Source organism: Dufourea novaeangliae, unplaced genomic scaffold (genome assembly GCF_001272555.1).
Source record: "Dufourea novaeangliae isolate 0120121106 unplaced genomic scaffold, ASM127255v1 scaffold56, whole genome shotgun sequence".
Lineage (NCBI taxonomy): Eukaryota > Metazoa > Arthropoda > Insecta > Hymenoptera > Halictidae > Dufourea > Dufourea novaeangliae.
The window spans coordinates 2,308,169-2,452,347 of record NW_015373942.1 but is presented as its reverse complement, the minus strand read 5'-3'; the positions used below and the strand labels follow the sequence as shown (position 1 = coordinate 2,452,347).

Genomic DNA, 144,179 nt, shown 5'->3' with positions numbered 1-144,179 from the left:
CCGCAAAAAGTAGACGTACGTATGATACTAAAAACACATTAAAAACCTATTGAAATATAATCTACATTTCAGGTCACATAGATCCAACAAGAAACGCAGGGTTAAAAGATTGCGATTTGTTTCGTCTCTCGTACCGTCTAAAAAATATGACCGCCACTTTTACCGTTCATTTCGCACTTTTTTTTCGTAAGCGTAAGTAACATCATCGGAAGCCATAATAAAGTTGTTCCCTCGTTCAATTCGTGTGAGACATTACACCGTCGATCCACTCGAGTTTTCTCTACATATCGAATCCTCGTCAAACAATCTTAACCATTCATCGAGGGGGACCAAAAATATTATGTTAACGGAGGCCGGCGGGACATTGCATGCCAGAAACGCGGGCTAGCCTAATGCGATTCTGATGTACGGTACGAGAAGAGGTTCCCGCGAAAGGAGGAGCCAAAGGGGGAAGACTCGGTCAAAAGGCAACCGGGTACCGTGTACACATGCTGTCTCCGATGATTCTTGCCCCGCGACGCACGGTTAAGCCGCGCCCCGGCTATAGGAACGGCATGAATCATTTTGTGTACCGTGTACACACACAGAGGGAAGTGGTAGAAATCTTTTTCCCGCGGTCACGCGCCCGTTCCGTCGTCGCCGGCTTTCGCGGGTACTCGAAGACTGGTTCTGAAGTGTCGGGTTTGTCATCCTCTTCTCCTATCCTTTTCTTTTGGTGAAATCCTCTCCACTGCCTGGCAACCAGGAATAAAGAGACGGAAACCGTCGACGGCGTGTTTACGTCTTGGCACCGACCGAAAAACCACGGATTTTCTGTACCCGAAACGGTCCTGGAAGCGACTTACCCCCGTGCGCACGTATCCTGAATGGTCTATCCCCGAGGGATTTACATTCCCTCTGAATGGAGGTTAAACGTGAGCTCACTGGATACAATGGTCCCGGCCCTGAACGCCACGGCCGGCCGGTCGGCCCCCGCTTTTCGCCGACTTGCGTCTTTTTCTTCTTCCTGGCGGCGGTGCGTACGTAGTCAGGACCAAATAACGGCGGCGGTCCCGAAGCACGCTTTAAGCGCAGTGTAAACAGGACGGGCATTGAGATGTTGCAGACCACTCCGGTCGTACACTAGCAAACATCACCAGTATGCGCCCTGGCCCTGGCGGTGACTGTCTCGAGATGACGAACAAACGCGCGACCCGATTGAGTACAGCGGGAAAAGGCCTTGTTGATGGTCTCTTTTCGAGTGGGGACAAAAAAAGGATGATGCTTCGGGGGTGGTCGGATTTTCAATCTCGCCTGAGTAATGAGGAACTATCGAGACACGACAAATACACGGGGTATAGTCCCATTGAAGTTCATGGCTGCCGAAAACATCGCGAGATAACCACCATTGATGGTATCGAGGCAAAAAGTTGATGACAGCTGCCTGCTGATTATCCCGACGCCGCGCCACCGCCTTCTCATTAATTCCCTCCTCCCATGGGGTTCTTAATTATTCTAATCTCCTAAAAATATTTTTTCTTACCCCGTACGTCCCCTTTCTTCTGTCGTCCTTGTCTCGAGAACCCGTGGGGCGTAGAAGGACCCACGTTGAGCCTTTTACCCACACGTGGTCCGCTCCCTCGCCCGAGGTGCTTTCCTCGTGGCGACGCGTTTTTCCGTAGAATTTCATAAAACATATACTCGCGCGCGTACACTACGGCGTCCGCACCGTATGATCAGACGAAATATTCATGAATATATTTCGCATATTACATGTATCCCGAAATACGAAAGATGTTATTACCGGAGGCCTCCGACGTTCCTCGAACGTAAGCCCGAAGAATGGAGATCGGTCGGTCGGGTCGGGGCTTTCGAGGGCGAGCACAGCATCGTCTCTCGTGTGTACGCGCGCACCGACCAAGAAAATGTGCCACGTAATGCGCCGGGGGGCCCGAAACGAGGATGACCAGAACGAGGAGAAACCTCTCCGACGCGGGAAGGAGGAAACGGGGAAGGAGCGGGGAATACGGAGGAGGAGGCAGATGCAAGAGTCAAGAAAAAGAAGCAGCTGCTACGCCCTGCCCCGCCGCTGAACTATCCTCCTCTCGACTTTGCGCGCTGTGATTCTATGCCTTCTGCGTTTCTCCCCCTAGTACCCTCGCCTTCGCCTCCTTTTCACGGAAAGGAAACGATACGCGTTACGAAATATATACACACACGCGTAGAACACCCGCTTTCTTCTCTTTCTCTCGTTCGCCACGGCTTTACGGGCCAACGAACCGTGGACGACCGTCCATGAAATCAACGACACCGCCACGAAATACTGAATTTACGTTGTTCCCCCATCGTGCAACGTTCGTGGTGCGCGCGCGATACGGGGAAAAGAGTAATGAGCTGGTTTTTAGGAATAGTATCCGGAACTGAATGAACGCCCGTCCGTCCTTTGCTCTCTCACGTGGAACCTCGTCGTTGCACGGTTTAACGCGTTCACCGCAACGATATTTTACACCTAGTAGTCTTCGTTGTCAGTTTGATGGAATAACCGTTAATTGGAAAATATTCTCTCGAGATGCGTATCGTAATTCTACGATATGCATCGGAGAGTACAATTCATATGCTGTGAGCTAGTTCATGGACGTATACCAGTTATTAGATTATAATAAGTGTATTTCAACCTACCAGATAACGAAAATAAAATGCGACTAATGCTAAACCTGCGGGAGCTTTAAGGTAGGTAGGTTACAATTCACGTGTACTCCCCAAAGGCTCCGAAATACAATATCAAAACTGAAATGAAATTAAACGTAACATCTTCGTTCAAATTAAAAGGAACGGAAGTAAGATCAGATTCCTTTCGAACGTCGAAAGACACGAACACGCAGTATTACAATAACTTACAATTGATATTTTATATCCTCCTCCATCAATTGACGTTTTTCTCCCGAGACCTCGCTCTAAAGCTTCGCCCAAGAAATCTACAATTGATCTTTCGATCTGAAATTTGCATTTCATAACTTATTCCTATACAGAATACGAAAATACTCGAAAGTATTATCGAAAGAAAGTGGAAGTCTCATCGAAAGTGGGCTTGCACGCTGCTTCAAGAAGCCAGCCGGTGCAAAGGATCTTGAAATTGCGCTCGGCCGGCCTGGCCCAGGATCACCTTTTCACTTTGATAAGGATATCTCGGGCCCGTATCTCACAAGGGTTATGCTATATTTCTTGTCGAACGTTATCAAATACGCCGAAGGATAACTGGCTTCCGAGAAGGAACAATCTGCCGATGCACGATAAGCTTGTTAGTCTCTGGAACCTGGTTCTCTGCCGCCCCCTCCCCTTTACCCCTCGTGCCCCACCCACCAGTCGTTCCGCCATACTCCGTCAAACAACACTGAATCATAACTGACATCGAATTAAAAGCAAAGTTCTCGTTACTCTTTCCCTCTCTGTTGGCCGCGGCCGCCTCCTTGTCGCGTTCTCTCGCTTCGTCGCGGTAATTACCGCGGCACGGTGTGTTTATAAAAGGTGTTGCAATAAAGTTAAATTAACCTGTCCTCGTCGGCGGACCGTGCGCGTATCGGGTTCGTTAAACATTTACATCTGTCCGATGGACAGCGCTCCCTGGGTCGGAGCTTGACGCGCGAGGCGGCTGCTACGGAAATTTAGAAAACACGCGACGACGAAGGCACGGAAAGAGATATCAAATTACGCTTGTTACGAAGAGCGACAACGCGGTCTTGATTAACTTGTCCAGGGAGTCGGTATGTAAATGACGCGACGACGGGAAAGTAACAGCCTGACGGGTTTAACGGGCGCGCCCGCGGAAAGAAAACTTCTTAAACTGAATAACGCGAGCATCCAGGGGTGAGGGAGTGGGGTGTGGTTCACGTGGCCAGCGTTCCGCGACGAGAAGTGGTTTTAGCGACACGAAGTTAACCCGGCACCCGTAGCTGAACCGTAAATAGAATAGAGAGGAGCCAGGATAAGTGTAATGTAATCGAGTCTGCATAACAAATCGGGATTTCTGGTGTGCCACGGGTAGATCCTTGCGCGCGATTAGTATAGAGAGTGAGGCGCTTAAAAGACGCCTCCTGAATATCTTGGCTGTTACTGGTGATAGAAAAAATGTGTCGGAATGAACTTGCATGGTAGGTGGACGCGTGGAGGTCATATGAAGGTCAACTTTATTTTTTTAGATGGGAAGACATATTTTTTGTCGTACCATCTAGTAGAGCGTTTTAAGACGCGTACAATGACCTATTTATGAAGGTACGTAAAAAAACATGTCTTTCCATTTAAAAAAACGAAGTTGACATTCATATGACCTCTACGCGTCCAGCTATCAAGAAATTATTCAGATTAAATTATGCGCTTATCGATACCATGCAAGTTTGATCTGACATTTTTTTTCTGTCACCACTAACAGCCGAGATATTCAGATGGCCTGTTTTAGGTGGCTCATCCTGTATACAAGGGCTAGAATAGAGATTGCAGATGGAACGATGGGAATGATCCTGCTACCGCTACAAAATAGAATTTTTGCTCTCTCTGGATCTACAGTATAGTGTAATATCAAGCTTTGAATTGAGGATACTTTGATGAATTTTAGTGTAGATAAAAGGACTCAATGTCCTCTGTTGAAGCAGGTGCCAAATCCGTGCCCGGTTAATTAGCGCGACTCGTTTCCGAGAGCCGCTCGAAATTACGTGCTCGTGTGCACCTTTATAAAAAAATAGACGAGTGCACGCGGCCCCCTCAGAGAGGAGCAGGAGAGAAAGAGAGAGAGAGAAAAGGGCGAGACGAAAAGAGAGTGGAGCACCGGTTATCGAAGGTTCAATCTTCGGGCCATGGGTCCGGTCACTATATGGGATTCTGGGGATACGGGGGAGGTAATCGATTACCATGGGACCGATCTTTCCACCTCCCTCACCCTGCTTTTTCCCCACTCCGTTCTTTTTTCCATATTTTCTTTTTCTTTCTTATTTTCTTCATCTGCCCCTCCCCCTCTCCCCCTCCACGGTCGCCCAACCCCGGCAACTCGGGGCCGACGCCAAAATTTATACCTGGCGGCTGCTACGGAGATGCACCCTCGTCTGAATGGAGGCTGGGCATTCAACGGCGCCGCGAACTGTGAAACGAAAAATATATGGTTTCCAAAAGAACAGCCGTAGGTCGATCCTCGAAGGCGGCGGAGAGGAGAGAGACCGAGAGGCCCGCGAGTGAGGGAAAAAGAGACAGAAGGACCCGCGCGCACACACGCGGGGCGAGAGAAAGGAAACGAACGATGAGAGAGAAGAATGAAAGAAGGTGCGGAGAGAGAATAAGAGGCGAGAAAGACCACGATCGGAGAAGGGAGAGTATCCTGCGAGAGTCTCTGTCCAAAGGGAGAAACGGATTCTTTGAATTTTCGAGACCAGCAAGATTGATGCTGAAGAGCGTTCTTAGATGTCCCGTAACCGTGGACCGGTATTGTCGACAGACAGTTGGACGTCTAATGACGAACGATGGGGGCTTCTTGTCGTTCGAAGCAGTCGACCCCCTGCGCTATATCGGTGATCAACGGATGAGGCGCACAGGGTTTTAGAAAAGTATCGATGGTTCGATCAACGCTGAAACATGTCATTAGTTTTCCTGCGATCCTCTCGGCTTGTGCGGAGCGATTCGGTGTGATAATTAAAATGCGGTAGGCGGAGGGTCCATCGCGTTATTCGATCACCGTAATCGTAAACCTCTAGCATAGACAGGTGACCTACTATAACTCCAATTTAAAGCTTAAGATGCGCTTGGACGATATTCTCATTTATTTCGAAACATGTTTAGGTGCATTATTGCTTATATAAGCAATGTTAAGAATAGGTACGAGTTCGTTATGGAAATGAAACAAATCTGACTACAAGAAGTGTACCAAACGGAATAAGAAAAAAAGTAATTTTTGTATGGAGCGAAAGATTAACAAAAGAATACGGTTGTAAACAATCTAAATTATTTAAGAACTTAAGGACTCCGAGAAATGGACGGGTACCTCTATAAGAATTCTCGTTAAAAGTTTCCACGGCGAGGGGAGGGGGGTGGCCAGACTCTTAAACTTGTTTTCGAGCAGAAGCTCACAAACCCGAGAACGATCCCGAATGATCATTACCGTCTCTAATCCCCCATTCATAAACATTAAACTGTTACGCCGCGGAGCCCGGCTCCTGAGCGCACTCGCCCCGAAAAACACTCGACAAAAAACCCCCAAAGCGACAAAGTACTCCGCGAACTATTAACCCCCGGCAACAATGCCGAGCAAACAAAACTCGCTGCACTTCTGTCCGCAATCATTTTTTATCCCTTGCCGTCTCAGTATCTGGCACAATGGGTAGAACCTTTTCCCGAACGATCCAGATCAAGCGTGGAGCGTGACGACGCCCGTGTATACGGGGCACCCTAAACCCCGGGTGTATACTCACAATCAAGTGGGCCATTATTTGCCGAAAACTCGACAGGGACGCCCTGGGGCCGCGAGACGCAAGGGCAAGAGGGGGGGGGGGCGAAGGGCCCCGTAGGAAAATTGTGGAAGATAAAAAGGGGATGTACGAAAGACATCAGGTATCTAGAGGCCGGTCTGTGGATCCTCGAATATCTTCCAGGTCGACGTGGCCCCCATCTTCTCCGCCAGGTATACACGACCTTCTCCTCTCTGCACCACAAGTCCTTGGGACTAAAGAGCAAAAGACGCCGGTGGTGCTGTTGGTGTCGGACAAAGGCGAGACGATATGTTGGCTTGTGCAAGAGCGCGCGGATTCTCCCGCGCGTATATACGCACCGTTAGGCCCCATTTGTCTAGAACATCAGGATTTATGCCGAGGTTACTCCGCCCTTGGGCCGTCGAGAGTTCCACCGATTTACTTTTATGGCTCGTAGGCCACCGCCACCACACGACGTGGAACCGGAGAAAGTCTGGCTCCGTGGATGATGCTCCATCGAGGTTACGCAAGGGAAAAGATTGAGAGGAAACGCGAGGGAGAGGGGGGATATCGTTGGCTCTATGGGGGCAGGAATCAGTTGTGAAACACGACCGAGTAAAAGAGATGACGCGTGCAAGAAATTGTATCGCGTCCTTTCTCTGATTCAGCAGTGGATGTCTCTAATTCACCGAAGCATGGTCGAATGTAGACTCGGAGGATTCTCGATGGTTCTTTTGTGTACACGTTGCTACCGTCGGTTCTTTCGAATTTCTCACGGCTTAATAATTGACACGCTTAAATTCTTCGCTTCTTTAAGATTTTATTCTTCATACTTTTCTGGTGACACTAAGCTCCCTCGGGCTCCCTTTCGTGTCATTTACTCGGCCCATCGAGATCATCCTCCTAGACCTCAAGATAAATACGCATCATCGTACGCCCGAACAAAGACGAATATACCTTTACGCGCCCAGGATTCCTGCACCGTTGGTCTCCATTTGTCTATAACGACCGGGATTCGTACGAAGGTAACCCCGCCCTGAACCCAGCCGGAGGGACCCGGGCCTATTCACATCGAGGGCTTAAGTGTTCGTGCGCCGTGCGCGTCGAAAAAATAAAAGGAGAGAAGAGGAACACGGATGGTTCCCTCAAGGTTGATTTCTACGCCACTTGCCGCTCGTATTTGCCGCGGACATTTTCTTCCGCCGCGTTCCTCGGCCAAATAGAGCCCCTCCTCCCCCGACCCCCTTAGGCTCTCGAAGGTATCCCCCGATTATCCGGGGGTCCTTTGTCCCGAAAGGACGCCGCACGTGGTTGCGACCCAGGTACCGCCTCGCGGAGAGAGGACCCAGGGGCCCGAAAGTCACGCGCAGAAAGCAGTAAAAGGTAAAAGTCGTCGGTGGCCAAAGTTCTTCTTGGCCTGTTTCAACGAGGACCTTAGGTCCTCGTGTTTACCCGACTGCTTAGCACGTCGTAAAGGGATGACGAGTCTATTTCCTTGAACTGAATGGCGAAGGACATCGGACGAACGGTGGTTGGGATGGAGGGATTGTGATGTGTATGCGCACAGAGAGGTGGACTCGTCGAGGAAATCTCTTGGAGATGTTGACAAAGAGGGGGACACAGAGGGAAGAAGATAAAGAGGCGACGAGTGGAAGGGAAGAGGCGAAAAGAAAAAGTTATCTGCCCGCGTGAAGAGGATCTGGCGTGGCTTAAGAAGTAAACGATAATGACGACTTCCTGATTCAACGCTCGTATCGACCGTGTGGAAGTGAATTCGTGTGTGTACGCACCGCTCGGAACACATGCCGCGTTCGCATGCAGTCTGTTTGTTTACACGTTCGGCAAGAGAACGCAGACACAGGGACATCGACACACACCAGAGTCGACGCGAGGCTCGGGTTTTGGGTTAGGTTGAAGAATGTGGGAACGCTCCTTGGGTAGGAACTAACGTTAATACCGAAGTCCCGATAACGGTGACCCGTGTGTTATCGAACTAAATGTGAAGAACGTATAAGTCTCTGGGAGATTCACGATATAATAAATCGCTTTCTATGGACGAAATCAAAGACGGTCGAAAGTTTTCGAAGAATCGAAATTTCGAAGTCCTTCCAGTAGGGTGATCTGTAAATACTAGAAGACCAATGGAACATCTTCGATTGGACAATCTCCAAAATAAGAATTCTTAAACTGGGAAGTATTTAAAAGTACAAGGTACGCACACGATTCGAAAGAATTTGCGCGCATGTGTCACGGAGGAGCTTTCTTAACTGTTCGAGCAAGAATGCAGAGGTGGGAGCTTCGTCGCAGATTTCTCACCGATGCCGAGAAAAAGAGAGGAGGGCACGAGATGCACCGCCTCCTTCAGCCCGGAGTAGACGCGACCCAAGAAAGGGTTCGGGACGCGGTGATTTTCCGCGAGTCACGCGAATTCGTGACCGAGTCCCCCCTCCTGAAGAATCTTCACGGCGATGTGTCACGTGCTGGTGTGAAAACGTCACGGCACTAGGAAGTGACCCCGAACTGTCGCCTGGGCCCTGCTTGCGTACCTGTGCACGACAATGTCCATAAACAATGGGCAGCTATCTCGGGGATATCAACAGGATGGCCAGGACCGACTGAGTGGATCTGACCCCAAGGAAACGGGGCCCTGACCCCGAACGTGCACCGGGAACACGGGTTATCTTCCATATCGGCCGTGGACAGAAATGTCTCAATGCGCGGAGCTATCCGGATCTTCGTCGAAGGTGCAAATCCCGGCAACTGTGGCCGTTCTGTCTCTGTCAAGGAAGTCCGCTGCGCTAACGGACGGGCACGGCGCGGCGGGACCCGCGATCGGGACCGCCTCGGGACAGATTAATTATAAGGATTATGGAATTGCAAACGGGGAGATAACGTGATTGATGCCCCTCCGCCGGCCGTTTTGTTAAGATAACAGAACAATGGAGACGGATGCTGCGGTTTACGGACAGACAGGATGTTCGTTTCGGTGTACCCCCTCCGGGAGGGATGGGACGTGATTTACACGGAATATTCTAATGTTAATCTGATCGCTAGATATGCACTTTACGATTAAGTTCGACTTGTGTAGATACGACGGTTAAACCCCTAAGTAAATTAGCAGGGAACACAATACCTTGGATATATCTGGTCTGGTAAATAAGCAGACTGTAGTAAAGTGGTGGTCAACTGACTGGACTAAACGGCAGTTTTAAGTACACAATGTGCAATATATTTGCACACTAATTGTAATTCTATTTTACTTTTTGATGAGATAAGGTATACTGATACATTATGAGTGACATTCTTCCTTGTACTTTAATCGTCTGCAGTTATCTAATCTATAATTTGAATTTTAGTTCGTATTAGAGATTACGTACTCTTCTTCCACTTCGCGACGTGCCATGAATATTTCAGCGTTGATCATCATTGGTTTTCTTTCTTGAATTCTTGTAAACTGGTTGTTTTTAGTGTCCAGTCACAGTTCCAAAAAATAAAAGCGTTCAAACGAAAGATTCCTCTTGCAACGAAAATATTTTCCGTATACCTGGACGTTATCAAATCGAACGATCCCGCATACCATGACACCGCTCCGAACAGCTCTGAAACTACAATTTCGACGTGTACCATTTCCACATCGTAGGAACAAACATTTCCATAACCGTAAACCTTTCATCGGCTCCCTGGTACCCCGGGCAGCTGGTATCAGCCATAAAACTGAGGATGCTATAACGTAGCAAGGTCAAGCCGCAAGCTCTCCACGCTTTCTTCTGAAAGCGACGTGCTAATACACCCAACGGTACTTCCCCGAACAGAGTGGTCCCACCGTCTAATCGACGTTCGAGATCACCATAAAGTTGCCGATCGTAAAATTAAATCGTTGTGCAATGTCGCCAGGGGTCGGTCGATCTTTCGTTTCCTTTCTGGACGATGACAGTGTATCCGGAGCGGAAGAAAAAGAAATTGGGCAAAACGAACGAATCCAAATGGCACGGTTAAACCGACCCGCCAAAATAACGACCAGATGGTGGGGGAGGGGGCCAGCCGGTATCGTGACCTCCTGTTAAATTATACCTTCAAAACCCATTCGCATTGCTCTGTCATGTTTGAATCGACAAATTTAAAGGGCTCAAGTGTATCAGAGAAATTAAAAGAAGCGTGGTGACACTCGAATGACTATTAAACCTGACGCATTTAACGAGGACGACTAATTTAAAAACAAATACCTAACGATGAAGCTGCTATGAATCCTAATTGGTAAGTTAGGTTAATTAAAGGTCGACCATGTCCATGGCTCTATTAACATTGTCTTTCCATCCTTCGTCGTGTGACTCCACTAGCTGCATCAGCCAAGGCGAGAGCCGCCGCCGCCGCTGCTGCTGCAAGCGGAGGTTCAAAGGGTGAAGACTGCGGTCGCTTTCGACACATTCGAAACGCCGCGACTGATAAATCTCCGGGCTAGCAGGCCGTCGGAACTCCGAAAGCACGCGCGTCGTCGGGACGCATGAGCCACGTGGTGGAACCTCTCTCGAGGTCGCCCGACTATTTCTTTCGACGACGAGCATTTGATCACCGATCGGAACAGGCACACCTCTACTTACGCGGTTGGTCCAATTACAAAGCGATGGCGTGCCGATCCACATAAATTAAGGGAACCGTGGGCCAATTCGAATTCCGTTTAATTGCGTGCCTCGACTGATGGAGCGGTCTCGTGTTTGTAAAATGGACGAGGTTTCACGGCTCAATATGCTCCAGATGTGGATAAAAAAGATTTGTAACTTCATAATTTTGTTACAAAAATTGAATTGTATCCCCTCCCCCCCCCCGTTCTTAGAAATTCTTACTTTTTTCAGACGAGTAAAGAGTTCATTTATTCTACATCCTATAATGTATATAGCCATGCATAATTACTGTAATTGCTGTGTGTCAAATGGTCGCTCTAATTATGTGTATATTTCGGTACTAACTGTTATCGGTAATCGATAAGTGATAAGTTATGATAAGTAACTGAAAAGTTACGATAACCCGCTGATAAGTAACTGAAAAGTTAAGATAAATTACTGGATAAGTAACCTTTAATACTTCTTACACTAAACACAACGAAGTATTGCAAATTCTCCGTATAAATTGCGCCGATTAATTTCCTTATCCTTAACTTACAATCTGTTTTTCTCGCCTAAATTCAAAAATATGCTGAAATATGCATGATACTAAAGTGGATACGTTAGAACATAAAATCCTGCCCAATTCTGGTCAGGAGTAAACAATTCCAAAAAGTTCTCGACAAAAGATATCATACTACAATAGGATAAACACATTTGAATGTACACTTATTATGTTTATATTCTAAGGAAAACCTAAATTCCCACTCTTAAAAACAAAAATCACTATCAACCGCTGTGCAACAAGACTCGTCGACATGCACTACCAACATTATCTTCTCCAGAATATTTAATATATCTTTAACCCGGTAACTGCTACAGTGAAAAAGGCCATACGTAGTCAGACACGCTTTATTTCGTTTTTAAAGTCATAAATCGTCGAAACTGTATGCCTTTAGTTAATTGCTATTGGTATTAATACTTAAATAATCAAATCCTATTTTCAACGTACGTGTCATCCATATTTCGGTGACGTGGCAGTCAAAGAGTGTTAAAAAAAAGACAAAGAAAAATCTGTGTTTACGGGATAAATAACAAAATTCTTTCTTCCTAGTAAATCACAAAGAATGTTCATAGAAAAAAGAATTGATTGTCCCCGTCACCTGTTCGACCGAGCCGAGGGCGAATTCCGTCAGGCAAAGAGGGAACCCGGCGTGTCGCGGCTTTCGACGAGCTTGATAAATCGACGGTACGAGACGGAACCCCGAAAACACGTGCGCGGACGTGGCTGCGGCATAACGTCCCCGGCGGACTATTTCTTTCAACGGCGGCCCTCTGATCTCCGGGCCGGCTCTGACACTCCGTCTAGCCACTTTAGTGCCTCCATTCCACGCCTCGCGAGGGAGGTGGAACGGACGGGAAGGCGAAGCGGAGCGTTTGTAACGCTCCTCCGCTCTTCTCTCCCGGCTTTTAATAGGACGCTACGTCGCGGTACGCGTGGATCGATGAACTTTCCGGTGGAAGTCTCGCGCCACGCCGTCGGGGATATCGTGTTGTTTGTACCACGGTTGTGGCACCCAGCCTTCCGATCGCCAGGTTGATCTTCGATGTAAACCGACCCCGAGGTCGAAACATCTCGCGGGAATCGTGACTTCTTTTTTTTCTTTTTCTCTGTCTCGTGCCTCCATCGTGAACCAAATCGCGTGCAACGATTGGTTTTCACTGACGCGCGTGCACGAGGAAAATGGAGAACACGTAGATCATCGTGATTCAGGTTTATGTGTCTCTTTCAACGGGGATGTTATCTATTTTATCTTATTGGAAACGAATGGTTTTTATCGGCGACTCACCCTAGTCTTCCCCGGGACTTTGATCTGAGTTATCTTGAGAGCTTGGAATAGTCGGGTGACATCTCTGAGAGGCGGAAGAAGGATCTCGTAAATTTTATAAACGCTTTCGTTGACGACGATCACTTTGTTCTTCCCTCTTTTATATCCACAAACCACACGCGCGCGAGGGAGGTGTATCTTCTTTTTTTTTCGCGGAGATTTATCCCCGCGAAACATCGTCGATTTTATCCAACGACCCGGCGTTATAATGGAGCCGTATATTTTAAGCGGGCTAGTCAATTTTTTCGAGGTTCGACCGTGCTTATAACGCCGAACCTCGTTCGCTCTGGAATATACTAACCGCCTACGAGTGCAGTTTTCGATAAAAATTTCAAGCGAAACTCCCGAAGTTTCGAACGTAACGAAATCGACCGCAAACTCGATCGCGTGAGTAAACGTGGATCGTACTTCGACCGCAGAATGGTATTCGATTTTTTTGGAGAAAGAACGAGAAATCGATCGGTTATTTTCTCTTTTGGTTGAAATCCAATCGAACATTGTTAATTCACCCGAAATCGCGTGAATCGGTTGACCACAGGAAATCGATAACAAGGAAGAAGCGGGGAAGGCCGTTGGAATTCGACGAATTATTATTGGTAACAGGTCTCGTATCGTTTGGTTCTTTACAGCCGGGACAGAATTTCGCCCCCGAGGGAAAAATTACCGGGGCGCCTCATTTGGTTTCGTTCGTCTTCCGCGCTCTACGCTCGGCAATGTTTCTTCCCCTGCTTTTCCCAGTGCCCGTAAATCTCACGGATTATCGGTGTCAGAGAAAAAACTCACGGTAGATTAGGGCAATTAGAATGCGAAAAATGAAACTTTTTTCCCTCGTTGGAATATTTTCTACGATTACTCAATCTTCCTGTTTCGCAGCTGTGGGCAGAAATATGAGGCGAGGTTTCTTCGTTTTATGAAAAGTGGACTTTAATTTGAGTAAATCTGCAGGTGCAGTTATTCTATGATAATTTTTCTTGCTTTCAAGAAAACGTTAATTACTTCTGACGTATCTGCTTAATGCTGATTCATATTATACTTTAACTGGTGACTACAGTCGACTTCGTCTCAAAGATTAATCATTCAACAACGACTACTTGGTAACACTTTTAATAAGCATTCGAATGTTACTTTTCGTTATCATTTTGGAAATAGTGTGCCACTTACTGTCTATTGAAGGTACTCTAATGCTAAAGCTTCTAAAATTCTCAAACTAAATTGTGATAATGAAATGAAAATTCAGATTTGTCTCTGAGACGAGTGGTCTGTAGTTAAGATTTAATACCCTCGATGTATATGTACACTTTTCTATATACTGAAGTACCTACATGTTCCTCTTATTGTTTATCCGTTTGATTTTTTAAAGCATAAGAATCGCCCCTACGATTGAATTAAGTGAAATTAAAAATAATACATAATTCTTAAGTTATGTTCCTAAAGAAATTATTGTTAATAGAATAGATCGCTCCAATAGGAATCTAACATGCAGAAAATGCAGAAGGAGCAGGAAGTCTATTCCAGTTTACTAGGACGCAGAAATAGACCGAACACGAGACAGATTCGTTCGCGGTCGCAGGCAGATGCCGGTCGGACGAATACAATAAATATTTGAAGTTAACTAATAATAACGCCGGGCACGTCCTAATGGCACGGAGAGACGAAAAGACGCCGCCGCCGACGTCGTAGACGACTACGACAAACACAACGACGACGACCACGACGACGACGACGACGACAACGACGACGACAAGAGAATCACCCCGCACGCTTTTACATAACGCATTAATGTCGTGCATTAAATGGACCGACTGCGGTGTACAGTGGACCATCTTGCAGGAAGTTATTATAAATACGGCACGAGGTCGTGGTATTCGTCACGGTACAGAAAGCCCCGGGAATGCAGAGTATCGTTTATAAATAATTTAAAAATTCAAGGGCCACTACCGAGCAAAGGAATGGAACCTATGTTTCGGCAAAAATGTCGACGACCTTAGAGAAATAGATTTACAGAATCGGGGCACAAGTACCTTGCGCGCGCGCGCACGCCTCCCTTTTATAGTTCCACGACGTGAAGTAAGTTACACTAGCGGCAACTTGAATCTTCTTTATAGCCAGGCTTAAAAAAGTTCACATCGCTTCTTTTTCGTTTCCGAAAAGAAGCTCGTTCTACTGTGAGAGAGAGCAATCGAATTAAACTGATTTAAGAGACTTTTCTGAAAATCATTTACCGTGTAGACCGGGAGAAATAAAAGGGTAATTTTCAAGTGGGAGGATACACATTCTATGCGGGAAATCAGTCGACGTTCACGATTAACGGCCATTCAGGCTCGTTAAGTCTACGCCCATAAAAACAATGACGACACAGTCGCGCAGCCGTTTTAACGCCGGATTTAACAGCTGCCACTGTGACAAGAACAAAGGTTTCTAGCGGTTCTGTCTAGAGGGAGAGGGAAAACAAATTATGGAGCACGTTTCGAAATCATGGAGGGGCAGGTGCAACGGTGCGGTGTGTCGATAAGTAAACACCTTCCTGGAACAGTAATCGACCATTCCCAATACTCTTATTTATGTAGAAATGTAACTATACACCGTACGCCTTTGGTCACTAGCAATACTTTTCCTGGCGCAGGTGTCGCGATACGACCTAGCCATGACTAACGCTCGAATTATCATAATTACCGAAACCGAGCCGAGTGCCCCCTCCATCGACGAACTCTAGTCGGGTACGACTGGAAAAATCAAGAATCGTTTTAATGAACCATTTTAGCTCCTTTAAATAATTCATACGAGCCCCCCGGTCACACCAGGTAAATATTCACGACTAATTCCCCACGGACATTACAACACCGTGGCTTCGTCGGGTCGGCCAGATAGAAAGAACGGGAGAAAAAATATGCATTATACGGACACAATGGTTGTCCAACGAATGAACATGATGAATGAAAGAGTCAAACGATGGTCCCGAAGCCGGTAATGTCCAAGGATATACATACATACATCCGCGACGGCGGCGTCGTCTTTTTGCCTCCACTTTCTTTCTGTTTTTTTCCCCTCTCTCGCTCTCTCCCTTTCTCCTCCCTGGTCTACCATCTCTATCCGCCCTCTTTGACGCAGTCTCAGCTTTGATATTCCTGCCAGAATATCCCACTTATAGTTACTGCATAAGTCTGTGCTTTCCCTGACTCGTCACCCCACCCTTTTTTGTTCCCCTGTCCATCTTGCCCGCTTCATCGTTCTTCCCCTTCGTCTTCTCGTTTCCGAGCCTTCTTTCCTCGTCGCCTCTCTATTTCTCTTCCTCCGACTACAGATCACGAGAAAAATATACAAATTCTTTTCTCTCGGTTTCTCACCGACAATCTTTGTCCCGTCTTCTCGCGGAGGGGTGGTGGGGAAGGGGGGCGGTGGGCGACGACGTTGAATGGTTTAAAACGCGTTGCATTCGTTCGGGGATGCGCGAACGATTTGCCTTAACGCGGCGAAACGAAGGTCGGGGATCGATGATTAAAGGAATCTCTTTAGAGGCTAAGGCTCTCCTTGTCGTTTCAACGTTCACCGTCGATCGACCGTCGCGGTTTCTATTGCAACAGCACACGCGTTCCTTTTCCAAGATTCTTGAATACCGTGAACCTCGGGGTGGAACGACAGTAATTACGCCGATAGGAATCTGCGCGTAATTGCCAGCTCTCGAAGCGATAACTTTTTAGCCTCGTCTTCCTTCTTTTCCTCCTAACGCGATCGGCCGAGCAAGAAGGCACGATAGAGCGCGCGAATGACCGTTTGAAAACGGGAAATTGGGATTAGACACGGTGACGAGAAGAGGGCGTGTGTGTGTGTGTGTGTGTGTACGACGCGTAGGCAAAAGAGGGGGATGGGGTGGACGTATTAAAATTGGTACCGGCGAACGAACGATCGGCAGGAATTTTCAGGGGTCCCGAAACGATGGAGGTCCGTACGATCGACGGGCACGCCCACTTTTTCGTTGTTCCAATTAGGCGGGAACCCTTGCCGTGGGTTTTATTTGGTAGTTGATTGGTGTCGGCCGGACAGTAGTGGGAATTAATGAAGACGGTCACACGGGGTAGGATATGTCGAACAGTTATTGGCCATCGAATAATTTCCACAAGCGCTACGCGGATTTTACGGGAGTTTAGATGTCGAAGCAATTAGTACCGGCGACACGATTCTCCGGTGAAAAGGGACCATGATATTGAGCATTATACGTATTACATACATACACAGACATAAATTGCGAACAATCGTGTAATCGAACGAATCTTTCTTCTATAAACCATTTCGTCGCCATCTAAAGGTTCATTGGCGCTTCCCAAAAGTGTAAGAAACTCATTTGAGATGTTATACGTGGACTGGTTCACCATGTTTCATCTGACGTTTTTGCCACTACTATTTGAAATGTCAATTTTTTTCTCAGTGGTACAGGTTGTTTAGGAGGAATAATAATTTAACTTCGTCAGGTTAAAATTGCTCGTTATTACAATTTAAAAGTAACCAAGTTATTGAAGCACGCGTCCGGGGCCAGTCGACACGTAATGAGAGCGGTTACCAGTGAGTTAAACGACTTTTAATGGTCGGTACATCTACCACAGATTCTGTACTTTATTGTTGGTGAAATTCTAAAAATAACAACAAACCGACACTTTTTTCCTCAAAGGTAATTGTAAATACAATTTCGAACATGCAGAGCTTCAATCAAGTTAATTAAAACGAGTAGTGTTTCATACACAGTAGCCTGTCCATTTTCATTCGATCCACTACGAGCACCTAAGTTTTTTCAACGATTATCGTTCATGAGAGTATACTAAAATACAGTAATCAATGGAGACTGCGGCTGGATATACAACGACCTAATAACACTACTCCGTGCAACATTATCGTGTGTATCGAGGTGGACGAAAAAAACTGTCTCCGCGTGAGCTCTCGATATTCACAGACGCACAGGTTTCAGGTTCGGGGGGGTCACCGGAGAACTTCCCCATACATATTCATGCCGGGTATTTACCTAAGGCCAGAAAAGAACTGTTAAGAACCAAGGGCAGCAACGTATCGCATTATTACGAGGGTCCTCACGGAGATCCTACGAATACGTAGGTATATGCAAATGACACCGTTCCCGCCGGGGAAACCTTTAAATCACACATCGGGGCTACCAATAACACGTCGACGATCGTAATACAACACAGCCTTTATACGCTGCGCGCCCGAGCAAGAGCACCAAAACCGTTCGTCCTCGAGTTAAAAGGATCGCGTTCTAAGTACCGTAACATGCAATAACAGGCTTTCATCGGGCATAATTCTTGCCGGGATTAAAATAAACAAATAGACGAGAACTACGCGTGTACGGCGTAATCGGTACATACCTTGTTCGTCTGAGTAAAAAGTCTGTGCGTAGAAAACAACAAAACAGATTACTGATATTCGAGTCTCCCTTTGCCCCATTCACCATAATATATCCTTATCTCATCTTTCGGACCGTGCAATGAAACACGAAGGAGGACTCGAAGCGAATCATTTCCTTCAAAAACGGAATCTCCCGACGAAATTTATACATCACAATTCACCACGCATAGCCGCCATTAACGCGTCGACGACCCAGGATTGGGTGAGGGGGGAGGGGGAGTTGAGGGGGGAACAAGACGGCCACGGTACATCAACCTCCGGTGGAAACGGAGCTGCCCGGTCCAAAGTACCAAAAGGAGCCACGCCGTGCTTTTATCGCGAGTAATTCGGGCCACGATCGTACGTATACGGTGTCTAATAAATTCGTGAATGGCCTGGCTGCGACTGAAATGTCCTATACACCCACGCGCACACACACACAAACATACGCGTCCCCCTGTAGGACGGAATAACTACGCCCGGGCGCGTTTTGAGCGGTTGGTGTGTTGTGTGTGTGCGCGCGCGCACGTGCCTCGGTCCCGAGGTTGTTGGCGTTCGTTGCACGCTTAGGGTGGGTACCAACCGAGCCGACGTACCGACATGGGGGCACCGAGAGAGAGCGGATATTATCGCCAAACGTTAATTTGGTCGAGGCCCGGCCTACCTTCCAATTTTCAAGCCCTTACACGCCCACTTACGAGATTGTCCGTTAATGCTCCGAAACGTCGGGACGCGTTTTCGACGCCCGCGTTTTACCGCCACAGAGAGCTTTACGGGCTCCACGTAGATATCTACCACCGGGCTGAGTATGTACATCTTTGCCGAATCTCTCGAAATCTGAAATAACACGAGTACGTGGCGAAGTGAAATCGCCGTACTTTGGTCATCTTCTGGTACTTGGTATCCAGACATTTGACTTTCATGGAATAGATATACCTTAGAGTGCTATAACTAGAACCCTAGATATACAGATATACTAGTTCTCTCGATAGCGATAATTTGTACAGACTAATTTTCCAATTGCCAATTTCCTAGGTTCTATATCTTCTAGCATTCACTCTTCATTGTAATAGATTAACGTCTACGGAACTTTACCAGTGTAATATTCGCACTCGAACGGTGCAAGCACTTGATGGTACGTACGTAAAAAGCTAGTCTGTCCAGTATCGATACCTAACTGTTGCTTCACCATCGATAACGTGTCCCCGCCATTAATGCGCGCAAGTGTTCCGTTAATACCGTCGGTCTTGTCCCACGTGACGCGCCGCGATGGGAATTCATATTCGTGAGACCCGTCACGACGGTGAATGAAATTAAGCGTTTTCGAGAAAGAACGAGTCGTCCATCTGGACGTTAAGAAAACAGGGAAACCGTATTTCAACGGTGCCTCGACATTCCCCCCCGGTGGCCAGGCCGGGCATCATCACGCGCGCGCGCGCAAACGGGCCGTATTTAATTTATGTAACGCAGAACAAATATACCCGCCGCCGCCGACCATGTAAGCGTGTGGTGCGTGGCCGGCGAAAGGATAATAAATACCGGCGGGGGCGAAACAAGTGGAGCAACCGCGTGAACCAAGAAAATAGTCGCCGCGCCGATTCGTAGACCCCGAAATAGGGCGGTGTGAACAGCAGGAGAGACGTTACTTGTGCCTGGTGCAACGTGGAGGAGACGTGTATTGGCGTATGTGAGCGCTGTTGGAAAGAACCGGTTATATAGGAACCGTCCTCCACCTTCTCCATCTTCTTCTTCTTCTTCTTCTTCTTCTTCTTCTTCTTCTTCTTCTCTACCTCCACTTCTTCTTCTTCTTCTTTACCTTCCTTTCTACATATTCGCCGACCTTTCGTTCCATCCTCACCAAGTACCCAGCAAGTTCTGCTACATAATACAACCGAGCCTGCATACACAAGCTCACCTGTGTGCGTACATATGTGTATCTGTATGTGCACACGTACCTGTAAAGGGCCGCGCATGTACACTTACGTGGGGTCCCGACACCATGGGCGCCTGCCTATCTGACATTGGGTGCCTACGAGGGCGAGTCCGCGTCGTCGTTTCTTTTTCTCCCTTTCTTGACCCGGCTACCGACGGACCCCGGAGGGGAACCTCCGGGGGCGTTCGGAATTTCGCGAATGTTTCATGGATACCCTCGTTTCCGAGCAAGACCGATACGCGGAAACGGGGCCCCTCCGAATCTATTGTGCCTCCACCGAGGACAACCCGCGGTGAACCGAAGGCAGTCGTTAATGTTCGTACTCATCAGGTTGATACGCCCGGAAATCATTTTTCAAACGTCGGATGTTGTGGTTTGGTATAGCGATGAATAATTTCTGTTCCACCCTTGTCAGGAAATTCGTTAAATTTGCATACACCGTTTAACATCGAAGGCGTTGAACTCGAATCCGGTGCAAGTTTTCTGGATTATCGTTTAAGAAACACATTATAATTTCACCGTGGAACATTGCTTAATGAGCCGCATTCTTTCTGTTACAGATTTCGAATAGACAACACAGATCACATAATAGACGTGAACAAGAACAACGCGCAGTTCGAGTACGATCAGCTGAACATAGTATGTCCTGCGTACACACCGGGGACGTATGACGACGAGGTGGAGAAGTATATTATCTACAACGTGAGTATACATCGTTCCGAATAATTCGACCTCTACTTCCGGTAAAAAGTCTGTCACGAACCTACATACATATATGTATATATTCCTCGTGCTCGAATCGACAGAGAAATCCAGTTACAGGACCGTCGGTCCCATTATACGAAATAAAAAAGAAATTGTCAAAGGGCGTTCCGTGGATGTTTGGACAGCTGTTGCTACTCGAGGCTCGTTCGTTAACTCGCTCTCCGCGTCAGACCCCCAAGAACGACTTCCGCTTCGAAGCCAACTTTTTGACACCACGCGCGCTGCCATCGACGGGGGGGGGGGGGTTGCTGTTACGCACCCTACTCGTAAAAATATTCACGGACGTGAATATCGTTCTCGACATTCCTGAAATAATAGAACGCTCCTCGACAAGCTGTGCTCCAGATCGCGGAACGTGGAAAACATTTCGTAAATCACAAATTGTTCCTAGCATCGGTGGAAAGTTTTCCCCCTCGTTCGTTTTATCGGATATTCCGGCATCGTTCGGCGATGCAGACGTAAGCACGAACTTACGAATCATCCGCCAAGATCTAATCACCGCCTCGATGTCCTTTGTCCCCCTTGCGCATTGTCTCGACATCGAGGGGGGACCTCAACAATAGACATTACTTCTCCCGTTGACCGTGTCTTGTGCGGGGCGAAAACTAGCCGAGTAACAAAAATCAGCTCCTTTCCACGGCTGGGCACAATCGACCCGCGGCAGAAGTTCCTTCACGGTAGTCAATCAACGATTAACGACCTCTCTGGGACCCCGCGTTCTGCCTCCGCAAACACCGCGCGCTGCCCCAGACATAAAACAAAGAGAACGACGAATGGGAGGGCCGCCGGTTTCGTGACAGACCGGAAGCGTCGCCGATCGATTCGCGTCAGATATTTTTCACACGACGCGGTCCGTTGTCCCGTAGGTGTCCAAGGAGGAGTACGAGACATGTCGGATAACGAATCCGAGTCCGCGGGTGATAGCGGTCTGCGACAAGCCGTACAGCAAGCAGTACTTCACGATCACCTTCAGGCCGTTCACACCGCAACCCGGAGGCCCGGAGTTTCTGCCGGGACACGATTACTACTTCATCAGCACCTCGTCCAAGGACGACCTTCACAAGCGGATCGGCGGAAGGTGCACCACGAACAACATGAAAGTCGTGTTTAAAGTCTGCTGCCGCAACGAGTCCGACACTTCGTTGTCCTCCGCGACGTCGCGCAATAACTGTGAGTATCCGTTGCACCTGGCACCACGTTGATACATTTCTCGTCTTAGTATAAAGTATTGACCACTCAAATGTAAGTTGAAGGTGGAGAGTAGTAACCTTCGAATGCTTTAACCCTCAGACACCACACTAGTGCGTACCTCCACCGGCGAAACATTGTTTCGTCTGTTCGTTTTGAAATTTACCATTTCTTTGTAAGAAATTTTCGTGACTAAAAAATTATTACTGAGTTTTGCAATTGTTATCATTAAATACCTGAGGAAGTTTTGACTTAAATAATATTATATGAGTTCAGTGTGCTTTTAGTCCCTTCAAGTTCTTAAATATAAAAGATTCGAAATATCAATTCGCACTGGTGTAGTACGTACGTATCCTGAGATGGGGTGTGGTTTCTGAGGGTTAAATCAACCCGTGAATAATGAAATATTTAGTATCTTCAATGAGGTATGCATACATATCGCGCGTAGAAAAGAAGATAGGGGAACAAAAACTATCGGTCCCATTCCTAAATTTCCAAAGGTTTCATCCTCCCCAAACATCCTAACAATACCCTAATCTAAAGAGCAGTTTCGCACATCGCCCATATTCTAAACACCCCGATTATCATAATCCTGAAATTATAGAGGTGATCCTCAGCAAGGAACACGGCGCACCGCCTTGTCATTCCGCGTGTAAGTCACGTTTAAAGTTCTTCACGCTTTCGCGTCAGTCTCGCGCGTCCTCGGTCCCGTCGAACCGCAGGAAGAAACGAATCAGAAGAAGACCGCATCATAAATTCATTATCCCGTGATCAGTTACAAAGAGGAACGACTTCCATATCGAACGGGTCCACGGCTGGTGTGGTATCTTCTGCGTCGTCCTCTGAGATCGTCCTACCCATACCCTCTATTTCTCATCAGGCACCCACCATTCTGGACCCCGCCCTCCTCCCCCCTCTTAAATAATCCCTATCAATTATAATTCTTACCGTGCATCATTTGTTGCGGTTAGGGGACTAACGCTATGTCCCAGAGCACAATAAATTCCACTATTTCATTCTAGCCCGGTCTCTCTTCTTCTCTCTCTCTCTTCCCCTAATTCGTTCCAGCCGCCCTCTTCCAACACCACCTCCGCACCTCCTTTCTGCCCGCTACCACCACCGGCCCTCGGACACTCGCCGGAGAGACGATTCACGCGCCGTAATGACTAGCTATTTCGCTGCCCCGAGAACTCTGAACTCTTCGGCGTCGGGCATTCGAGATTCCACGGGACTCTGGCCACGAAATCTCTCGGCCGTTATCGGTCACGAACCGCGAGAAATGTTAATCCCGCGGAAAATTTCCGACTCTCGTCCGCATCCACGGCACTCGCGACCACCACTGGTAAAAGACGTTTACGAAGGCAATTAGTCGGCGAAAACGGGGAATTAATTTCCGATTTTATTTCACCGGCGGAAGTTATTTCTTGCCGGTCTTCGAGGGTCATGCCTTTTCCCTTGCTGGCGGGATGTATCGATGCTTCCTCGTGGAATATTCTGTTCATGAATACCATACTCAACTTTATAAAGAATGTACGAAGGAGAGAGTTTAAGACTTCGGGTGCTTGTAGTACTCACCGAGTGGGATAAAAAATGTCTAATCCAGCATAGGTCCTCGAATCAATCCTTTGGAATTAAATATAAAAAGTTTATTGTTATTCCATTAATTTTAATATATAACTCATATCTAGGGATCAAAGATCGACTGGACATTTTCAGATATTCCATTCGTATCTTGTGTTGCCTGTTGTCATAGAATCTTGTACTAATGTATTTCTAAAGCAATTCTTCTTTATACATTCAATATATCGCCAAATGATTTACGACATCGTACGCTCATAAATGTACAAGTTGATTTTACATTAAAAGGATTTATTTTAGGATCCATGCCGATTAGGCATTTGTTACTCCACTCGGCGAATATTATAACTCCTTAAAGTTTTAGACCCTTTCTTGGAACACTTTGTAATATGTTAATCTTTCGGAATCCCCCTATACATTGATCCAATATACCTCTTCACACAATTCGTTAACGTTTTTCGTGCAATTCGTGAAATTGATCCTGTCTTTCAAAAACGTTTCATTTCGACGTGGTTACGGAAACTGGAAAGCCTCGTATTCTCACTCGTTTTTGTCTCCTTCGGCGTATGTACGTCACGATTACGTGCACTCGTATCAAATTTTTACGGTATCGCGTTCACAGTTGTAACTGTAATGGTGGATACCCCCGCGATTCTATTATTATGTACGACTATTATACGCGGCCTATAACCGCCGCCACGATTAAATAAAATTTAACGACCGCAATCATAACCGCGTCTATTTCGATTCGGACGCCGCGTTAAAATACCGAACGTCGGGGCTCTGTACACCGGTAATTGAAATCGATGGCAATTCCGCCGAACCCGTTTATGGCCGGTCGTTGACGCGGCTACGTCCGCCGGATCTAACCCAGGGACCAGCTGAAAATTATACAAAACCCGGTCGTTGCTAACCCCGAAATTGCGCGACAGCGTTAACTTAAATCATTCGTCCGCAAAACGCCGTTATTGCTGGTAACAACGACCGAACAATCGAGAATCGACGAAACTGCGAGTGGACTCGTTAGTTTGATCCAACTAAAAAAATCCCACGTTCCCTGTATCCTTTAATATTTTTTATATGCTATTTCATTAACACTGGAACTGCCATAGCAATCAAAATGTCTGGTTCGTAGACTCTTATAAAGATGATTAAAAAGTCGTAACGGTGTATTGTCTGAGATTCTTCGCTGCTTGTGTTGCGATACAATGAGTGAATGGGTTCGTCAATTTATCGATTTACATATCTTCACGAATCTGTCCATTTTATCTACGTGATAAAAGTAAAAACACGTTTGTCTTTGGCAGTTCTAGTGTTGAAATTGTCATAATCAATCATTCGTTCTTCTTCCCTATGACTTAACATTAACTTCCTAACTGAACAAAAAATACAAACAAATGTTTACTGATGTATGATTGACTATTAATAAAACCCGCGGTTTTACAGTAGACAAAAATCGTAGGAAGATCTCACGATGATCATATCGTGTAGTTTTTCCAACGCCATGTGGTTCGTTGAATAATTTTGTGAGCTAATTTTGAGTCTTGCTGGCAATGATGACGTTATAATAACCCGGTAGTGGAAGGTAATTTTTTCTGTGTCTTTTGCAGCGGTCCCCGTGACCAGCAGCACCGTGCCAAGCAGCAGCTCGACCAGCCCCGCGGTTTTGGGTGGAGGAGCCGCTGGACTGCCACCCCCGCCACCGCCTAGCGTCCTCAAGGGCGGAGATCGATTCTACCCAGGGGGCAGTATTCATCATCATCACGATCATCATCAACCGGCCACAGCAGCGCCGACCCTGCCCCACGTGCCCCCTCCGGCTATCTACCCCGTGCATCCACATCAGCCTCCGATTCACAATGGACCGCCGTCTTCCTTGCCGCCCAAGACCCCGATCGGCCAGAAGAAGAAGAACAGTACGTATATACATAACAGCGGCTTGCCACCTGCTCCGTTTGCCGCGAAACGAGTTTCACGATGCTCTCTCCCCGTGACCATTATCTCGACCATTGATTTTTCCCCGAGAGACCCACTCCCACCACCCTTCCGCTCCGACATTAATTGCGGAATGGGAGTAGGTATGTCGATCCACATGAATTAGAGCCAGTTTTCAATCCGAACACTCAAAGAGCCGGGGCCTCTGATTTCCAAGGACGGAAAGATAGGAGATATGTGAAGCGCTCGGTCTTGTACACGAAATGGCCGAGCGTGTGTGTATGTGTCGTTCGTGAAAGCCCCTAAGGGCTACGAGGATCCCTTCTTCCTCCGTTTATCGGTGATAAACGCGAATCTTTTCCGCGAAACGAATTTCTGGATGTTACCCGCAACCATTTATCACGGTCAACGATTCCTCTCGTGACGGGTGCATCGAAATTAATTACAATACCGAGGGCCTGCGTTGATTGACGCAAATTAGGCGGCCAGAGTGAACGTCGTATTGATCGATGACTTTTTCCGTGACAATAGTCGAAGTTAAATGCTTGTCGGCCGGTACAAAGTATAAACCTTGTTTATAGGGGCATCAATGATCACCGATTAGCTTCGTGAATGTTTGCCGCGCGGACGTTTGTTCGATTGACGCGATGGAACGTCCAAGTTAATTATCGGCAATGGAAGCCTCGATAATTACAGGAATTCGGAGTCGGTGTGATTGGCAAAACCGTGAAGGACTTCCCGCGATAGTGGATCACGGAGGAAATGCAGTCCCGCGTCGAGGGACCGGAGTACCGCGCCGCGTTTTGCCATTGCGCTCCGGCTTGGTTAAGGTGTCTTTAATCGTTGCTTCCTTTTTGCCGGGTCTGGTAATTATTACTTTGTGTCGAAATTACCGTTGCATAAAATTAAGATAAACTACTCATCCCTCCTCCCTCCGCCGGATGACTTTACTGCTCGTTATCTTATGTAAATCTTTCTTTCGGAGGCGGAATTGCCGGGTTGCGTTCGGGTTCGTTATTAGCGCTGCGTAATTGATATTTCTCCTTTTCGAGACGGCGCGCACAGTCGCAAAATATCCTTTTGCCCGTTTCTTTCCTTTTTTTTTGTTTTTCGTCTCTTGTCCTTCCGCGATGGGTTTAGGACACCAGCAGGGGGGGAGGAAGGGTAACCCGAGCGTCGGCGTCGGGTTCCAGTCATTAAATTACCGTTATGTAGTTGAACGTGACGGTCCATTGCGTGCCAAACAATCATTTTACGTAATTCATTCGGTATATCGGTCGGTCGCATTAAGTCGGATAAAGTAAATAACGAGCAAATAAATTTTAATGAGCTTTAAAGTTTATCGTTCCTCGTACCTTGTTCTACTTATTACGAGCCGGGGACCGTTGCGCCTCGAGTTAAATTGCATCGGAAATAGTGATTATTAAAGCGTGTACACCGGTCCTCGACGCAGCACGTGAAACTCTTCGATGACCGAGGAATGGTTTAGCCGCGACGTTGCAACGTCCAAAAATGAATTTTTATTTAAATATAACATGCTACATCGATCGATACGTCGGTATCGACGAATTAATATCTCAATTCCCTCGGATTACGGAATTACAAAAAATTATCATTGATCTTGTAAACGTAAACTGTTTCGCCTGATGACGTGTAGAGACGTGCATGTAAAAAAAATTTCAATACACGAAACAAAACGTTTTGTTAGAGCGCGTGCCAGATGGGGGACAGTCGAATGAAAAAACAAATTGAATTCGACGACTCCCGACAACCATCTGTCGCTCTCAACTAGATGCTCGCCCTTCTTATGTCGACACCTATGATAATTTCAATTCGAATATGCACGGACGAGCACATTTGCATTTCACTGATAAGCAGCTCAGTCATTAACGAGCCACGGTGTGTTAGGTCGTCGGCGCGACATGAGAATTTGTATTCCCAAGCTGTCTGATTGAGATTATGTACCTGGATACGGTTTGCTTAATTCGAGTTTGTAATAATGATTCAACCACTCTCGATTTTGATCTTGCCTTCGAAATTACAAGTGGTTGATAAAATGTACGTCAACCATTTTAGCGTTGCGATACAATACGAAAATCTGGTATAGAATAACAGAAAATTCTTGATAAATGTTACTTACCGGTGGTCGACGTTTCCGGTCCAAATTGACAATTCTACCGTGGTGTTCGTTTTTGTTTCTGCAAGGCATCCATTAAGCTACGAAAGTATTGTAGTAGGAACTGCTAGGAATTCGGCAAGATTCTTGTTGAATGATTCCTGTGGATTGAAAAGAATGTGGTCTTTTAGTGTTTTAATACGATGTGCTTAAGTATGTTTTCATAATAAGATTATATATATTGGATGAAATATTACCATAATCCAATTACAATATTTAAACTGGGATTAATGGTCATGGAGCATCGAACTATAAATATCAATTCCCTTTTATCGTCTAACACAATGCAAAGGAAATAAAAACCAGTCGATCAACCTGCTTTATCTAACCTCGTAGATCGTCAATTGGTTTTTGCTTTATTTCTCAATCTTAGTGTATACAAAATAGGACCGATTTAACAATTACTTTGTTTGTGCCAACAGAAGAATATTCGGACCACCCGAACGAAGTGGTGAAGAACGAAGAATTGACCTACAACGGGGCGAGTTCCAGCCGCGTTCAGAATCGGTGCAGCGAGCTTGCGGTGGTGCTGACAGGAAGCCTGTTGATCAGCACGTTTCTGCCACAGTTACTGCGGTGAAGCAACGGCGCTACCGACGAGAACGTATATCCCATACGTCGAAACCCCTTTTTCTGTGATTATCCTACGTTTAATTAATTTCTTGAGGCACGCGCGTCACCCCGCGCGGCCGCCGTCCCTCGATCGTGAAAAATAAAACGCGCACGATTTATGGTCGGACCTGCCTCGAGAGAGAGAGAGAACGAGAAATCTTAATCGTGAAGAAGAATGAGAAGAGTTAACGAAAAATGAAAGACTAGAGAGATATGGGTTAGGGAAAAATAAAAGGAGTAACGAAGATCGATGAGCGAACGTCGAGAGAAGAGACATGCACGACACACGAGCAGTAACGCCATATTAAACTATTTGAGAGAACAAAAAAAGGTAAAACGAAGAAAGAAGAACGCGGACGTAGATAGTAAGATTACAAAGACGAAAAGAAAGACGAAACGAGGTGAAACACTACTACTAGACACTATTATAGTATGCCCACTATTATCACTACTATAAACGGTAGTCGTATTGGTTGTCCTTCTTATCATTACGCTAATTCTAGATATTTATTCGAAATACGAGGGAAAAGAGAACGAAGTCGTGGACAGCGTGCTAACTATCCTCTAGCGAGGCAGGCGACGCTAAAGACATCTGTCAGGGTAACACGGAAACCGTTCGAACGTCTCGTTTTTCGCGGGATCTTCCATCGTATCGTACGACTGGCCGCCGACGTTGATGGACGAACGGTCCTTTGTCACCGACTAAACTCGGCCGTTCACACGAATGGCAATTACGATCTCGTGAAAAAGTAGCCGTTTGTGTGTGTGTGTTGTCTTTTACTTTCGAAAAATCGAACTTGCAAAATTCACGCGAGGAACCAAATGACTGATAGTATATGATAGTTGTATATAGCCAAGTAGATCCTAGACAATCGGGTTCTATCGATGCAGGAGGACGCTAGGCTGTATACATTATTTCGTTTTAACGCATCAAAAAGTATAATACTGACAATTAGCAGAACTTCTCTCGTTAGAATGAAAATTCGAGAATTTAGTTAATGTTAAATGAACCTCAACCGTTGAATTAGAACAGCAGAAACAATTGAACTGAAACGGAGTACAGTCAGTTCGTACCATCCTGAGTAAAACTCAAGACTTTTCACGCCCTGTATTTCTGTTGATTCTTTCGTCTCGGCGCCCGAAGCATGGAAACTTTAGCTCCCCGGGCGATTTTACGACCACACTACATCTCTTCCAACAAAAGTAAATGCGTAGCTTACTCACCAGTCTTTCTTTCCGTGCTATTCTCAGCGAAACACGTCCATCCAGGTAAACACGTTTCACGATACACTGGGCATTGAATCGAAAACTAATCGCGGTTAGTTTAGATAATCGAATCGATTGTCCATCTTGCGATTGCGCGGGCAATTCGAATCGAACAGTTGACCCGAGAAGCGGTCGATGGACGAAGGACCGTTCGGAACGTGCTGGAGGATCGCGGGCAGGATAATTAGCACGCGTGTAAATAAATTCCTAATGAATATGTACAAGTGGCCCTTGTCCCATCGCCGGGACAGAGGGGGATTTAAGAGAGTGCCGTATACTAGGTAAAAATCTAATATGTATATGACACACGGAAAGAGTGCGACACAGAGTGAATGGAACTAGTACGTACGTGTGGGGGGGTTACGAGACACCGTGGCGTACACGGGTGATCGCCCTACGGATTATCAGTGTCATAAAATAAAAAGAACTGTAAAACGTGCGACGAACTTTCCGTTAAGTTCCGGCCGCGGTTCGCGAACCGTGGACAAATTCACGTGGAAACGTGCAAGTTTCGTCGTCGACGTCGTGAAATTTCCTCGCTTCGATCGAAATCGTCGAGAAAGAACAAACACGGGAACGCGAACGAACGAGTGAGGAAGCATGATATGACGATGCGTGAAAGAGAGAGACTGATCGCGGAGTGAGAAATAAACATTTTTGTATCATAGTTGTACCATACCGAAAACTCTATCTATAGATCTGTATTATATTTATTCTCCGCTATCATTACGCTACGAATAATCACACTCGATATTCTATATTTACTAGTAAAAATATCAAATTTCAATAGCGAATAAATTGAATATTCGGCGGGTTTAAAGCGACGTGACACGAGAGCAAGAAAAAAAAAAGAATGAAACGATGTCATCATCGAATCGACCGTCGTTCGTTGTTTTCTTCTTCTTTTAGTTTCCTCGTGTATAAACACTCGATGCGTCGGACTCGCGGGCCCGGGTGTGTATTTTTGCTACCCTTGCGGGTTTCGACGAATCAGCCGTGCGATCGTTCCATTGTATTGTCCTTCGTATTACACCGTTCTCTTCGATTGTAACTGATTTTTTTTTATACTCTATTTATTATCCAACAGACACTTCGTTTTCATACGCGCGCGTGCAAGCCGCATTTATTTGTAAAACGTACAGGATTACATGTATACATGCACAGTGGTCACACGATCGTTATATACGCGATTCCGCTCGGATCTGTCTGCGTACATGCCGACAGCAGCACCCCTCTTCGCAAGCGTTAAAGCTTCGTTCACGCTGCGATCGCTAACCGTTTCCTTTTTTCTTATTTTTGTAAACGCCCGTTGACGCTTGTCGACAACACAATACAGCCATGGTCATAGTAAACGTCAAGTATATCAGATTATGTATCACGCGACGACATATTGCGATGCAATGTATCATGCGTGCACTGCCATAAGACATTGTTGTCGTGTGAGCGTAACTTTAAACTTTGAATCGCGATCCCGCCCATAAAATATTAGTCTCACGATGACTGTCTCTGTTGTTTTACGCACCTCACAATCGATTAATTACGTTCAGTACGATTTGAGCAACCTAAGAAAAAGGAAACACAGTGAAGCATACTCGTTGGAGATCAGTATGAACGGAGCTTAAAGCGCATAAAGTTATTCCCCGCGTAAAGAACGTGCGTACGATGGCTGATGATCGTTCGAGGATACAAGGAAAAGAAGAATTGCGAGCATAAGGTGTCTCGTGTCGGCCAATAGAAGGAGATCAACCGAATGGCGTCTAGAATAACGAATTATTGTAAATACGTGTATGCGGAGAGCGATAGGTGTATCGTATGAGGCAGAGAGAGAGAGAGAGAGAGAGAGAGAGAGAGAGAGAGAGAGAGAGAGAGAGAGAAAGAGTGCGAAAGAAACAGCAAAGCCCAATTCCGAATCGTAGATAATAAAAGATGAACTGTGTCCTCATGGCTGCTCGATTGACCGACTCATTTTCATCGTTCATTGATGATTCATCATGGCCCTTGATGACTAACGCGACAACCAAGTAAAATATATGTATGTCAACGACAACGATCAGCCGGGAATGCTAAAGGGAAACGTCGGAAATTGAATGCGTGTATAATGTTATCCATTACAGTATTGTAAGCCTAAGTATTACATGCCTCCGATCCACGTCTGTTTGTCTGTCTGTCCGTTCGCCTGTCTGTTTACAGTTTGTACTTTTACGCCCCCATGTGTTAATCGTAATAGCAATCCGTAATCGTACGAGCGATCGATGAGGGAAGGGGAGGAAGCAGTCACGACGATACTCGTGCCACGATTCGCTTACATTCTCCGATCTATTCGATTTTCTTCTGATCCATTTCGTTACTGTCACGAAATCTGTTCTTAGTTTTTCTAGTCGTAGAATCGTTCGATCGCTGACCAACCCGCAAATCGAAAACCCAAAGACAATCACCTGCACAGTGTAAAGCGTTCGAAAACGCATCAGCCATAGATCAGTTGCCCGTAGTGTCACGATCCTTTACAGATAACGTTTGTAACCTTATATCACGGTAGAAGCAATCACACGATGTACAAAATGTTCTCGTAATGTACAAATTCGCTTTGCGGGTCTGTGAGTTTTTATTTTACTTTGCAAGGCGGGCGCGGTATTTCTATAGAAGATACGGCGCGATTTACGTTTCGATGTTATATGGACGCGACGCGATCAACGGAACACGTGGAACGGTTCAACAAGATCGAATCGTGGATGTATCGGCGGACTGCTTCGCGCGACGAATTATCGATCGTCTCGATAGCGAATTTAATCAGAGCCAGAGCGGAAAGAAGCCCGTTAAACAATTACATAAATGCAATAGCAATGCATCAAAGTTACATAGATCCATGTGAATGGTACACATTCTTACGGACGATAGGTGAATAACAGTATAACAATAATATAGACTCGAACTATCGATAGAAAATAGACAAGGTCACTCACTGCAATTCATTTTTATTTTCTTTCCTTCTTCTGTTTTATTTTTCGATCCGTTCCAATGCACCCGGTCCATCCAATCCGCCACAGTCCACCAACCCGCCCACCACCCCCCCCCCGTCGCACACCGACCACGTGAAACGCTGCTCCTCGGAAAGATATTTTTTTAACCATAAGCAGGGACAAGCGTCGTCTTTGGAGTATTTAAATCGTTGGTAGAAAGTATATATAGATAATTGATATATTAGAGATTAACAGGCACCGATATGTCGACAGGAATAATTCTAACGTCTAATGGAACAGTTAATTAGGTCGCGCGTTAAGAATTAGCCTTCACAACCATTAATCGTGTAAGTACTTTTACACAGGACAGAGAACAGAGAAAACACACGTTGCGAGCCCGCGCTCGTTGCAGAGGCAGATCCGCGAGGAACATAAACGAGGACCAGGTTTCACGTTTCATTCCAAAGACATCAATCCCGTGTTTCCCCGACTGCGATTTTTATCGTCCGTTTTGGCTATTTCATTGTGTTATCCTCTTGTGTGCGTGTTCAGGAACAATGTCGAAGGAGATTAGAGGTCCTCGAGGAAGATACAACACGTACACTCGTTACGTAAGCGAAGGACTTGTTACTCTCTTCTAAAAAAAAGAAAAAAGACAGAGGGTAAAAGGGGGATGAAACGAAGCAAAAAGTAACGAGAATAAATGAATAAGTTAAAGAGAAAGAGAGAGAGAGAGAGAGAGAGAGAGAGAGAGAGAGAGAGAGAGAGAGCGAAAGAGAAGTGACGGTATGAAGAAAAGAGATTCAATTATATCCACCGCGTAAATGAACACAGGCCGCGGATTATCGAGCGTAAAAAGGGATCGAGATGATTTCGTAGGTACGTCGTTGTAAATATAAAGGGAGAAAAAAAAAAGATTACGATCAATAACGATAACACGATGAAATTTATATTAAATGCATAGCAAGTAACGAGGATAGGTTTCTAATAACGATTTATTATAAAAGTGAATGTACGTTGATGTCTAAGATTTTTAACAAGATGGAAGAACACGAAGTGGTTATTATTAAAGTATGATTATTACTCATAACCGAGAACACAAGTACTAATTAAACGAGAACGTTTGAATACAGAACCACACTTTTTAGCCAGGTCATGAATTCTCTCACAGTTGCATATATTAATTTTGTAACAGGTACATTACATGACACATACGGTCCCAGTCACACAGAGAGCATACGGAGCGCCGCGTTACCATCTGCCACCAATTCTATTTCTTTTTATAACAGGTTTACTCATCGATCGAAGATCGTTCATGGTATCGTTGAGAAAAAAGTTCCACATAACTAGAATGTTTTTCTTTAAAACGAAAAAGTTCTCTCTAAACCTAATACTTTGGAAGCCTTGGGGGAGAAAGAAACTCTCGACGGTTCCCATGGTTCGGTTAATTGGTACAAAGGTCTGATAAACGACTGACTCGAGCTCGTATCCCAATCTAGCGATCCGATCGTTCGATGCCTGTTCTCCGCGCAGTATCGTATTTCAGTTGTCACGGTCATTAAAACAAGTAATTATCAGAACAATTCAATATGAGGTATACGAAACTTTCAAACGAAACGAAAAAAAAAAAAAAATAAGTACAACAGGGAAACGGTAACGCGGTCCACCGTGTGGCGTATGTGAAACGGGAACCCTTTATAGATTGCGTGTGCTCACCAAGTATGCACGTTCAGTACAGTACAGTCGTTCATTACAAAGCATTACAATACAATACAAAGTAGCGTAGAGTTTCATAATGGTAGTCCACTTGTAGCGAAATAGTATTTAAACAGTCCAAGCAGACAAAAAAACCGGAAAAAAAGACACATAATCGACAAAAAAATTGCAGCTAACCGTAACACTGAATAAACGTAAAAAAAAAAAAATGGGATAAAAATCGATCTTCATGAAGTACATGCAAGACCACGCATACACACTCACACATACACAAAGGTCACACTCACTCGCACACTCATTGGCACCAAACATTTGCGATACATGGGTAAAACGGAATCGTGCGCTCGAGTGTATCGCGAGAAAAATATCACGACGCTTCGAAACAAAAGCAATGGTAAAACGAAAGGCATCTATTTACATACACACATACACACAGAGGACACACGTACATACGGTATACAAAATTACATAAAAGACAGATTTCGACGGCCAAACGAGAGAAAAACGCGACCGCGTGAGCTCACTCTCGGGGAAGAGGGGAAGTTAGGAAGAAGGGTCGACGACGTCTGACCGTAAAGATACGTCGGCGAAACCAGATTTATATAACGTATATTGTATTATGTATGTCGATATACGATCGCATATATCGATGGAAAAACGAAAGTAAACAAAAGAAAGAAGAAAACGTAACAGGAGAAAAAAAAATACGATGTAAAAAAGAAAAAAATGCCGGACAGGGTGGAGATCGAGCGTCCGCCTCCCCATCCCCCTTTATGCACACATTACACACGTTTACACACAGAGACACGTTACACACACACACGTACAGAGAATATACGTCGACGGACGTGTCGACGGTGTTTCGTTTTGAAAGTACCTTGCGCGAGTCGTCTCGAATCGTTTAGTACAAAATGGAATTATGCTCTCGGTGGACGAGATGCGTGCGATCCACGTTCCACGCGGTTCAGACCAGGGTATCGAGCAACCAAGTCCGCGGATTCGATATGAGAAACCAGGTTTCCCTTTTCGTTTCTTTTTTTTTTCTTCTGTTGTTGCGTTTTAATGCCACCGGCGACGACGGCCACCATATCCGCGTGGGTTGTTGCGAACCGAACTAAGATTCACGGTGCCGTAACGGGGGTGAAGGTGGGCGGGGAGGGAGGTGGTGGTAGATTTGAAGAAATCGCGTATAACGCACATTCTGTTCCAACTACGACAAGCATCAATGGGTTCCTGGGATACAAAAAAAGTTTCTAGCGCAACAAAAAAGAAAAAAAGAACGATGCTTCAAGAAATAATTTTTTTCTGTAAAATTCGACGAGACAATGTCGCGGCGGCACCGTGAACCTGTTCGCGAGTTCGTTTGAAATACGTGTATATTTTTTGTACGAATGGAGAACGCGACGACGATGATTTCGCGAAAAAACCGCTTGTGGAAACACGTTCTGACATCACCGACTTTGTTACGCTGATTTATCAGAAAGATTTTTATCGATGTTAGGTGTGTATTATTGAACGTTACTTGTGATTACAATTTTTAGAGGATTTGTAAGCGCGAGACGCGATAGGAGCTTGGATATATTGGATCTCGCGTTGTTTTTCTTTTTTTGTTCGAAATACAAAGTTTTATTCGATATCTCGTATTAGGAATAATTTGTACGTGTGTTTTGTTGTCTTTTAATTTCATGCGATACCGTTTCGCCACCCCCTGGTGAACGCGATATCCGCGATTCTAACGCACAGAAATAAACAAAGGTTCCTCCGCTTCGAACGAGCTCCTCTTGCGTCCTGGTGCGTAACTTCGGACGAAATGAAACAAAAACTGCCATTTTTAATTAAATATCGTCGATCCCCGCGAAAGATTGATAAATTATTGATAGTCGTAAATTATTCGTTGCCCTAATCCTGCGGAACGATTGTGTAAAGAGAAATGAGAAGGTTAGTGCGGAGGGAAGGAGGAATGTCAGAGATCGCGGCGAAAGCGGATGTTCGGTTCGATCGCATTTTTCTTTTTTTAACATTTTCGCGAGTCTTTCGGTACTGATCATACGAGCAAAAGAAAAAGAAATCGCTCCAATTCGTTCCATCGTAATCGAAACGTCGTCTCCCATGGACGAACGCGCTACATTCACGAGCAGTACATCTTGCAAAGCACATAATATCCACGATTTATCAAATATCGTTAAGAGATCGGTCGATCGATTAAAAGGAAAATACATTGTTTCGTGTGTTCGTAGACTACTATTGCTGGCAAATTTCTTGTGTATCGTAAAATAATTTCAAATATTTTACACAAGGTGTACCAAAATGAAACCATCGAATAATGTAAAAATGAAAAAGACTATATACATATATAGGTATATAGATAGAAATTATTTTTGCAATTTAAGGTGCCTCTATGAATTTAATGACTGCTTTCTTTAAAGTTTTGAGCAGTAAAAATGACGAATGTCATAACGTAGACCACAGAAACTGAAAATTCATCCCTTTCACAATTGGCGCGTTTTTATACTGTGACATATTTAAGAATTTATTCATAGGATATACTAACGCAATTCGATTGTTTTATTCTGGGACACCTATGATTGATCAACTGTTTCGGTTATTTACACACAAACAGAACATATCAATGATACTTTTTTATATCCCGGACGTATTGGGTAATTTTTGGAGTAATCGAGAAACGATACGGAACGATAAACTGTAAAAAAAAAATAAATAAACGTCGAGTCTATGGGATATCGTGTGCTTTATGGGATCGAATGTACATACATAGCGTATACATAATAGGAAAATTGCGGCGGCGTGTAGTGTATGAAATCTCACGATTCGCGATGCCGAGAAGGAAGATGATTATGTTTCGAGGCGCGCCCCCCAAAACGTTGGGTCACGCGGCCATGCCACTTGTTTTAATCGATTCGATCCGATTAATTATGCCTCGAATTTCATTCGCCTAAGATTTTGTAACCGTGTATGCTTCACAGACAACGAATCTCTCGACTTGCCAAACGACTCGCGTCTGACAATAGTTTGCGATCCTTCGATGCGATTGTTTCGGTGCAGACTTTTTTTATTACGTAAGACAGAATTTACAAATGAAAGGATAATAGCCTAAAAATAAAAAAAAACATGTGTTTTATGCAAATTCTTTATGTTTGTTGATAACTGAGATGTCGTTCTGGAGTAATTTTTATGTCAATACAACCATTATCGTGGGATTTTGATGATTCTGTGTTTTCGTTTTAAAACTACGACGATGAAAGATCGGTTCCTCTGTCGCGCGTTAATCGACATGTATGAAATTCCCGGTATGGCAGATTTTACTTTGTTTCTTGAACTTACGCTTTTGCGTGTACGTTTCGTAAACGTGCTGTATTATAAGTTTTGTCTTACACGCGTATTGTACTTCAACTGTAAAAAGAAATAGCATTGACATTTCTGATTTAAACAACAACAAAAAATGCAACGACAAGCGGATATATTTTGAACGATTAGAATTAAGTTCCGAGTATTAGCGTTAATCGATGCCATTTCCGTGCCATCGCTTTCCTTCGTAAGCGCTCAAAATAGACTGTGGATTTGGTTCTGATCCATTCGATGAGAAAAACTTATTATCAAACTCTGGTCCTAGAAAGCGATTCGATTTATTTGCGAAAGAATTGGATAGATTCACGGAGTGGAGAAAAGACGGTGAGGGTGAACTGAACGAAAGCGATGCTCGATTTGAAGCGCGCGAATCACTACTACCGCAAAGTTCAAAATTATCGGAAAGAGTACGAGAGAAAAGGAACACTTTAGGCAAGACGGTAATCGAAGTAAGGTATACAGACTTCTTTGTGAAAGTAAACGCGATGGGGAAAATACTATTATCGGGCGATAGGCGATGTTGTTTCACTTATCCGCGGAGAGGTACATTCGCGGTCCTAAGATCTAAGCATAAGAAAATGAAAATTCCCAAACACAAAAAAAGAAGATTCGAAACGAAGCACGAGAAATGATGAGAGAAGGACGTATTTGAAAGGCCTACGTATTGTCGCACTCGTTTGAAAACTTATTGCAAGAATGCACACGAAGTAGCGTACACTCGCTGTACCGTTTGTTGACGCGAATAAACACGCGAATTAAAAGTCGATTTGATTTATATGTACACGGTGAGCCCGAGGTTCGCGCGAGGACACGCGCGTTTATGCTGGAACAAGAGAGAACAATCTGCCGATCGATCGATACTCGTGTGTTTCTCTGTTTGACTGCCAGTTGCGCGAATCAATCAATCACCGAGCCGCTTCTTTCGCGTAAGCGCTAATGTCCTCTGCTGCGATAATTGTTATTATACGAACGAATTCAAGACGGCATGGTATACAAGACTAAGAACAAGACCTAAAATGGGGACATAATATTTTATAACTCAACTTTTGTACAGAATAAATAAATACTTGTACTGTGGACCAATATTTGTTTTATTTCATTAGCATTCCGATGAATAGAAATCGAATACGATGACCCCAGGAATCACTGAATAGAGTATAATGAATAGACCATAATTATAATAACAGTAGACTGTAACAAATGGCTGTAAAAAAAAAGTAAATAATCTCTTTAATACATAAAAACGTTTCTCTGTATTAATTGTATCAAAAACTATACGCTCTGTACAACGAATGAACATTCATTTACAATTGCAAATTCTTCAATTTTTGTTGCATAAACTATTTATTTTTCGTTTGAACTAATGGTATTATAACAATACTATTTTTCGCTTCTGGTATACGCCACCATCTACCAAGCCTATGTTCTTGACCAACCCCAGCGATAAGTTCAGTTCCATCCGGAGTGAAATATAGTGAGTTTATGAAGCCTGGTAATTGAATTTCGAATAGTGGACTCAACGACCTGAAGGAGTCTGCACATTGCCATAATTTTATAGTGCCATTTCGTGAACCTATTTTATACAAAATACAAGAAAATTAATAATTCTTTTATACATATATAATGTCTATAATATATCGACAGAAATATAATCAGTACCCGACGCGACTAGATCTGTATTGAGTAACGTGGCTATACTGGAAATCCACATTGGCTGATTGTTCGTTTCGTCCCGTCCATGTGCATTTGGCACCGAGCATAATGGTTTCTTTTTTAAACAACCCCAGACAGACAACTGTCCATCGTCTCCACAGCTAAAGAAATTTTCTTCATTTATAAGCTTCACGCTATCTATACTGCCACCGTGTCCATTGAATATGAGTTGTGATTCTTCTACAATTTTCCAAATTCGAATCGTCCCGTCAAAACCACCGCTCGTAACAGCCCGTTCCCGTGCGAGTGCATCAATCGATGTGATGCCGCTTTGGTGACCAAATCTGCAGAACGAATAAAAGGATAGTATTTCCAGAATAGACTTATGCATAATCACACGGAGTATCAAAGTTACTAACAAAGATTCAACATATGCCATATCATCCAAATTCCATACTTTTACGCTTCTGTCTTCAGAAGCAGAGTATAACGTGTGCGTGTCCTTACGGAACACCAAACCAGTCACAGTGCCTCTGTGACCTTGCAAATTCTTTATGTGGTTCAAAGTGTCAGCACTAAAAACCCTAATATCTTTGCAGCCCTTATCTCCTAATACCTTTAAGTATACAAATTACATTTGAATTGTAGTTATAAACATGAGCATGCTACATTTAAAAACTTTTGTATACTCTCACCAAAAATTTACTATCAGAGCTTACAGCCATACACTGTACACACTTTATTCCATCTTGAGTTTTTCTTTTCCCCTTGATGGCTTTTAACTTAGTTCTTTCTTTTAACGACCCTAATGTGTAATGCACAGTAAAATATAGTTATATGTAACATATTTAATAATGAAATAACTATAGGTAATATACATTTAACTAAACCACCATCCTTTGAGCCAGAATATAAGAATTTCCCATTGCCAGAAAGGCATATACAGGTAATAGAATCTCTGTGTTCTTTACATTTCAAAACAATTGGTTCACTGTGACTAACATAATTTGATGCTACGGTTTTTCGTAATCGTCCTTTTTCTTCCAAATATTCTTCGTGTAACCTTTTTGTGACTGCTCCTTGTTCAAATTCTGCTCTATCTCTCTCTAGATTTCATAAAACTAAAGTTAGAAATTAATAATACATAACATCTCGACAATACTTTATTAGGAATATACCTTCTTCTTCAATTCGCTCAAGATATTTTTTTGCCAATCTCACACGCTTTTCCTGTGCAGTTTCTTCTTCATCTTCATCACTTTCGTATTCTTGAAATTTATTTCTGCAACGTGAAATAATAATTAATGTAGTAAATGCATTCTTAAATTCTTGAGGGTACACTAATCACTACACACTTACCTATCATTTTCTTCTGCAAGTTCTTCATCTGTACTAGCAATACTTTCATTGTCATTGGGTACAGATTTCTTTACACTCTTCTTTTTTCCTTTAGTCTTTCCGACATGACCATTAATCTACAGAATTAACACAGATATTTTGTTTGAAATATTATATCATAAATATATTTTAAAATGCAGTAATAAATTAATATATAAAGAACTGTATGTACCAACGTAAATACAAAGATTTTAATTAATTTATAAAGAAACAGAAATATATAATGTACCTTCCTTTTATTTCCTCCAGTGGTCTGATTATTTCGAATAAAAAATGACATAATGAATTAAAAATACTCTTGAAAATGAATAACCTGTTCAGTTTAACCACATGGCATGTGCATATATCATGTATACACAAGTATTACCAACATATAGTCACAAAAGTGCACAAAAGTTCCTATTGGGTACAGTACAGTGCAGTGTCAATAAATTGTCACACTAAATACTTAGTGTACAGACAAGGTATAGGAATAGACATCTCATCTAATGTATTCTTGCGGCCCACTTTTCTGGCATTACATTACCCCATTTCCATTTTAGTGTCACCACAGACGAGATATAAGAATAGACCTAACATCTTATGGAACTTGGTGTCCCACGAAAATCACGCTGATTCGATTCACTCTACATAAAAGTTTCCGACTTTAAGAACTACGATAGATGTTCTGAAACTGGTATTTTATCCAAACGAGGTTCGGTTCATTGGCGTACGAATCGAATGTCCCTAGATAAACTACGTTACGCACATGTACTGTGGTACCACCACCGACTAGGTATATGATAGACCTGGATAGACCTATCATCATATAGGACTTCGTGTCTCATGTTCTGAAATACCGATAGTGTAAAAAGTCAGGGATTTTTTGCTGCCCTCTACTATATTATTGACATTATGGAATATTTTTTTGTCTGCAACCAATTTTGAAACGAACTAGGTGATCATTTTGTCATACATAGGTGTTTATAACTGGTGATGAATGAATTGTTATTGTTAGTCTTGTTTTCTCAAAAGTGAATGATAATTAATAATAATAAATCGAAGAGATCGCTGCCGCATGTGGCAAACGGATTCTCCTCTGTCCGTTCGTTGTAAACGTATTAAAAAAAGGTCTTCTCACTTTACATAAAGCAGGCTTGGGTACTTTTGATTTGAAATGAAAACTACAAATAAAAACAGCCAATATTTATTCCAAATAAAATAACAGATAAGTTTATTTGAAAATAAGGATATATGCAAATAAATTCCAAAATCTTATTTCAGAAATAAATTATTTCTAAATAATTATTTAGAAATAATTATAACATATAAGTATATGTAATAATATAGAATAAAAATATACTATTAGTCCGATATTTGAAAATATGCATGCGTTCGTTGTCACTGTTAAACTGTTGTAATAACAATGGAATAATAAAATAATTTACTCAAATGTACATAATAATACATATACATATCCATAAAAACCATATTAAACGCAATAACTTTTTTGTACGTGAAGAAAAACTAATATAGGTCCGTCGGGATGCGAACCCAAGACTCCTTTCTAATACGTTTACTTTATAGCGAACGGACGGAAGAGAATCCGTTCACGACCATCGTCCCTTCTTAGATTTAACGTAGTTCACAAATTCACCGTTCTCATAACGTAGAGGGCAGCAGAAAATCCCTGACTTTTTACACTATCGGTATTTCAGAACATGAGACACGAAGTCCCATAAGATGATAGGTCTATCCTATACCTAGTCGGTGCTTATACCTTGTCTGTGGCAGTAGGAACCATCGTGTCTCTACTATATCGGTAACGTTGGGGTTTGTCACCGATATGGTAACGGGGTTCTAGAACACCTCAATATCTGGTCACGAAAGAGCATTGGGTGACAGATCTATTCATGTACCTCGTCTGTTGTTCTCCTGTCAAACGTGACATGAATTTTTATTCAAACTTCACATGTCTGACCGATAACCTAGTCCAATAATTAGAACGGAATGGGTATTTTCTTTGCGAAGAAGAAACCTCCGAGTCGTGTCACGGAACAAGACAAAGCTGTTTTGGTACGTTCTCTTACAAACTTTCTAACCTCTCCACTGTCGTTACAGTTGTCCGATAGAATACAGTTATTTTACAGCAATTAAAACAAACGAGGGATAAAATTAAGCAGTATCAACGAAAAATCGAACAGACACTTGAAAAAGATCGATTACTTGCTAAGAAACTTATACAGAATGGACGAAAAGAGTGAATATTATGTTTCTTTATATTCATAGTTTTGTTTAATTGTTTGGAATACATTTATTCATTGACACAATATTTTTTTCAGTCGAGCATTACTGTTGTTACGAAAAAAGAAATTCCAAGAGCAATTATTATTCAAGACTGATGGACAGCTTGAAAATCTTGAGCGTATGGTACATGATATAGAATTTGCACAAGTGGAACTGAAGGTTGTCGATGGACTTAAAGTCGGCAATGTTGCATTGAAAAAACTACATGATTTGTTGTCAATTGATGAAATTGAAAAGGTCATGGATGAAACCAAAGAAGGCATTGAGAAACAGAAGGAGATTGATGACGTTTTGGTAGGAGCTCTAACAGATGAAGATGAAAGCGAAGTTGCAGCAGAGCTTGATGCCTTAATAGCAGCAGAAGTTGATGAAAAAACACCGGAAGTACCAGGAGACATAACATTACCAGAAATACCAGAAGAACTACCAGAAAAGAAGAAAGGTAATGCATTAAATGGTTGTAATCCTATGTCTTTTTATAGGACAAATGTTTAATTATTCATTATTTATTTTTACAGAACGTACAAAAGAAAAAATGCCAGAAGCCATTGCTCTAGAAGCATAAGTGAACATTAACTATCATTAGCAAAGTTTTTATTCTATTGGCACTTTGCCCAGGGGTCTATGTATATATGTACAGTACCTTGTGTGTAAGGCTGGACATGAAATTTAATTCATGTTACGAGATCAGTATAATATAATTGGAAGAAAAGAAGTTACTTTTATCGAAGAAATGTTGTTTGAAGACTGTTTTCCATTATACAGTGTGTGTATGCGATTTCAATACAGTGAACAAAAGATTCAAAGCAATGGATATGTGATTCAGACAAATGTATATTGTTCATTCACAAAGTTAAATGTGTCATGTATGTATGTTACACAATGTTAATTATATTTGTACTGCTTTGTATGTACAAATACATTTTTATCTTATTATTGGCCTCTTATATTTAGGTGTATAAAAAATGCAAATGATTAAAAAACTTTAATAAAACGTGGTTTTATTTACTACACCTCGTCAGAAATATTGAATACCTTATAAATTTGCGTTAAATTATTTAAAATCAGAATGCAAGTACGAGAAATTTTATTTGAAAATCGATAATAGATTTCAGATTAGACAGTGTTACTTTTATTTTTAAGTTAACATGTGATAATTTCAACATATGAATATTATATACGTTATAGGAAACGTATAAATTTTAATACGTTCAACTTACGCTTCATTAAATTTTCTTGTGTACCGAATGATGTACACAATACGTGTGTATTTCAAGTAGAATACAATGTTTGCTGATGTTTTTGTTCATTCGCAGATTATAATAATAATTACACAAAAATAGAAAGACGCGCGTAACAAGTCAGCGAAAAGAATTCAGAGTCCGATAAGATAAACCACTCGTAGTGATCTAGGTGCTCAAATATACCGTCTACGAAATATTTCTCATCTACGTAACTACTGGACTTAGTCTAATGCATTTGCTCGTTTATGATACCATGAAACTATTTAGAAATACGCAATATGCACAGTAGATATAATAAGAAGCCTATGATTTAATTAAACAAATAAAAAAAATTTATTTTCTCATGTTATCGGTAGTAGTGAACCTTATTCTTTATTTCTTTGCCTTTTAACTGCAGAAAAGAGATTTACATGTGGATTATAATATACGTAATAGATAGTTGCTCACATTATTATAAGGTAATATTTGAATTACCATGTCCTTTTTATTTCGTGATTTTTATTAATAATTATATTAAATACGTAATTTATTAATTGATTCACTGGATGATTCACTTCTATTATTTAAATTTTAAATTCATCTCCTTACGGAAAAACAAATAAAAAACGAATTCTTTTTACATGTATGTACTTACCTAACTAGATCGGACAAACCAGGAGTAATTGTGCTACCAGACGTCAGAATTAAATATAATTTGACCTGTTCTTCATGGTAATTTACATAACAAGACAAACACTTCATAGACAGTAGATATTAAATGTCACGTACGTGGGATGGTTTCTCTAATTCGGACAAGATCACGCTTCTTATATTAACATTAATAATATGCTCATTCTTGAATTTAAAATATTGCATTACTTAAGCGTGTTACAACTGATATAATATGATACTTACAAAGGAAATCAAAAACATTTAGAAATCAAGTAAAAAGGTCAATAGAGAAGACACTGTTAATTCAGAGTCAGTAAAGAAACTTTTTTAAACAGAACAGTTCTAATGGGATCTCTTAAGCAGAAGAATTATCTCTCGTTTATGAGAAATTATTGTAATTTTCCTTTGGAATTTTGGTATGGATGTAACTTAGTTACGTTGTCTATTTTATTAAAGCAAATATTACAATTTCGTAATACATGCTATTCTATTTGAATAATAATGAAACTTCTAATTTTATATGACACCACCCTATAAAATACGATGTTAATTATAAGAAAGTCATCTCGTATAATTTGGTAAACCAATACTTGTACAACATGAGGCTGAAGAACGCTTAGCATTTCTGCAATCAAGTTTTAGATCCGGTTGTGCAAATATTCGCAAACGATTTGGATTTTTCCATTCGTCTACTTTATCCGAAGATTTAAATTCATCTTACGTAAAAACGCTACTACATTGAATGTAGAAGTTATTTTCATACATCGTGACATAATCAGGATAGATGAATTTTTATGTTCTGGAGGACATCATTCTTTAATAGGTTCATTCACATCAACTTTGTTTTTGTTGTAAATCCCTGTTGCAAAATCTTCGTTCTTGCTTGTTTTCATAGCGATTACTAAGCATGCCGCACAATATTTAACATTTTGAATATTCCGTCGTACGATGCAAAGGTAACGCAACCTTTTAAGGACCTCGTCTGAAGTTTATTTGCACAAGGAACAACGCCACTTGAATGCAAGATGTCCAGTGTGCTTAACTTCATCTGTGAAATCCAGATAAGACCAGCTTACGGCGCCAATAACAACGTTCAAATTGCGTTAACAAATCGTTTGGCGCCTAGAGAATCGTTTTAGTGGCATCCAGCGATTAACACTATTTCAATGGTCAGGGCCACTCGACCCGACAGCGTAATTGTGGTGGTCGTGTAATAATCACTGATAATCAATTATCGATGCTCGATTAATCCTATTGACTAAGCGTGGCACGAACAAACAAATCGTATACGAGCCTTTTGTTGTTAAACCAATTTACAACACCCGATGACTTGCGCGTGTATGTCACTTTCCATTAATGTTCCGAGTTTTCGAAATATTTTCGTTTAAAGAATCATTTTGTCCGTATATCAAGATCTCTCATTATGCCAGGAATTGGCCTTTCACGAGCTTCAAAGTTGCAAGAAAATCACTGTGATTAGAGATTGGAAATCACGGGAGATCCGACGAATAAAATGCCGCCAATTAACAGGAAATGCTCAAGCAGTGTTGCTGGAAAATCGTGCTGGGTAGTGGCGAACGATCGCAAGCTGGTACACGATGCTAGTGGTAATTTGCAGGAAGTATCGCGGTGTCTTGATATTTAAAGTGACGCCTATACGGATCAGCGGTTCGGTATTTAAAACCGGACGACCTTCGTGAATGGGAGAGACGAAGAGAAAGGACGAACGGGATCCCTTGACTAACCTTTTCGTCAAACTCCATCCTTGTTCTTCCAACCTCTGATATTACAGTCTCATCCGGCTGCGTGTTACAGTTCCGGATTGTTCAGACAGATTCACAAATGTCTTATTTATTCCTCGTTATTCTACACCGTTCGAATTACTTTCCTTGATGTAATAATCCCGGACGATAGCTTGTTGCATACCATCGACACCTGCAGCAGATCTCGTATCAGAATAAATATAAAATCATTTATCGCTTTCAAATATATTCTCGAATGCTATTGTTTGTCCTCACAACAACTAACGTAACTGTAAGACGGGTTTAAACTACTTTAATTCGATGCTCTCTTGCGTCATGGAGTCCTCGAATTTTTTAGCTCGCGACAAATGGTTATCTTAATGTGGTCACTTGTATCGCGACGTAATTTCCAGAATATCCTCAGTGATTTCATCGACTGAAAATGATTCTGACGATATTCTTTCTATATTCGGATAACAGCATTCAAAAGTGTCGATCTTGCTATTAACATCGATTACCTGTTAGTTAACGTTGACATTACCGTAGCGAACGGAATAAAGAACGAATTTACAGAATTCAAGACGCAATTTCGTGAAATATTTCATTCAGATAAGAAAGCATTTTGGCATGATGTATAACATAAAATTAAGCTGTTCCTTGTTGTTCCGTTTGTTGATCGACAAATATTGTCTTGTCTGAAAAGGCAAGAGTATGAAACTGAAAACATTGTACCTTTTGGAACGGTACTATGATGAAATAAATCGATTTAAGTGTTTGCTGTTAAAAAAATAAATATTTGCGTTTTGACTTGTACTCTCATTATTTGGATCAGTCCTCTACTACCAATTTATTATAAGATTGTAAATATTTCCATCTGGAAATCGAGCGTTTTCTCGTGTAATTTCGTGGTACCTGTAACCATTGTGGTAGTTAACATGTTAAGAATCTACTTTTTAATGTTAAAAAATATTTTAAATCTCGAACCTGATCGCAGGTCATGTCTCACAGTATATACCTAAATTTAATTAATCATTTCATCTCACGAAAAGTTGCCACCCATTTCTAGCAGTCTCGTATGAAATACCCGTCGTCGCGCAGAATAATTCGCGAGAGAGAAGCATATTCCTTATCTCATTCAAACTATCGCAGATAAAACATTGGGCCGTGTCGGCTTATCTGAGTCGCATTACGTGACGCTTTTCAAGTAAGCTTTCCAGGTTACCCTGTGCACCCTATTCTTGTGGATATCAGGTCTGTTGCAACAGTGCTCGGTAAAATATACTTTCGAGTGCTCTGTAAATATATTACAGTTTCAATGTGATACTAATGAATGCATCATTTTATAATTAATTACATACAAATTGGAATAAATGTTCGTTCGACAATTAAATAGAATTTCTAATTTCACTATATTCATTTTACGCGTGATAGAAAATGTTTCCATACGTCTGTCATGGATACAAGAAAGTCACGTTTAAATATTAGTTTATATTTAAAAGTTTCGTCAGCGATTCTTCGTGCAATTACGTTGTTTTTATAAATCCACATGCTTCTGTTATGAAAAATACGGTCCATTGTTTTGCCGAGACAGCGTGTTCCTTCTTTTCATTTTTACTCCGAATGAAAACAACGATTCGTCTTACGATAACATTAACAACGCGCCAATCAGTTGAAATTGCTTCCTCTATTGATTTGCATACATTGATTCACATTCGCCGCCGCTGCAGTGTTGAATTTGCATCGAATTACTCCTAAATCTACTCCTTTGATTTGAAATATGCGATATTCCAGGCAGATTTCTCGTACAATGTAAGCACAGTTTCACGTGTTCACATTCTTCGTGCATCGCGGAAGTGTTCGGAACAGAGTGATGCTTCTCTGCATGAATTACCATAAATTAAAATCATGTTTCCTTAAAATTCTGTATAACATTTCTCGATGATAGTAATTTCTACTTCGATGAATCCATAATTCAAATTGGCTCCACACAATTACTGTACAAGAAGTAATTCTGTAGTCAATGGAGATTAACGAGCGTGTAACACGAGCATGTTATCTACTATCACTCGAGAAGTTATTCGGTCTCTATATCCCTAGCTTTTAAACACGAAACGATAAAAAATTAATCCATTAGTTAATATCGAAACATAAAATACACTTAAGTGATTGTAGAAAAAAAATGTAATCGCTAAAGTACGTTCTAGTACGTTCTCAAGTACAATCAACGTACAATAGGATCCCCCATAATGAAGAAGACACATTCCGCGTTATACGAGATCCAGAGGTCAGAAAGTTAAAACTGAATAAAAAAGTTTCGTCTAATATAACAGAAAATAATATGCATTTTATTTTATTCAAGAACATCAAAAAAGTTTTCTCATTATATGTATGGAATAACTTAATCGGTTTATACGGAGTTCTATTGTAAATACAAATCGGCACACTCTAAGAACCTTTCATTTTAGTTGAAACATTTTCAAACACACTGAGCAAGGCACGAATACATATAATGTATTAGTAATTAAGAGAAAATCCAAAGTGAAAGTTGCTCTCCGATCCAAGTATCCTTCTTTCTTTGCAACTAATAAGTAGTTTTCTTCTTCCAAGGCAATTCTAAACTACTGATCACCCAGAATTGGAATTGATTTCTAAAACTGCATCGAAAATTATGGTGTCAGAAAGACTCAGTTCATTGATAAACGATGAGGTGAAAGCTTTACTTAGCGAGATTACGCAGGGGAGTGGCCGACGCAGGAACTCTCGTTCAGTCTTGGAAAAAAACAAACTTCTCCCATTAATTGGACAAGAGGAACAATGGAGTAATGTCCCACGTACTGGCAAGTCGAAATGCGTCATGCTTATATATAGGACGATACACGTGACATTGAAAATTAAACCAAATTAATATTCCGGAAAAAAGGCCCTTAGAAGAAATGTAACAATAAAGAAGGTGCTGTAAAGAAGTCTGAAAAATAGAGCTCGAATTGACTTTTTCAAATAAATCAAATTAACATCTTTCGTATATCAATGTTTGTGACATACATTGATAAATGGTTAATGTCGTGAAATAACTACATTCTCTGGTAAATTACGCTTATGGACCCATAATTTACATACGTAACACTCATATAAATTACTAACTCGCGTTGCTACATATTCGTATGTCGAAACCCTTAAAAGATAGCTGTACGTTAATTAACGACCAGGAAACGGTATTTTTTCAAGTGCAGTAACACTTCGGTGTCTGTGATGAATTTATCGTTTCGTCGATATAAATCTAATGTGTATCACAGTATAACAAAAAGTAGAACACAAACTTCTGTCGATGTATGCTACAAGTTTCAATCAGGAAAGTATTAAATCGGTGGAAAATAAATGACCAATCACCACTCAGGTCGGTATTATTTAAATCCCTTCCATTTCACAAAAATGAATCAGAATACTGGGCATGACAATTCATTTTAATTCTACAAGCACTAATCTTAATCACTCCCGAAAAAGATATGAATACCTACATATATTTTGCAATTGCAACAGGACCAAGAACCCTAATACAGTGATCCCTCGATTAATGTGACAAGAGCATCGTCGTTATTTCCACAAAATAAATTTAAAAAATAAATGTTTCAGAGCCTGCAAACCTTTCCGCGTTGCCATGAATGCTCCGAAGTGGACCCGAGTACGTCGTACTCATCGAGACGTTACTGTACATTCAACCGACCATTCCACCTACCTAATATTTATTTTGTCACTTCGAAAGGATGATTTACGCAAAGAAACCGTTCCGTGTTCTTCGTGGTACAATCTTCTGTAACAATAATCGGGTTGTAAAACAAGTTGCAGTGGTTCGATGAATCATTGTGTGTACGGATCGTAGGAACCGTACCATCGAGGTGGGACACGCTGCGAGGTTGTATAAATAGATCGAGACACGAAAGAGTCATTTTCGTTTGGAGAACATTAATTGTATCGTTACTCCAAATGAGGTTGGGAACACGCTTCGCGATGACGCGGATCGAGCCACAGGGTGCGAAATAACTGGTGCTCGTTGAGACCGTTTCCCGAACTGTAATTGTTCGGCGCTTGTTCGATTCTGGGAATCGTCCTCGGTGTCCCGCCACGACGAACCAACCGAACGAGAAACTTTCAGCTGATCTTTGTTCTAATCTGGGGTCAGCTGTTGGGTCAATTGGGAAGCGTTAATAGACGATAAATTGAAATTAATGTCTGTGTTCTCGAGCCCGATGGGACATCCCTCAATGTGGCGCGCGGGCGCAGAAAGAACTTATTGGGATTAGTGCAAAAAACCGTGATGTCATTTTATTCATAGCTTTATCTTCATCTGTTTGCAATGGTTGTAGACATGTGTGGTAGATAGCGTTTCGAACGGCGCTGTAATACGTAGGATAACGGTTCGTTGAAAGATATTGTGAATATGTTTGGACGATTAGCCGTGAAATATCTGCAGTGCTTCGGAGGATCGAAAGAAGGATGTGAAAAAAAAAATGAAAATTCTTGGCCAGGACTATACGAGAGAAGATTGAAGTACTGGTTTTTGTGCTTTGATAGAGAAAATGTATTATAGCGGACAAAGAGACCGGAATAATTATCGGAAGCTTTTATCTCTTTCGTTGTAAATTTGATACGTATTTATTAAGCAAAACAATTAATATTCTTTGATAAGATGAAATACGGTGTTTGAACTGTATAAAGCGGAGTCTCTGGAATATTTAAAGGGGAACGGTATAATTTTGTTTGCAGTGAAGGAGGAATGTCTATAGAGGAAAGATCGAGTATGATCGAGTATTTGTTAAGTGAATTCAGACAACCAGAATCAGACGAACGTCAGAAGGCGTTTTACGCGTTTGTTAGATATAAGATCGGAGTCAATAAAACGTTCGTTATATTGAAGCTCCGAGCTCATACGGCAATAATACTTTGGTGTAAAGCAATAACAATTAAATGTGTACATGCCACCGATAACGTAGAAAACGTGTCGAGATTCTAACCGACGACAGAAAAGTAAGTATTTCTACCGATTCGAAATTATGACAGGGTTTTTAACGAAAACAGAGAAATTAGGTACTTAGTGAAAATCAGAATCAGATTAAACATCGAACACGTACGGGAATGTTACATACAATTCAATTAAACAGCAGCAAAGTTGGGCAAAATATAATCTTATTACAAAATCTAAAGTGCAATTACAATGTAATTTTACAATTACATTGTAATTTTTATAGCAAATTTAGTATAGTCAATTACACTGTAATTGTAATTGTCTTGCAATTACATTGTAACTGTGATTTGGATTATGTAATTACATGATATTTTGCCCAACACTGCACAGCAGGATTTTTCTTCGTTAACCCTAAGAATGCTAACACTAGTTTACAAAAGCGTGATAATTAACTTTTACATTAGTTACAGTCGTTTATTAATAAATTTGGAATACGCATGTAAATTCTTACGGACCCACGTAAAAAAAAAAATATAATTAAACAGAAATTTATATTCCCCATTATGATATACTACATAAAACTTCGAATATACTAGAATGTAACATTCCCGTTCCAATATTTCAGGAGTTATTTACCTCGTACAAGCTGGAAATGCAACACATATCATAGGATACCGAATGTTCAACACGTCCCAAAAATCCTCGCATATCAAAATATCGCCGAATAACACGAGAACAGTATATTCTCATTTTATTTCCCGTACACTTCACAGACGCAGTTCATCAAAGCGACTTTTATTTCACCACTTCAAACCCCCCTATGTTCAACTGAAATTATTGTCGTTCTATTATTAATACACGTTAACGCCTACGCGAGAAAAAAGTCTCGTGTCTGTAAGCGTATGGGCGGTTTCTCAAGGATGTAGCATCGGGTTGTCTTCAAAAAACTTGCCAAAGAGACTGGATCCGTACAGTGGCGTCCAAGAAACGTGGTTCTCGTGGTCGCACGAACCGCCCGAGCAACCGTTGTAATACGTCCTTTCTGCGCTCGTATCGATGACATGCGCTGTATACATATGCATACACACGTAGAGCCCCCCGAGAGCCGAGCAAGTAAAACTGGCGGCGTGGGTCAGACAGCGTGCAGAAGCGGGAACCGTGTCAGTCCGCGCTGAGTCCTCCATGTGGGAGCTGCGCTCTCTTGGTGTGTCACGTGGGGGTTTATTCGTGCCCACTGGTACCCGTTGATTAATTAAATCGCCAGACGCACAGAAGAGCAGCGAGAGCTGATAGATCGAATTGCCAGAGATTTAGTGTGTTAAGTTTGTTAAGTGAGAGGAACAAGAGTATCGTCATCGTTGGAGGTAGCAGCATCAGCCGGTTCGCCACGTTCAGTCCAGGTAGGCCATGCTTGGACAAGTTCCTCTCTCTTGTTTCGTGACCCTGATGACGAGGACCTGTGACAGAAACTTTAGTCCCCTTTAGTGCACTTGTTGGTCCCACGTCAGCAGTCCTTTCAGTCAGGATATCACAAAATCCCTTATATACATATATATATGATTCTTAATTTTGCACGACTAGAACTACTTTGAAATATGTTTCTGTAGAGTATCCAGAAGAAATGTAGAAAGTATTGTAGGTAGAATGCAAAACGCGAGAGAGTTTTTGTAGAACGCCTGACAGTACTTCGGAACAGTAGAAAGTTTAAACTCTTAATGATTTCTAGTTGGACAGTAGAACTTTCGGAGCAGAAAAACGACACAGGAGATTTATAATATTTCTCTTTGATAATCTGGTATCGATAGTCGTGGAAGTAATAATTGTAAACAATTAAATGTAGAATGCAAAATTACTTTGATATCGAACTCGTAAGTGCCATATTAGTTTCGTTGGTTTCGTATTGTTCGACGCCGAGGGTCGTTTTGATTTATTCACCTATCTTCGAGACAAGTTCAGTGACTCGAGCGATATTATCGAATGATTCCAAGATAAGATTCTTTTCTCTACAAAAGATAACAAACAGTCTGGAGCTGTAACGTCTCCTGACGGTCCGTGTGAGCTGAGATTGTAGTTTTTGGTTCCTCGTGGAATTATACAGACTACATGAATTACACGGAACCACGTACATTTGAAAGTATCCGGGACAGGTACGCCTATTGTGGGATTAGATTCGTTTCGACACCGTTATATATTGTCCAGCGATGACTTTACACAACCTACCTTGTACAGAGAAACAACTTAATATATATTATTCAAGATTTAATAATGTAATCAGTGACATCAGTTAACCAAGAGGGTATCCTCCTATTTCATGTTATTCTTACGTTTCTTACAGCGTGATGATTCACTCATTGTATTGAAATTCTTCCTCAACGAGTCTCACAAGACAAGAATGAACGGCATCGCGGCAGATTTGTTCAAGCACGTGCAACAGTTGAAAACAGTGTATCGATGCCCGTTAAAAATGCTTTCTAAATCGTTAAGGCTATATTCGTCCCGTTCTACGAATCGCTTCCTGGATGAGACATTCTCGGAATCCAGACAAATTGATACCGTTACGGTTGTACGGGGATTCGGTGTAGGAAAACTGGCGAACGTCACGTCGCGCCAAGACGAAACCATAAACATCATCGATATATTGTCAGAATGAACAGGGTCACCAACCGCAGAGAGGGCTTCGAACGTTGTAATAATTTTTAAAAGTCTTCAGTAGTAATTTTAGCGAAAAATTTTTTGTAGTAATTTTAGCGGCTCGGTTGACACATCGGACGTTTCAAGAATCGAATATGATTTCTTATAGCCTGGCTCGATTACATGTGTATTCTGTTGCGTACGCGGTACAGGGACAATTACGAGCTGATAAAAACGCAAGGATATTCTAATGATTAACATCCGAAGGTATTTTTTACTCTGGAGGTGTGTTGCCGATGGAAGTTGTATCGGAAAACGGGATTGGTCGGTGTGGTATTCTATTTGCAAACCCGTATAGGCATGATCGTCGTAGATCTTTTTTTCTTTGTCATTATGTCACTGTACCGTTTTTTTCCTGGTTAGGTGTCACGCAGAAACATCGTCGTTCTTGCAATGTGATAAATACGCTGGAGAATTACCTAGCGTAATCGTCGGTCCATTGGATCGAACGCACGTGGAACATCCCGCGCTCAGCCATCACGTGTCGATGATCAGGAATACCCCACGAGAGTGTGACGCACACTCGGTGATTTCCTACCATTGCTCGTGAAATTCATTCATCGGTAGATATTCCACACGTCATCGTGTGTTGTTTTTTGTATGAATGTACAGGCAGTTTTAGTCGTGTGAAATCGTTCAATTATTAAAAGAAGCATTCATCGATCTAATTCCTGGTACACAGACTTCTCGGGTTCTAGTAGTGTTTTGAACTTCATTCACTCTATTCGAGTATAAATAGTGTATACAATGAATTCTTCATGGTTTCTTCACTCATTTTTCATATTTCATTTCGTCATCAGTTGCGAAACTCAACCGTAAGCCATTAACTTTTGCTTATGATACGCAGTGCTCGTATCTATCTCGTATTATCTGGATTATTTCATTTAGCTTTGAGGCTATTAATGCTGCTGTGTTAGTCGAGACAATACTATGGAATATCACTCGACAGTGATCATTATTGCAAGTTTAACAACGTATAATTCGATTGATTAAGTTAGATAGGCATTAATTACCTTTCTTTGTTTTGTTGGTACATTTTCGAAACTCGCGTTGTCATTGCTGACTGTACACTCAACGGAATTATAGGGAATGAGAGGAACAAAAGTCGTGAACAGTTATGTTTACTGTCTCAAATACAAATGTCACACGATGTGTTTACATGCTTTCCGTGGCAGGAACACACCTTGAGAATATATGAAACTCGACGGGACAAATGCTGTACAATAAATCAACAAGAATTATTGTCTTAATATGAGAACGACGAACTTTTGATTTGTGATCGATGATTGCGATAAAATTAAGACGAAAATTTCTAGAGTTACACCATGTTCGAGTGAGCCATTAATCGTGAGGAGTGTCTTACAATGAAATTTGATAATAGATAGTAAATAATGTAATGATTAATGAAACGAAATTTATGTTTCGCGATAATGAAGATAATTTGGTAGCAACGAAGAATTATCTCTAACACAAGATCGTCAAGTACTATTATACAAGTATCGTAAACCATATCACAATTGTAGTAAGTTTAATCTTATCATTATCAGTTAACAACGTAGTATGAATTGGTCAAATTAGAAAATGAAATTAGACGAAGTACGATAATTGTCTTCGGTCGATAGGCTGCGTCGTTATGAAGTATTCTAAACACCGACATTCACGTAAATTGCGTTTGTTTCACGTTTGATCAAAGTGCACGAGGTCTTTAATAATAGTATTATGCATGTCGGTATCTACAGCTCGTGTTATTTACCTCTATGACGATAGTGGAGACAGACTACAAAGTAGTTCCATCGCGAAGCAAACGTTAATTGAACGTGCAATTTGAAATTAACCGTTTTTCACTAGAACACGAGATCCAGTATCCTGTTCTTAGGGTTCTATAAAAATGGAAACGAGAAATTTCGTTCTGGCAGGCGGGAATTATTCATGGCTAACGCACAATCGCGAAAGACCCGTTCTCTATTTCACAATTCCCGCGTGGTTGTACGAGATTGGTGCACATAACATACAAGTTCTACGCAAGACTACGAACGAAACGTTTTTCGATCGACAGTTCGATGAAAGTTTCCGGTTAGTTGGTGGAAAAACTCGTTTATTTCAAAGCAGTTACTTTAATAAATTTGTTCATTATTTTTATATTAATTTCGTTTTACTATTCGAAGTCTCGATTCCGAATTCTATTCTGAAACTATGTTTACTGGTGCATGCAGTTCTTTTCACGCAGTTTACGACCGATAATATTTATTTCACCCCAGCTGTTTTTAAAGCACTTCATTCTGTCTTCTAATCTACGTCGCGTGATACATTATCATATTTTATACACGAAGTGCAATTTCCAAGTTTTATTTCGCCGCTATAATTCTTGTTTGAATTATACTGTCAGTGAATAACAATCATCTCGATTCAATTATTTTATTTGCTGCTTCTTATATTTAAATCCCACCTTTTTCTTACGTAAATGGTTAAACGTTATTTTTCTATGTAGGCACTCCATTCGAATGCGACAATCTTTTTTTTTCTTATAGATTTAATACTACTGCGTAGTTTTAGACGACGCTTTTACGCCGTGTTAGAACGGTGCATGAAATACGTAGTGAATGATGGATCGATGTCAGAGCTGTGTCGAGGACAATATTTCGTGCCTAAAAATTACGAAGGAATTATTTACTGTCGCAAAAATATACACGTATTGTCTCGTTATGTATCAATAATAATATCGTTGTTAACACTGTTGTTAACATAATATCGTTGCTTCTTTTCGATACATTGATAAAACTGGCGAACAATAACCAAGTGCTTACAAATGTTATGAGAACAGTACAAGGCGTTCAACTTTAATACTCTGGTTCTCTTTTACTGTCATAATTCTCGATTTATACATGCAAACTTATATTTAACTTCCACGTTGGTAAGAAATCATGAATCAGTTAATATTGATGTCAACAGACTTTAAATGTGAATTCGATGGTGAACGATAATACGTATCAAGTTTTTAAAATGATCATAAATATGTTTATTTTCCCTCTGATTTTATATCTCAATTCTGTGTATTCTTGGAAGAATTCTTCTTAAAGAAATATTGAAATCTCTGCGCGAGCTGAAACAAGCCCATTATTAATATTTCCATAAAATGTCAAACACAACTGACGAAACAATCATCAGCGGCCCCGTCTGTAAAATTTTCCATTTCGCGATAAGACCTTATTGTCTGCCACTGTACGCGACAGATACAATACACACGGATTTACATGATTCATTCAACTGTGATGCCTCTATCCAGGTCTGTCCAGTTTTCTGCGCAAACGTGAGAAATCCAGAGATTAAATTGAACTCGAATAGATGATCATTATTAATTTATCAAATTTTGTAAACACAAAGAGTATATACTACAAGGAACGTTTTTTTAACAGATTAAGAAGCACATGAAAGAACTCATATCGCGTATCGACGGTACATGTTAGAAAGAAAATAGGCAAAAAATATGTTTCGTGCCATTTACGTAATTAAAAATGTTGTCCAGCGATGATGGGTTCTGCCACTTTCTTAGACTGTTGTCGTATAATCATACTCGGTGCTTATCGCCGTCTTAAGATCGCTCGGAGACGCAGTTTGAGGCGAGTAGGGTACACTCGAAAGAGCAAACGCTACTGCAAGAGTGGCGATCATCGCGTGATGTTTCGTGTTGAGTCTATGAGGTCGCGATAACTTTCGCGATATCAATGACGCAAACACCGTGCCCGGGTGCATTCATCATCTAAGTTGCTTAAACTTACTTTTTATTTTCAAATTTTTCTCTCCCACAGCTGAACTCTTGCGCACGTTATACTAATCGCGTAATCGTAAATCGTTGCGCGAAATTACTGATTAACCTACATATTCCGTATTTGTTCGTACATTTATACTGCACAATGACGTTCTACTGGTGAATGTTTCTCACTCGATCGATAGACTCTCAACAGTTGTTCCTTTGCTTTTCAAGCTCTTGGAAATAATTTTTCCATTTCAGTTCTCCATAACTGAAGTACAGTGTGAAACATAAGTGTTTGGATAAAAGAAGTTTCGGATAGTAGAACTATCACCGTTATGACAATGAATTTCATTTATTTAAATTTAGATAAAAAAATATTGACGGTTTGTTTAAATATATATGGACTCCATATTTTTTCGGCTGGTAAATTACAGAAATTTTTTAACGCAATTATAACTAAGCTCTGTTCGGATAACAGAACGTTAAAATATTAGTGTATTCTGATAATGGTTATCGAATACGGGAGGCTTTACTCTAGATCGAAAACCACCCATGATTATTCGTGGGTACCCTTAAAATGGTCCTTTATCTCTACATACCCTCCTTCAACAATCAAGTGGAATTTATAATTCATATTTCCAACGTTTCTTATTTTAATTCAATTGTAACAATACCGTTGCAGGACCTTGTCTTTTACATGTCAATTCAATCTACAATATTCCATTGTTTTATAGCAATATTAGTAAAGCTGTAGTATTATTAATATTGTTACAAGCACAGTACGACCACTGATTAAAAGATCAAGGCCTACCCTCGCATCACAACGAAGTCGAGAAGACGGTCAATCTTTCACTGACACCAAGAATATCGATTTAATACAAACAACTCGAAGTGAGCCCCGAACGATAAAAATTAACTAATTACTTATTCCATTGATTATTACTAATTTACTGTACCCGTAGACACCACACTAGTGCCAACTAGCACCAGCGAGACATTATTTTCTCTGCAACATTCTATCTAGCGAGAATAACGATTTCCTTCCATTACGATAACAAAGTGTTTCTCACTTTTACAATTATTACCATTGAATTTCTCAACGAATTTTACCCTAAAGTTCAATTTCCTTTCATTCTCTATAACTTCTTAATCATCAAAAATTCAAAATCTCAGTTCACAGTAGTGTTTACATATGCTAAGGTGGGCTGTGGTTTCTAAGGGTTAAATAAAAGTACTTATGAATAACAAAGAGGCACGATGTCGTAAAAATATCACATTTCCAAAGAATACTATGTAATGCACACGCGATTAGGAATTTCTTTCAGTGTGCGCGCGACGAAAGAGAATCAACAGAAGAGGTAAATCCGCCGAGTAATGTTTAATGGTCCATTAGCTGGTTGGTAAGCGGGTCTAGCGTTGATCGTTTATTTATTGGCGTTTGCGGCAAGGTGCGAAATCGGGTTAAGGTTAAGTCGTGTAACCAGCCGGCAGCCATGTAACAGTTGCAGCCCGCACGATTGACGCAACGTTCGCCACCGGCTGTTAGTCCGAATGCTTTCACGGAGGGGCGGACGAAAGCATATGCATAATTTATAATGGAGGAACCGTTTTGTATTTAACACAGAAAATTGGCAAACCTCAATGCGGTGTCGCGTTCGGCTGATTTTCGCGATAGCACGCGAAACACGAGAAAGTTCACGCGTATCGACTTTCTGGCCATGAAGCTCTGTGTCCGTTGAAAATGCACACTCCTACAGCCGCAGCGGAAAGAATCAATTCTCTTTCTTAACTTTCAAAGTTCTGAAAGTTAAGTAAGCGGCCAGTGCACATGGCGTAGCTTCGATGCTCGCTGTTCCTTCTGTTTATTTGTATCTAGTTATTTTAAAAGCAAGCATTTGGAACAACAAATAGCTTTCGGTGTAGAAATCAATAATTCGTTATGATTGTAATGAGGTTGTAAGATGGTTTAAATTCAAAATATTTTCCGGATCTTTTGTTCACTCGAAATTCCACAGGATGTTGATAATAAGTAGTACTTTTTGTTACGGTGGCATGCATTGTTGTTTGAGGTCTTTCGAAACTAATCCAGAATTTTATGAATAAATAGTGGATTTTTTGTTGGTATACCTAATGTTTGGGTTAGGTTAGCGAACGATTGCCTTTCGCGGAATCGTGAATGACGTTCGGATCAGTCGTTTCGGATAACTGTGCTTGTACTGACATTGGGAATATCAATGTTCAGTAGTCACTAGGAACGACGATTGAGTATAGCTCTAGCATTACGTCAGTCCGCAAGTTCGTGCATGGTTTTATGATATTTCGTTCGACACACCGGCTACCAGAACGACACCCATAAAACTTCTGCAGATTTCAAATTTTTCTTCTTTCAATCCGAAATAAATCGTTTGAATTATTAGAACTGTTTTATTTTACTTTTTTTGTTTTACACACGATTCCTTCAAATAGATAAACATACCGACTAACCAGATTAAGTGAAGGCACAAAAACTAATCAGGAAATGTTCTTTTTCTAACTCTTTCCGTAAAATAATACATAACCAGCGATGCATGTACTTATTATGTTCATTTATAATTCCTTTTAAATTGGACCGGTTATTTTATACACATTGCTACATGGAAAAGTGGATACGTGGAAATTGATAAGAAAATGTATTTATTGCCGAGTAAAGAACGAACAATTGAAATTACCAGGTTTAGTGTTTTGTCATGTAAATACTCCTTTAGGCTTCTAAAGGCTTTAACTACGAAATATTTCGTAATTTATACCTCGATCTTCTTATCGTAGGCGTCCTGTCGCCGAATGATAAAACGGATCAATTTGCGTAAAAGCAACGGAATCAATTAATTTGTGTCACACGGAAAACGACACTTGTCTTGTCTTTTATCTTTATGTCGGACAAGGCCATTGTTCGTTTCGGTCAGTTAGCAAAATTGGAACCCAAAACAATGGATGATTGGAAAACAAAAACTAATGACCCCACCAAATTCGCAATTACCTCAATTTTTTAATAATTAGACCGTTTTATTTCGAATTTTTTTATACGAATTCTATGAAACAAAGTAAGATTAAATAGACTCTATATACGTTTATCATTGAAATATGTACAAGTGTTACATTCCTTAATTACATAGTTATTATACTATATGTAATGACTAGACTGCGGATTTTTACGCAAAATAAAATTTTACAAAGCAATTCTTGCAAAAGTAGGAATTTCTACTTTGTTTGAGTTAAGAATAAAATAGAAAAGTCGTTGCTTTCGACGAAAGTTTTGTCTTTTACTGTATTTCACAGAGCTCTGGATAAATGCATACAATCCGCAGTCTAGTAATGACTCTTGGAAGACACTTTCAGCTACTACCGTTTCGCTGAATATTTCATTCAATAAAAATTATTTTAGAATTTGGCTTCAATGTCCATCTTCCAATACACATGGAGGAAGTGATCGAATTTAAATCAGATTAATTCCCCACCTTAAACTGGGTGAAGTATCTAAAGCGTTTAATGGGACATTTTATATATGTATAACAGAGTACACCCTGTAATGAAAAATGAAAGAATGAGTAATGTTACTAATTTTCATTCATAAAAATCACGTCAAATACACCTACCAGTAAAATCGACCATTTCCATGTGCAGCGACTTAATATAATCTTTCGTTTCTACGCTTGCGAGACGTACGCGGCTCGAATCCAACGCAGTTTCCTTCCGTTTCGCTTACAGACACATTTTCATAGGATATACGAACACGCCACCCGGTTGAAAATAAATATTTCATCGCGGATACGTCGATAGCAACAGGTACTAATTTGGTCCGGCGATACGGCTGCATCTTGTTCACGTTTCTCACGTTGGGAATCATGTTTCCAGGACGGCACGTGTGCGTTATTCCGTACGTACGCGACACGTCGCGCCGGTTGAATGCTGAAGAACTTCGAATTCTTTGATCCACCACAAGAAGCAAATCGTACGATTCTCGCTACCCTGATAATCGATTGCACGGTAACGCCATGTTGATCGGCAGATCCTCGTTTCGAAAACAAAACAGACTATCGTTTAGGTGCGAGAGTATAATTCCTATATTTAGAATGTGCTTCGGATATTTTGCACGTCGAGACAAAGAGAGGCGGTTCGATCCTTTCGAATGGATTTACATCTAGTTAGAGGCTCGCCTGCGTATCGATAGCGAAAAATAATACGATAAATTATCCAGTTTATTGTCACCGTCTTTGTGGACTCTGGTTTACCTTGCCTTCGAGGCGAACATAGGTATTCATTTTTTCAGCGTGTTTATTTGCTGAATGGAGAACTGAACGGATGCGGTGTGAATTTTATCTGCAGTTGGGTTATTTATAGGCGACTTAACTCTACAACCGCATCGCATAGTTTGTATCGTATTTAAAATTAATCATCCTAAATCATTGCGTATCTAAACGCCAATTTGATTTCTTTGCTTTTAATGTTAGTTACGGATATTACGGTTAGTTATGTAGAATATATTTTTCATTCGATGTTCCTCATATCTGTTTCAAATTTTCAGAAATTTCTTTTGATAAAAATCTTATCTAATCTGATCGCCGTTTATTGTACAGTCATTTCCTTCACACGAAGGACCAATAGTTGACACGTTTATTTACCGTTATTCGTATCTGCTGGAACCATACAGTGTTCCAGCTATCGTGCCGCGTGATAAAAAGGAAACAGTATCTTCTCCTAGCAACAGAAACACAAGGGTAATGTTGTGTCGATTGTAATATTCGACTTCGTGTCGCACGCCGGATTAATATTGTGCCACTGGTGAAAAATTTATTTTAAAATAATTGACGACTCAGTGAAGGTACTATGTAAAATTTATTTTCTGCAAGATATGGTTACGATTGACTGATTTGATATCGAGTCTTTGGTCTAGTGTTATTTGGTGATCTATCGGTCAGCTGTCGATACAAACAGTGCACTCACACAAGCAAGCATACCGGACACATACGCCTGAACCGAGCGACTGACCTCCGAAATGTTTTCATTTTGGGTCTTTGACACGTCGCTCGGTCAGCTGCGCCTACAAAACATATCTAAGGTTGCGGACGACAATTTTTCGGCATATAATTATACGATGGAACAGGTAAAATTATATGTAGTTGCATTCGGACGTTCGTGATGCCGACAGAAACGTTTACATATTATTGTTATTATAAATTCGTTTTATTTACTTCGATCTATCACAAGTATCAACACATTACGTAATTGCTCAAGGATTTATCATTGCGTTAGTTACGACGCCGTGCAATTGTTTGAAAAAAAAACGCGTTTCGTTAGTTTAACAGCGGACAACCCTCGAATGATATAATTATTAAGGAATAGAAAAAGCGATTTCGGAACTAAACGTGTTGAGATATCAAAAAATATATGTTTTTCACCACAAAATGAAACGTGATCATTGACGTTAATCGATTCCGCGTATCGTAAGACCATTCACGTTCCTGTTGTGTCGGTGTTACATAGTTGTGTGAACTATCACATGCTCGGCGGGCACGCAATTTGAGGTTAAACGACAATTAAAAGTAATCAAGGACAAAGATATCGAGATGAGATATCGCATTTACCGTGCGACTGGATGCGTATCGATGGGATTAATTTTAAACCGTGTGTACATCCGTTATTGGACGTGCTAACGTAGATGCGACAGGTCGTAAAAGGCCAAATGCGAGTGCAATTACAATATCGCCGCGTGATGAATCGCTCGAGATAAGTAAATATTTGCACGTAATTTCTTACAAGTGCTATCTCAGATTAGAATTCTTTTCCACTTTCTTCGTTTACGTCTAGATAATTTCCACCATTAGCGAGACGCGATGATATTTCTTCATTATATTACTGACTTCTAGTAAACTTCGACGCGGCCGTTTATGAAGTAATTTTGCATAATCATTGTGTCAGTTTATTATATGTGATTTAGGAACTAAAAACCTAGATTCTTTTCACACTGTGGAAAGGATAATTTCAAGTACAATTTATAATGTGTCATACATACCATTTTGACCTCGAATGTGGGAATTAATCATCCCAGAATGACGTAATGTATGGATTATCAGTTTGACCACCCGTGATTCACTAGCTGACCACTAATTTTGGCGGATACGTTTACAAACACTGTAAAAGAAATATGTGTGAAATCTGTCACTGGATAATACAGAATTGAACTTGTTAAATACATATTTTCATTTAAACATTCAACCACTAAAATAATTACATACTAATTTATTAGTGGTGTGAAGGTTTTCAATTAATTCATGTATGCATTCATCAATCATTTACATTTCTCTTCACACTATATATTGCATATGAAGTGTATGCGCCTATTAATTGAATAAATACATCGTTAAAGCCAGATACACTACTATATCAAGCAATGAATATCACAAATCAATTCCCTGTTTTCTAATTATCAAATATGAATCAACAGTTTACGAGTATCACATTTTTCCCGTAAAATGTAAAATTATAGCGAAGAATTTCGATTAACGTGAAAAATTTCTAATGAACAGCAGAAGGTTTCAGTGCAATGTCGCTGATCATTGCACATTCCGCTGGCTACACGAGTATAAACATACTGAATTAACAGTTCATGAATACAACATTATACGTTCAAAATAAGGAAACAGTAAGAGTGTCGAAACTTCGTTATACAAGTCACGGATTATTGCACATTCGATCGAGTACAGAAGCACCGAAACGCAACTCCTAACCAGTGAACCGTTTAACCGCGATTTTTGTATCCCTTCCGTGAAAACCCCGGCGAAGGTTAGTCAATTATTTTTTTGTTCTCATCGGAAGATAACCGAGACGCTTATGTTTACGGCGAAAATAGGAGGCACGGCCGTGCTGCGCGCGAGAAGCGAAATCATGACAGATAAAAGCGCGACAGGGGACATGTCTGGCTACTATACGTACGATTCCACTGATGGGAAGATTCACACGTACATTAGCACTCCTAAGTATCTGATCTGTATGAAGAAAATGTGATGTTTCGTGAAAATTATATAGTTTAGGCCACTATTATTATTTCATAGTAACATGTTCATCCTCGAAACAATATTTGGTTCAGACTTTCAGCAATTTCGTTTACAATTATTTTATTAGTTTTAATGGAGCTAAATGCACTTGGAAATAATGAAGTGTAATAATCCGATAGAATTTTAGAGATAAACGCACAGCAGGATAAGAAATAACTGATTAAAAAACAACTAATGAAAGAAAGGTAATTAAATTAAACTGAATTTGCGAGTTACGTCTGTAAGGAAGAAAATTATAAAATAATTGGCGGACAGTGCGAGTTTTTTGGATTATTTTAGAACAGGTTATTTAAAGTTAGCAAAAGCTGGGTCATTTCAAGTTACTAATGCAACTGTAACTAAATGAAAAGAGATAACAAAACTCTAACAAAATGAAGAGTAATTACCTCCAACAATATGCTCCATTGAAAATGTAATTATCTCTTCTACAAACCAGAACTTTCAACTCGATTGAACGTCGAATTTGAAGTGACATTTCAATGACCTCATAGGCAACGCGTCCTAACATCATTCAGGCTCGCTTGTTTGTTCATTAACACTTTTTTCAATTCTAACAACTGTTTCCAAGCACGCCTGCGGGGTCCATTAGTACTGATAAAAAATTCGGTTTTGTCTATTTTTGTCACGTGGACAACGGACTGTGCGACGCGTGAGATTTTAGGGGAAAAAAGGGATCCCTCTTCTTCGAACTTCCAAGACCAGTCGCGGATGGAATTAAACGGAACCTGTTATACCGTTTCCTATAAAATTGATTACAGCCTTTGAATATTCAAAACAATTTTTTTATCAGAGCATAAATCACCGGCTAATTGCATGCACGGGGGAAAATTGCAACGTAACTGGTTGTTCATTGGAAATCAGCAAGCAATCACTAACGGTCATCAACGGTAGAGGAATAATTATTCTCAATGTCGATTCCTTTTAACCTTCATCTGGAACGGTATTTAATAGATGGATTTTCATAATTACACAAGAGTGGGCGTGATGTTATGAACCGTCTAACGCGCCATCCACTTTTTTCGATCCTAGTTCGAACTGTTTGTTCAGCTTTTTGCGATCTACAGTTCATGCATGTAGTTTACTTATGCAGGTTTTCTCGCGGTAGATCGAAAATAATAACGAGCAGTGAAATAACAGCAGTGAAGAAGTTATTGGACGAGCGAAGCGAGTCCTTATAGGCTATGTCTTACACTTTTGTCATGGGTATTACTCCTCTCACCTTTGACATTGAGAAATCAAATTTCGCCGACGTATTCTATAACACCTGTAGATATGCACAATCTATACTGCGTGGCATAAGCATAAAACCACCTTAAAATGTTCAATTCTTACGTATTATGATTGAAATAAAACCGAACCACTGTTTTTTTTCCAGGGAATATAGTCTATCCTTTTCCGAAGAAACACTATTTCTCACCACGATTTCAGATGTGACATATTCGATTCGTTTTTATTTCAACCATAATACATAAGAATTGCAAATTTTTGGGTGGTCTTATAGTCATGCCATGTAGTGTATAAGTGTACCCTTTTAAAAAAATTAACCCCTTAATTTCTCACTGGCAACTATGCATTTTCTGGAAACAAAAAAGAAGATGGAATGCAAAATTTTGTTTTTAAATTATATGCTTTCAACAAGAAGTAACTTTATCTCGTAACTACCCGATCTGTACATGCAAGTGTTTTACAACGTTCGCCTTTTATCTGGTGATGCACACAATAACAAAAATTTGTAAATGTAATCAACTGAAATATAATCAAATATAATTATTACATTACTGTCCGATTAAGCATGCCATTGTTTTATTGTTCGTATCATTGCCTCTTTGTTTCTTCAGTTTTATTTATATTCTTTCTCGCAATACACGTGCTAGGCGATACGCGATATTTACAGTCTTTCGAATGCGACGCTCGTCATCTGTGCAAACCAGAATTTAATTGCCCGTGTGCAACATCTGTCGCCCCTCTGTCCCGTTCTTCCTCCGCGCGCCACGAAGAAACGGAATGATTTTGATGGACGTGTTGCCCGTGTATTTAAGCACACTTATTTTTCACACGACTAACCGATAAGTATGAAAAATATTATCCCTTATCTTTATGATTTCTGTCCCCTCCTCCCTCCCCGTTATCAAATGTAATCCCGGCGTATAAAGGCATAACTCTGTGTGCCGCCGATAGGCGCGTCTGTAATTCAGTTGTACGGGAAGTGTAACGCATACACAAGGGTTCGAATAATTCGGAGCTTGAAAATACCGGTGCGTTAGGATATGGATGAAATCAATGGTAATTTATTCACTAAAAAAAAAAAAGAATACCAATACGAACGTATCGTTTCGACGAACTGCTTTCATCGATAAAACACGGTGCATATGTCCACTGAAATTCGATGCATTATCGATCATGTATCTTAACCTGACAATTGTCTAACATGAAATCTGTCACTGTCTTTGTCTATCTAGAATACGATATTAACTTTACATCCTGTTCAATTTTCCAAGCTATTCGAATTTCATTTGATGTATGCAACTATAATATCATTCGTCCTTTTCGTGATTTCATGTGTACATATATTTTCTTTGGTATCATAGAATTCTCGATACGATTTTTCAAAGTTTTACGAAACATCGTGACTTCTCTAACTGGCTCATATATCCCCGTCCGCACGAAGTCCATTTTGTATACGCTTGTTTGCACATTAACCAGGAATAACCCAGTGAATATCATGGTTCCGTGGAAAATTGTTGCGGCTGATTCTTATCGCGGAGCACACACTGCGTGTTCGTGTCTCCTTCGAGAATTGCGGGTTAAAAAAGAAAAAAAAGAAAATGAGGGAAGACGGTTAATATTTTATCGGTTCTTTATTCGGACATAGCGTACCGTGGCATGACAGGGTAAATGACAGATATTGATCGTGCGATTGCTAATGTCGAGATGGCCTACCTTCGCGTTTGTATTCATTCTCGCTTAGCCTACTTTTCACGCAGCCACACCGCGAATATTTATAGACTTTTACTCGCCCCGCGAAGCATATTTCTTTCGTACTTAAAACAAACCCCGGTTGATCGATTTATATCGCTCGGCGTGTTTGCGAGAACGGACGCGTTTGGTCGGTTTGTATCCGGACGTCAGTGAACTTTAACAAGACCGTTTGAACGTTTGTTTAAACCATTTACCGGTTACACGGTACATGTTTGAAATTTTTTGTTTGAAATCCGCGTTAAACTGTCGAGAAACGGAATTTACGCTACTTGCGTGTCGACGACGCTTCTTGATTATGCACTCTTCCTTTTTAATCTTCTTCATTATGCATGCATAGAAGCATCATTTATCTTCAGATTTATCATATGCAACCATATGTAACTTGATTAAATTTCTATATTTTTTTACTCTTTTATTAACGATAGCACGAACGATTTGTTTGAGTTATTGGTGACATTAATAATGCTAAAATAACACGTTTAGATGAATTCACAATTGTCTGTATAATTTTATGTGTTTTAGGTAGCTTATACTAGTCCTTGAATTGATTTTGTATCATTTAAATTGTCTTTAATGATGGGTTTGACGATAAATAGCTGTCTGTAGGTAGAATATTCTCTGTATTGGAACATGGTATGGTCTATTGTTAGTAGGTACCGTATGGTATACTAGATACGGTGATGTTGACTTACACTTTTATAAAGATCAAAATATTGACAAAGAATCACCCCTGAATGCAATCGTTCATCGATACAGATATCGATTAGTTTCACAGTGAAATGACTTTACGTTAGTTTAAAGGCTTTAATCGTTTTACATTATTATGAATAAGTAATTATAGCTCCATTGCATCGTAAAAATTTTACCTCTAACTTTAATTGGAAAAAGTTATACTTTTCTTGAATCACGTTCATCGTGCTTTGCGCACTTTATCGTACATGGAAGTTAATAGAAAGAAATTGTGCAATGAATAATTATAAAATTATACGAAAGCCGCTAGGAGAACGAGTAATCCGATTTTTTCGGACGAACACACCTGGCGTACCGGTGTTTATTGGGAACGCAAGAGTATTTTTATCGATGTGATGAAGGCACACAGTCAGGAACGCATAAGGAAATCTAGAAAATTTACGATGGTTAAATAATGAGCTATTAGCGACGCGTAGTCTGTCACGAAACTTTTTTTTTTGGAATGAGTAATACGGCATCGCGTAGTGGGTATAAGTATCCGGCGAATTGCTTTTTCCTTGGAACAGAACTATTGTGAAATTTATAGTCTTTCCAATTTTCGCTATTAGTTTGACTGTAACTTTTGATGGCAACCAACTGCGAGTCGCTTCGTTCGACTGACCCACTTCACGATATAAGTTCTGTCTTTTTTACGTTGTTGGCATCGCTACAATAGTTCCATTGGCATTGATGTCCCTCGACTTTCATTTTCATAATCTGGTAATTAATTATTGAAAAAGATTGCTTCTTTTTTAACATTTGTAAGTAGACTGCGGAAATTTATGCAAATACAGATTTCTATGAAGTAATTTGTAGAAGCCGAAGCCAAATAGAATTATATTTACTTGGTAAGAATTCATCGTGTTCCAAATAATAATTAAATTCATTATTGCGCTGAGTTGCAGACAATCGTATAAACAATGAATGTATAAAATCCGCAGTCTAGTAATCATAATGTTTATATTTCGTTTTACAATTAACTAACAGTACTTTTTATCGAAAATTTTCCGAAACAATTATCATTAGTAGTAGATATAGAAGCAAATCTTAAGAAATGTTGTAAACAATTTCAATAATCCTCCGTTTTTAACATAAACACACATTATTTATTTCGACTGTTTTTATCAAGCTATGATTACTAAACTTGTTCAACGATTATACAAGTAATTCAAATGACGGTTCGTGGACGTTCATTATCTTCAAAAGCAATTGAGTGATTATCAGTTGAATCGTTTATAGAATTTAAAAAGTCAAGTGGAGAGTGATAGAACCGTCGTGGTACAAAAAATGGCAATGATCGAGAAAAAGCATTCGTCAATGTCAAAATATTTATAACGTATATTAACGGGAACTTGTTAGTATGCAAATTTCTTACAATTTGCTATTCGTAAACTTTCTGTGGTTAAGTGTACATTACCGTTCAAAAGTATTCGAACACGCGGATTGGTTTGGTGAAACACACAACACTTTCTATCCTTTACACTGCCGATCGTCTCTTTCTTCTTGATGGTATTCCACACACTATTCTTTAACATCTATAGGTTATTCGCAATATCACCGACCGAATAACTTTCGACACTTTTAGCACGTTAGAGCGAATGTTGTTTTGCCAAAGGACGCAGAAGAACTGGTTATGAAGAAGGTGAATTTCGTATTTATGTGGCCCATGGTAGGGACGTGGCCCTAAAGGAACAATAACACGAAAAATATTTCTCTGCTATATTATGGTCACCAGTTCAAAATTCGCGAAAAACCCAAACTGTTCATATGTAGTAGTCAAAGGACAGTAGTGGTACATTAATATTCTTGTTTTATTATGAATTTATGACAAGCGGTTGACAAAAACGATGGGTTCTGTTACCTAAACAATATATGTCATCGCCTCAGGGCCATAAAATATATACCTCAGTCTGAATATTGTTCGTAAACACGAAAAGTCATATCGTACGAATAATTCTGAACGATACTGTATGTACTCGTCCAAAGTTCCAAGGTTGTTCGCCGTGTATTTAGCACATTCTGCGTGATTCGAAGTGAAGTTCATCGTTCCCAGTACATACCTATCATCATTTATCGCACGAATCAATACTCTACGGGCTAGAAGTAACGTACGTGGCGATAGCTATCTCGTAGTTATATATAGCTCCATTTTCTAAAATTGACCGACGTCACAAATAGCCGTTGCTCTCTGTATGCGTGTATGAACGTAATTGAGGCACGAAAGTGGAATATTGCCCAAAAATAGACGATGGTTATACGCTAGACACGTCTTAGAGATCGTATCTGACGTAATCGAGCTATGCAATATTCATTAAGCGACCGTGACAATAATTTTATATCCGAGTCAAATCCGTATGTAATAAATATCTGTTGAAGTTCCTTTGATAAAACATACACTTATTATGGTTTCTATGGTATTTAGTACAGAAAAATAATAATTGAAATACACGTGTTCATCGTACGAAAACTACAACGTAACTAACTGACTATTAGTGTGCCCTCACACCTTGCGCGTAAAGGAAACCACGCACCAGAAGATGGCAGGGACCGAAACATGATGCACTGTTTTCATTTCAGCCTCCAACAATATCACATGATGGATTCAATGCATTTTATTTGAATTCACTTTTCTACGTTGCATCTAATCACACTTGAACTCTATTTCAATTTATTTTACCTGTTATTCGAGAAATTTTTGTAAGATACAGTCGACCTCAAATAATGAATCAATTCGTCCCTTCTGACTAGTAATTAATTTTTACATTACTTTCACTTCAATTTACTCCAATTTGATTTGAAATTTACTTCTATTCTGAGGAATGTTTAAGTTGTGATTGAATCTACTCCCCATTCACTACATTGATTTAGAAATTAATACCATAAATGTCCACGTAAATTTAAGGGTGTTTCAGAATTTTCTGTGGTAAACATTTAGTTTTCCAACGATTTGCGAAGATGACACTACGCACAGTCTATGTGAATGGGAAAATTAATGATTTCTGTTCGGGATTTCAGCAATGTCCTTGGAGGAATCACGGCGTTCGCAGCGTCCGTACAGGTACGGGATGGTGCTTCTATGCGTTGGAGCTCTGATAAACTGGTTAGGCCTCGCAGAGAACTACGTCGAACCGGTACGATATGTCGGTGTCGCTTGCATAATCGCGGGAGCTCTTCTCATATGTGCCGCAATGTGTTGTTGGCTGCACGCACCGCCAAGTAGGGCAACTATGCACACACAACACACAAACCATCCAATCACAGCACAGGTAAGACTTTATTTTTCTAAACGGCGACATACGATAAACATTTTATTACAAGTTTCGTCCTCGTCAATCTGTTGGATCCTCCATACGGTATCAGCAAAAGAAATATGCAATTGGTCTCGTAAAAGAAATCGAAACTTTCTACCTTCGCATCTGTTGAAAAAAAAATCGTGAGAATTTATGCGAATGTTATAATCTGAGATTATATTGCAAGAGTGTACTATTTGTAGGGTTATTTTTATTAAATGTTGTATAGTTCATAATATAGTAATACGTAGGGATATTTGGTTTTACTACAATTAAGTTGGTAGAGATAAAGAAGGAGTGAGGAGGTGGCACTGTGGTAACCAGAGTGTGATTAAGAAAAATGCACAACAAAGGTGCGTGATGTATCGCTAATTATTTTTACTTTAATTACATCATTTACTGTTCGAATAAGTGTGTGTTGAATTATTTTGTGCCCCCCTCCCCCCACTGTTTCCTGCCACACTACTAAGTACATATGTTTAGCGTGTAATGCTAAGTTCGTGCTGTGAGAGTTTCACTGCTGTCACCCTTTATGATGACCTAACGAATGACACTGTCTCTTTATCCTATTATTATCGTTTGTATTGAATTGTTAGATTCACCACTGACAAATACGAATGAACTCGTGCAATTCATTACGAAACGATCGAACACAATTGACCAGCACGAAACGATTCTGTTCAATTAATATGAATATGTATATTTAGTTAGATACGGAGCACTATGTTTCGTGTTTAAACCATTTTCTCGGCTGAACTTTACTTTGCGGACCAAAAATTATTGACTTTGTTTATACTTTCTGATAGTATCCAACGAGTAGAATCTAAAAATACAAATTTTAAGTTTAGGCATCCAACGGTTCAAAAGTTATGCGTGTATAAAAGCACATTTTTAGCGTATTTTACAGGTCAGTTTAACGCCACATTGGTTCCAATGTAAAATTCGTCCAATCAGTGTGTCACTGCTTGTAAGGAGATGCATGTGGGTGACGGCCATTTTGGCGGAATAATTCAAATATGCTTGCAAAAAAGAACCACTTATTGAAAGCAAATCACTGATTCGGTAAATTCCACTCATTTGATGAATTTTGGAAAGAAGTCAATATGGCGTTAAACTATCCTGTAAAATATGCGAAAAATACTTGCTTTTACATACGCATAACTTTTGAACCGTTGGATTCCTAAATTTAAAACTTGCATTTTTAGATTCTACTCGTTGAATACTACCAGGAGGTATACAAAAAAAATCAATAATTTTATGCCCGGCAAAGTAAAGTTTAATCAATTTCCCTTAAAGTTCGACGCACCTAGTCTTTCGTGGATTATAGGTTTCAAAACGGAGTTCCTGATCGAAGGCTCCCGAGAGTATAGCGTTTTCAAATCGATTCGGGTCAATCCCCTCTTATAGACCGCGGGGGTACTTCGTCTATGCCACGGTAGTGTACAACCGAGCCGCAATTGCTGTCGATTGTAAACGGGCTACGGGATAAAAATAAATATGCTTCGATCAGAATCGTCGCTGTCACCTTTTTCCTTCGCGGTAATTCGCTCCGAGAGCTGCTAAACATGACGGAAATTTCTTTCAAAACGTTTCCACGCGCCATGTGGTGTTTCGCGGGGGCACGCTAATTGATGGGTACTCGAAACAGATGGGTTCGATGATCAACAAATTATAAACAACGCACGAAATCTTAGCCCTCTGGAGTCGATCAACGAATTGATATATTGCTTTTAGCTAATGGTTGTATCAGCTACCAGTCAGGAAGTTTGAAAAGGCTAACAGATTACAAAAAACTTTTTGTGATAATATGATCATTTCAATTGCAAATTAAATTGACATGAGAATATCGATAATAAATTGAAGATTCAATATTTCGATTAAACATTATTCAGAGACACAATTTACTAATAGAGTAAAATATTATCAGGTGTTGTTACCATATGAAACTGCCATTTCTATAGATCGAAACGAAACAGTCTATTTTTAAAAAATTTAATTTTTTTCTATTGAAATATGGACCATGATGATTTATAGGTTTCTTGGAAAAATTGTCATCTTCAGAATGTATAACTTTTTCCAACCCTGCAACTAACGGTACTCGATCGGGGAATATTTTCAAAAGTTCACCCTCGAACGTTGTCCCTTTTCTTTTCTTCGTTTCTCAATTTTTTCGTCTTTAAAAAAACAAAAGAAAACTACTATGTAGGCGTAGCATAGATACGCGATTTAAAATAGCAACCGTTCCTCTTTACCTCGCGCGAGGGGAAACAATAGAAATGCGAAGGTTGTCTGTACCTAGATGCACAAAGGAGGTCGGTGGTTGTTGCGGCGCGTTTAACTACCACCGTAAGGATATGCACCCGGAAGCTCGCGTCTATATTTATCGGTGGCCATCCTTCGATGTACCTGTATACGTTGCAGTCACGGATTGCCGCGCACGCGAGCTTCATAAAAAAACGTTTCCGCTGCTAAATTCCATTTTTCTTGTAACTATTTATACGGAGAAATACATATACATACAGCGATTCAAGAATTCACGTTACTACCACGGTTCTGTAACAATAAACGAAGATTTAGCCTCCATACTGTATACTGTGGACTAGTTCAGAAAGCTTTTAATTTCTTTTAAGAGCACGAAGAATTTTTAATGCTAGAACAAGCAAACCTATCAAAATGACAGATTAAAAATTTCTCTATTTATGATTCCTGGTATCATAAATGTGCTTTCGTCAGGATATATGTTGACTTTTAAATTTTATATTATACTATATTCTGTTATATTGTATTATGCACCTATATCGATATACTGTACAATTTAGTTTAGAAAAAGTTAAAGAAGTTAATTTTTACATCTTATTGGTTCGATACTTTTTTTATATGGATTTACAAGTAGTCCAAGTAACGTTCGTGGGGTAAAGTTATTCATCAATAGACCGTAGATTTTATACCGTTTATCGATAGACAATTGTTTAAAACTCAATGCATGAAAACGTTCAATAAATTGCAATGAAGTTTTCACATTATTTAGATCCCTTAATGAAATCATTACGATTCTATTTGATATCGTTTTCTGTTAACTGCTTCATAGAAATTTGAATTTCCACAAATATCCGCAGTCCATTCACCAAGTAAATGAAATCTTTCACGGTATTTGCCAGCTGTGGAATAAAAAAAACACGACGTAACTCAACCTGTCAGTGTTGTAATACCCGTATCGCGAACGCCATCCCCGCGACGCGCTCTGTAAAAAATGGCAGCATTCACGGAAGGGAATCGGCCCAGCGTAAGTCGTTCACCCCGCGATGTAGTTCGAAACGATTATGCAATTTTCCTCGAAGCTTTCTTTATGTCCTGGACTAACCAACGTCTATTTCCGATCCTCCTTCTATCTCTGTACGTCAGTTTGCGACATTTCGCGTTTTAGGTCCGACCGGCTATAAACTTTATAAAGGTGTCGAGGCGAGTATGGGGATAGATATCTATAGACGACCCGAGATATACATATATAGATGAATACCATTTCGGGGTTAATATCCTTGCGGTCTGGGTACAATGCCGTCATAAAATCGTGCGATAAAAGTTGACTTGCTTTTCCAGTCACCTTACTTTTGCAAAGGAACCGAAACTGATCGTTTGGTCGTGTAGCAATGAAAATATCTAATATTTCATTTCTGACGATATTTTCGGATTTTTTTATAGGTAATAGATCGAATCGAAGTTGCTCGATGGTTCATGAGAATCGGACGAGTGTAATTCACATGGTAACTTTTCAATTACAGATAGACGATCCGATTCATGTGATTTCCATTGAGGAACCATCTAGTGGATACAGACAGAAGCCGCCAGACTACGAGGCGGTAACGGACGCGCCACCACCTAGCTACGATGATGCGATCAAATTGAATCCTAGTCACCTAGTTAGACTGAGCAACAGTAGCGCGTTGTCGCTACCAACTGTTCACAACATGGTTCCCAGAACCGTGGAAATTGTTTCCAGGGAACCAACTCCATCCCCACCGCCACCGTACGCGAGGTAAAATTCAATTGTAGTCTGGCTTATCAGATCTTGACTGGAACGATATAATAAAGGATGAGAAGTTCCATTGAATCGGAGCGAAAGAATGTTATAGCAGAATAAACTAGATAATGATATAGTCGGACAGATCTTCTATATGTGACTTTCTGCTATATTTCCGAGACGTCGCACTGTGTTCCCAAATCGCAAAAGCCTGGCCGAAATATGAAGACGTCCTTTGACTTTTAAAAAACCTGTTATACCGAGGTTTGTGAGGTTGCTGATTATGAATCTGCAATCAGAAATTTAAAAAAAAAATGGCTGATCCAATATCGCGAACGAGTATGTTACAAAATTACTCGATTTACTCGAAACGTGGCAAATAAGAGTTGTCGAGGTCGCTGATTATGATTCTGTAAGAAAAATTTGAATAAACAAAATAGCACTAGAAACAAATGGCACTCTACAATTGCGATCACGGTACCGGACAAAGGCGGCGTGTATACCGGAATCCGTACACCGCGACCTTTCTTGACCTGGGCTGGCCACAATTGTAGAACGTCCGCGAATTGAAGAAATGACTGATTTTAAAGAGGAAATATCACAAAGTATGCACATATTTTTCTCCAATTATTTTCTTACTTGAACCGAATATAAAAAGAAAACGAAGTTTCTGTCTTTAATAGTTACGACGATAAAAATTTTGATCGCGGCTACAAATTTTTAGCTTGGCCTGTGCGTATTACTTCAATTAGTGATTACTTCCAGGGGCCAGGTTTCGGCAGAATTTTCTTGGTTGATTCTGTCAGATATTAGTATGTACTACATGTTTATGGAAGCCTCTCGGCAGAATGTAGAATACGAAATTCATCTTTGCACTCTCAAAATTTTTACATGAAATTTTTCCGTATTTTCCTATACAAAGAAATTACAGATTGTCACGATTCACGTTTTAATTATGATTTCTGACATATAAATATCGATTTTACCTACTTGCAGGAATAGGGACCATTTATAAAATTTGAAATTGATGCACTTTCACCAAAGTTATAATCATTGTTTTGAAGTAAGCGACACATTTTAGCTTCTTTTCGACGTAAGGTGCGACTCGAACTACGGTCACTTTTGCACTGAGTCATAGACCCAGGTAGAAGCGATTGATACCCTTACCCCTCCCCATTTAATGCCTCGACTACCTATGTACGCAACAATGATTCGGAACTCGAAATTGAAATCTTCATTTTTGGGGTTTTGGTCAGCTTTTGCGATTTAGAAAGACTGTGCTGACTGTAATTGAAAAGTATCAATTTTTCATTTTATCCTACCCATTTATCAGAATCTAGAAAGCTGTAACGGTTGACGTACGATTTCCGGTCTTATTCCTAAATTGTTCACTTGCTATGATTAACATATCCGTAATATGAAAGTAAAGAGTGGGAAAGGAGAGCAGGGAGATCCGTGTACGTGGGAGTAATGTGACGTGTTTTCTTGATATGACGTTACAAATTGTACAGTAAGAACCGTTGACGTCATGTCCAGCTATAGACCCGCTGTCATGAACTCGGAAAGTAGAATTACACGTTTCGCTGACAAGTAAACTGGGAGTCGTATGCTTTTACTGAGTATGAATATCCTACACTTCCATGTAGATCGTCGATTAAATTAAGAACAGAGAAAAATGACTTCCTTTAGATAAATTTCTTGTAATTAAACAAACTAGTATGATACTACCTTTTGTATAAAATAAGAAGGGATATTAATACAATAGAATCAAACTATAAGATTGAAACTCTGATAAAAGAATCTGCTAGGTCTGCACACTAAATATAAATGTAAGAATTATTTAAACTATAGCAGAGTAATGTAATACATTACTAGGTCGCAATTTCATTCGTAATAAGTAATTTTTGAAAATGTTTATAAGGTTCCTTTCTTAATCGATCGTTTTCTCTCGATTTCAGGTGAGATTCTCAGTATCAGCAATCTCAGTTCGCAACGAGAAAAGTCTGCGATATGCTGGAGGCCCAGCGTCTTGCAATACAACGAAAATCCATCGAAGTACAACTACGTGGCGAGAGTGTGAGGACTCCGTCACCCGTAACCGCCGTCATAGCGTGGCTAATGATGGGAGCCAAATGGTGGCCACTGGACCTCGTCTACGTAGACTACTGTGACGTACGAGAGTGCGATTATCGATTTTGTTTGGCTAATTTAGAGCGAATCTAAAACAGCAGACACTAGTCATCGATAAAGAGAGAAATCTGTAATACGGTCGAAATGGGGTTTCTTGGAAACTTGGAGAATGTCATCGATCATCGAAAAGAAAATAAAACACGAACCGGTTCAAGCGTAAGAAGAGAATGGGGTGTCCCAATGGCTGGAACTCGAGGTGTTCCGAGTTACATCGCTTTAGACAGTCGTACGGCTTGTTAGAGAAACCATTTCTGTTGCTTGCCATATGATTTCCATGTTTGTCATTTTACAAGAATACATTATACACATGCGAAAGTCATTCGCACATCCATTTTATTGTGATACATGTAACGATGATGCTGGTGTTATGGTACGTCACTTGTCGATCGCGGTGTTGCTTTGTAAAAACAAGACTCTTTTTTTATATCTATATATAATGGAAAAGCAAATAAAAAGACGTGCAACTTTTAAATTGGTACTTGTTCTTTGATCCTCATTCCTTATGTATTGTCCACGATAACGATACGACATTGAACAAATGTACATCATTCTATAAATATTTAGAGTTTCATGTAGTAACAATGATTAAGTATAATGCCTATAAGATTATGAAGAATTACTCGTAATAATCATCATGAAAGACATTAATTACGTTTCACATTTACGTTCTTACGGGTAGTTTGGAACGGAACATGCAACACAGTTCATCGATAAATACCCTTTATTCAATCGGAGTAACATTTATACTTACTTAAAGCATGTCATTGAACTTATATATTCGTACAACTTCATCAACGGCAACAATAATAATCGTAATAATGACGCGAACATAACGACAATAGTGGTAATAATGGCAATAATTGCAATAAATATCACCGGAATATGATAAACCCGAGAAGTTCGGACCGTCCGAAACCGCGGAATCTTCATAATATAACCGTTCTTCCCGGCCGTCTGTTGTTTATTCATGTTGAGCAAAAGAACAGATCTAATCACAGTGTGAATGGTAATTAGAATCGTAATGATAATTACAATGACAAGAATAATGGATAACGTCGAGATTAATCGTAATCGCCGGCCGACTATCGCTATACTTTAATTTATTAATACCCTCACTACACGGTGTTTGGTTAAAGTATTATACCACATCCTCACGGTATCTTCGATCACGTCTGTTTCACTTAACAGACAACTCTAATTGATTCACCACACTCCACTCCCCTTCTGACCCATTCCATCCCTCCTCACCCCGTCACATATATATATACACACTGTGTCTCGTTCTAATAACCGCGACGAAATGATTTCAGTCTGCAAAATAATTAAGCATTGCTCGCGTCCCCGATATCTTCGCCTCGTTGATTCGTCGGTCTCGTCCATCAACATTTTTCTCCTTATTCCGCAACGAAAAAAAATGACTACCGATTTATTACTTTGTTTCGTATACTTGTCGACATCAGAAACGAATCGAAACGCATTCTCAGCACCGGGATTCAACCGTTATCGTTCTTCTAACCGGACGTCATTCAGTCGTTAACCGTCAAAGAGGCGGAAGATATTCTCTCTAGAATACAGGCAATGCGTCGATATTTACATTCAGTCCATCTCGCGTATTTTACAATTGATTAAAAAGTACGGCGAACTAATCACGGGCCACGTAAAATTCCACGGAAAAACCATATAACAACACGTGCAGACGCAGCCAACACACGCATATCACCGCTGCGTCGCGACCGATCCTTCCAAAAAACAGAAAGACGAAAACTATTGCACACACGAACGAGTATCCTTCGTCCCGATTAATCGGATCCGCGAGACAAGCACCGATTGGTCGTCTAACGCGTCGATCCTCTCAAAATTTTTCACCTTTGAAATTCGATAAATACACCGTGTTCACGATTGACATTCTTTTCTCTTTTCGAGCATTATTTCGAAATATCTCTCAAGAGCTCCCTTTGATCGATCCCCTCTCGCGCGAACCTATCGATCATATATGTTCTCCCACCGATCACTCGTATAATTATATTCTGGATTATCACCCTCCGTGACTATGTACACCCCTATGGACAAATGTGTTTCGCACCTTTCGTGGTCACTCTCGTTGATAATATAAATTTGCGTCCGGTATACTCGTCGCTATATCCTACATCAGACAGTAGTAAGAGTAGTGTGGTAGCAATAATGACGATTGGATTAATCCTAGAAACGATCTCGGTGGTTGTAACAGTGACAAGTAGTAGTAATAATAAGTACTCTAGCGGGTAATCGTGTGTGTCTGTCTTTGTGTGTGTATGTGTGTACGCAATTAGTAATTCATAATGTAGCCGTCGGTTTAGCCAGAAGCAGCGTTCAGCGGGTTCTCACTTTCTCTCTTGTTCTCAGTTTACGGGGGTTGGGTTTAACGTTAATTCCTTAACGATTAGTAACAGTTATACATTTGGTACGTGCGATACGATTTCGATATACATCCTAAGCTAATCGATCCGTTTCGTCGCCGATCGTACACTGGTTTCATGTTTTTTTTTTATACATAATCTTAGAGATGAGATGGTACCACATTAACACGTCCCTTAAATAATAGAAATGCTTTCTCTCGCGCACATGTATTTACATGATGACTGGGCGAACGGTCCTTCCTGCCCGTGGCCTTAATACTTACTTGGTATAAGTTCGTTATGTACAAAAGATATCGCTATGTATTTTACGTCAGTCCGCTACCGATTCCTTGCGATCGCCCCTCGAATAATCGTATCGCTGGGGATACGTTCTTTTAGATACCGTTGTAACATTTACTAACAGTCTATACAGTCGTCAATTTAATTTCACCTCCGACGACGCGTGTAGATCACCCGATAATACGTAAAAACATTGTCGATCTGTCGGTTCCTTTTTCACACGTTAACATACTTCCCATCGAATGGAAGTCTCTGGTACCGAGGAAGAGGATCTATCCTCCTGTATACCTCGCGTGCATGTGCTTTACCGACCGAATTTCGTTTCACGTTCGACGCACAGTTTTTCTTGTTCTATTCGGTAATCATCACGCGATCACCTTGTCCGAGCTTCCGTTATAATTCGTCACAACGTTTACCAGCGGTCACTACGCGTAACGCGTCCACGATTCGTTGCAACCGATCATCGAGCTTTAAGGATAGTCTCAGATGGGTGTCGGTAGCACCGTGAAGTCCTGGAGCGCGGTTTTTACCGTCTCGTATATCGGCCTGTTCGACTCGTCCGTGCAATAACCATCCGCGGTGCACAGTGTTTGCAGCTTCGTCAGGTAACTGTCGAAGTTCTCGTGGCCCATCTTCTCCTGCGGTCCGCCCGGGGCGTTCGGTATTCGCACGTGCTCCAACAACGTGATCATGTTGTCCCGCAACGACTGATAGTACTCGGTCAGGTTGTTGTTCCGCTGGGAAATCGACGTTGTTTCCTGAAGAAAAATCAATCTTTTTGTTACAAACATCGAGCCATGAAATAAACAGAATAGAGAAGACTGTGTCTATGCTAGTATCAGCAACTGGCATCAGTGATACTCTACGAAAACTGCAGTAGATCAAGTATAGCTCTAGACATTTTTAGATTTAGAGCTAGAATTTTCAGTAAATATTCGTTGAGCTTGGTTTATCTTCGACCACAATGAAAATAAGTTACAAGGATTTTAGATACTGATTAATAGAAGCCGAATGATAAACGACACCTGAAAGCTCCAGCATGGATTCAGTCGTTCTCTACATTATTCATAACCGGAAATCCGAGTGTCTCCTCTATCGTCGCACGGTAATAATCGATTACCGACTGAGCAAAACCGTACTGACCTTTTCACCTTGCTTCAGCTGATTCTCCATGGCGGTGATATCGGAGCGCAGGCGCAGAACCTGCGACTCGACGCGAGCGTTCTCTCTCTGGAGCTCCGTAATCTCGGCCTCCAGTGTGTAGAGATCCTCGCCCTGACCACCAGCGGTACCGCCACCACTCGTGTTACCCTGACCCGTACCCACCGCACCCCCATGAGCCGGACCACTGGTGTCCACTCCTGAATATAAGGACATACAGGGGTCCACTTTTAACACAGCCTAATCCGTGTCTTTTCGGGCACACATCGTTTTCTCGGTTTCCAACCGTTTCCTCTGTGACCGCGTGTCCTCGAGGAAAATTACAGTTTTTACCAGCTAATTGATTCAAAATTAGTTCAAGCGATCTCGAGGACACGGGTACTGTCGACGGAAACCGTCAGAAGGCCAACCCAATCACGACCGAAGCCCGTTAGAGCTCCTAATCCAGTTGCGTGGTAGCGACTCGATGTTACAGAGAGAAATGTACGATTACGTTTTCTTAACAGGTGTGCGGGATTTATATACAGGGTGTCCCACGGAATTGGAATGGGTTCGCATTCTTAAAAGCGGTTTTTGAAATTTGAAGAGAAACGCGTAATATAAAATTGGTTGACGTTCTGGCAGATTGTATCACTGTTATTGGTTCAGAAGTTACACATATCTGTGAAATGGAGATTCGTCCCCCTCGGTTCAATGTAATTTTTCATTAATCACGATGTTAAAGAATGTTAAATCATTCGATAAATAGAGTAGACCATGTCATTGATGTGATGGTAGTTGTATAAGTAATGGAGGATCATTTGAATGTCTCCTTCGTATGTTTAACGATCTTAAATTGATCACCGTTACGTCTATCCGATAGAGGGTACAATGAATTCACATTTCTCATTGTACACATATACATAAAGCTGTGTTGTATAGCGTTTTGAAAGAAGCCCGAGAGTTTCCATTTCCGAGCAATGTGCATCTGAGGATTTTGCAACTGCATGCATGCGTATAAACAAATAATAGTGATACAGGAAGCTAGAGCATTAGAAACCATCCAATTTCGCCTTACACACTTTTCCATGAATCGATCCCTTTCAAAGTACAAAACGCTCGTCCCAGTTCTGTGTAACACCCTGCAGATACACAATAAAATGTAAGAAATGTGGGCGAGCATGTAAATAGCGCCGGGAAAGCTTCGGACAGCGATTTGGGTTGGGCCCGGTAGGGAGAACATTTTTTTTTTATTTTATTATTTTTTTTTTTTTCGAAAAAGAAGCGTCATCGTAGGCTTGTTAATCTCCGTTATTCATATATATATGTATATATATATCGTTTGCCAGGCAATAATTATAATATATGTCCCAAGTCGCTGCATGAGGATTTTTGTCTAAAATGTGGGATCGGTACGGTTTCTTCTGCTAGTGGTTCGTGCTTGACGTGATACAGAGATTCAGAGGCGTTTACAAGAACTTATGGATATTTTCGTCAGACGGGCGCACGAACCCGACAGGAGTGCCGCGGGAACAGAACATGATCAGGGATCGATGTTAGGGTGTTTCGAGGTAGCGTGAGGTGCCATCATACCAGATAGAAGAAAAAAATGAGAGACACCGAGTGCTGGCCTTTTTCACGTTTTCAATATTTCCATCGGCTGTGAAATATATGAACATTTTATATTTCGTTTGAAAGCTGATCGAAACGGAGCAGATTCAGAGATAGCACATCGGCCGAGCCAACACTCGGTACGTCATCTCGTAAAAAGTAAAGTTACTGGTGTGTGGATTTTTTTTTTTTTGTATGTAACACCGAAAACACATAGAAAACAAATGGCGAGTACGTCAGTCCCTTACCTTCAAAAGTAAATGTTCTCCTCAAAGCTCAATGACAGGAAAGGAGCTGATCGTGATCCCAGAATAAATCAGAATATATTATTTTTCATTATTATGACATACGGTTGCTTTTTTTTCTGTTTACTTTTGGGCTTTACATTCGTTCGTTTCTCTTGCACATAATCATCGTTGGGGAACGGGATGTCGCGCCGTGGATTGGGAAAAATGGTAGAGGACGAATTCCGTATACTGGAGGAGGCGAATAGTGACACAACTAATTGGATGTCGGGTATATATATGTATATACGTCCAGTTCAGGTGTATCTCACGGGTACGACGTTTTTCTTTTTTTTCGTCTCTGTTACGTTTTGCGGCGTGTTGTGGCTCGAGAAACACCTGGATCCTAATATCTCAGAGAAAAGAACGGTGGGAGCGAGAACTGAACGTGACACTTAAAAAACATAGAGACGAGAAACAAGAAAAATGTAACTGAATATACAAGGTAGACAGAACTGGAGGTGGGAAGAGGGAGGAAGGTTACTCTTGTTGGTATGACAGCACATCATTGCGTGAAGAGTAGAGTATGGCATAGCACAGGATCAAATACGGGTCCATATATGCACAAGTTTTACAAATAAAGGTTCCAATAATTTTGTCACGGTGTTAGGCGTCGACTCGTCCAATTATCTATATGCTTTACCGTTTCGTTTCATCGAGAAACATTAATCCAATATTATCAAGCTTCGTTCCCCGTACACGTTTGAACGAGTACGACATGGAAACGGTGGAAAATAATAAAAGGCAAACTCGGATGATGATCATGCCTACTTCAGAGCTTCTCTTCGACATCGTCGTTAATGGCAGGCAATCACATGTAACGCGACATCGGGTCCATCGCTCAACGTGAATAGAGTCTCCGATTCGCTTGTTCGAAATTGAATTTTCTTTCTTTTTGTTTTTGTTTTTTGTTTTGTTTTGTTATTTTTTAATTCATCGACTTCATCGACTCGCCTCACGCGGAGCCGGCCCGGCAGCAGGTTTCTCTCTTATTCTTCGATTAACAGCGGTGGGCATCGATAATCGAAGACATCGATCACATCAGAAGCAGCTTGATCCTCACCGGCGATTCCTTTGCTGTACATGCTCGACATGTCTTCGAACTTGGGCTTCTTCACCGCGTGACCAGCTATGGGACAGCCGGATAGGGATCTGTGTGTCGAGAATGAACCGTTTATATGGCCGATCCCGTCGCAGCCTGGCGTCGGACAATTGACACCCTCGAACTTCATCGCGGTCGCCGCTGCGACAGCTGCTTTATGCTGCTCCACCGTACCACCGGACTCCAATACTCGCATCTTATTCCTGTTCGCGATCGGGCAGCCGGAAGCGCTGCAACAGGAATCGTCGGTGTTAGCACAGTTGGAACGTTCACTTATTTTTACCACTATATCTTATCATCAGGTCAGAACTAAGGATCGTGAATCTAGTATTTGTATTCCTTTAGTTGATATTGCTGTTTGTTTCTTTGTTTTGGAAATGGGTATCACCAGATACTTATTTTGCTTTGTTCTTTTCCATTTTTGAGCTTAAATTGTGGAGACTTCATTAGGTCATAAAGTAATATTTTGCAATCTGATCTAAACTGTCTCGTCTTTGATGTAAAACTTTGAATAAAATAATACAATGAAATTGTAGATATTTATTCCGAAATTTTGATACCAAAATTAAAACACACTTCAGGCTTGATTAAACGTGCTGATGGTCAGACTACGATACCAACGTGTTGTTCGCAACCGAAGTAAAGAAATGTCAGAATTTAGAGAAAAGCAAGTTAGAAAGAAGTTGATGGAGAGTTTATGTGACAGAAGAATATACTAGGTTGTACTATATGACATTGCTGTTTCGATAGATCGATTAAAAGCTTTCTTCGAACGATATATTAGCCGAGACATTTCATCTTTATAAAAATTGGAAGTGCCCTGCAACTACCTATTCTCGTTTAGGGAATATTTTGTTTCGTAGATAACACAAAGAGTGATCTTTTTGAATTTCGCGATTAACGCATGACTTTATAATTGAATTCAGGCATGACCTCATTTGAATTCAGATTGGAAAAGTATTCGAAATTATTTCTTTCGAACAATACTGTTGACACACGTAGTATAATTTAATAATTCAATAATAAAAAAGATAGAGAAGCACAATAATGGTAGAATTTATTTGACTTACTAATCACGGTTGATTATCAACTATTCGAATATTAGTAATTTCATGCGGTACAACCTAATATAAACAGAATATATAATTCGACATCGTTAGTAACTATAACATGATTAATTGAAAAAATGAAAAAGCGTTACTTAGATGGTATACACATTATGAAAAGAATTGTTTCCTTCAAAAGGATCAACTTTACTCAGATTTGACATATAGAATAAGATTTGATAGAACATGTAGAATAAGAATTTATATAACATTCTGATTTTTACGAAAAATCGATACTTTTGAAGTAATAGATCACGTTAAAACGACTGAAAGTCTTACCTGCGATGCGACAAGAATTTGCCAGTAGCATGGCCAGACCCGTCGCAACCAGGGATTGGACATCTGCTAGTCCAAAAAGCCAACACCACCATTACCAACACCATACCATCCATCCACACAGAGCGGGCATGAAATGAGCGGAAACCGCTAGTTATTAGTCAGCGTCTTCGTCTTCGCGTTAGGAAACGGCACCGGGGGTTAAGGGATACGGTTGCAAAAGGGTTACACCCGAGTTTCCATTTTCGGGTCTCCTCCAAGATCTTGGTACGTGCAATGTGGTCGGGAAGATAACCACGGGGCTACGTGCAACGTGCGAACGCGACAAAAGCACAAATTGAGATCGCGATTACGAGCAACACAACAAGTTGTAGAGTTTGCAAGAGAGAGACTGGGATCTCTCTTGGTTAATTCTACAGTGAGGCGCGGATAAGATCTGGCCGAGTCAATTGCGCTGATTGTAGATAAGATACGACTATTCGAGGATTTTGTCGGAGTTTATTCCTCAGCGGTTCGGATATTAATCTTGCGCAGAGATCCGACAGTTAAAAGCAGTTAGGATGAAAAGGGATCGTGTTATTAAGACAGATGGTATATCGATAAAGACAGACCTTAGTGGCTCAGAGTCCTGGCCGTCTCGTGGCTTGCTCTTCGGTTTGTTGGCCCGTGGACAACCGGATAAACTTCTATGAGACGAGTAGTTTCCGGTCACGTGACCAGACCCATCGCAACCCGGCGTTGGACATTTCAGTTCCTGCGAATGCGCTTGGATCTGGGAACGATCGGCCCGCGGACAACCGGAGAGACTGCAAAGGAAACAAAAGTGTCTGTTGTTCAAAACTCGGTCGAATTATACCATGACGATTCTGCGCTACTTGTGTTGTCTTTTTACATCAGAATATCAATGATTGTCCGATTTACGAAATTTATCAGTAGCGCATTAATCCCCATGGTCAATGCCACGAACGCACACCTCAGAAACATCCAACGATGGCTTCAGCAACACATCGCATGCAATTTACGCGACGTTGCCAAGAAGTCTCTCGGGTACTTACGTTCGATTCCGGGTGTCAAAGATGATCTCGATGGGTCTTTTGTATCTCGTTTCGTCGGTTCTCAAGAATTTACATTAAACATTATTTCTGTATCTATTAAATGAGAAATTTCGCTAATCGAGATCATTTTCACCCGGGCTGCTCACACATCAAAATCACATTCAAAAAGGCAGCCTTCTACGTAGCTTTATTCTTGGACGACTTGCCTTGCGTTCAGTTCGACCGAAGACATTCAACGAGGGAGGCTCAAGACTCACGTTAAACGATATTCATTCTCCCTCGAGCAATGTTAATGACTGAGTTGAGTCTTACACCCCATCAAAAATGGCTACCGGTAGTCGCACAGTCGAAACGGGCAATCAACGAAGTGTAATTATATATAAATATGATAGCATGCAAATGGCAACGCCGTGTTCCAGTTGGATCACTCATGAGGTGTCGCTCGTACGATCGATGGGTGTTCGCGTACACGGGTTTCGTGTCAATACAAGGGTTAGCCTTACTCTAGGAACACTGATGGGGGAGAGCAGGGAGCACACTCACACCTGACCCCAGTGAAACTCGTCAATTGCCAATTGTGTTATACATTTCTCTGCGTTCCCCGAGTCGACAAGTGAGCACGCGTTGCCGGATATGCGGTACTTCGTGATTTTCACAGTCATTTCGTGTCTTTTTTTTTATTTCTCATCATCGTCGCATTAACGACTCTGCTCTGACATGGTCATTGACAACAGTTCGCTACGAAGCTGCCCACTCGAGGCTGGCGAAGCGGTTCTTAAACGGGCGGGTTCGGTGATCGTATATATATATATACATACTATATGCATATGAAAACGAATGTGAATTGTATCGAATCAAAGATAGACTGGTGGAAGCATCGTAGACGCGTGTCCGATCACCACGAAAAGATCGTGACCAAAGGTTTTCAATGATTTTGCCATCCCTTTTCGTAGGGGTCGGGTCAAAAGGTTTGGAAATGGTACTTCATTCAGCACGAATTCATCTACACACTTTGGTACAATAATATCGTACGGTAACGCAATAAGACATGGGCGTTCGAGGTTAAATGGGTTACGTATGTAAACAAGATACACAAATACAAAAATATAGACGGGGAAAAATATAGACAGACCGTGGATGAGAAAGTAAACAAGAAACAGAAAACGTTACATCGTACGCTTAAACGTAAATAGCTAATTGTATACCAATGGAGGCTCACACGTATATTATAATATAGATATAGATATATGTATATATGCAACAATAACGGGTAGGTAAGTACAAGACTGGTTTCAGCTAGGAGACGGAGGTGTGTGGGGTAATTCTAGACAAATGATCAGTGTCACAAAACACTTAAGAAGCCACTACGCCACGGAACCACCAATATGCATCGATGCAAGTAAACCCATCTATGTATCTTGCAGCTCTCGGTGAATATACTCTGATGTATATGTGTTTCATGGCGTGTTCACGTGTGTACGTCGCGTACGTTTCAGGAAAAACGAAGTTTCACAAAGTGGGTTCTTACTACTTTAAAGGTATCTGCGTTTGGACCGAATATAAACGGGGTACTAAGGAATACTCCTGCGTCTACGCGTAATATGTATATAGGGTGAGGCACCTAAAACAGGTCACCTGAATATCACGGCTGTTATTGGTGATAGAAAAATTCTGTCTATGTGGTTCTTAACCACACAATTTGATGTGAATAGTTCTTTGATAGCTGGACGCGCAGAGATCATGTGAAGGTCAACTTCGTTTTTTTAAATAGGAAGACATGTTGTTTTACGTACCGTCTAGTAGAGCGTTTTAAGACGCGTGTAATGATCTATTTATGAAGATAGGTGAAAAAGCAATTCTTTCCGTTTAGAAAAACTAAGCTGACCTTCATGTGACCTTTACGCGTACACGTATCAAAAAACTATTTACACCAAATTATGTGTTTCTCGATACCATTGGAGGTTGGTGGTCTGACACATTTTTTTCTGTCGCCAATAACAGCTAAGATATTCAGGTGGCCTGTTTCAGATGCCTCGTCCTGTATGTGTATGTGTATATGTAAGTATGTATACGTGTATGTGTTCAGCGTGCGTGCGTGCTGCATCGCAATATACCAATATAATAAATATACACAATCCGGGAGCAGGTGGTCGTGTAAAATGTAAAATTGTCAGTGTCAATTGCCAGATGCTGCTGCCTTGCCTTCTGTGGGTAGCGTAGTTTCCCGAGACATGACCCATGCCATCACAGGACGACGTGGGGCATTGTATCAGCTCCTTGCCATCGCGACCACGAGGGGCGGGCCGAGGCGCGTAATTCAACGAGTGCCGCCTGATATTCATACTGCACCGAACAACATCAACAATGAAAAAGAACACTCTGGAACGCGATTGCTCGTCTCTCGTATGCCTGACCCGGTAAGCGTTTCCCGTGTTATATCGTATATGAATCGGTTGTTTCGATGCCTCGTACGATGGATGACAATCAATCGTTCTGTTTCGTCGCACGGATTGGCCACTATAGTTATTTCATTATAGACGTAGCCATCCAACGTACGAGCACGGGGACCGCATCGCGTCGTTAAAGAGCGGGGGACTAGCAACGGAAAGTTTTATTGCGCCTCGCAACTTTTCCTTCTCCGCGCGGCGAGAGGGAGGGAGAGAGCCGTGTGTATGGTGGCCGGCGTGATAGCGACATATGAGAGAGGAAAAAAAAACCTGAAAAGTTCGGCCGGTGGAGAAATAGTGGGAAGAGGCGCAACGGTGGCGGGGGCGGTGGTAGCGCAAGAGCCAGAAACAGGAGGAGGAGGAAGAGGCGGAAGGAATATATACGCGGGGATCGGAGGTCCGAGAGCAGTTTGCTTCTGCTTTTTTCTCGTCTCCTCGTAGTCTCGTAGATGAACGAACTACCGCCGGCTATGAGAAGCCTCGAAAACCTCGATGGCCCTTGAGTGGCCACGATATTGCCGGGCAACCGAGCCGACGGATGCGGACTTGAGTGCAATTCACCGGTACACCACCACCCCCTTTCCCCCCGCCCCACGGATGCTCTGCCTTCGTATTTTTCCAACCTCCGTCTAACCACTTTCCTCTGCCTTCGGATAAATGATAAGTCGTATGCTGTGTTGGCACCCCCCCCCTGAATCTTCGTTCATTACATTGTACCGATGTCTGTTGGTGATCGTAGGTGATTTTCCGATCACATATTGGGTTGTAGCGAGGCTATTGTACCTGGGCATGTATCTTTTATAAGATTTTATATTTAGTTGTAATCAGAAGGATAAATTGAAATGGGGAGAGCTGCGTGTAATTTGATCGAGGTACAAAACGAGGGCTGTGATGCAGAGGCTATTGATGAAGTTGACATTACTTTGGAAGATTTATTGTAAATTTCATATACTTTTTTATAACTTTGTTGGTCGCTACAAAATTTAATTTTTGTGCTCCATGCTAATTGGATTAAATTCATTGCAATTATATGTATAAAAATGATTAGAATTCTTATTAATTGAATTGAGTTTTCATCTCTTTCTTTAATTATTATCAGACGTGGTCCCATACTTTCGGGCGATATTGTATTTAAGTATTCTCCTCAATGTAGAAACTAACGAATCTGTTTCTCTGTTACGTGGATATCACTTCTAAATTTTGAGAATACGTAGTACATTTCTGTAGGTGATAATGAAAAATGTATAAATTTCTCACAACCAATACGGTAATTTTTCCCCATCGTAATGAAATATGTCAGTTGAATACTTTTTTCGAGATTCCTTTCTATCTTAACAATATTTCAATAACCAGCTACCGGAATAACAAACTGCAAATACAGTAAGCAACGTCAAGCTCTAGTAAATTTCTCAAAACTTGCACGACAAGACAAAAGGACCCGACCGTGACACTTTTCGGGGGTTCTCTATGCGATCTCTAGAAGAGTTTCAGTGACACGAACGAAACGTACGCGATGTCATTCAGGGGCTGGGCGGAGATTGGAAAAGAAATGGACAGTAGTTGCGCCGTAGGTATCCGAGGTGCATTTCAAGGGTCTAACCTCGATGGGACGACGGGGGTCTCGCCCCATAATCCAGTGCGGTGGCAACTGATTATACCCCACCTCCCCGTGTCGACCTTATCCACCCTTGGCAGCTCACCGCCTCCCACTCCCTTGCTCCACCTCCTCACCTTATGCGCCGAACCGCGCCTTCTCCACCATACCGCCCAAGCTTTACGTCAATTAGAATAAGGTTGGCACTTTCGGTACGAAGAGTAATTACTTTAATTAACAAAATGGAGGTAGGTATGCGCGACCCGCGCCTCCTCCCTCTACGCCGACGTTAGCCGCCGTTGCCTACGTGCCTTTTCAGCCGCGAATATAATACTATATATCGCGAGCAAGAGAGATAGAGAGTGAGAGAGAGAAAGAGATTCACGCGATCCTTTCCGCAAGGCAAGTACCAAATCCGCGAGGCTAACATGCACGGTATTATTATTCGTGGACGTTCGTACGGCTCATTGGACACCGTGGATCGACCAGAATGAATGTTCGTTGGGTTGCATTGTGATTTCATTGTCTCTCCCGTTGCCACGTCGATCGATTCTACGAAGATTAGGGACACCCTCTATGTCGTTTACCGGGCTATTATTTTCTGTATTCTCTCGAAATAATTGATGTAACATTCTTGTAAGAACTGAATTCTGTCGCTTAAAGGCATGCATTAGTGAAGATAATGTTTGTGCAGTAATTAGTGGAGTAGGTAACACTATTCGCGGAAGACATAGTTGAATCAAAATCGATTAGTGACTGGAAGACCATTGAAAGATCGTATTTATTGTGCTACCTACTTGAAAAAGAATATATTGTTCTTTACATAGAGATTATTGGTACAGTCCGAAGATAAAGAACAAGTATATTTAGATCAAACGTAGCTTATGAGTAGACTGCGGATTTTTATACAAAATGACATTTTTTAATGTAATTCAGACGAACAAAAGTAAATATAGGAATTTCTTTTTTTTCTTAAGTATCTTATTAGGTTCAGAAGTGTTGTCTTTTGTTTGATTTCACAGAGCACTATATGCTCTAAATGAATAAAGTCCTTAGTCTACTTATGAGTATTTTCCAGTCAGTGAAACATATGTCGAAAAAGGACCACGAAATAATTTTAAATCTTAAAATCAATACAGTATTTTATCTCCATAAAAACCACTCCTAAGTTTTTTTATGCTAGAAAGACATAACCCATGGGCGTCCCTAATATTCCTTTATCCAACAATGGTACCGAAAGCGAACATTCAAATGTACAGAAACAAGGGTTACAGTCACGGTCTAATTAACAAGAATTTTCCTGTTTTCTGATCATTACTCGGAACGTTAAATTTCTGATGAACCGGAACCGTCGTTCGGTCAGCAATCGCGATACTATCATTTATGGAAGAAGAAAATCATTGAGTTTCTTACCTATCGTCTTTACCCGTGGGTTTGTCAAGAGGACCGACCGTGTGCTGCGGAGGCGGCATACTGTAACAAGGTGTCGGCGTGTATCCCGCTGGGATTTGGTAACCGGAAGTCACAGGGCCTCCGGGATACGTTCCACCGCAATTGTAGCCAGCGGTGGGGTAGGGGGTGTAAGTGTTTCCAGGGTATTCCGGCTGGACGCCAGTCATACCGTAACCTGGATGCGGGCTCATTGGGCCATACCCTAGGAACAAAAATGATTTAGTACTTAATTAATTATGTACATACTCTAATCTTGTTCGTACAACTTCTATTGAACCCATTATATGTCTTGCAATGATAGTATTGTAATCGAAGGAAACCTGAGGGAAATTAATTCTACGTGGATACGATTTATACCTGAAAGCCTCAACAGTGAAGACTAAATCAAGTATCGTTTACATTAATTGACACGTCGATCATCAGGACAGAAGGTTCACATGCTTTGGAAGTTTCCTTATTATTAGGTTGTTGCATAATAAATGTTGGTTTTGAACGATCATGATTTATCTTGAACAGAAAATATTTAATCGAAAAATAATCCATTTGAATTCACAGATTTAATCTTATTAATGTATCAGAAGATTTTTAATTCAATGTTTAATAATTTTTAGGTGGACGAAATGAAGCGCGTTGAAAAATGACATTTATTATGCCATAACATGTAATATTTTCATGTGATATTTAAAAGAAACAGCTACTATCTTTTCTATAGCAAAAATATTTCATTTAGATATTCCACTGAATTAGACAGTTATAAAAAAGTCTGTGACCGAGGAGACAAAGAATAATAATATTAACATGTCTAAACCTCGAGCATAACTATTGACACGAGTACAGTCGAATGAAATTTTCTTCTCCGCGAGCAACCACAACGTTCAAATTTCCCCAGGAATTTCTGTATTCTCTCCCAGGACACAGAGATGTATCATAGCGGAAGGTACAAAAAAAAAAATATAAAAATACACAGGACATTTTTTACAAAGTGGGTAGAAATTTTAAGCATACTATAGACTACAGAACTGTATAAATAGTGGTGGTGGACACATTGAAGCTGGGGAGACCCAACAAAACTATGGTGTGACATTAGTGAAAGGAGGCAGAGACAAAGATAAAGGTGAAAAAGGTAAAGACATAATGTAAATGAGTTGAACATCGGATTGGTGAGTAAACATATTATCATTGCATATAACCTTAGAGTTCTAGATTACTAGTATTGCTGTATCCTATTTTAGGTAGTGAAACGTAAGAAAAGTCACTTGATTCAGACCTATATAGTACGGTCAATGTAACTTTCTAGGTCTTGTGTCCCTTAAACGTCATATTATGTCAGTTTAGGGTAAGGGTATGAAAACCGCTGTGCCAGGCCCCACCGTTTGGGTAGATACGTCTAAGCGACACAGTAGTGGTAGGTCCATGCCTCTACGTGTAACACTGTACAGTCAAATCGTTGTGAATTCTTTAACAATTTTCCCTGACCAAACGGCTCGTCTGCGACATATGGTTCCTTTCAAACTTTTTCTCTTCTCAGTACGCAGAATACGTAGACGCAAGAAAAAAATTCAAAATTAATTTTCAACGTTATAAATAATTTTGCGGTAATGTTTCTTTTACAAATGTCCAGCGATCCAATGGTGTAATTCATACCTTGAAGCCTATTTAGCCCTTCATATTTTTTACGCCCTGTACAATAACCAAGCGACCAAAGAAGCGCAAAAAAAACCAGCTAGGCCCGCGAAAGGTCCAACGATGTTCCGAGCTACGCGAAGCTTGATTAACCGTTGTAAAATCTACGCATTTATTTACCGGCAAGAATTCATTTCGTTCGCTGTGTAAATAGCCGACGGTCGGAAGAGAGAGAAAGACAGACGTGTGTTGTACGGGGGCGACGTCGCGCGGACACGACGACGCCGAACGAAACGAAACGAAACACACACGTACAGGTGTATGTGTGTGTGTGTGTATGCGCGCCTCGAATGTTTCAATTTCAATAACTACTCCCCAGCGTCGGGAGTCCGCACAATATTGGCCGCGCCGGACTTTTGCCGGCTACGTGTACGCGAAATATTGATAATTAACAATGGTCGTGTACTCCGCTGGGGGAGAAGGGGCGAGGTGGGAGGTAGGAGGTGGTTGGTCCGCCAGAAAGGGTGGCCCGCGCACATCAACAGAAAAGGGACACGGCTGGAGCGGAGGATGAGAGGAGTGAAAGAGACGGACAGGGACGAAGAGAATGGGCTGTAGGTTTGGAATGCCAAGGCACAGAGAGACCGAGGAAAATGAGAGTTGGGCCATAGGTGCCTATTATGGCAGTCGTGTACTGTTCGGGCGAATTTTTATTCGACGGTTGTAACCGCGTATCGCTCTCTCGTCCCGCTACACCCCCTCACCCTTATATGCTGGAACCCCGAGGGCGTCGGGCTCTTTGTTCCCTTTCGTATCCCTCATCCGCGGGATCTCCTCGATCCAATCCCCCGTATCGTTCACCGTTACATGCCGCGAATGTAGGGACATGCTGGACAGGATCGCCGTGTATATTTACGCGTCCACGTCCAGTGGAATTTAGAATATCACGGACACAGTTCTCGTGACCTTGTGATCATCCGTTTGACCCGATCCTTGGTGGTGTAGTTCTATTCGCCTGTCTCTATTTAGCGTTTAATCAGTTCGATTCCCGTGGGGTACAAGTGAAATTTACGAGTCGATCTCTCGTTCGAATCACGTTTTCATTTTCTATTTACAGGTGGGTGAGAGAAAGAATTGTAAACATAATATTTGAAAGAAAATTACTTCCGATTTTGATCTTCTGACAGAAGAATTTTTCTTTGAGTGAATCTTTTGATAGAATTAGTAGCTAAACGATGAAAGTACCGAGTAAAACATTGCTTGATGCAATTTTAAACGGTGGTAGAGTGAATTAAGGATCCTGAGGATGAATGCTCGCGATAGGAAGCTGAGGACAGTCGCGGGTCATAAAGCTTTGCCGGGAGATGGATGATGAGTTGTCTGCTAAGTTAAGCGATAAACAGTGATAGCTTACCAGTGGGATCACGGTAGGCGTCCATGTAGTGGGAACCACCGCTGTCGGGGGTGCTTTCACGACTGTACGCTGTGACGTGCACACCGGGTGGCGGGAACCCTGGTACAGGCCTGATCCCAGCCCCCCCGCTGAAATTGACCGGCTCGTTCGCTGTTGAGAAGTCCACGGGCTCGGTTTGCTCCTCGATTGGTCTGGGCGCTGGGAATCCCGGTCCAACCGGCACCGCCACGGCTTCACCGTGGCCGGTTGGATACTGAGGGCTAGGTGCTCCACTGTAATCAGATAAAAGTGATGTACGACTTAATATCCCGTCCTTTAACTCCTGTTACAGTAGTATTCTTTATGATGGAAAAGATTTTCCTATAATATCTCGCGTGAAATTAAAAACTTAAGCCCTTGTTCATTTAGGATTTCTAATTTTTTACTTTTAACTGAAACAGTTTCCTTAGAGTTTTAATAACCATTTAAGGTGAGTAATTGTTAATTACCTGTGAAGCCTGTTCACACTGAGATCAAGGGTCTGACCCTGCGGACTCGGGACTTGCGGACTCGCCGTCAAATGAGGACTCGCTGCCGCCTGAGGACTGCCACCTACAGTTTGACCACCGCCGTATTGCGGGCTTAGACTATTCGAGCCGTATGGTGGCGCCTGTAAAGAATACCACCATGTCGTCAATTGTTTCATGGATAACTTTTATAAAAGGATTTCGAGAAGTCAAGAAACAGAGACGTACCTGTGGACTTGTGGATGTGACGCTGGAAGTTGACAGGTCCATCACCGAGCCTCCTGGCGAAGTTGGGGGACCTCCAGGCTTCTGCATCTGCTGGACTTGCGCTACTGTGACACATTTAACTGTAACAGATTTATTTAAACCTTTCTTGTGTAGGATATTTCAGTCCGACTTCTGAATAAACATCCATGACTTCCTTTTCTTATCAATATTTTAAATAATTTACTGTAACAACTGTCTACTGATCAAAATCTTCGAAAAAGAATTTTCCAAAAAATTCTTACCATCCTCGGTCTTCATCATCCCAGCAGCCGTCGCGGCAGCCATTGCCATCTGATGTTGCTGAGCCGCTGCTGCAGCTTCCTGATGATAAACTCGTTCCTGTTCCTCCGGCGTCATTCCCGTCTGGCCGAGATAGTACATGTTCGTCCTTGAATGCAGCTGCTGTTGTTGTTGTTGCTGCTGTTGCTGTTGTTGCTGTTGTTGTTGCTGTTGTTGCTGCGACGGAATCGATGGACAGCCTTGCGTATCGTATCTCTCGTAAGCAGAAGTAGTACCGGGATCGTACGGTCGATGGTTAGCGGCGCTGGCTACCGCGTTCTCGTAGCCTCTTGCAGTTGCGATCTCGTTTGAGTAGGACACAACTGGTCTGGCGATATTACTCGCGCCGGGGTGCATGTAGGCCCTCGCGTGTTCCGCTGACCTGTGATGGTACAGGTCTTCGCTGGTGGTAGCCGCCGCGGCCGCGGCAGCAGCTGCGGCCATCATTGCGGATGGTTCGTAGGGAGATCTTTGGGACATCTGATGACTCATTCTCGTGTCCTCGACCATCGGCATCGGGTACGCAACGGTGGGTTGCATGGGCAGTACATGGTGCGTCGGGTGCTGACTCGGATGATGTATCGTCGCCCCGATGGATCCCCTGGATCCCATCGCGTCCATCGAGGACATCGACGAGGAGTTCGAGTCTTGATTCATGTACGAGTCATAGGTCGGCCGTACAGTAGGCGGTGGCGGTGGCGGCGGTGAGTTCACGCGACAGGAGGCAGTGTCTTCCGTTTTCGGTACCAACAAATCGGACGTGGTCTGACCTCTGGCCGGCAATGTGTTGCAGCAACTGCCGCTCGGTGTCATGTTTTCAGTTTTAGGGACCACTTTAGCGGTACGGGACGACGGGCTCTCCTCGGGTGTTTTAGGTGGTTTTACGTTGATCCCGGTGCCTTTCGTTGTCGTGTAGTAGTCGTAGGTCAGGCTGTTTAGCACCGGCTTCGTGTCTTGCGCCGTGGAACCGTACTGGGAGTAGCTCTTGCTATCCATTGACGGCGGCAACAGGTTCGTACTGATGTACTCTGGTGGAATTCCGGACACTGTCGCGAGAACACAAATTATATCCTACATTTATACTGCTGTTAAACCATGGCGTTGGTCTATTCACGATTGAATTACGTTGCTTTCGGCAACTTGAAGTACGAGGCATGCTGAAAACTATGTAACACTACAACGAGATGCTTGTTCGACTATCGATGTAGCGTGTTAACATTCTATCTCTGGACCATTCGAGGGAGTATGGAAGGTTGATAATGAAGTAATTTCATACACGTGAGTGAGCGAACTGCTGATCTTTAGATACGTATCTATTCTCCAAAATAAATTTACGTCCAAATTATTTTTTTTCTATAAACACAAAATGTGTATAAAAAATGGGGAAAAGAAAGATAGCAGATATTGTTTTGAAAAGTGTGACGTGGGATTGTACATAAATACATATGGATACAGACGATTGCTTTGAAATCTATCCCACAACGCTCGCTTCTAACTTCACCTATGCAGGGTGTCCCAAAATAATTATAAGTGTTTGAAAGTGGTGATTCTTGGGGTGATTGGAAACACTTCAGGAATCATCCCGTTCAAGGACTTACACATATTTTCGGACACCCTGTATGTCATAGACCGCATACTGCAGTTTCCATTCCTCTTCGTTAAATCTCTATCGCCTAGGGGTTAAAATCCTTTGTTAGTAATCACAGTTGCAAACCAGTACCCAGCAACTACTACAATATCAACAAAAGAAATTAATCAGAAAAATGTCCAAAAATTTCTTCCAAAGCGTCTCTCGCAGAACCAAGTATTCCAGAAACAATGTCGCCCGTATCAACGATATCACCAAGCAAACGGAAAGAAAGAGGAAAATCTGGTTCGCGTGAACGCGAGAACCGCCACGAAACGATCCACACGTCTCGCGCCGGATTACTTTGCCCGTTGCTTCGGAAAGCTTAATCCCCGATCTGATTTCACGTGGACTGGGGATGATGGGAGGGGGATGAGTGGCGTAACCCACGGGCGGATTTTCGTGCAGTCGAAATTCCAGGCACGTTGCGAGGGCGGTTGTGGTGCGGCCACCGTCGTTGCCAACGCCGCCTTACCTTGAGCCTTGTGTCGTGCTTCGCGTGCGGCCTGCTTATTGGCCGCGGCAATGGGACATCCGGACAGGCTCCTGTGCGTGTTCCGGTTCGAGCTGACATGGCCACGGCCGTTGCAACCAGGCGTCGGGCATTTCAAAATAGTCTCATGCATCGCCAGAACTGCGAGAGAACCCAGAGACACGTGGCGTGTGGTTACAGGAAAAAAAAAAAACCGAACGGTTTCTCGTGGCATTCTTCAGCGAATCCGCGATCGCCGAGTCACATCCACACGCACACCGAGACGAACGGAAGGATTTTTATCTTTGACCATCCCTTTTTTTTTTTACAAAAAAAAGTCGACAGGTTCTATGCGCTGAGTATAATTGTTCAAAGTGATTCTTTCCTTTGATTTAGCTTCGGTTCCCTGTATAATACGGAACATCGCGCGTGTTGTGTGACAGTATAGAGAGAAGGTAGAACGAAAAGAGAAACGTAAAATGAGGAGAAACAGAGAAAGATCAGACGGGGTACAACAACGTTACGGGTTGAAATACAAAATCAAAATGTGTTAGAACAGTACAATCAAGTATACCGAGAGAGCGGGTAGAGAGAAACTCAAGTAAAGTACATAATCAATCCAATCGAGAGAAAAATTATAAAAAGACAACAACTTGCAGTTGGTGTACATTGTGATCGGGTTGTGTTCTGTGTCGGGGCTAATGTTAATAGAGTTTATCGGATACTGCACAGAAAATTCAAGGTACATATGTATTCATGTAAATGTATCTGTTCGTCGGATAATGTAAATGAAAACAAGGCTCTTCAAATCACATTAGTATAAAGAAGACTTGTAGAAAAAATTCTAAAAGTGTAGAATATTTATAGACTGCGGATTTTTATGCAAAATGACATTTTAACTTAAACATCTTATTAAGTTATGAATAAAATGAAAAATTTGTTACGTCTAATAAAAGTTTATTCCTTGTGGTATTTCAGACAGCCATGTAGGCTATAGATGCATAAAATCCGTTGTCCAATGATTTACTTGTAGTAATATAAGAATAGAAATAAAGAAATAAGGATTTCCAAGTAGAAAGAGATATGAGCGAGTTTCGTTTCGAGCAATTGACTCGGAGAAAATGTTTCTCTGGTTCGACTTTTTCATGTGGTTCTCGTGTGTATGACTATAATTATGTTTGTAGCAGCGCGCGGATGAGAGCGCCGTATCTCGGGAACCGTGTGTCGCCAAGAGTGTGTGATCATCGTTTTAATTATACTCAATCGCAGAAATCCTTCGCTCGATTCCGGCGTGCGCGGATTAGGCATCTAGCTGGTGGTCGCAACGCCCGTGTCTCGAGTTCTCCAGATGTTCGTAGGTTCACATGGGCCAACGTGACCAAGTACAATGTGTGGTGATATAATATAAATTCTCTAACTATAATGATAGTACTACGAACAGAACGGTAAAAATCATAAAAACGGAAGTGAACGCAATAAATAAAGCTCTCTACCCCGCAAAACGAAAAAGCACAAAGAATGTAACAGAAGACAGACACATAGACGCACACAAAGAGAGAGAGAGAGAGAGAGAGAGAGAGAGAGTGACAGGTGACGAGCCCGTTCGCTCTCGATTACGATCCGTGATTGGATCGGTATTTCTCTAGTTTTTCGTTTCGTTGTGTCGCGTGGCTGTGTTTTCGGACGGAAGCGAGGAAGCTTTTGGAATTTAGACGAGTTTAGAAATAAATATTTCGCGTGCAAAAATCGGAATGACATTAAGCTGCGAATTTCGTTTTATCAGTCGATTACTGAGTGTACTTTGAAAGATTGTAGATGATTGAAAGAATAGAAAAATAAGATACAGTATTCCCTTCCTACAGTTACACTACTTGGGATTAGCAACGCGATTGTACAGAGCAGTGGATACTATTTTTGGGTCCGTTTAATTGGATGTTGGTCCGCTTCGGGGGATACGTAGGGAGGGAATACTGTATTGTGATTCGCGCTCGCTCACTACTTCCTTGCCCCGTTGCGTGAAAAAGGTAATCTCGCAAAAAGAAGATGCATCTATGTAACTACTAGTAACAAGGATCTCGTTTGCGATTTACTTACTTTCTGGCGTCAGTTTATCCTTCCGTGGACAACCGGAAAGACTGGAATCACAGTAACAAACAATGATTAGGTCCTTCTTAGAATTCACATCCGAGAAGCTTCCCTAATTGCGTTACTTGTCTAGCAAGCTTCGTATGAATGTATAGTTTAACCCTTTAACTACCTAAAGACGACGCACAGAAAACTTATTGATCTATTTTTTTTTTGCATTTGGACGATCAGTCTCATACATATACATATACCCGTAGTTAAAGAATTAAAAGCTATCAAAGAACTCTCATGGCTTTGTGTAGTTTCTGTTATTTTTAAAGGTTGATCTTCAGAGTAGAAAATCTAGATACTATTTAATAATTTCCCGACGGTTCTCACTTCGTAATCTTATTTACTTATGAACTCGAGTAATTAAAACTGGAAAATACGTAAATATCGAGAAATTAGTCCAAACGTGTAATTTTTCAAGTAAGTATTTCAATACGTTGACGTAATCATACACACTTCTAAACTTTTTCTACCAATGTTGTTGAAATTAACTGATAAACTTTCAGCTTTGATAAAAAAATTTATCTTACATTGCTGGAGAATCTTGGAAGCGCCGCTGATAGAAAGTATTTGAATTTATCAAATTTCCGAAATTGAATATAAACAAAAATCACGGCACATTAATCCTTCGAATGTTTTTTCACAGTCAGTATTTTATCAGATTTCATAGTTATACGTGAGGATACAGGGTTTTTGTGCTTGTGCCTATTGCAAAACAGACTACAGCAATTGTAGTTCGAGCGATCCGATGTAACGAATCGGTTTACTAGTGTCAGTGCTGTTCGCACACGGTTTGGCCCGGTGTTTCCCCCGTAGCGCGTAGGTGTCTAATCGACCAGGGCAAAGTGCAGAGCGCAGGTTAATTACCGATAATTGCTTACCTGCGGTGGTGAGAGTAGAGCCCGGTCACGTGACCCTGCCCCGTGCAGCCTGGGGTCGGGCACTTGTTGCCCTCTGTAACAAATCAAATCACGGCAATTGGTCAGATTTGGTTCGGACAATCGCCATCCTCTTTTAATACATACACTTTTATGGCAATTATTCGTAATATCCCTATCAAAGGATTTTTCTTTCTATTTTCATGACTTCTATTATATTTATTTCGCTGCATGTTCATTATGGTACTCATAAATCTGGGGCACATATAACTTTTAGAAGGGCGACGAAATGTTGGTATTGAATAAAAGAAATTGTTTGAATATATGGAACTGGATGAAGTTAGAATGAAGGATTATTATCCTATATTTTCCGAAAGTCGGAATACTGAAGAAAATAAAAATTATTGATGTATAGAACACATAACAAAATGTAGAAATATTATTGTGTGTTATCCACCTGTACAACACAATTTCAGATATCAAATTTGCTGGTTGGTACTAGAGAAACAGTTGTACATATATTATAGAAATAAGAAAAATATTTTATAAACAGAATGTATTCGTAAGCGATTACAAAAAGCACCAAGGTCGTAGGAAGCTTATAAAAGTATTCTTTAGTTATTGGATACTATTAAAACTAGAACTACCAGCGTTGAATGTACATTGAATTATATTGTACAAATATATTCATATGTAGATACAATATGAAATACAACATAATATGAATATACCGTAAAATGTACAATCAACTAAAAGTCAACATAAATTCTGTCAAGAGCATCTTTGTGATTTCAAGAATAATTGCAAATCAAGAAATGTGAAATCCGTTATTAGTACGAGTTTGGTTCTTCTAGTCTTAAATGTAATTTCATTGCACTGAAAGTTTGAACGCATTTTTAGCATCTTTTTAATTCACCATCGTTTTCATAAAGAGAACACTTTTTCTCTAATTTCCCTGTTCTCTAATTGTTCAGAAACGTCCCATACTGATATCGAGTCACTATGAAAGGAAATGCTGTTCCTTTTCACGCGGGGCAATATGATACACAGTTCCAGATTGTTAACGCGGAACTGGTTTCACACGAATCAAGTCGCAACATCGATCACATCGATAGCGGGCCATTTAATTTAAACTAAAAGCTCCGACCGATTGTTTCGGACCTAATTGTCGTTGCCTGATGCGGAGCCGTCGACGATAAAGCGTGCCAGTTCCGATTCAGTCAACGTAGGAGTTTAAATCGATCATATTGTACTCCATTAATTAATATCGATTATGCGTCCAGTAATTGTAATATCGAGTAAACTGTAGCTCGTCCTTTCCGTGGCACCTTCCTTTCCTCGCCTGAATTTAATGACCGCGATATGCCAGGTTCGTGATTGTAAATAAATTGCGTTATTCCACGTATTCGTATCGGAATCTCGGTCGAATTGTTGACTGAACCTATGACGGTGGTTCGATACGCGGGACAATATTGTTACCACGCTCGGTTTTTGTAATACAGGAAGGGGCGCGCGATGCATTTCGATGTTCACTTTCGCCTCGACGATTGAATAAACCTCGCGAATCGATATTTAAATGAATATTCATAATAAACACAGAGGGATTCTGCGAACAAAAAGAAAAAAAACGAGAAGAAGAACAAAATAGCTGTGGATTGACACGTTTTCAAAGCAACCACGATACCACGTGGAATTCAATGAAAATTAAATCATGTCTGACATCGCGGTACAGTTCCACTTACTGCATCGTCAAAGAATAGACTGTGTTCCTAGTCTATCAATATTCATATACAGTCTAGATTAAGATCGCTGCATTATGAAGCAAATACACTGACCGTTGATTAATTGTTATCAATAGATGAAAATGTCTATGTATTGCCACCGTGGATTTCGTCGCACGAATGACCACCCGGATTTCCCTGTCTCGTGACTGAGCCTCAGAGATTAACACTACGTCCGAGATCGGTCCAAGGTTGTCCACAATACCAGAAACTAACCCCTTTACTATTGTAATGAAACAAAATTGTTTGTAATATCATTATGCTTTCAATGAACATTATAGATCATCAAAATGCAGAGATTTAAGATTTCTAAATATTTAGCTACTGATATATTAAATTTTATTGTTACCAACATCAACAGTTGCACAACAAAAGGCATGAATTTGAAAAACTCGAAAATTACTGATGGTTATCATTACTGATAAAAAGTGAAAACTAAAAATAAAAAATTTTTACATTACTGATTGTATTAACTTGACTATTAATCCACACCGTACAATAAGACTGTTAACCCTTAAGCAGGCGCACTAGCAAAATCACAAGTGGGCGCATAGGGTCTGCAGTAACTCCAAATTTCTTTTTAAAATGTAAATAAACCATGAGGAATTGTAAAATAAAAGCGAATCACTTTCATAACTAACGTTCATTACTTTTACGAAAAACAAAAACCAAATAAATAAATTGTAATGGCTGTGATCCCATTCACGTACTTAAGGGTTAATCCTAAACACATTGAATTCAATTCCGATATCATTACAAACGCCCCTGAAGGTATGAGCAGAATATCATATTGCACCACGTTGCACGTTACTGCAATTTAAGTGTCGAAACTTTAGAAAAAAAATTCTGCTCAATTTTTTCCCGTTCCCGATTCCGAGCGTTCTTGCGACAGTCACGAAATTGCATCGGGGACATGCTGAAGCAAGGTGCACCATCTGCCGTGTACTGCCTGCAACTTAATGGCTGGTGTGGTGCACGTCACGTACGATCGTGTTCGTGTTCTCAGGCTGACCTCGCGTGACCAGGCAATTATAGGTTTCCAGCACCCTGTAGCCTAGCCCAGAAGTACCAATCGCTTCGGATGAGACCATCTAACCCCGGCCGCCCTACGTTTCTACCGTAGTGTGTTGATTTTAACCAGATCCTGCGAACAATTCCTTTCTGCGGCGACTACGGATCTGATTAGACGCTGTGCTAGGTCCGGTGAGAACTATAATTCTGATTCCCTAGATATGGTCGGGTGAGCGTAACTGCTTCTTTCTAAAGACTTGTTTCGTTACTGATCACTTAACACTTATAATTGTGATACTGTCAGAAGGTAGTGGAAGTATCGTGTACAAGAGAGTTTAAAATGTAAACGAAACTTTAAGAAGTTTGCTTATCGTTCATTTTTAGACCTTCTATAATAGATTTTCAGTTCTTTTGTCTTACACAGAGTATGCTTTCCAGTTTAGTACTAAAAATACAACGAAGATGTTCGAAAGGTTCTTTGAACGTTTAATCTCATGCTCTACACTTAGGTATCAAGTTGTTTAAATTTTATTTGCTTGTTTCTCGTAGAATCTAGAATTCTGACTATGTCAACAGACATGTACAACTATCACCAGTCTACCGTTAGAATTAACAGTTACGGACTTTAATGGTGCAAAAGTTGTGTTAAATGTTGTGAATAATATACTTTCTGTTTACCTAAGAAATGACTGACCCAACATTAACAGAACACGTAGAATATAGAGTTCAAATTAACTTTACTGGAACGATCAGATTAAAATCACGACATTTACTATAGAACACCATACAATTTAATTCCTCTAAATTAAACTACCTGTATACTGACCAACCAAGTCAACACCAGACCCTTAAACCAAATTGTGTTGGTCAATACGAAACCGAACCCGTTTCGACGTCTTCGATTCCCTGATTCGGGGCGATAATCCTTTTTAGCCGAGTTTACCGGGATCACGATCTTTATCTTACGTATTAAGTCATTTCATCCGTCCTGAGGTCAATTTGACGTTCCTTAACACAAGAAGCTCGATTCGAACGGCGCGCATAGGTACGTTCGTCACGTGTGTCGGAGGGGTTCGAGAAAGGGACCTCGAAGGAACCTGAAGGGGAGACGAGCTTTAGGTTAGTTGCGGGGGGAGGTTTGGTTTCCCTTGGAGTGAGCACACTTTTATAAACTTTGTCGTGTACTAATCCTCCTCTGGTCCTGATCCCTCTAGCCAACTACGCCCGACCCCGAAACGGCCGCCATGATGCCGAGAAACTTCATCAGGCCGTCATTTCGCGTTCCAGAAAGACCCGGTGAGGGAACCCAGTCGATCCCTGCTTAGACACTCGCCTCTCTTTCTCTCTCTCTCTGCTTAAGGTTCTGGTCCACCTTCCGCAAATTGGATTACGATACGTGACGTCATTACCGATATACTTTATTCGGTGAACCGAAGAACGACGAGGGAACCGTTCGGTCATGATGATCGCTCGCGAGGAATCTAGAAATGGGCGTTCATAGAAGGAAATATGGCGTAATTCTGATTATTCGTCAGGAATCGACAAGTCATTAATATTGTATCTTGGCAGAATGAAAGTTGCTTTTTCGTATGTGAGGATTAGTAGTGATATACATTTATAGGACGTGCTACTCTTATGATTTCATCCTTTCAGGTTCGTTTTCATTGTCTTTTGAAATTATCGAATAACTTTTTTAATGCACGTTTTGAAATTTTTGAAAGTTGTGAGTAATTTTTCATTAAGAAATTAAACATTTTGGTAGGAGAAGTAGGAAGAATTATTTACATATATTCTTGTTATGGTGGGAAGCTACCGGAACTACTGTCTGACCATTGTCTTATTCTAATCACTCTATGAGATCACTGTTCCTGCACCCTAAGCCTTAGGTTACTTTCACTCTCAGTTAAAGCACCAAAGGATATTCCGAAATAAGAAGGTGGAAGAGTTATTTACATACATACTTGTCATACCAAGAATTCACTGGAATTGTGTCTGACCACTGTCTTATTCTACTTGCTCTATAAAATACATATTTCTTTAACCTAAGCTTCACTTCACTTTCACTCTAACTCGAAGCAGCAAAGAATATTTCACAATAAGAAGTAGGAAGTATTCTTTACGTACATTTCTGTCATAGGAAGAAGTTACCGGAGCTGTGTCTGACCACAGTCCTATACTACTTACTATACGAGATCACTATTCCTTTCACCTAACCTTCACTTTATTTTCACTCTCACTTAAAGCACTGAATGTGTTGGGTACAGTAGCAAGAAGACTAACAATAGACTAAAATTAAACAGTACAATCTACCAATAGATTGACATCCTCGTAGAAAGCTCCATTTTATCATCCAAACATCTATAATATCACAACAAGACTGCATGAATTGCAACACCGAGAATGCGCACCTCAGGCAAGGAAATTAGCCACAATGCGATTTCGAGAATCGTGGCACGCAGTGTTAATGAAAAAAAAAAAAAAATAAAGAATGAATCCGGTGAAGGAACGATACCAGGATTCCGGCGTTTTAATTAGCGGCAAGGTAGAAAAAAAACCGGTAAGCCGGCTAAGTGAGGGCGAGAGCGTGGTTGGCCGCCGGCGGGATTAATAAATTAGCCGTAAGGTTTTAAAACGGGTGGCCGGTGCCTAAGCTCAGGAGAAATGAGAGAGACAGAGCGCGAGAGAGGAAAAAAGAGCGAAGGGGCAGATAATGGTTCCGGTCAACAAAATGAATACCGGCACGCGCTGTTCTTTCCGGATCTCTGAATAGACTTGTAACGAGTCGGTCGGACCTCTCCGGCGTTTTTCCCTCTTTTTCCCGTCGCTTCGAGGCCGTCCCCGTCTCTTTTCCCTACGGGGGACCCCGTGGCGATGGGCACGCCTGGCGAGAGAGGGTCAGAGGGAAAAGAGGAAAAAGCGGATCCAAGGGGTGAAAACGAGGATGAGCACCCGGCCGGCCACGGGGCGAGGGTGAGGCCGTGGCCGAGTGTGTAATTGTGTTATTTTGTTGCCATTTCACGTGAGGGTCACCACGGGAGGGCCAGAGGTGTACATAAACACCAGGATTGTTTTATTCATTCGGCCCGGTCGCGCGCATACGACGCGTGCCGAATTCTCTTTTTTTCTTCTTCTTCCTTTTTCCATATCATTCGCTCTCTATCTGCGCGATAACCGTGTATTAAAATCGGAGGAAATCGCGTGGAAAAGATTGCGACTAAAGAGGGCCCGGTTACGAGGGGACTTTTTTACACATTCATAATCAATGGAGAAACTGAAATATTCACGTATCGATGTCGATAAATGGGTACGCGTTTATTTTCATCGCCCCATACTGCAACCTGCCGTCTTTTATAATTATCGAAGAAATGTACAAGTGTAGAAAAAGTCTCCAACCACGCTTTATGGACATTCTTATGCACTGTTGTGTACAGTACGGTATAGACACGTTAAAGAAGGAACAACGTAATAACGGATGTTCAAGAAATCGTAAAGATGAAGTGGCGAAGATATCCTAATCGCTCGAAGCTATCCCAGCTCCTTCGACTTGAACCGGTTGGAAGACGAAAGGATTCTAAAAAAAAAACCGAGTAAGCGGCTCAGGGAACAATCACGAGGCACGTATTTACACGGGGCGGCGCGCGCCCTTAACGCGAGGGTAGAAGCCCCTGCGCGCGCGAGTAAAGGTCCTTTTTATGCGTGCGGTCGCAAAGGCAGCGTAAAATTGAGTTACAGGGCAGTTTATTTTTTTATTAGCCAGGCCAACCCTGCCTGCCTGCCTGCCGCGCGCGCGGTTTCAACGCGGAAAGGGTGGTGTTTGCGGCCGACGGATTTCCCGATAGCGGTTTTATGGCGTGTCAACACGCTCTTACGCGACCGCCTGTGTTCGCGCGCACGTTGAACAGAAAGGGAAAAACCGAGAAAACAAAAAGGGACGAAGAACGTGTGGGGACGAAGGGGGTGAAAGGGGAAAAAGAGCCGGTGCACGCGAACCAACGGCTAAATCGAAAGGATCATGAGCGAGCTGGCGCGAATGGGAGAGGCGAACGAGCTCGGGCGATTAAAACTACGGCTCGACCCGGGTCCTGCACACGCCTGTACCGCCGTCACGCTTGTAAGTATGCGATTAATCGTGCCCACTTATCGCGGACCCGCGTTTATTCGCCGAGATTTCCGTGGAGGTGGATTACTCTCGGCTATCTCCGCCCCGGGATCTTTTAATGATCGACCGATCCCGCGAGATTGACAGGTTGACGGTGAAAATTCTTGAAAATAAATCTCGACTTTTTATGTTTGTGTAATCACGAGGCGATATAATATCATACGGCTTCTGACAAATATTTCTGCGGGGCCAGGGATTTCCTTATCATTGTATCAGGATTCTCGGTTCATTCTTCGCAGAAACTGTTAAATAGCATCCACTACAGCTTGAGTATGAAAGATTTTTAGTGTATTGTAAACTTTGGTTTATCAATCTGAACACTTAGTAGACTCCCTACACGCGTCTATCCGCGCCAATTCACTTCAGGAATGTTCATCTCCGCGGGTTCAGCCAGAGAAAACGCTAACGGGATAATGAGGACAGGCAGCAGAGCCGCACGGTGGTAATAAGGTAGCGGTGGCGCGGCCGGGGATGCTAGTCACGTTTCTAGCTGCTGACAGCTGCGGCTTATACGTATGACGTGGTATCAACCCCAAATTTCCCCCACCTAAGCACATCGTGTCATCGCTGCCCTAAGACCCCGGAATGCACTCAAACTTCCACCTGTCACACCGCGCGATACATTCCCCTGTGCCGATGTACGAGACATTTTTTCCTGATCCCCTGTTATCCTTGATATCGTATCAAATAGGTTCTGATACTGGCTTTATTCAACTACACGAATTGACCTATCAGTATTGTATGAAATATTTAATAAATAGACTGGACTGTGTATTTTGCGCGTTCATAGAATTTAATGACTTCTTGGTCTTATTTTCAAGCTGAAAGGGAGCTACAAGTTTTTTGTGATAAATTGGTCAACTCTTTAAGTAGGTATGGCTGTCGTCAATAGACGACGAAGAAATAGACCATGACTCAAATAGCATTGATAGTTATGAGGAAACTACTTTTTATTTACTCTTATTATTACCTGCTTGTTATTTTCATTAGTAACACTTATTGACCTACTTTTTCCGGTTGGACGGCCAGTTTCATGAATATATGCCTTTAGTTAAAGGTTGAATATCTTCAATGTAGCAATTACATAAATTACTAAATTATGTCCCGTGATAGTAAACTATAAGAATGTTTCAGAGTCTTTTGGATATTGTACTCTAATAATAAAAAGAACAGAAGCAGAACACAACATTTGTGATACTATGAGTAGTGTAAATATAAGTTTCAAAAGTTTCTTATGAACTGATGGAAATTTAAAACAGATGTAACTGAATGAACGGCGGCAGGTAGTCCCCACGAGTTCTAACGGTGTATACATGCACGAGCGAGTCTAGTGAACGCAACTTTCCTCGTGTTGTCAGTCCTCGTGATCACCGCGATGTTCCGCGTACCAAGCGAATAGTTTCGAAGCAGTGGCAAAGATGAGGACGAAGTCCCTACAGCGAAGGTTATCGAGAATAACTTTACTTTCAGAGACCTTGATTTCACCATTTGAGTCATCGCCCCTCGCTTCGTAATTATTGATTTTCCGCGCTACCCTAACTGCCCTAACTTCATAGAGAAAGTAAGAGAGATAGAGAGAGCGAGAGCGCGCCGAGCGACAGTGGGAAAAGGGGGACGAAAGAAGAGCAGAGCACGCGGGAGAGTCGAAAATGCCTTTGTCCCCACTCTCTCGCGAGGGGATAACGCACGAACGGTAACCCTACCACACCGAGCATTACCCTTATCAATGATTTCACGAATTTCTTAAACCCCTCCCCACTCTATTTGCATTCGACGAGAGAACTTCGAAGTTCGGGGACGGACCGATTTAAAACACTACCCGTATTTGCTGTCGTTAAAGTCTCGACAGGAGACGCGAGTGGAATACATTCAAGGGGCTCGTGTCTCCATCGAATGATCGACTCACTTTATCCGAACGATTATAGAGCACATTCCATCGATAGAATAGACACGGAATAGTTTAAACGTGAATAAAACGGCGGCGGCTCATAGGATAAGAGATTGGAATTCTCACCTCGGCTTAGACTGGACGGAGACATGGACATTCCCGGCCTGCTCACGTCAAAGGTGCCAGGCCTGTCTGGCATTTTCATGACATTCTCTTGTTGAACCGATCCACTCCCGGACGATACATCGGCACCGGTCGTAGGACTGGACGTGGTCGTGCTGGTCGAGACAGCGGTGATACTGATACTGGTCACATTGCTAACTGTCGCATTACCACCGGTTGGATTCGCGTTACTGCTCGCATTAACACTGTTATTGCTATTCGTATTTTTGCTAGCGACGTTATTATTACAGCTGCCACCGTTACCGTTCCCGTTGCTTCCGTTCGTCGGACTACCGTTCGTGGTGGTGCAACTGGTTACAGCGGTGACACTGACGACTCCCTCTCTTGCTATGTCCTGAATCGCACTGGCCGCCCTGGATCCAACTCCGGCTGGTTGTAAAATCGTATACTGTTTCGAGGAATCGGGACTGGTCACTGCGGGTATCGCACCGGTGGGACTTTTCGTTCCAGGCACTGTGTTCGGTGTCACCTCGTGCCTGGTCACATGATGGGCATCCTCCTTCGATGATTTCAGCTGAAGTAACGAGACAGTAGATGGATGTTTCTCTTCCGACGTGGGCGATATACCGGTAACAGGTTGCGGTGTCGGCATCGTGGGTCCAGGGCCAGGGGTTGGGTAACCGACAAAGGTAGCCGCGGCTGGGTACGGGCCAATCGGTGGAATTGCTGCGGAAGGCACGGCCACTGACGGTGTACCGCGGCCAGTTGCCTTCGAGTGGTCCGCGTTGGGCGGTCTGAATGCCGACGTTGCAGAGAACGGAGAATTCGTCGGTGGCGAAGAGGATGAGGTGGTGGTAGCGATTTGCAGAACCTTCATGTTGTTTTCACTATATTGTCTATGATAATTCGAGTAGAGTTGATGTTGCTGTTGTTGCCTACCGCTGCTCTGTGGCGATTGACCGTTCCTGCATGTTCGGTCCCTATCTCTGTCATTCATTTTGTCTCTATCAGCATCTTCTTTATCGGTGGTTGGATCGGACATGTCGATTTCAAGTTCGTTCGACGAGTCGTCTACCAGTTCGTTGAAATCTGGCGGATCGTATCTCGAGTACTTGTCTGTTTGCCGACCTTGAGTCTCCACGTGACCACCGACCATGTTTCTGTCATTGCGTTCTTTGTTCGACAACGATCTCATGGGCACCGGTCTGATTTTACCTTGTTCGCTGGGAATCACGTTGTTAACGTGGCTTTGAACGTTCACACTATCGTTGTCCGTTTTCATAAAACTGTCCAGCTCTTTCTTAACTTTCGTCGCGTGTTGCAGCTGTTTCGTTGGATCTTGTAGCTTCAATTGTTGCTGAGACTTGCCGTTTCGGTCTTGTTGACCGCGGAACGTTATCACATCTTTCAGGGAGCAACCGGCTTCGTTGCTGGTCGTCGAGGAATTCGACATCGAGGAGGGTGACAGTTTCGGGTTGTCTTTCTTCTCTTCGAACAGATTTTCGAAGTTTGATTCATATTTATCTTCGTCCGAGTTACCTCTCTGATACAAGCAGCCTCTTGGACCGGGCCAACTTCCGGATAAGCTTTTCAAAGCTGCCTCAGTCTCTCTGATCAGAGTCTCGTCGTCCTCGGGCTCCTCAGAGTGTTTGCTTGATTTCCTCGCGGGGCTGCCACAGTTTCCAGCGTTGAATGCACGTTTCTTTTGCGGCAACGGTATCGTCTTGCTCAGCTCGTTCGCGTCGAGTGGCTTTCGCGTCTCGTCGTCGCGTACACTTTTCCTTCTTCGTTTCGCGGCAGCATCAGCTGTCTCCATTTCTTGAGGAATGGTCACTTGTGCACCTTTCTTGTTCAATGGTGGTTGAAACTGCGGAAGTTGTGGCTGTTGTTGCGGCTGTGGTTGCTTAGGATTCGGGCTGACGGATTCCGCTTCCAGCTTCCGTTTTTTGAGATGAGCCATCGCATTCTGGCCACCCGGTACGCTGGTCAGTTCCACCCTGGAACACAAAAATTCCAGAGGATCAGGAAATCTGCTCTCTCGTCGGATGCATGGACGGCAGGTGAGTTTGATTTGTTTTTTTTTTTTTTTTGTTACGAGTGCAAGGTCGTTGCTCAAGGTCAGCCGCGATCTAACGATACCGTCAACTTTCGTAGCCCCGGGAGCTCGGCGGTTCTGTTTCAGTATATCCCAAACACGTTCTCGGATCGCCCGAGTTCGTCTTCTCCGAGCGGCGATTTACTTAACCGTGTGCGTACTCGAAAGCCTAAAAAGACTGTTCTCTTTCAAGGAACGTCACCTGAACGCCGTCGTGGCCCATCGAGGGACATCGCCCCGGATCCTGGGACCACCCGTTCCATCCAGTCGTGACGATTCCAATATCCTCCAGCCGAACAACCAGTCAGTGACCCGTTCCTTTCGATCAAACACACACTCGGCTCGACGTGATCTCGTGTCCTACCGCCACGGCCTCGATTATTCGTGTCTGAGCACAATCGTGTGCACGCACGCGATCCGCGATACACGAACGCGCACGCGTGTTTGTGTGTGCGCTCACGCACCAGCCACGCGTGGCTTCCCGATACGTACGGACGGATTTTTGCGTCGCACAAGTGCGCGTGGAGCCCTTCCAGACGGGGTGCTCGCGAGCTACTGTGCTATGTTTAAGTTTGTTCGGGGGTGGCGATCTTCCAGTCCCGTACGGAGGGGATGAAGGCTTGCGCGAGCAACCGGCGGCTTCTGCTTCGCCGCGAAAAGTGGGGGCGGGTTCTGCGCACTGTCCACCCCTTTCAGCTTAGCTGGAACGCGATTCCCGGCCTCTCAGCACATCCCCCTTACTCACCTCACCAACCCCCTCGCGATAGCAGAGGGGGGAACCACGGCCCCTGGATGCACACCGACCTGTTCAGTGTGTTGGAGATACGTGCGCCGTACACCTCCGTCGCTTATATTCACCCACATCTTAACTTCCACCATCCCCCCCCCCCCTCTTTCTCCTCCCCGTTCCACCATCGCCTACGTGTACCTGTGCTACCTGGTTCTCTTTGGCTGCCTTAAGAGTCCTGGCAACGCTGGTTCCCGGCCAGAGACCCACGGGTTTTTTTCTTTTTTCTACCCCGTCTTCTCCAATTCACCGTCGTACAACAAGCAGCGTCGAATTAAATTAGAATTAACAGCAGCATCGAAGCGATGCTTTGTAATCACTGCTCTATTTATATTCGATTGGACGCTCGTGACGTCGAACTCCAGGAGTTTTCGAGTATTCTAAGGGAATCCTTTTTTAACAATTAGAATCTACAATTATGTAACCTTAGCTAAAGGAATAGCAGTGTTCTTTCTAGATTACCATAATTTCTGATCTATACGTTTAATATTTATTTTACACCCTCGATATTCTTTCGGGATTGCTATCTTTAAATGATGTCTTGCTTGTTGCACGTCTGCTAAAAGACCCGCGGTGAACTCTATTTTCAATCGCGAGGCAAGAACCAGGCGGCCTGCTCGTACGGTTTAGAGCGATAGCGAGAACCTACAGCTCGAATTAGATAAACCCAGGTTCCAAGAGGCGGGCGCGGGAAGAAGAAGAAGAGCAGGATCAGCGTCAGCGCTTAGCGGAGCTTCCAAGGATCTCGGGAGTGAGAGGGCTTTCCTTAAACCCTAAACCCTCCTCAGACCACCTCGGGGAGCTCGGAGTTTAGAGCAACGAACTCCTAGAAAGGACTGCGGAGAAGAGAATGTGGTCCCGACTAAAATCGGAAGTTAAATCGCGCCGGGTGGCTTAAGACATTATCACTTTTCTTCGCCTGGCCAGTGCTCATTGGTCCGGCGGGTCCGTTGTCGATTTTCGGGCAGCGGAGAGAAAGAGAGGATCTGGCGGGAGGAGCAAGGAACAGCTTGAATCCCTTCCAGTTAGGGATCAATGCTTCCTCGTCCACCCTCCAATTACGTGTCATCCCTTATGGCCTGTGGGGAATAATTAGAAAGCGGCCCTTCTCCTGGTCGGAGTGCCTTCGTTCGTCGACGACGTATCCGTGAAAAAGACTAGTTTCGTTTTCGTACCGGTGCCGTCGCGCCTGCTGTTAAAGTCTCTGCATGAACCACTGACTTCTGCTGTATTTTTCTGCGCTCTTGCGACACGTATATGAACACAACACTGGCAAGGGCGAATGTCGAATTTGCATTGGAAATAGGGTCAATGCATGAAGATGGAACGTGGAAGAAATAATTTATAAGAATACTGTGTATGAGATGAGGCGTAAACTTATACAACAGAGAAGATGGTCAATTTATGGCAATACGAAGAAGTTGATTGTCTACAGTAACATTTTATACATGAAGTTCAGTTTTTCCACAACACTAGAACTATCGACGATAAATGTATGTGTGATTCTATCGGATTCGTAAACATGACAAACTTGTTAAAATATACAAATTTATAAAAACCAATTTCTTCACTTTCTTGTTGCAACCAAAGTTGTAAAGGTCTGAGAAAATGCACTGTTCCAACATTTTAATGATTGTTATAAGTGTATACTAACCATCATTTTGAATGCTTTGGTAGCTCTACTGTCAAATATAATTTGAACGTCACTTTGCCCAATATAATTTTGACTCTGATTGCGCGATGGGTCTGATCGTTACTCCCCATTTCTACTTGCAACATATCATAACATTTCAACGACTTTATGTTTCATCTCAGCCTGCACTGTTACGTTGTGTGAAAGTGAGATGGCAAGTAAATACACATGCAGGGTATATTATATCACAGAAACCACCAGAATTGAATTTTGTAAAAGTGAAACTGCACATGAAGAAACTTGTGTTACTACTCGTCAATAATTTTACATTCAAGTATGTGTGTTTGATAGCGAGGTATCTCATATTAGTTCCTGGATGCGTTGAATGAATAAATTGCATAAATTAGAAACTTGATGAGCATTCTGACATATTTCGGTCAAACACCATACTGTCGGGTCTGCGCGGACAGATAACAGTCCGCCCTCTCAACGGACATGAAGATCTCGACACCTCAAAATCCGTACTCGTCAATTAATTAGCAAGTGCCGTTCGTACCGGAGGAGATGGTTACCCAAGAACATGAGGCTGCAGAGCGGACGATGGTGCCCCCGCCGAAGGGATTAGAGTATTAGGCGACGTCACGTCACCAGAGTCTAAAGGAGCCTCCTTGGAACTGTGCTCTTAGAGATAGCCCAAACTTACACACCCCCTGCCTTGCCGATGGTTCTTTAGGTACTCGCCGTCTCACTCTCTCGCTATACCGCATTCTCTCCCCCTCCTCTTTCTCTCTCTCACTCTCCCATCATCTTTCCTCATTGGTTCTCTCTACTCCTGGGTGTCCTTCTTCGAGCCCTCGACAATTCCAATTAGATAAACCACCGATGGATCACAGCACTCTTAGAGGTCGTATTCGAGGTCTGTCCTCGGATTTGTGTCCAGGTAATTGTTTTTGTAAAATATAGACCAGGATAGAGGCAATCTATAATTTTTTTGTTAAATTACAAGGCGTTATGTTTTACCTTAAGAAGATCTTTTTGACCATTTATCGAGCAAAATTGATGTGGGATGTTAAAAAATCACTGAGAACACAAATGAAGCACTATAGATCGTTGAGTTTCATAAAAGCCAATATTTCTTCCGACAAGTAATAGTGAATTACTTAATTGGTATACCTAAGAACTTAAACAAAAATCTGATCACCGTTATATTATTATGTCGTAACCCAATTCTTTTTAATGAAATAATAATTAAAGAAGTATGGTGTGTACTGAATTAATATCTCACACAAAGAAGATTTATTTGCACTTTGTATGACTTATAAAAGAAAAAATGATTGTACAACGAGGTAGGAATATAGGTATTGTGTAAAATATGAGTTTCACGGGTTCTTTGTTCCAACTCAAATGAATCAGAATCATTTTCGTCACTTCTGTTCCGACTGAACACCCAACCGAGGGTGTTCTCGCGAAACGTACTCGTACATCTTTTTCTCGCCGACGTTCAAGGCTGGGAAGGGCCGCTACTAGCGAATGTCGGATAATTTAGGGGTCTCTCACGCGTGGATAATGGGGAACTTGGCTAATGCACCCCACTTGGCACCACGTGGAATCGCGTGAATTTTGCCGCTCAGACTCTTCCCGTTATCCTTGGCTTTCTTAACACGCTCTGCACGACTGTAGGATACTAAAATTTGAATTCCTGATGTCATCTTTCTTTCTTAAACCAAAACTAATTCGTTATACCAGTGCAACCTCAACGTTACCCCTAACTGGACGTATTAAACACTGAATGAAATTGTAAACCTTTAAATGAATAAAATTCTCCCATCCAAAGTATCTAATGCATTATATTCTATCATTCATATCTACAGAGGCACACTTTGTTCTAAATGGCGAGCCTTACTTTTTTAAAGGTTTAAAATATGTATGTATCAGCATTTCAAAAAGATGACGAATTAATGACAGGATTGAAAAATTGGCTGGAGTTGGTGGCAGAAGATTTTTTGATGCCGGTTTCAAAAAGCTGGTTCAGAAACACATAAAATACGTGAAAGTCGACGACGACTATGTACAATTATAATGTATGTATCTAGATATTGTTAGACATAATTCAAAATTTATTTCTCTTTAACTGATTTTTGCAATTGCTGGCCGAAACTTACTTTGTGGATGTGCCTTGTTTATCTAAATAGTTAGATCTCTATAATATATTTTTCTATTTTCTAATTATTATGCATAGTATATAAGTACGATCCTTTGATTACAAACTTCTATAGTATTACCAGCAAGGAAATTCCAGAAAATTCTAGGAATGTCTGCCAACAAACAGAGACTCCAAGAACTCTTTTTTTACGAAGCAGGAATAGTACAGAGTCGGTATTGTCTGACCGTCGACGGTTGCATTCTAGTGAACATGATTCCTGTCCGAGAAACCTAACGAATTGGCTTTATTTCGAAAGGGGATTGAGCGATGCTGCCGATGTATTCTCTGTCGAGCGCGGCTTTCATGACAGGAGCCGAGGGAAGATTTTAAAGCGGACTCGTGTCGTGGCATTAGTGCAAGTGAAGGAAGAACGAACGCTGTGACTGGGACAGCTGCCCGGTCGGACATCAGTTCACCAGCTCGGCTCCCGGGAATACCCCCCGCCATCCTCTCCGCCTAACTATCCGCCCTTACGTCAACCACTCCGCTGCTGCTGCTACTCTCTTCCCTTTCTTTTCCTCCTTACACATCCACAACTGGGCGTGTGCCCTCCTGCTTGCAGACCTGACGTCTTAAACCAATCGAATTCTGATCAAATATTTAACGCAGCCGGGGACCAACGCTTTAAGTGGCTCTTCCATCGCTGGACCCTGTTCCTCACAGTGGAAACCACCTTACATCGCTGTGTCCGTGCCCCGTCGACTCTGTCTTCCTCAAGCCGCTCTAAGTGAGAAATATAGTCCCTTATTTTCGAAGTTTTAAGTGTTCCTGCTTGGCGGAGCTAAAACGATTTCAATGACCCGCCTTGCACGCTGACCTTTCATCGTCAACTTTTTTTCAGCGAAAGTAGCTTTCAACCAGAAAACGGAAACCATGGTGATGTTCGAGTATACTATCACTAGTAGCGGTAACGATGTTACGTTAGGTGAATTAGGGATTTTTAACAAATTTATTATCTTTCTATGACGGTATTTCAATTTGATTATTCTTGGTCTTCGTGTAGCCACATCCACATGCTTTGAGACGTCATTTGACTGATGCAAGATACATTAAGGATTTTCGCTCCTTCGATTAACGGGACCGGTCACGGATCACCGGCCCACGGTCCAAAGTAAAGGTTGCCTCTTTTTTGTCCCTTTCAGCATACGGCAATACGTCACGCGTCCCGGTTTCGGGGCGTAATTAAAGAGAGCGCAGAACAGCATGACGCCTCGGGCCTGTCTGGGGTAAGGAGCGGGGCGAGACGGCCCTGGGGTCGAGGGTGTGGGGTATAAGGGATGTGTTTTACCGAGGGATACTTATACCATCCCTACGCGGCACATATTTTCATATAACAAAACCATCTGCGTGCCGCGCATAACAAATTTCAACTGATTTATAGTGAGGCTGGGGCTGGGCGGGCGCAAATTTTCGCTGTTACGTCGACGCCGCCGCCGCCGTCAGAAGCCTCGGACGAGACAGTAATTCCTTTCGCCAATTTACGCTGCTGTTACATCCTCCGTTTTCAGCGAATAAAATAATGTTAATGTTAACGACTCGAATACGCGTATCATTTACTTTGAAAATGTGAAGCGACAATGTTAACAAATATGTTTCGTATCATTTACCTCCGGAAGGGTGTAGTAGTTCATATGAGTGATCCATGCTGTTTCTGTTTATTTTTTATACTTGGATAATACCATTTCTGTGAAAAATTTCAGAACAGATTGTAATGATTATATGCAAAATATGTACAATTTCCTAGATCGATTTTATATCGTCAAAACGGTTAGACTTTGTAGAATTGAAGTGAATGGTACTGAATAACATTTTAATGTTCACTTCCGTCCAGAAGTATTAGGACGCTTAAATGATGTTACAATATCGACAATGTACTAAAGACACTTATGGACGGTAGTGAATGCATGTAAACCGTATAAAATTGAAATACATTATAAACACGAAGACTAAGAAGAACAAATCAAATATGACTAACATACAATATTGAAAAGTGTTTAAATATATTTAAACAAACTTTGTGTGTGCTTCAATTTTTACTTATTATACGTACGAGAAATCGGAAATGATGCCCCTACAAGTTTCATCAGTGATATCTGTGAGGAATGCGATCCTAAAGGGTTGCACGGAGGGGGTTGCAAAGTCGGGTATGTACAGAGTAGGGCAGAGAGGGACGGGGGGTTGTAAGAAGGGACCGTACTCGGACCAACCGACGACGGACCGAGCCATTGGATCGATAATGTCATAGTGACAAGTACCAGCATGTGTATCCTTCTTATGCTCGTCGCAATATTATATATGTAGGAATAAATTCGGACTGTTCCTTTAGATTGTCTTCTCGACAAAACTGTATAAAAGCACTAAAAAATTCAATAATTTTGGAAACTATTTATAAAGAGACTGTATTATTTACTGGATGCTATAGTTATAATTATTTTGATTATTAAGATTACTATTCGGTGATCCCTTGTTGGAACATAACAGGGGAATATTTCAGAAACCAATGTCAGTGTAGCTCTGTCACATTGGTATAGTGAACACGAAGAATTTTACAAATATGAATCTCAGTGGAAAAATAGTAAAAGTCCATTCTTTTGTAAAAAGGAAATAAATATAGGAAACGATACACAAAATCTGTAATTTATCTAGAGGAAAAATGATACAAGTGTTTTCTAATGATAGTATGCATAGTAATCTGTTTTATCGTTTGGAAGCATATAAATTCTTTCCGAGCCTTTCAAATAACACTATTCGACAAGTATTAAAATGACGGAACCTGCTTTTTTGTGTTAACCAACTATTGCTGAACACGATGCAGGGTTTAGTCCTTCCTCTCCACGTCACAAAGTCTAGCTTTTTTCATTTCTTGTATTATTCATGCAGTCCAATTTTTCTGACTTTATTTCTATCGTATTGAACAACTAATAATCTATCCCTTCTCATGATATTTATCAAGTTCGTAAACATTCAATCCGACAATATTTCGAGATTTTAAAACCCAAAAACGTTGTGCTCGTATTTAGAACTACACATACATCGTTTAAGATCAAGTATCATATTACGACTAACATCGTACGACGAACGAAATTCATTATTTCGACAGAAGAATATTGCAGCGACGTACTTTCCAGACAGATGAACAACTTATGATTGACAATTTCATTATTCCAGGCCGAGACAAGACGAGCTACGTCTGTACGTGAAACGTGGTGAAAACTAACGCCAAGCCGGGGAAAGAGAGGGAGTTCTTACTGGAAAACGCGAAGGGCAGTAAATCCTGGAAACGAACCCGGAATAAACTGTCCGAGGCTACGACCATAATAATATGCCTCCGTCGACGCTGCCGCCAGATTGTTACGGCTTGTTGGAATTGCCTCTCCGAAAACCAGTCCGCTTCGCGGTGGTTCTTGGATTACGATGCAATTTCTCGAGCCTCATGGGCTTGCACTGATGACGGCCCTTAAAACTCAAAAGCCTCTTCTGGCCGGAGCGTTCCTCCCGCGGAATTATGTGTAGCCGTGTGTGTCAATGAATTCGAACGATGCCCTCCGCTGTTTCCGGTGTCACAAAAGTTTTTCACCGGGCGCATCTCATGAATAAATGAATCGGTCATTTCGACCCGGTCGTAACTACGCGTGCTTTCCGACAATGTCTACCCCGTCATTTTTTTTTTCAGTAAGTTCGTCCTTTGATGGATATGAAAAAACATGGATCCTGCAAAATGTGAGCGTTGGAAGAATTTAGTTGTTCATTTACGCGTATACAACTATGCGTTTTGCATTTAATCCTGAATCATGTTCGTAAGATACATCTTCATCTTGTTGCGCTTTGCCTTTTCCTATTGAATTATTGTTATATCAATCCTTGCTTGTGCCTTTATTTTAATATGGTTCAAAACGTGATCTAGGTTTATTTCCTTTTCCTAGTTTGTATTTTGTTGGTCTTTTCTACTTTTTCCTCTCACTTCAAAATGAACCGAGACACCGGTGTCCGTGGGTTAATTGAAATATACGTTCGATTGACTAAAATTTCACCGACTACGTCTCTCTAGTCTCCTCATAAATACACGGGACTTCGGCAACTCTCTCATTCCGCGCCACGAAGTGTTGTACGTGCGTGTACATGCCCATAAAGCGAGAGAAAAAAGGTCCACGGCAGTTTGTTACCGGGAGCAGTTGTAACGGAAGGGCACGTATTGGGTAACATGATTACAAATATATCATAACCTTCTTCGCCCTTTCTTCGGGAACATTCTCGAAAGGGCCCTCTGGCCGGGTGAGCGGGAGCATGTCCTTCGACACGCGATACACGTGCGTCGCCTGTCGATGCGGCTTTATCGCAGCAAATCACTGCCGGCCCGAAGAAATAAAGACAAAGGGTGCCGGCGGGGGGAGGGGCCGGCGAGCCCAAGTAAGTGAAAAGGGCACGTAGCACATCCCTCCGCTAAATCGAATTGACAGAGCACGCTTCTTGTGTGCTTTACAACAGAAAAAAGGTGCTTCGCGGATATTTTCACGTTTTCAGTTACAGACATTCCTTGTCGAATGCAAACATATGTACTTTTCTTTGACAAATTCGTGCTTCGTTTCTTTTACACATTTCTGAGGAATTTGTATCCCTTTCTACTGGAGACAGAATCATAAACTTCGCATTTCAAGAAGTTAGTGCTATTGAATTATTATTACCTCGTTAATTTGTTTGAGAATATATTGTAAAATTTGAAGTTAATACGTTCACTGCCAACTTCGAGATAACTCGTAGTTGAATAACATTGCAAAGACTGGCTGGAGTATATAAATACCTTTACAAGCTTTTTCCGCAAAGATACTATCGCAGTGTAATCTGAAACAAGACAAACAGCCTGCATTTTAACCAAACGCATGTATTTTCGACGATTTAGGACGTAAAGAAATGGAATAAAACGTGTCCGACTACGTACGGCTACTTTCACTGTGGCAGTCAACGTGTTAACTATGAAGTTTGAAATCGGAAGAAGAAATATTTATAACAATACCTCTCCAAAGTCGAACTCTCTAAGTAGTCCAAAATGCGAGACCAGTAACAAGTACAAAGAAATGCAGAATATCTAGCATAATTATTTACTTTAAAAATTCCATTCCAAAAAACGCTAAATATTCTACAAGATATTTCGATGTTAACAGTCACTGTATTAAAATTAACTCTATTAGAAGAATTAATCTGTCCCCGTTTACACATCAATGCTCTACATTCGAAGCAACCGAGCCTGTCATCCCAAGAGAACTGATCGCCTCATTCTAACCCTTGGACCCAACGGAACGTTATTCTTTCCTCTGACGGGAGAAAATAATTTGTGCGACATCCAAACGAAACGATACGAAACAGGAGAGACCGAAGGATTCGTTCCGTTGGAGGGTAGAAGTCTACTAATATAAGAATATTATGGATAGAGGAGCGAGCCGTTGTATCCGCGGATCAGCGTTCCGGAAACTGGGACCCGTTCCGGCAGCGAGACACAGCCAGATATCTCGGAATGTTTTACACCTCATTAGGCAACAATGTGTTGTTGCCGGGGTGAATTATATCGGGCATGAGACGCCCGTCAAGACAAATGGCTCGAACCGGAGGTAATTGTGGGCTTTTATTAGCTCTGGTTTCTCCTGTTGGCTGGAAATCGCGCAACGCCCGAGATCGGTAGACACCCAGGGCCCAGCAACCGGGCGCGAGGCAACACAAGCGACTCAAAGCCAGCTACAAGCAACCCTTCCAAGCTCCTTCTCATCTATTTTCCTTCTCTCTATACACCTATCCTCGTTCGTCTTCGTCTTTCGTCTCTTCCAGCTCCTATACGCAACCATAGCGGCTCAGCTCTCTCGCTGCCGTGTAATTACTCGCGTGACAGTAACGCAGGAATGTGAATCTCGTCTCTCTAATTCCTCTAGCGTCATCTCCGACGCTCGGCTCTGCAGTTAAACGACTTGAATCCAATCGTTTCGAAATCGTTGATTCCGTTTTTCTGTGAACTTTTTGATAATCTGTCGGTGATGCAACAATTTAATCGCGTTATATGTTGATTTTGATGAGGATGTATCACCCAGTAAGTTGACGATAATCAGAATTCTTATAATCAGTTAGATGGATCTTTGATTAACTTGAGACTCAGGATGGTTATACAAATGTATATTTTTGTATACTAATTTGGATAAATAGAAATTGAATAGGAATTTTATATCGACCATGAGTCTCTACTGTTGAGCTAAACATGAAATAATGTATTGTAGTTATAAGGTATTATAACATAGAATGATAAAAATGTTAAAAATATCATAAGAGTGTATTTTCTGAAATTCTGCGGAACTTTTATTGCAATATATAAGTGTGGAATTTTGTTAATTTATCGATGTCCATATTTTCAACAAGCTATCCCTTATACCAACGTGATAGATTGTTGAAAATATGCAAATCGATAAATTTACGAAATTCCTCACTTAGTATTCCAATAAAAGTTACGCAGAATTTCAGAAAATAGATTCTCATGATATTTTTACAATTTTTATAAGAATTTACGAACCAGATATTTTGACTGTTTTGGTAGTTCTAGTGTTAAATGTCTGCCGAAACCATAACATTTTTTGCATGAACAACTACACAACATCGAAACGAAATTTTTAAAAGTATTTCGACAACAGTATCTGCTACTTCTGCGATTCTATGATTGCAAAATATTTCGGATCACTGTGTGCTCGTTCCTGTATATCTATTTCTAGCGGAACAAACTTCCAACAAATTTCTTAGTCACCGCAGGCCCCGAATTCGCTTGTGTCGGTGAATTCTATACACGTTTCGGGTTATTTACGTGAAGCGGCAAGGTGTAGCCGTCGACGTCGGTTAAAGTATGCCCGAACGGATCGGCAAGATTAATGTGGTCAGCGTGTTTCTTGAGATATTTCACATACTTGCGAGGTTAATTACTTCCCGGCGAAAATTGTTGCGGCCAAGGTACCCGCCAGTGACCGGGGCCAAAATATTCGTTGACCTCGGTCTCTTGGGTTATCTTGTGTGTCAAAGCTCTGGTTGCATTACTAACGTAAGGTCTAGCCGATTAAATATTTATTTTAGCAGAAAACATTACTGATCAATTCGTATATAATCACTGTATCATTAATTACCTTATATGAATATGTATTTACTGAGCTTCGTATGTTTGCCTGTGAAATAACTATTCGAAATTAAGTAATTAAAGTAAAGTTAATATCTACTGAAACAGTTGTTCTTTACGTCATAATTGTAAAAAAAAAATATGATAACGTTGTAAAATTTTTTATTTTAATTGTAAATACCATACCGAAAAATGAACCAAAAATGATCAATTGTTATTATGATTAGAGGGGATGGTCTAAATAGGGTCTAAATAAGGTTTTGTTTAAAACCATATTACATTTTAAAAATCTTCAACAATATGGCAATACGTCTTGAAGTAAAAGGGCTAGCCTATATTCAGACCACCTTCTCTCCTAAAACGATTCTTTTCAATTTGACATTTGTTTCTGTACATAAAATTACTCTATACACACCATTATCTCAGACCAGATCGATGTCAAGGCTCCTCAAGTCACAATTTCCTAATCCAACTCTAAATTGAATCGAGAAAATCGATGTGACCATTTTTCCGTTCTTTCGACCTCCCCACTTCGAAAACTTCCACCAGCTTATTCATCTTTGTATGCAAGGTTATAAACGGGATATACACACGAAATAAAAGTGCACAAAGATTTAACGACCCTTTTCCCCGTCCCCGTTTACCATAAATGCCGGCGTGAATCCGAAAGGAATAAAATTCCGTTTCATTTCTCATCCGCGCCGCGCGAGTTCTCTCGGCCGAGATCGCAGTATTTTTTTCGAAGGGGGTGGCTCCGCACGACATTCCGAAAAGGTCGCATTTTCGCGAGAGAAGAGAGCCTGGTATCCACGCGTTATTACGCCTCTAGGAGGTACAACACGCTCGAGGCATATGCGGGCCAAGCTTGTCCCCGTTCCCCTCCTCTTTCGTTCGTAGTTTCGCCCGTGGTTCATGTATTTATGCATTTCCGCCCCAACCGCCGCTTCTTGACTAGACTCCGGCTCACGCACGCGGACCAGGGCATTGTGCGCCAGACGATTTACATGTATTGCTCCTCGATGATGTGCCGTAAAAGATGGCCGGGACGAGGGGGACGAACCCGCGTAGCCGTGGAGATAGAGAATTGCTTTTAAATTAGCGACACGCAGTATCTGTCCGTTTTAATGTGATTTACCGCGCTGATACGAGTTATACGATTGCGATATGACGTAACTCGAATTCTTAGAAATTCGTTGCATAATTGTTGGTGGTTTTACAAGCCTTATGACGTAACTGGACAGTGGATTCTACGTGTTTATAATACAGACAGGATGGTTCACCTAATGTGACCACCTCAATTACTTGTAAATTATTGGCTGTATGAACAGAATATTTAAAAAACAAATGTAGCGTGGTAGCATGGGGTACATATATGTTTCTTCCTCATCTTGTAAAACCAATTGTAGAAATTCTCTAGATTTTGTAATTATAGCAGAAATAATGATAACCTTAATACGTTGAACCATTCATTTCCACCAACCGTATATTACAAGTTCATGGAAACCCTTAACTCAGAAAACTAGTTTCCCCAGTCACATCCACTTACATTTTATATACAAAATGTTGAATTGCTCGAACATACATAATCATTCATAATTTTCAATGAGAATAGTGATTAAACCAAAAAAATAAGCTCCTAAAACCTTCGTTATTTTACTTCTTCGCTAAATGTATATTTAGAGATAAATTATGGCTTAAAATATCATTATGTATTTGAGAAATTGGAAACAGTCAACAAAATTTCCATGTCACCTTATACAACGAGCTATTTGCAGCGTGGGACAAGTAAACAATCATCGAGTGAACTGCGGAGAAGATAATTAAATAAACTTTAATTCCTGCAGCTCGCGTAAACAGTTACACCACGAAAGTTAAATCATTTCCCCGGTTACAGGTTTATAATTAATTGCTACGCCGCGAACAATTAATTAAAACAAGCCCGGCGTTTCTAGCTCCTATTATCGCGGGTAATTGAATCGAGCTCCGGGACGAATATTATCGTGAAAACTGTTATCCGAATTTTCCGGATAAACTGGAAACCGCCCCATAATACGTGTGCTGTAACGTCGATGTAATTTTCATCCAGCGGGATCTCGTCTTCTGGCGAACGAACGGATCCCGTTGGTTGCCTTTCATTATTCGGCCCGCCATATTTACTCATTGAATTCAATTCGGATTCACTTACGGTATGATTTACTCTGCGAAGGCGTACCTGAGGATGGTGATGGGAATTTATTGGAGACGGAGGCCTTCCCGAAAACCGGGGGGAAGGAAGATGCGGACCGAAGCGTGGCAGGGCGGCGAAGAAGGGGTAGGGGGATCGAGAGAAGAGTCGGGCAAAAGGGACAACGGGCAACGAAGGGAGAGGAAAGTAAAGGGCGTACGTCCTTTTCTCATATTCTGTATCCTATATGGTAGTACGTGAAAGTTACAGGAACATCTTTTCGAAATTTAGATTTACTGTACCCTTTCGTGTTTTCTTCCCTATCGTAACATATTTCGTTATTTCTACTCTACCATATAGAACATTTAAACGGTTTGTGTTACCCATTAGTCATCGTTAAGTTTATATTTTACACTGTTTTCCTTAAATTTCTATTTGTTTCTATGATAGAATTTGAATTCAATTTTTTGAAGACATACAGAATAATGAATTTTTAACCAGTAACGTACATAACATAGAATTATTGAATGTGAAAATTTGAATGATTTAAACTGAAATGAAAAATTTAGTTACTAGATATACTGTTCCAAAAGATATTTTTTAAATAAACTCGTCGGGTCAAGGGGAACGTGGAAGATCGGAACCTTTTTTAGGGGATGTTTCGACAATAGGCGTCTGTCCAGCACTACGATGGTGCTTTGAATGCGTAGGATACTGCTTTATTGGAGGATGCTGAATTTTTATTCGCGACCCCTGGGCAAATAGAGGCCATATAGACCCATCCGGCATAGTCGTTTTTTAAAATGCATGCCGTCCTTAAATCAAGCCAACAATAAGTGTGTCCAGTAAATGGACATGGTTGATCGGATCTGGAATATTTGTTGCTTCCTTACCCTCCGCCACGGATTGCGCTCGGAACTGTCGAATCTGCTGACTTTCCAAACTCATATGGCAAGAAACTACAGTTGAGAAATACAATTGTAAACTTTCGCAAACAACGTTGATTTCTGAACTATGCAAATAAATATAAAATTTACATCTTAAATAATTCCCTCCTTTTTTTATTCGCGTCGCCTGAAGGAAATTTACATAAAGTTCAAAGCAGTATGAACAATATTTATTCGCTCACTCTTGTTTATTCTGCCCTAGTAGTTTTGATTTATTCAACTCTTTTTTACTCTATTTTAAATATCGGAATAGCGACTGCAAATATCAAAACGTGGAAGGAAGCTGCGTTACTCGCCAGCAATTTACGCGTGGAGTGAAATCTGGTCGATCAACAGGGGTCTCGGAACGCCACAGGCCGAAGTTGCACAGGGAGGGGTTGGGAGTGGGGGGCGGAGGAGAAGAGAAGGACACACCCCCCGCGAACTCGAACATGAATTAAAGTTTTAATTTCTCTAAATCACTGTTCGCCCTCGAGCGCTTTCCACCAGACGGTCCGTTACTTATAGCCTTTGCCCTTTTTACCGCCTTCTTTTTTCCCATTCGCCTCGATCTTACCACCGTTCAACCCTCGCCAATCGGGAGAAATCGATATGCACTTATCCGATGACTCTTGAGACCCCTCTGTCTTTTTTTTTTCTCTCCGCAGGCATAACAGTCAGCGATCGTTCCCTTGATGAGATTTAAATATTTCAGGCCAGAATTATCTTCAACGCCACTCGAGAATCGCTTAGATTTAACTGATACGTTAAAATCTACTTCACTTAAGAGATCCGAAATTAACAGTCCAACTGGAATTTTAAATTCAGTCGCGGAATACGCTGATAATAATGTAATCCTCTACAAATGATCCATGGGTATCCAGACACAGTTGCAGAAGACTAACGCAAAAGGTTTCTCACTTGGCAATATTGGGAACTATATTACTAGTGAAATCGCTTAGAGGTACAAAACTGATCACCCTATTTAAAATAATTGTATAACTTCTACATTGTTAGTTTAATAATTTCTAAACCCTATTCAGAAGCCTAATCTTTCGGTTCTACAGTTTTCTAAAAGATGAAACTCGTATTAGGAAATGGTGGTTCTAAGTGGGGTGTAAATTAAAATCTCCCGTGGAAATGTATCACAATCGGTCCGAGGTCGCAAGCGAAAACTGGATCACAATTCGCGGCCGATCCGCCCTTTCCCGAGCGCGACAGGCCGGGGGATACGGCGGTTGTTCATTTAAAATCATGACGTCGAGCGTAGGGCGCAGTCACGGCGGAGGCGTTAGTATTAACGTTAGGTGCCGCCTGGCCGGGGCCACCTACAAGAACTTCGTACACCCCTTACCGCCCGGTGACATATTGTTTCCATTCTGCTCTCGGGCTAAAGCGCAATAAAAAACTGGCATAAATATCAGTCCCCCTCGCGGCGTCCCCGCGGCACCGATGCCACCGTCGAGGCGGTGGCCCGCGACACCGTGCCTACGCGCAAGAACCGGAAGCCCCTGGATGCCGACGGCGGTCTACAACCACGCGGGAAACGTTCTTTCGCGCGGGCGAAACGTGGAGGGACTAATTTGTCTGAGTGGCTTTTTCGACGGTTATAGAAAGGGCGCCGCAGATTGCGAGAGCCGAGCTATGATCTTCCGTTCTCTGGCGAATCGTTCCCGGAAAACCGAGTATTTATGAGCACGAAATTGCGTGTGAAAGAAATCGATTTCGAGTAATTATGGCGTGCACGTGTTTAATTAGATTTTACAGCGGAGAGAAACAGGAGATCGTTTTGAGTGGATGGCGAATGTCGAATTACGAATTGTTAGGAATTCTCTATGATGGGTTACAGAAGACTCTAGATCAAATATTTTTGGAAAAGTGAGAGAGACTGGAGAATTAATGGAGATATAAATTTACGACGAAGTTTGCGGCTAAATATGAGCGGATCTTTAATTATGTAATACTAGCTAGTGAATACTTCTACAGTGACTCATAAATTTGTTCACGAAGGGATGTCATTTCTAAATAGTTGACCGAATTATTTACCAAAATGCAAATTTTATTTCAAAAGTACGAAAAATGTATCACGAAAGTGTGATGAAATTACAAACAAGGAGAATATATAAATAGAAGTTGTATAATAACTTTTATACATGTTATTTTATAAGTCTGTGAACGAATATGTAAATCACAGTACATATTTCAGGCAGAAGTTGATAAACATTTCTAAATATGGTAAACACAAAGTTCAGATAAACTTCACACGATATTTTGAGCATGTTTTTTTCGTCTATATAGATAGCTAAGTAATATCGTTAAATTCACTACAATCTAGCATTCAAGGGGGTCATTATAACCTGCAATATTTGCCATTCCATAATTTTTTACTTTTTTTTTCATATAGTTTCTTGAATAATTCTATTACAGATAGAAGGTCTTTCAGGGATTTTAAGTTATATAGTACTTACAGCGTAACAGGTTCCTCAGGGCTCGAAGGTGAAACCGACATCGACATTGTGGTTGTTAGACATCGTGATGTTCCAGGCGATCTAACTCGATCATTCACCTAAAACAGAAATGAAATTACAATTATCGAGAACAGACAGTTTCTGTCGTACTATTATATCAGACAGCTTCAATATACAGGATGTGCGGCTATAGGTGTCAGAAACTTTAGGGGGTGATTCGACATGTTAAAATACAAATGAAAATCAACAATGACGAAGTTGTGTTAGAGGCTTTGTTTTCGAGTTATTAATAATTAACAATTCCGGTTAGAGACGTTTGAAACCAGACAATCTCCATACAAGCGATATACGCGACTGAAGAAAATACACTTTTATCTCATAGGCAAAAAAGTCGATTACCTTCTTCTGACACTTCATAAGAAAGCACACACGATATTGAACCTGGTTACTCGGTCAAATTCGTAAGGGAGACACAGCGAACACACACAGAGAATAAACACTAAATAAATTAAATTAATACTGTAAAAAATAAAATAGATGCTCTTCTAAGTAATCTTAGTGAAACTAAAATAAAATTCACTATAATAAATGAAATTAACACTTTAAAAAGTAGGGATGGTCTTCTACGTGGTCTATTTCACACCGACTAGACGTGTACGCGTTGACAGCTGTCACCGAACTACGGAAACGTTACTGAAGTCTTACATAAAGGACATCAAAGTAATAAAAAAAAGGTGTTTGGAACTAGGAATAACATCTTAAGGAGGTGGTTGAGCGACCGAAAGTATTGGGAGGCATTTCTGACCCCAATTTTTGACCGTCAATTGTACCTTAAAAACAGAACCGCCAACACAATTTCGTCATTCTTGAATGTCGTTTTATTTTGACACGTAGAATCACCCCGTAAAGTTTCTGACACCAGTGGCAAAATACCCTGTATATTCTCTGTAACTTTTTTGAAAATATGCTGACGCAGGAACAGATAACCTCGAATATATGATTCTTTTAGTCATCAGATTTTTTCACTTTCTTTTAAAGTTGAACAATAGCTGTATGGACTTTTTGTGATTAATTCATGATAACAGAAGTGTTCAGCGGCGCTCTCTGGTAGTACTATAATACCCATTTACTCGATCTTGCCCCAGGTTTCAACGCGTTTCACTTTAAACGATTATGCACACGATCTAACTGAAGAAAAATACATTGGAGACATTCCTCTGTGCAACTTCCGAATTCTTTGCACGATCCTTGCTGTCGTCGACGGGGAATTGAGCAACAGGTAGAGCAGATATGTCCTCGAGGCATCATGCTCGACAGAGCATACGCGTGATTTACCGTATAAGTGACTCATCGAAAGCACCCTTTTTTCTCTTATCTTCAGCTTTCTGCTTAGAACCGAACCTGAAGGAAATAATTCTTTTACCTAAGCGACCAGAGGTAGGGGAACGGAAGAATTTATACTCGAGGGTGGTATTCATGTTCTCAGATAAATTATCAATTCCACAGTAATAAAACTTGTCGTATGTTGCAATGCTGCTACATATTCCACTCCCTTATTTTGGTATTTCATATTTTCAAACAGTACCTTCTTTCTTCAACTAAGTACCTAAACTAGTAGCTAACATTTGTAGTTCTATCAATGGTACCTTACTCTCTGCAAAGAGTTATTTATAACGGAATTTCATTACTAATTAACCAGTTAAATTCTACCTTGAAATACAGTGATTCACAAGTTTATTCATGGACGGTTATCACTTCTAGTTGACCAAATTATTTACCAAAATACGAACTTTATTTCAAAATTACGAAAAATGAATTACGAAAGGATGATAAAATTACCAATAAGGAGAATATATAAATAGAAATTCTATAAAAGCTTTCACACCAAAGAGTTATTTTAAAAGTTTGTAAACAAATTTATATCACTGTATATGATATACTATTACATTTATTTGACAGTAGTAATTGCCAGATCAACTATAAAAGAGATTCCCATTCACATCCACTTGTATGCACTCATTTGAGAAATAATCGCAATAACGTTATGACATTGCGTAAGTTCTTAACGAGCCAGTATTCACAATACGCGAAAGCATTAATATCAACCTGATTATTCCTGTCAGACGAAAAATTCCCGTGATTCCCTTAATCGAGGGGCTCGTATCAAGCGTGCTCGCATCAGCGGGATGCGAACAAAATTCAGTCGAAATTGAGCGACCCCCCTCTCGCGCCGACCAAAGAAATATTACACCCATATTTTTCGCCTGTGAACGATGACTGAAGCTCGGTCCGCGATTTCCAAGGGATTAATAATGGCAGTAGACCGTTCTACGAGAATCGTAGAGCGAAACAAACGCAGCCCCGGGGCAAGTGGACCAGACTCACGCCGACATCAATCTGAACGAGCGCGAGCCGCGCCCCTAACGAACCACCGAGTCATATAAATTTTATTGCCATTTCATAAATCCCGGACAAGTGCCGCGAGTAACCATTCCGGGGGGGGGGGAGGCTCTCCGGGAGATTATCAGGAACATATAAAGTTGCGCGATCGTTGAGCGGTTACGGCGCGATTTTGCCTTTCGCGGACGCCCGCCGACTTTCGGGGGTGGCTGGTGGTGTTGCTCGCAAGAAATATCGCGAAAACGTTTGCATAATAGGTCGCCAGTTTTCATTGCGGATCGATTTTAGTAATCTATAACGGAAGATTTATTTATCTGTTTCCGAAGTGCTTCTTAAATATTGCCGTCAAAACGATCAAGTACGTCGTTACTGTTCAACCGTGGGACTGAATTATGAGTTTGTAATCCCAACTGCGGTTTAATTGTCCATATTTTCTCCGATTCGATGATAGCGTCAAATTACGGTAAGTTTCGACAATCACTCCCGAGAATAGCTCTCGGGACTTGTGTCTACTGGAAATTTAGACATCTGACGGCTTTACTCTGGATTAATTTAAATTCTGTCTGAACTACTCTATACTATGGAATTTAAGTCTTGAGAGCAAAATTTTCATTGCTCGTATCTGTACTGTTACGAATTTTTTGTTATCTTGAAATCTAAATATTAGAGGAAGACCCCAACTGTCCAACTTCGACTTTAATGGAGCTTCATAAGATGGTACTATACAGGTACCTAATGATATATCTGAAATATAGGCATAGACACTCGATAATTTTAAACATATAAACAATTAAATATACGAACCTTATAAGTCAAAGTCCTCAAAGCTGCGTTGGCAAAGTAACACAAAAATAATTCGGTGAACGGGAATAGATTCCTGGACTTTCGATTTCCCAGCGAAATAATCTTATACTTCGATAAGTTTGACTTACATTCATAGTAGATCTTAAAGTTACGTAATTTCAATTGTTTATATCTTTAAAATTATCGAGCATCTACATCTAATATTATACACATACCATTACGAACCTCTGTACTACCATCTTACAAAACCCCGTTAAAATCGAAGTCGAACAGTTGTGATCCTTCCCCTGTGAGTGTACGTTACGTCAAGCGGTTTTTGGAAACTATTACGAAACGTATCTCCATGCCGTATGAAAGATGCATTTCGATCTGGAAATGTAAATACAAGCATAAAATATGACGCGAGCAAAACCGCTACGAATGGAAATTGCGGGATTATGTTTATAATAAATAAGACAGAAAAGTCTGTACGTGGAAGATGGAGACCGGGGCCACAGTTAATTCAGTTTTATACGACAACACTTCCGATCCACGGTAAGCCGGCGACAGTCTCGAGTGCCTTCCCTCGCGGTTCTCTTCATCTTAACGCGAAGACGAACCAAAACCTGATTTACATTTCTTTCTCTCCTCGCTATAAAAATTCTGCGACGATAACTTCCTTTGTTCCACCCTCTATGGTCGTAGAGGCGAGCAACCCCTGCGGCTGGAAAGCCACGGGGAGTCCCCATAACCCCGACTAGTTTTTCGGTTTACATTACATTTTTTTTTTCCTTAATTAAAGGCATTGCGCACTCGGGCCTGTTGGGAACCGCCCTTCACCTCACTCGAGGAAATATATTAAGCACACGTTTGTTTTTTTTTAAATATTCAATTGAAATTCTTGAGAAATGCTATTGTAAAATACTTAGGGTAATTAGATCGTTTTTTCTCCTGCAACTTCCTGATTGAATTTAAATAAAAATCTACTGCATAAGTGATGAATAAACTGAAAAGATTATTGAAAAATGAAAATTCTTTGTGCTGTTATTTATTGTAATTTTCATGAAACGTTTATGTTCATTTGGTGTTTGAATACTGAATTGACAAAGGCGCATTGTGTTTCAACACAAGTTGTGAGATAATTCCTAAATAATACGTCTGCTTATGACATGACTATATCTACTTCTCTTTATATTTTTCAATCATCTTTCCGTATCCTACCATTTTGAGACATATTGTTGTAACTAATAATACAGTACCACAGCCTAGATCTACAATCATTAACAGGAACCGGCTCAAAATCTGTGTCGGCAAAGGTGACATCTCCCTACGAAAAATATACCTGAAGACCGTATCAACTACAACCTTTTCACCGCACAATTCCACACGAACACCTACAGAGTACAAATATGTATATACATATAATCGTCGAACCTTGTGCACCTAAGAAGCAACCAGTAGTCAATCGAAGTTGATGATCGTCCATGCATCCACTGAAATCACGTCCACAGGATAAGCAGGATAGGTAGACAAGGAGAGAGTGAGGGAAGATAGGATCGAAATGTAATTAAGAGAGCAAATAATCCGAGCCGAACAAACTCCATGAAATGGATCAAAGAACTCGAGGGGGAAGCGAGAGGGAACGAGAGGTTGCAGGAAGTGGGAAAGAGAGAAACGGAGGACATGTACCGATAGAGGCGCGTTGCTGAAAGGTACCAGGACGAACTACGACCGACTGCTTCTCCCTGTCGTCGTCCTGTCTAGCCCGAAGGAGTAGGGCAACAAGGGGGAGGGGAGATGGGGGAGGGGGAAGGCCTCGGCAAAGACCCTCGATAAATATTTCCGTCAAGTGACCGGGGTTGGAATTCAAAGAGAGCCGAAAGGTGGAATCGAGAGCGAGACGAGTCCATCCTCTCTCTTCACCGGCAGTTCAAGGGACGGCCGACAAGGATGACGACGACGACCAATGGGGATGGGGTAGAGCCAGGCAGCCAGTATATTTGCGTTACGTTACGTAGTTGCGCGTTTAATCAGCCGTATACCCGGAAAGGGCGCGTGTGAGAGAGGGAAGAACGAAAAAGAGGGAACGGAGGGTGGTGGGAGCAAAGAGGAACCGCTTCGACTTCCGGATACTAAAGAAGGACGGGGGCTAAACATCGTCCTACCTTTTGTGACCAGCAAAGAGACGAGATTCTGTTTACAGCCGGACTGTCGTCCTCTGCATCGTCGTACGGCTACTTTCACGGAACAGATTGTCGTTTGCTAAGCTCGTTCTTCTTTATATTCCCGTTTGTTTTTTTTCGCCGCTCGGAAAACCTGCACTGTTTCGAGATTTTTTGGGATACGCGTGACTACGAGCCGCGTGTGTCGTTTAACAGTTTCTTTGGATTTACATATTTGGACTTTAAATATAAGTTATAATTCTAATGTATATACGTTAAGAATACTGACGAAATTAACTGGAAGGAAGTATTTAATTTTTAATAAGATTGCCTCAAGATGAGATCAATATGTAGTGATGAGTTGGAACAGTTTCGGAAGGATTAGGATGCACCCAAAATAGCCTTGAACGTAATCTTGAAATAGCTACATTTTTATATTGTTTTCCTCTTATCTCAATATCAGTTTTATAAGGATTAGTATGCGCCCAAAATAATTTCAAACGTTATCTTGGAAGTATTACATTTTTATATCTTTTTCTTCTTATCTTGATGTCGACTAATATTCTGTTGGGTTGTAACAATTTTTTAAATAGATTCTTGATACTTTGCTACCGTAGTTTTGTAGCAGAGAGCAGAAGAGGAATGGAACCGAGGGAAAATAGAAGAGGTGGCGCCTACGAGACGTCGATGGCGTGACAGATTGCCTCCAGTATTTTCCACCACATATATCATCGGCATCCGCCAACCCTTAGTTCTAGTTCAATGCTCACCACCGTCGTCTCCCTTAATTGGCATCACCTATACCAATCTACCTGTGTCGTGGCTCAGAAAATTTCCTACCGTAGCCAATTACAATAGATTATATTATATTTACACGGGTGTTTCTGTCAAATGACATGTGAGGCAATGTCGACAAATTTTTTTATCATTTATCACTTACTATCCATCACATCAGAAAATGGTCTAATAAATTTTGTACGAACTTCTTTATTTCAAAATACATAGTTGGCTACTTGCAAGGACATTTTTTTTTATTCCTGAGATATGTAATCTGATTGATTCCTCCTACTGATCAATTCGGATTAGAAATTTCTAGATGTACTACTTTATTTAAACTGAGAAATTAATAATCTTCATTACATATTATGAACTCATAAAATTAGTCTAAGTACTTATTGACTCTATATACAACAATTCCTGTGTCTAACAATACATTGATTGTAGAGGTTATTTCATTGTATAAAAACAAATTTGAAACTGTAGAATGTAAGTCTACGGTACAACAATTTATATTGCATCATAGAAAGTATACTATCACGTTCTGTACTTACTTATTATATTATTTTATGAAGTTGTGATGAATGTGATGCTTCCTGAATCGGTTTATCTTTTTTCTTTATCTATTCTATAAGTGACACTTTGGTCACAGACGCCTTCATGTATCGGTCGTCTAAATATTCCCGACAGCCATTAATTATCTCCACGCCTACGAGATTGGATTTCGAATTAAACTAAGGAAGCCGGTAATGCGGCCGGGATAATATATCGATAACAAACCGAAGGGTCGGTGACAAACTGCAAACCGCACTTTCATCGTCAGGGATACGATTAGGGAAAAATTCGTCCTGTTTTAATGGGCAGTGAAAATTAAATACCGCGGTGTCCACCCCTTAGGTCCGGCCACCTAATAATTCATACGAGGAATGTAAAAAGGGCTCGCCCTTTTTCGCCTGGCCTGCAGGGCGGCGGAGGAATACCGAGAACGAGAACGAGAAAGCCAAAAGGGGGTGGCAGAAAAATACGAGCTCGTGTTTATCTTGAGATTTGTAGCCGCCCTGTTCCCGATATTTATTGGCCTTCTAGGGACCAGGGAGATGCCACCGCCTGACGGACCGTTAAATTTTATTATGTTTTTTTCACCGATCCCGAAAATAACGCGTCGCTGGATACGGGCAACGGCAAACATAGTCGTAGAGATAAATCCTGATCGTCCGTGGATCATCGTTTCCAAGAGGAAAACAGACATCGTAACCACGGTACTTTTAATATTTGCCCCCTGATGGACACGTTAACTGCATGTAAAGTCAACTTAATGCACGCTTTACATATAACTGGAAGCTGTTCAAAATCTATAATCTTGTAATCAAATTTATTTCTAAAAATATTAAATTAATAAGAAGACTCTTTAAATTAACTTACACAAAATGTTAAGCATCAGACTTGTTATCTTAAACAGTTCGATGATCATATCTTGTACTCTCTGTGTCTGCCAATATGGCGCACAATTCTTGAAAAGTGTTTCATATCAACAAAACAAGGTGTTAGTTCCGTTTTAAAACTGTAGTACTTTTATTTCGTTCCTCTCGGTTGGTTGATGCAACAGGACCGACAACTGCGATATTCTAATTGTCTTGAGCAGTGTACTACATTTCTTTGCATCCGTTAGGAATGATTGTTACAAAAGAAATTTATGATCCAAATTTTTATAATTTTAAAAGAATATTCAGAAAAAAGACAATTTAGTATTCGTTAAAGCTCATAACCAACACATTAGCGAATAATATGGTCATTGAGTAGCCAGTAGCTTATGCATTAAGAAGAGTGAAACAAAGAGTTAAAACACTAGTATCAACGATAACCAGCGTCTTACCCCAACGAATTCATAAAGACGAATCCCGAGGACGCGTAGGTCTACGCGCGAGGGTGCACGAACAGCCTAACTGCCTACCGAGGTCATATTTAGGATTAAGGAGACGGCGGTTGCAGCCTCTTCAGGGCCATAGTTGGGAGCGCAGTGGAGACGCCACGCTAAACCGGGCATCCCATTATCTTAACAAATCTAATCTCGTGGTGGGTGTTTATAAATGTCTTGTTTTCCAACGAAACGACGGCGCTAGGCGAGGGGAAGAGGGACACGAGCGTTTCTAACCGCATTTCGGCGCGGTCCCCTCATTAATGGAAGGGGTGGCGAGAAATGAGGAATATATTCGTGAATGTAATTTCATGCTTCTTAGAAACAACGTCGGATAAGATGTTTGTGAACAGTGGATCGTAGACTTTATTCTCTGTAACGTATATTGCCTTGGTAGGAAATAACTTGCAAGCATATATGGCTCAAATTGTCAATCATTATAGTTAATTTCCATTTCTCACAGTAATCACAATTATACTACGTTTCTTTAAATTACAAAGAAAAGCAAGAATTAGAGGGAATAGTTTGACAAGAATCAAGAGAATTTATATAGAATTCAATTATTCTATATCTAACTGATTTCATTCTGTAATCACTAATTACCACGAAACTAAATATTTTAGCTTTACTAGTCTAATCATGGAAGTGGTAAAAGTGTTTTCATTTTAGAAACTGCTAAAACAGAATTTCAGCTCACATGATAACCTCTAAGTACTCCTTTAATTTCTGATCATATTTGACTGTGAACATCTATATCTCAATTATTTACTTCATTAGAGCTGCAACTAATAATATAAACATCTTCTATATCCCTGTCAATCTGAAGTTGACAGAATTCTTTAATACTCTAGGACCAATCGCCACTTCAGTGTCATTGTTCGTCTATCGGCGGTCTGTCGAGGAATTCAGCTAAATTCTGGTCGTAAGTTTGCCCCGAGCTGTTGAGATCGTGTACAGAGGCGGATAGAGATAAACGTAAGGAAAGCTAACGGCGAACACAACTATGGGAACCCGAGGAAGGGTCGGTCCTTGTTATTATAGGATGGAGAGAGTACAGCTCGCCGCAAAACTGGAGGCCCTAATCCCATAAGAACAATAATAAGAATCCTTTCTCTGTTGCTCCTGGGCTCGACGTTAAAATTGCGGCGGTGTATGGAGGACAAAGGCGGGGGTGGTAACGTTGCCGACTTAATTTTTTCTTTTAACCCCTTCTTACGCTGTATCTTACAACGCTTTTCATATTTTAAGCGCCGCTTGGGATTATCTAACGACAAGCGATTGTACGGGTAAACGAGTGCAGTTGTCCACATAACCAGTGTTTCTGAACATGTATCAATGAAATATGTATTCCATTGTTCTAGGAATTATTGAAAGTAACATTATGACTGTGCGGGTTTCGGTGGTTAAATAGATTTCAAACAGTATGACACTTCAGAAGAGATTATCACAACAGTTAAAATAGTAGTGAATGTTGCTGACTCGAAATTGAATCATGATTTCACAACTTCCTTTTACCTATTTCGTTAATAGAGCGTTGTTCGATAATATTACTCGATTATTATTGGTATATTTGTAGGTTACGTTACTGGCTATGATGCCTTATTCTGAAAGAACTTGAACTTCTGTTAAAAAGTTACATTCTTCTGTTGCCTACTATTCTTCAAGATCTAGTGCAGTCCACTATCCTTTCTTCATCGAGAAACTGTCAGAAGGATAATAAGAATTAAATTTTCAAATAGGCCACTGTGACCCAGTCGGTCCTTCTGTTGTTAATCATTTTCTTGGCGAACTTTTCTAACAACTTTGCGGTTTTAATCAATATTAACAATGAAAAAGGACTTAATCAGTTTTCCTGCGGGAGCGCGACCGTGGCTGCGACGAGAACTCTTTCGCTTTAAATTTTCATTCGACTCTCATACAAGGAGGTTGCGTCAGGGACTTGTTTCATCCTTGGAGCCAGGGCTGAGACTCTCTTCTGCGTTCTCGTCCTGGGCGTAATTTGCACACAAAGTACTGAGGAGGTGTACTGTACGGCTACCAAGGTGTGAGTGTGTGTGGGTGCGTTGTGTACACAAAGAGGCGTGCATACCCCGTGGTGTACGGTCTGTATTCGAAAACATTATGCTAACGTCCCTGTCTTCTATCCGATGCGTTCATCTTAATGGTTATTGCGTGACTATGAAGGACGTCATATTTTCGCGTCGACGTGGTAATTAGAGAGGAACTTTATCCAAGTTGTAAATCCAACAGCAAACGTCTCACTAATTCTTTTTCTCATATCCTTTACTTTTAGGCTTTTCTTTTTTCACCAACAAAACATAACTTTTCGTTGAAATTTACTAAAACATTGTATAGTGTGAAAAGTTAAGGAAAATATCACATTTTGTATTTGTCACTTATGTAATTTACAGGAAATACATCAGAGATAGTAATAAATACTAGTCGAAGTAGTAGTTAGTGGAAAGTATCATGTTGCAATAGGGGTACTTGCACTTTATCGCAAGTGTGAAGAAAATTGAAACGATCTGTATAAATATTGATCAGATATTGTTTTAACTTCTCGAACCTATTCCCATTCAATATTTTATATTTACGATAATGGTCCATCCGACGATTTCGTATGATATTAAATTATATCATGATTTGAGGGTTCCAAAAATTTTCAATTTAAGGACTATGTCCTAATCTGAATACAAAAACGCTAATAGGAAATTAAGAGTGTCGCGTATATACATAGCTAACGAGCTCGATCTGTCTCGACGGACGAGGAAGAAAGTCTTTCTATCAGATAATAAAAAACCTGTCACGTAACGGCGGCGGGTCCGCCGAGGACCACAGACTGAAACTGGGAGGGTGGCCCCCGGGAAGAAGGAAAAGAATACTAATTCATTATTCAATCTGGGTCGAGTGATTAGCATGCGCCGGTACCCGGCATCCTTCGTCCTCGACTCCTTCTAAATAATGTAAGACGTACACCACCGCAAGAACGTGGTGGTACAGGCATCGTCTTGAATCCCTGCCACCCTTATAATTTTGCACTGCTTCAACGTTCGCATTTAAATAATTATGCGCGACGTTCCAGCAACGTGCAATGGAAAAATATTTTGCGGCTGAGAGAAGCAGAAATTAGTATTGAAAACACTCGTTCATAACGGTGGAATGAACGGTAGCTGTTCAACTAGCATTGGTCGATAGATTGAAAATATTCATGTTATAGCAGTCGATTATCTACTTCTGGCTATAATAAATCAAATTAATCATACAAATCTGCAAAGGTAATGGAAACATATATGTTCTCGAATATTATATTCTATTAAAATAAATTCCAGAAACTAAATACTTTACATCCTATAACAAAAAAAGTTCCCCATGAAATGACTAATAGAGAACTAAAATCTAGTTATTTGTTACTCGTAGTATAAACAGTACGGTTCAAATTGTAAAATATAGTAACACTTCACTTTGACCAAATGCCTACATATCCAAGTCCTCGTCTGTGATCGCAGTACCAAACAAAAACAACAACCAGAAGAATCGTAATTCGCAAAAATTCTTCCGTCACAAGTTTCCAAACGAAAACCAGAGGAACCAAAAGCTCGCGCTGTCTGGGGGCATTAAATCAACCTTCGTCAACGGGGAAAGAAAAATCTTGGAAAGCTGAATTCCAAGGGTGGTGGGAGGGCGAGTCGCGCGGCCAGAGATAAAGTATTTTTAATACAATTAAGCGAGAATCTCGACGGTATCCGTTCTTCTTTCTCTGGTCGACCCCATCCCCCCTCTCACGGGCGTCACCCGGGGGCCACGGTGGTCTCGGTTCGAGATCTGGATGTAAGAAGGGTTGTACTCAGCTTGCCTCCGGGGCATGTTAATGCACTCCGAGATCTTAGCACTTACACTCCAACACGCCCGTCCTCCTCCTCGTCCTCGTCGTTCTCTCCTGGATGCTTTTCCATCCCCAGCCATTTTCTCTTTCTCTTAAACTACCCTCGCCCCGACCAAGTCTCCACGCCGCCTCCAGAGGGCTTTCACGGACGACGCCTTAAATCCGGATCTCTGCCCTCTACCCTCCTGCCCTCCCACGATTCTTATTCAGCCACCTTCCCATGGCTGGTTTCGAATCCAGGGTAGCTGCCGCGATTTTCTTCGCTGGAACGCCCAGGAATCAGGTTTTCCAAAATGTACGGCTTCCTTGGTGTACGTCCGGGAGACCACCCCGTAGGAAGGGTGGGCACAGAATTCGAGAAACCTCTACGGGTTCACGCTGGTTATGGGACTTGAAACGGTGCCGTGGGGTTGATCAACGTGATTCAGCGCGTAATCGAGAGAATAGGTTTCATAGTGCAGCTTCGAGGATATTGGGGAATTGTTTGGAGAATTGTTTGGGGAATTGGTAGTCGAAGTCCTTGTGCCTGAGCACTCAACCGTGTTTGTGTAAATTTTTGATCTTGTAGAATGTGGACTGTTCAAAATAAATTTTATTAGGGACTGTAGGTGCTTCTGTCGACTGCAATAGAGGACCGAAAGGTAATATCAAGGAGAAAAAATGAGAACTCAATACAAATTTGGATACAATTAAACTGAATTAGCACGTTGACAGCCGCAGCAACATCTACACAAGTTCTAATACTAGTAGAAGTATCAGTAACTACTCATAGTGAAAGGTAAATTTTTTAACGAAATTCAGAAAGTAAAACCTATCTTACCAGAAAGTTTTGCACTTAGTTCCGAACTTAAATAGTGTCACCCAGATATGGGTGACTTGCCAATCAAAGTGCAAACATAATCTATCTCCTGTCGCTTGTACAGCCTGAAATTGAAAGCGATAAACCGTCCAATGGGGCACAATGCCGTCATCGCCGCAATTTTTCATAGTCACGTTCACTTTCACACCTGATTCTTCAAAAATTCCGAAAATCTAGACGTTAATCGATCCGAAAATCCGATTACCCGAACACCAAAATCGCTAAGCGCACTTGACACCGTTCGACAGAGCCATCAATCCCTGGCGAATCAAAATTCCATCACGCGGCCACGTCGGAATCGTTCACCAATTACCCCTAACGAACACGCGACGCGTCGGTTCCGTCCGTTAAGTGACTCGCGTAAAATCGGATCGCTCCGTCGCGTGGACCGGGCGTTTCCCGTGGCAGTTCCAGGGGATGAAACGGGGAAAAAAATTGAAGCGGAGAGCGTAGAGAGCGAGAAGGGACGGCTCTGCCTGGCTCGTAGAAAGAAATCTTAATTAACGAAGCCATTGTTTCGACGGTGGAAACTCGACGAGAGAGGCGACAGCCACCGGAGAGGAGGATCGAGCGTGGCTTAACCGTTCGCGATGGGGTGGGTGGGTCGTTTCGCTGGTGGTT

At 41.4% G+C, this 144,179-nt stretch overlaps 5 protein-coding genes across 6 annotated transcripts in view; 3 read left to right on the top strand and 2 right to left on the bottom strand.

Annotated features, from left to right (window-relative positions):
• The window catches only part of LOC107185744 (ephrin-B2), a 47,144-nt gene extending 18,647 nt beyond the window's left edge, over window positions 1-28,497 (top strand). Inside the window, exons 3-6 of the mRNA XM_015573501.1 lie at window positions 20,794-20,935; window positions 21,865-22,168; window positions 25,375-25,680; window positions 28,298-28,497. Coding sequence (XP_015428987.1) covers window positions 20,794-20,935; window positions 21,865-22,168; window positions 25,375-25,680; window positions 28,298-28,455 — 910 coding nt within the window. The 3' untranslated portion in view covers window positions 28,456-28,497. The remainder of the gene's footprint in view (window positions 1-20,793; window positions 20,936-21,864; window positions 22,169-25,374; window positions 25,681-28,297) is intronic.
• A 10,373-nt stretch (window positions 28,498-38,870) lies between these two features.
• LOC107185743 (U3 small nucleolar RNA-interacting protein 2) lies at window positions 38,871-42,626 on the bottom strand. The gene is made up of 8 exons (XM_015573499.1): window positions 42,603-42,626; window positions 40,805-40,920; window positions 40,624-40,727; window positions 40,324-40,551; window positions 40,141-40,250; window positions 39,865-40,061; window positions 39,452-39,789; window positions 38,871-39,365 (listed from the first exon to the last, which is right to left on the bottom strand). The coding sequence occupies exons 1-8, from the start codon at window positions 42,624-42,626 to the stop codon at window positions 39,133-39,135; spliced, it is 1,350 nt and encodes a 449-aa protein (XP_015428985.1). The 3' UTR covers window positions 38,871-39,132.
• A 55-nt stretch (window positions 42,627-42,681) lies between these two features.
• Window positions 42,682-43,744, top strand: LOC107185868 (charged multivesicular body protein 6). Its single transcript, XM_015573640.1, has 4 exons — window positions 42,682-42,898; window positions 42,973-43,082; window positions 43,165-43,571; window positions 43,648-43,744. Exons 1-4 carry the CDS (start codon window positions 42,833-42,835, stop codon window positions 43,692-43,694), a joined length of 630 nt encoding a protein of 209 aa, XP_015429126.1. The 5' UTR covers window positions 42,682-42,832; the 3' UTR covers window positions 43,695-43,744.
• A 9,234-nt stretch (window positions 43,745-52,978) lies between these two features.
• On the top strand, window positions 52,979-78,921 carry LOC107185822. 2 transcript variants are annotated; one of them, XM_015573587.1, is made up of 4 exons: window positions 52,979-53,126; window positions 71,983-72,233; window positions 76,037-76,290; window positions 78,234-78,921. In XM_015573587.1, exons 2-4 carry the CDS (start codon window positions 71,985-71,987, stop codon window positions 78,235-78,237), a joined length of 507 nt encoding a protein of 168 aa, XP_015429073.1. In that variant the 5' UTR covers window positions 52,979-53,126; window positions 71,983-71,984; the 3' UTR covers window positions 78,238-78,921. The 2 variants fall into 2 exon arrangements, with proteins under 2 accessions (XP_015429073.1, XP_015429074.1); XM_015573588.1 differs by lacking the exon at window positions 78,234-78,921 and having other exon boundaries at window positions 76,037-76,294.
• A 2,701-nt stretch (window positions 78,922-81,622) lies between these two features.
• LOC107185863 lies at window positions 81,623-132,130 on the bottom strand. The gene is made up of 18 exons (XM_015573634.1): window positions 132,006-132,130; window position 131,713; window positions 130,780-130,877; window positions 111,372-113,365; window positions 102,410-102,482; window positions 101,490-101,530; window positions 99,399-99,557; window positions 97,260-98,342; window positions 96,979-97,097; window positions 96,733-96,893; window positions 96,245-96,516; window positions 93,169-93,409; window positions 89,917-90,057; window positions 87,271-87,465; window positions 86,663-86,725; window positions 85,239-85,507; window positions 82,284-82,501; window positions 81,623-81,898 (listed from the first exon to the last, which is right to left on the bottom strand). The coding sequence occupies exons 1-18, from the start codon at window positions 132,128-132,130 to the stop codon at window positions 81,623-81,625; spliced, it is 5,529 nt and encodes a 1,842-aa protein (XP_015429120.1).
• Between the last annotated feature and the right edge of the window lie 12,049 nt (window positions 132,131-144,179).

What these genes read in the sequence shown, in the direction of transcription:
- LOC107185743 (XM_015573499.1), bottom strand. Translation starts at nt 42,626, where the DNA reads ATGGTTCCTACTGCCACAGACAAG. An exon ending in GGATGGTGGTTTAGTTAAAT is followed by an intron (nt 40,251 to 40,323) that starts GTATATTACCTA and finishes ATTACACATTAG; the next exon opens with GGTCGTTAAAAGAAAGAACT. An exon ending in GCTCTGATAGTAAATTTTTG is followed by an intron (nt 40,062 to 40,140) that starts GTGAGAGTATAC and finishes GTATACTTAAAG; the next exon opens with GTATTAGGAGATAAGGGCTG.
- LOC107185868 (XM_015573640.1), top strand. Translation starts at nt 42,833, where the DNA reads ATGGGTATTTTCTTTGCGAAGAAGAAACCTCCGAGTCGTGTCACGGAA. An exon ending in ATACAGAATGGACGAAAAGA is followed by an intron (nt 43,083 to 43,164) that starts GTGAATATTATG and finishes TATTTTTTTCAG; the next exon opens with TCGAGCATTACTGTTGTTAC. An exon ending in ACTACCAGAAAAGAAGAAAG is followed by an intron (nt 43,572 to 43,647) that starts GTAATGCATTAA and finishes TTATTTTTACAG; the next exon opens with AACGTACAAAAGAAAAAATG.
- LOC107185822 (XM_015573587.1), top strand. Translation starts at nt 71,985, where the DNA reads ATGTCCTTGGAGGAATCACGGCGTTCGCAGCGTCCGTACAGGTACGGG. An exon ending in ACCATCCAATCACAGCACAG is followed by an intron (nt 72,234 to 76,036) that starts GTAAGACTTTAT and finishes TTTCAATTACAG; the next exon opens with ATAGACGATCCGATTCATGT.
- LOC107185863 (XM_015573634.1), bottom strand. Translation starts at nt 132,130, where the DNA reads ATGAGTCACTTATACGGTAAATCACGCGTATGCTCTGTCGAGCATGAT. An exon ending in CCTGAGGAACCTGTTACGCT is followed by an intron (nt 113,366 to 130,779) that starts GTAAGTACTATA and finishes TTTGTGTTCCAG; the next exon opens with GGTGGAACTGACCAGCGTAC. An exon ending in AAATTCTTGTCGCATCGCAG is followed by an intron (nt 85,508 to 86,662) that starts GTAAGACTTTCA and finishes TTCCTGTTGCAG; the next exon opens with CGCTTCCGGCTGCCCGATCG.